The 141,044-nt window shown below is 39.0% G+C and overlaps 8 protein-coding genes across 17 annotated transcripts; 3 read left to right on the top strand and 5 right to left on the bottom strand.

Moving 5' to 3' along the window:
- The first annotated feature begins 23,206 nt into the window (after positions 1-23,206).
- efcab14 (EF-hand calcium binding domain 14) lies at positions 23,207-31,832 on the top strand. The gene is made up of 9 exons (XM_017426082.3): positions 23,207-23,919; positions 24,996-25,144; positions 25,292-25,437; positions 26,846-26,944; positions 27,028-27,135; positions 28,607-28,759; positions 29,063-29,138; positions 29,232-29,360; positions 30,300-31,832. The coding sequence occupies exons 1-9, from the start codon at positions 23,744-23,746 to the stop codon at positions 30,476-30,478; spliced, it is 1,215 nt and encodes a 404-aa protein (XP_017281571.1). The 5' UTR covers positions 23,207-23,743; the 3' UTR covers positions 30,479-31,832.
- znf830 (zinc finger protein 830) lies at positions 30,894-33,264 on the bottom strand. The gene has a single exon (XM_017426083.3). The coding sequence runs from the start codon at positions 33,144-33,146 to the stop codon at positions 32,055-32,057; it is 1,092 nt and encodes a 363-aa protein (XP_017281572.1). The 5' UTR covers positions 33,147-33,264; the 3' UTR covers positions 30,894-32,054.
- A 519-nt stretch (positions 33,265-33,783) lies between these two features.
- On the top strand, positions 33,784-43,875 carry LOC108241630 (ankyrin repeat domain-containing protein 13C). Its single transcript, XM_017425920.3, has 13 exons — positions 33,784-35,025; positions 35,148-35,189; positions 35,998-36,102; positions 37,968-38,053; positions 38,232-38,277; positions 38,463-38,529; positions 38,689-38,833; positions 38,943-39,074; positions 40,378-40,539; positions 40,629-40,708; positions 40,838-40,936; positions 42,335-42,435; positions 42,551-43,875. The coding sequence occupies exons 1-13, from the start codon at positions 34,662-34,664 to the stop codon at positions 42,679-42,681; spliced, it is 1,560 nt and encodes a 519-aa protein (XP_017281409.1). The 5' UTR covers positions 33,784-34,661; the 3' UTR covers positions 42,682-43,875.
- Positions 43,876-44,129: 254 nt separating this feature from the next.
- On the bottom strand, positions 44,130-50,920 carry LOC108241696 (serine/arginine-rich splicing factor 11-like). 6 transcript variants are annotated; one of them, XM_017426048.3, is made up of 12 exons: positions 50,607-50,920; positions 49,784-49,917; positions 46,850-46,965; positions 46,637-46,717; positions 46,481-46,518; positions 46,258-46,391; positions 45,955-46,033; positions 45,746-45,871; positions 45,572-45,661; positions 45,175-45,258; positions 44,882-45,047; positions 44,130-44,762 (listed from the first exon to the last, which is right to left on the bottom strand). In XM_017426048.3, the coding sequence occupies exons 1-12, from the start codon at positions 50,726-50,728 to the stop codon at positions 44,571-44,573; spliced, it is 1,362 nt and encodes a 453-aa protein (XP_017281537.1). In that variant the 5' UTR covers positions 50,729-50,920; the 3' UTR covers positions 44,130-44,570. The 6 variants fall into 6 exon arrangements, with proteins under 6 accessions (XP_017281537.1, XP_017281539.1, XP_037837994.1 ...); XM_017426050.3 differs by having other exon boundaries at positions 44,130-44,666; XM_037982066.1 differs by lacking the exon at positions 50,607-50,920 and adding an exon at positions 47,190-47,314.
- A 1,333-nt stretch (positions 50,921-52,253) lies between these two features.
- Positions 52,254-56,079, top strand: rpe65a (retinoid isomerohydrolase RPE65 a). The gene is made up of 14 exons (XM_017426063.3): positions 52,254-52,412; positions 52,663-52,745; positions 52,903-53,053; positions 53,311-53,418; positions 53,530-53,671; positions 53,740-53,887; positions 54,406-54,487; positions 54,576-54,708; positions 54,802-54,941; positions 55,030-55,159; positions 55,257-55,371; positions 55,459-55,553; positions 55,625-55,736; positions 55,860-56,079. Exons 1-14 carry the CDS (start codon positions 52,402-52,404, stop codon positions 56,003-56,005), a joined length of 1,596 nt encoding a protein of 531 aa, XP_017281552.1. The 5' UTR covers positions 52,254-52,401; the 3' UTR covers positions 56,006-56,079.
- Positions 56,080-58,138: 2,059 nt separating this feature from the next.
- Positions 58,139-62,562, bottom strand: LOC108241706 (RING finger protein 11). The gene is made up of 3 exons (XM_017426064.3): positions 61,930-62,562; positions 61,239-61,408; positions 58,139-60,167 (listed from the first exon to the last, which is right to left on the bottom strand). The coding sequence occupies exons 1-3, from the start codon at positions 62,050-62,052 to the stop codon at positions 59,969-59,971; spliced, it is 492 nt and encodes a 163-aa protein (XP_017281553.1). The 5' UTR covers positions 62,053-62,562; the 3' UTR covers positions 58,139-59,968.
- A 1,888-nt stretch (positions 62,563-64,450) lies between these two features.
- Positions 64,451-120,066, bottom strand: cacna1eb (calcium channel, voltage-dependent, R type, alpha 1E subunit b). Of its 5 annotated transcripts, none has more exons than XM_025007979.2 (48): positions 119,608-120,066; positions 113,830-114,093; positions 107,892-107,997; positions 107,262-107,401; positions 97,875-97,978; positions 96,937-97,095; positions 94,968-95,158; positions 94,777-94,880; positions 94,563-94,678; positions 91,789-91,842; positions 91,269-91,349; positions 90,073-90,282; positions 89,791-89,903; positions 89,400-89,512; positions 89,168-89,299; positions 88,838-88,907; positions 88,330-88,447; positions 87,320-87,387; positions 87,138-87,205; positions 82,483-83,262; positions 81,571-81,854; positions 81,214-81,364; positions 80,996-81,125; positions 78,792-78,851; positions 78,565-78,671; positions 78,142-78,153; positions 76,762-76,858; positions 76,511-76,671; positions 75,316-75,453; positions 74,642-74,843; positions 74,387-74,551; positions 73,619-73,729; positions 73,443-73,523; positions 73,066-73,185; positions 72,906-72,971; positions 71,768-71,859; positions 71,499-71,673; positions 71,270-71,397; positions 70,900-70,996; positions 70,409-70,514; positions 70,167-70,274; positions 69,979-70,079; positions 69,213-69,319; positions 69,018-69,117; positions 68,013-68,117; positions 67,463-67,595; positions 66,934-67,082; positions 64,451-66,201 (listed from the first exon to the last, which is right to left on the bottom strand). In XM_025007979.2, the coding sequence occupies exons 1-48, from the start codon at positions 120,021-120,023 to the stop codon at positions 65,677-65,679; spliced, it is 7,218 nt and encodes a 2,405-aa protein (XP_024863747.1). In that variant the 5' UTR covers positions 120,024-120,066; the 3' UTR covers positions 64,451-65,676. The 5 variants fall into 5 exon arrangements, with proteins under 5 accessions (XP_024863747.1, XP_037838027.1, XP_037838025.1 ...); XM_037982099.1 differs by lacking the exon at positions 119,608-120,066 and adding an exon at positions 114,706-115,453; XM_037982097.1 differs by lacking the exon at positions 78,142-78,153.
- A 5,453-nt stretch (positions 120,067-125,519) lies between these two features.
- On the bottom strand, positions 125,520-139,607 carry klhl14 (kelch-like family member 14). The gene is made up of 9 exons (XM_017425947.3): positions 139,288-139,607; positions 137,663-138,563; positions 135,809-135,930; positions 132,417-132,506; positions 131,604-131,682; positions 131,194-131,384; positions 129,547-129,705; positions 127,633-127,790; positions 125,520-127,529 (listed from the first exon to the last, which is right to left on the bottom strand). The coding sequence occupies exons 2-9, from the start codon at positions 138,538-138,540 to the stop codon at positions 127,389-127,391; spliced, it is 1,818 nt and encodes a 605-aa protein (XP_017281436.1). The 5' UTR covers positions 138,541-138,563; positions 139,288-139,607; the 3' UTR covers positions 125,520-127,388.
- Positions 139,608-141,044: the final 1,437 nt, after the last annotated feature.

Raw genomic sequence — 141,044 nt, 5'->3', positions numbered from 1 at the left:
GGAGAATCTAACCCAGTAGGTTTGATGCTCCAGCGAAGGTCTGATCACCGCCTGCTGCTTAAATCCTGGCTGGTCTCATCAGTGGTATGAGGAACACCTGTGGAACAATGATTAGTGGCGCCGCCCAGAGGGCGGAACCAAAACCCAGATCCTCACAATAGTGACTTCAGCATCTCAGATTATGACAATCATATATGGCAAAAATGGCTGCAAAAAATAAAAAAATAAAAACATATATAAATTCAGCTGTGAACTACAGCTAAAGCTGAAAATAACAAACAAACAAACAAAGGCTTACAATCACCTTGTGTGTGTGGGAGAGTGGGGGAGGTATTTTAACCAAAGAATCTTTAATATGGTTAATGTAAGGTTATAGCAAAAGAAATCCACTTCAGGGTGACAAACCTGCAGTGCAGACACACAAACACAATAAACCACTAATATCAGATTATCATAAATAAATAAAAAAAATACAACATTTTAGAGGAAATTATTTGCATTCATGTTTCCTATCTACATCTTTGAGTTGTTAATTATAGCTTGGCTGTACAAAGGTAGTCACAGGTGTCACACAACAACAATAGAGGGCAATTTGTGCACCGAGTGACATTTCTGACACATTGTTGAGTTTGTCCGAGCGAGCTCCTTTCAAGCTGATGTGTGCATTACCCTGCTTGGGAGTATTTGACAGCTCCACTGCTATTAAAAGTGTGATTAGGCAAATTATATAGGGTGGCTTTTCAGCCAGAACTTGAGGACAAGTTTGAATGCAGCACTGGAATTTCAATCAGGTATCTGGGCTTTATCATAGCTTTACATGAAACAAAGGCAGAGTGTTTTGAAAGTCTAAAGGGTGAGTGCATTTTAACCACATTCTGGTCTTTAGTGCTGGTGAGCAGGTGGGAAGAAATGTGACACGTTTTGTGAAAAACTTCTTTATTTCAATTAGAATGTTTGATTTTCATTTCTTTCTAAAAAAAAGTTTTAAATAATTAGGCTTCTTTGGGTCATTTTGTTGTCCCCTTTTCTGACAAGACAGGAGCAACGGAGGTTAAAGGGAATACTTGCTGCGATGATGTGTGGTAGGAAACAAATTTAATACCTTGTGAACAAAAACAATTAGATTTTTAAACATTACTATACACAAGTGAATGCTTAACACAAGTTGCAACCAGGAATCAACGAGTCATAAAAAATACTCTCCAATTATGTCTAATTTTGATTCGGAAGACAATTTTCCTCCAACAGCAGGAGGAAGTGGTTCTAAGGAAGGACCATCCATCCACCTTTTTCCACTTATCCACAGTCAAGCTGCAGAGGTAACAGGTCCAGGAGGGAAACCCAGACATCCCTAGACACCATCCAGCTCCTCCTGGGGGATCCCAAAGTATTCCAATTCCAGAGAAAATACATAATCCCTCCAGTAAGATCTGGGTTTTCCTTGGGCTCTCTTCCAAATGAGACATGCCTGGAACACCTCCAGCAGGAGGTATGCAGGAGTCATCTTCATCAGATGCTTGACCCTCCTCAACTGACTCCTTTTGATGTAGAGGAGCAGCTGCTCTACCGAGCTCCCTGCCAGATGATAGAGTTCCTCACCCTACCTCTGCAGAACCAAAGCACCCTGAATATACCCTGCTTATATCTGTGGTCTTCAGGTCCAATCATCTTTACTTCATCAGGGTTAGAGGACCTCACTTTATTGGTAGATAAACTGATTAAATGAGCTCCTATTTGAAGTCAACAGATCAGAGCCATCCTTTCATTACTGTAAACAAGGACTGATGATGATTTTGATTTCAAAAAGAGTTTAATAAATGATTTGAAATACATGATTTTCACCAGATATTGCAGGAAAAAAAAGGATTTGACTTTTGCAACCTGTGTTCGGTTCAAAGAGCTTATGTCAGAGCATCTTGTCTGTGTTTATCTGCCTGGCTGAACAGTAAACTTTCTTTGTTCGTCTCAAGTGATTCCTGTTAAAAGTATAGAATTTTCCACTAAAATCAGCAAAATAGTTATCTTGTGCTCAGCAATAGTCTGTACAAATCTTCAGGGAGACAAACCAACGCTGCCTTTTCAATTTTTTCCAAAGAACGACCCAAAACTGAGGTCCAAACACTCTGCAGCAATAAGAGGACTATGGAAGCTGGATCTGTACCCTAAGATTTGTGGTGAGCATTTTGTGTGTAGTACGTTGATGACTTACATTATGAAAATCCAAAACAATATAATTCATACCAGAATATGGAAAACTTGAGTCCAGAAGTACATTAATGAGCACTTGCACACATGTGTAACATATTCTTTTACTTCGTTTTTATAATCCTTTTTCAGGGATTTTAAATGTTTGGAGAAAAATGGGGAAAATATACACATAAAATTTTGTTTTAATTTCAACTGACCAGTATATATATATATATATATATATATATATATATATATATATATAAACAGGGAAAAATAAAATCACCCTGCTAAAAAATTCTTTTGAAAGACCTGATGATGCATAAATCTCAGTGAAACTGGATTAACTAAATGGGCAAAGCCATGCGTGACTCCAGCAGCCAGTAAAGAAATGCACTGTAGGAGTCTGAGTAGTTTTACTGTGTCTCTCAGTTGCATTGGTATGATTCTTTAATCATTTTTGACGTTAGCAGTTTGCCGTCACATGAAAAGATATAATTAACCTGCAAGTGGCTGCATCTGACCTCAAAACTATAACTAATGCGTGAGAAAAAGATGAATGTATCAATGATTAAGCAACTGCTGTCAAGATGACAAGGTTCTATGACACTGTAAATCCAAGATGGTCAAAATGTTTCAATCTTCTGCCAGAATGACAATGTACATTAGTGTGTGTGTGTGTGTACCCACATGTTTTCAATGACACCGAAAGCCTTCTGTAGCAGACCGTGATGGTGTCAGAGTGAATATTCTTCAGATTCCTAATGTTTAAAATTTAACTTCATAAAGAATAACAAGCACTTTGATTTCCATGACTTTGAGAAAAATGTTATCTTCCTTTTTAACAGGCTCTTTCAAAATGCTCACACAACACAGTAAGTTAAAGTTCCCATTTTAAAAAGAAGATTCTGCAATGTAAACACCATAAAAAACAAATATGTGTATTGTAACCGGGAAGAATTCCGGAGGAAAATGTGCAAGTTTGTTTTGCTCTGTACCGCACAGCAGGAACTCTCATTCATACAAGGCTCTGACGGCTGCTACAAAATCCAAAATAGGTCCCTAATTTGCAACTCTCGCAGAGCAAGAGAATCATTACAAGGCAACCTCTTCATGTAGCCAATAGCTTTTTTGCTGCTTCAGTCTGATTTAAAACACCCAATATCAAACCTTAAATATTGTCAGAAAAAAATGCACATTCCGATTCAGAGCTCGAGATGGAATCATTCAGGTGGCGATGCATGTCATGTTGCAGAAAGTAGTGAGCTGAAAAAACATCCACTGTGAAGCACTGCAGGAGAGCAAAATATATATACATAAAATACATAAATATTTAGATAGGAAGAGAGAGGCATGTCATATTTTCTGTCAACAGGGTAGACAGACAGACAGACAGACAGACAGACAGACAGACAGACAGATAGATAGATAGATAGATAGATAGATAGATAGATAGATAGATAGATAGATAGATAGATAGATAGATAGATAGATAGATAGATAGATAGATAGATAGATAGATAGATAGATAGATAGATAGATAGATAGATAGATAGATAGATAGATAGATAGATAGATAGATAAAAAGAAGAAAAAAAGCTGGGTTGTTTGTGTTCCTTAGCACAGCAGCACAGTAGAGTCCTGAGGATAAGCCTTAAGCCAGAGCACAGCACAGAGCCAGGGGTGAAAGCTCAGACAATACTGTTAGGCTCTGAGGCAGCATTCTGCTGCAATGGCATACTACACCAGCTAATATGTCACCCAGCAGTTTGTTGGTGTCGCCAACAAGAAGACCCTCATTCACGCTGTCAGGGGAGGCGTATTGGAACGAATGAGAAACTACACGGCAAGGGGTTTCAAAAAGGAGGAGGAAAACCAGATTAAGGAATAAAAATCTCTTGAGTGGGATCTTAAGAATGGGGTTAGAAAAAAGGTGTGATGCTGCAAGAATGAAAATAAGGTCTAGATTTTTCCTCTTTGCCTGTCTTTACTATATATATATATATATATATATATATATATATAATAGGAAGGCTAGATAATATAATTGGTTCCAGGAGTGGTGAATGATACTAGGAAGGACTTTAAGCATCCTCCAAGAAATCTGACAGTACATGCCGAAAAAAGAAAAGAAAAAAGGAAAACAAAGTAAATGTGAGTTGACAGGCAAAATGGGGGACAGTTAGGCTTAGTGTTATTACCATGACAAAGAGAAAAGAGCACAGTGTCTACTCCCTGCACAGAGGGTGAAGAGGTTTAAGGACAGAGCAGCAGGAGATGAGGAAGTGGCACACTGAGCTGTGTGTGAGTTTCTGAGCCTGCGGGTGTGTGTGAATTTGTCTCCTTCTTTCATGTGTGTGTGCGATCATACTTCTTGCAAGAAGCAGCACTTTGTCTGCTCTGATATTAATGCTCTGCAACTAGAACATAACTGTGAAGGCTTGCAGAGGATTTTCTCTACTTCTAACGGCAGAAATGATTAACTAGGACTGTGTTTGTTTTATGCTCACACAGGGCCTGAAATGGTGTTACAGATTGAATCAGCTGCGATAGAGACAACTATTAAAGACTGATAACTCCTAAGGGGCCCTTCAGGCTTGTAGGAGACTGATTAATCCTCTGCAGGGCAAAAAGAAGTGACATCATCCCTGGCTGGAAGCTGTTAAGAAGAAAGCGAGCGCGGTGCACGCTTCATGTATCATTTTCATATGCCTCACACACAACTCCGAGCATTAGCATACAGGGACTGGTTCGAGTTGATGCCGGCACTTTGTAGAAACTGACCACATCAAACAACAGAGGTCAGGGTTAATCTCTGCCATGAAAACGCCTAGAGGTTTCTGCAGAAATGCAACTGTTCAGTCTGTGGGCAATCCACAAGATCAAATGTGACTGAACAGTGCTTATAGAAGCACGCTGTGTTCAATCGTCAATGCTGTTTTATGTGTGTGTGTGTGTGTGTGTGTGTGTGTGTGTGTGGAGGGGGTTCGCTTATCTGACAAGCATTTATTACACTGGACAGTCCAAAATAAATAAATAAATAATACACAAACATATTTCAGGTGAAGAGTTTCATTCCAAAAAAGATTTCCCCTGAACATAAAACATTACCACTGTTCAATGTTGCATCAATCGAAAATGTCATTTCACTCATAAAAAGTGGCTAAAAAAGGAAACTACAGCATTGGAAAATGAGCAACTCTAATTTTAAATTAAAAAACTGTTTTATTTAACATAGCACACTAAGATCCAATCATCTTATTAACCTTATGCTTTAGGAAAATTGGCATAGTGGTGATGGATGATTAAATTTTGGGTAAAAACATGCATTTGATATCGAAAGGCTTGATTTATTTAATTAAATATTTATTATAAAGTTAAAAAGAAATGTAAAAAGCTGCTTGATCAATTATAATAATTTATTAGGGACATTAAAGAAAAAGATTTCCAGCCAGAGGTGGAGGTAATAAAAAAGAAATTTCATTTTTTTTACCATTTTAAACATTAGGATGAAATATCTGGCGGTGAGTCTAGATGTTCGCTGGAATTTAATTGATAAATTTATCAAAGAAAGGAAAAGAAAAGAAAAGTAAAGAAAAGATTTCTTTTTTTTTTTTTTGGTCAGTGAACCGGCATGTAGGGGTCAGCAAAACTCACCCATAACAGAATAAAGATTTATGGCTCATTTTGCAGTTTGATTTTAATCCAGGATCAACATTTCATGATCAGTACAGAAATTTAAAGTATTTTTTGCCTGTCTGGCATTTTGACCAATTCTTGGTTGAACGAGGTATACAGAACCATGTTTGTTCAAATGATCTCTCCTGTCTGTGAGTCATCTTCTAAAGATATTTCAGCTTTTATTTAAAGCTTATCGGTTTTCAGCAACAGCTAGTAAATTACTAAAGGAACTCTTGCATTTTTATGTCTGGTATTTTTAGGATTCCCCCAGCTGCATGTTTAGAAGTTCTAGTTGTATTCTTGATCAAAATACTGAATAAAACAGTCCTGAAATTCCCTCCGAAGTATATTATTATTATTATTATTATTATTATTATTATTATTATTATTATTATTATTATTATTATTATTATTATTATTATTATTATTGCTGTTGTTGTTGTTTCTAAATTAAAAATGCTTGGTTTTATTTAACAAAAATAGATGGTTCACTCAAGTCCTTCTTGTTCACTTTTAAAGCCAGTTATCTGATTATGCAGTTTGTTTTCTTGTCCAGCTGTAACGAGTGCACCATGTTAGACCCTGCAACATGTGTTTTTTTTCTCTTACTGGCTCACAGTTCCTCTGCTGATATTTTCTACTTGTTTGGATTTTCTTGCGTGGGGAATTAGCAGAAAAGGCATGTTTTTTTTATTTTTTATTTTTATTTTTTTATTTTCCCACACCATATTGCCCCGAGACAAGAAGGTTATGTTTTCCTAACCTCTTGTTTTGAAGCACCATAAAGAGTGACAAGAATCTCTCTTCAGCTCCAGATATATCCTCGGTTAGTTATCTGCGGCGCGTGAGGGAGAAGAGCAGCAGCATATTAGGCTCTTAAATTTTAACTGACCCAGCAATACGAGTGCCACTAATGTGTGCAACAAGGTGAGCTCTTGTAGCTGTTTTCCTGCACTGGTTGCGTAAAAGACATAACAAAATCCCATGATTATCATGTTTAAAGATGTAGAAATGGGTTTAAAATTAGTCGTTTGCACTATGTTGCAGAATTAAGCTGATGTTTCAGCGTGAAGTGGATAAAGTGCACCCGGTGACTAAGTGATGTTAAATCACGTTGTTCTAATTCATGTCAGCATTCCAACTCAATTTAAAATACTGAGAGGAGCCAAATATTCAGTCTAAATTTTAATTTCAACCCATTTGATTCAATGGAAAACACAAAAGCAGATTTCAAAAATGACAATTTAATTTTTACTTATTGTTGTGAAATCACCAATGTGACATATTTTGCATATTTCTAATGATGTAAAAAGGAAAAATGATTCTATGTGAGTATAATTTTATATGCATTACATCATAAAACGTGATTTGAGTTTGATCAACACTATTTGCTTTAATAAAAAATAAACATCATAACACTCGTGTATAAGGTGCCTATTATTATTTTCTATAAAAAACTATCACTCTTGTTAATATTATATTATTTATTTTTTATTTGGATAATTTACTGACATTGTTGTAAAGGCTGATCTCTTGCACATTCAAAGCATTTAAACCTTAAAAATAGTCTGTCAGGGGTCTTTCATTCTTAAACTGATTTACATGTGCGATAATAAAAGGTTATTTTCTCTATTTTAGGAGGGGTTTTATTTTTAATATAAAAGTTGACTAGGGCACAAAGGAAGTAGGCACGACAAGGAGGGAAAAAAACTATCTTCTTATCTTTCGTCTTCCTTCCTCATGAAGCAAAGGTTAATCTTCTGTGTGGCTAAAGGACGTGAGAGCAGAAATAGGCACCTTCACTGATTATTAAAGAGGAGACAGTTGAATTTACAACAGAGCTGGAAAATTAAACGAGTTTAAAATGTGACACTGAGAAGAAAAGTCCAACATTTGTCTGGCTTTTTTTTTTTCTTTTTGTCATTTTCCATTAGTGTTATCTTTGTGTCTAACTCCATACAAGCAGAGAAAAAGCTTGTAACCCTGAGCGACAGGAGGCAGGTGTTCTGTAGCCTCTCTTAAAAAAAAATTAAATTAAAAGATAAAATCCTCTGATCTCACATGTGAACGTGTTCCTAAATTTAGGACTATAGAGACCATTCTTCCACCTGTAATCAGTTTTAAATAGTAAACAGTATCCGATCCTTTGACCAGCACCTGAATGATGCTTTCACTCTGACAAGAGAAAAAAAAGGAATAAATAAGGACACCTTGGAAACAGCAATAAAATACACAAATTATCGTTTCGAACTCATTCGGAGTTGATTTTTACTTAAAAACTAAATGAACTCTAAAGTGTGTGTTAAGAGGAAAGAGCACTTTTTGCGTGCGGTTGGTATCTTTATATTGTTGCACATGAATAAGATCTCTGTGCACTTCCTGTATCTGGTTCAAGGTCATTTTGTCTACTACAGAAAGGCAGCATGTGAAAAGTAAGCCAGTGCATAAATCTGTGCTTTTGAACTAGAGTTTTGGATTCCACGGAAAGAATATTATCAACCCACCAGCCATGTTTTTTTATGATTAAAAAGTTGTCAAGTCTCTGGAGTAATCTGAGTTTTCAGTGCTGTAAATTAATGTGTGGCATCTCAGCAGCTCTCGCAAATACCCAACAAGACCAGTCTCGTGATGAAATGCTCTCTGAATTAAAATCATTTAATCAAATGCACCCTTATTGCACTCTTATTACAGTTTTAAATTCATTTTTAAATATATCGGGGGTTTTTTCGTTACTTTTATTAAGTAGGTTTTATTATGTCTAAACCTGTAGGCGCAAACTGCATAATGACTAAATCAAACCATGATTTTGTGCCTAAACCTAACCAAACAATGAGCAGAAAAGCATGGTAAAGGTAAAGTTTGTAATAAAATAAAAGCTGTCACCAGGGAGACAACCTCCCTGGGTGACAGTTATTTCATCATAATTTTATACATAACTTTTCCACCTGGTAGAACTGGTAAACAGTTCTTAGCACAAAATGTTATCAGCCTCTATTTTGAGGGGTTCATGAGCATAAATAAATAAACATATACATACATTGTCTGAGAAAAAAAAATCTCAAAACTCCCTTAAATGAAATGATTCATTCATACGTGGATATTGGTGGTTACTCTGCCCAGTGCGTCAAACTGGGTGCTACTTTTAAGGAAACAAGAACCACCTCAAAGACTCACTTCATACAATATTTCCAACTTGGCTCACATAAATCAGTTAAACTCTTTAATTTCCTCCTCTTCATCGTGACCGTCATTTCCCTTCATGCGACATTTTGATTTGAACCTACAGCTTTTCTGCACTTTTTGTTGTTGTTTGTCTGTGAGGAGTCTATGTATGTGTATTTGTCTGTACCTTTAGCAAAATATCTCATGAATCAATGGGCAAATTTAAATGAAACTCTCAGAAAGTAACCACTGAATGAACATCTACAACTGATTAACTTTTGGAGTCAACCCAGCTCAAGATGGCAATCTCTGCAACCACAAAAAATGTCTATAACTTACTCGTTTTTACATATATTGAGCTAAAATTGGGTGTGGTCGTAGCTGAGACTGATCCCAAACTTTTAACTGCTAACTGTTCTCGTGAAATCTGTGTTTAAAATTTTGCTATTAACTCTTGAAATAAACTCTTACTGTTGGCAAAATATCTCAAGAACCACTGAACAGATTTAATAAAACTCTCAGAAGGTAATCTCTGGGCTGACGTCTACAACTGATTAACTTTTGGACTCAACCTAATTCAACATGTCCTCCACAGCTAATTAAGCCAAACCTACACAAAAATGGCTGCACTTCAGTGAAAGTTACAGATATTGAGCTAATATTTAGTGTCATAGTAGCTGACAGTCATTGACAACACATACTCCCAGTGCTAAGAGATTATGCAAGATCATGTTATATACTGCAATAACCCATGAGATTGTGCATGATGTCATTTTAAGATTCGACCAAAATGACTTTAACTCCATCATTTTTCAACACAAGTTTAGTTTAAAATTCTGGTATGAAAGGCTGCGGGCGATATGTATTTCTTCAAGGAATGCTGGGCCTTAAATTATGTATGTGATTTTGTTGAGCATTAGGGATAGTTGACAAGTTTTCTAATCACTGAAGCACAAGTTGTCAGACAAAGTCAGGAGTCCTGATAGTGCTTCACAGGAGAGTTGTTGTTTCTGCTCGTGTTCTAACCAAATTAGCTACGCTGCAGGCCTACTTTTGCTCCCCTGAAAAAGACATGCATAGTGTAATTTAGGAAACTTGCAGCAGAAGACGGCATAAATGCTCCACCCTCTTCCAAAAAACCCTCCAGCGCAGACCAAGAAAACCATCTGCACTCTTCCACTGCAGTGGGGTTTCTGCTCAGACACAGTCTTTGTTAATGGAGGCTTTTCTTTAATGCACCAAAGAAGACATTTTAGCAGCTCAGCTGTAATAATACAGGCTTTGTAAATGTCTTCATTTGATCTCAAGTGAGTTCTGAGTGTATTAATCTTTCTTAGACATACGTGACCTCTTCAAATAGCTACAATGGGAACTGCTGTCATATTTTTAAAGGAGGAAATTATGATTAAAGAAACAACAGCGAATAAATGGAAGGAATCAATATAACTCTAAGTAGAGCTTATTACTGTGTGGCACTGTCTTTAGCAGGAAACAAATTCGGCAGGGTTGCTGCTTGGGAGAACAACTGTTTTAAGTCCTGATAACACCCAGACATCTGATATGGCTTAGGAAGCCAATAGACGCTTGGCGAGGGAGTTCATGCAAGATGTTGAAACTCTTTTGTCAGACGCACAAACTCCCTACAGACCTAAATAATCACTCTTCCTTCGTTTCATTTACTTATGCTGATTAATCTTTGCAAATGCCACAAATGCCAAATCACTTCCTCTGCTGGCAGCGATTTAGTAAATGTAAATATGCCAAAAAGGGCAATCTTCGGTGCTTTGACAACATCTTCATCAATCAAAATGAAATCAAAATGCAAAAGTGGGAATAATGATGTTGTTTTTGGGGTTTTTTTCCCCATTACATCTAGGGGCTCTGTCTGCTCTCTCAAGATAAATAAACACATGCTTCACTGAACTTACAAAATATTTAAATTACAAAATTTGGACCAAATTACTCCTGTATATAATATACTTTTTGTTGGCTTGAAAGTACTCCAAACAATTAGTTGTGGGGGAAAAAACGAAATTCTTTGCAACACTTACCTGTCATTTCTAACAGTAAAAAGGCTATTTTTTTAACAACATTATCTCTGAATATGTTTCACACTCTGGGTTATTCATTAAAGTCAAAAATTTCTCATAAATGTTCCCTGGATTTTTATTTTCAGATCCAGCCTGCTACCAAAGTGTTTGGCACCATTTACCTGCAGTTTTAGGTGGACCCATAACTGTAGAAAGTAATATCCAGTCTTTTTGAGTTAGCAGGTACATTTTACATTCAGCTTCAGTCTTTCATAATGTGCACATTTCCCTCCACATATGTGCTTGAGAAAACAAAGCCATACATTGAATCTCGGTGTGTGTTCTATTTAATCACAGTTGCTTTTCGCACAACCAATCACGGTTTCCCCCCTTTGTATGACTCCATTGTAAACAGTCCTTACAAGAGCCACAGGTATTCTGCCACAGTGCCCTCTTCTCCTTGTGGGAGGTTGCACACACATTATCAGCCATAATCCTCTTATTTCTTTTTTTAAAAAGAAAAAAATTGTGATTTTCCTCTCAACCTCATCAGAGGTGGTAGTGTTGCTATACTACACACCGTCTCGCTGCTGCTGCTGCTGCAAGCTCACACAACATTCTGTGGGGGCTACATGAACCTCAAAGTCCAAGAAACACAAATAACACATGCCGCCAAAAACAGTCTTTTTCTTTTTCCTTTTTTTTTTTTTCAATATGCTGCTCGTCTATCACAGTCTGAATCAAAAAGAAAAGCAAAAAATAAAAAAAAATCTTGTGATGGAGAATGCTTTGAAGCTTAAAGTCAAACCCAAATGTGCTGTTTTTCTTCTTGTGCATCTCCTCAAGGTTTCTCCCTCATGCGTCTGGATCCTGGATGCTGGGAGAAGATCCGGTACAAAGAGAATTGCAGATCAACTTCAGATTCTCAGTGTGTGACTACAGCCAAGTATAAAGGAGATAAACAGTGCTGCCTGCACCTCCACACAAACATGAGGCGCAATGCAACGTGCAGAGAGAAATTATGCCTTTTGGGTTTTGTGACGTCTTCAAGGCTGCATAGCGGATTCGGTTGCATGCGAAATTCAGAAATAGTTTTGCGATTATTATTAGACAAAGGAGCTAATTTATTACAGTCAGTATTAGAGGCATGCTGTTTGCAGGACAAAGCTGACAGACAAGGCTTTCCAAAATTAAGCAGCTCTGAGGGTGCTGCTGTGATTGTCCTTGCCAAGCGTGATGGTTCCAGTATCTCTTAAACAGACATCCCTCCTACGCTTTCCCTGCACTGCACAACCCACAAGCATCCAGCTATAGTTCTTAGGTCAAAACACACACACACACACAACCAGCAGCTCATTAATGAAACGAGGCAAGAAGGAATCAGGGAAGTGAAAGTGAAGACTGCAAACAAACGACTGATAGCCCAGTGTTAACGCAGGTATTCTCTCTTCTTAAATCAATGATCCTAAAGATGTTGGACAAAAGGTTAACATGCTATTGATTTTTTTTTTCTTCTTCTGCAAATGCACATCAGTCTCTGCATTTATACATAAAAAAGCATGAACAACATAAATTCTTTTCTTTTCACTAAATTTAAAGCAAATCAGCATGCTTTGTTCCTCATCAAGCAATCATTTCTGCAACGGAAGCCTAGATCATGTTTTCTAAAATAAAATCTTATCACACACGTATCAAATGTTAAAAGAATAGATTTTTTTAATATAAATTCTTATTTCCATGCTAGGTTTTAATAACAAAAAAATAAGTAAACAGTAAAAAAAAAACTGTAACAAGACTAAAATTACCCACTGACCACGTTTATGGATGTAGTTAGACCATTAACTTGGTGCAGTTCTAACACTCAGTTTTTCCAATCAGGTGCTGGCTGCAGTAACACTGAGCAGATGTTTCTGTCAGTTCAAACCCCACATGTGTAAAGACTTTTTGAATAAAACAGGCGGTCAGAGCTGCACGGAGAATGCGTGGAATATTTTATGCCTTTTCACACTTTTTGTCTTAGAGTTTAAAATACAGACTTTAAGGGGGGGGGGGGATCATGCACATTACAGTGGTTCCAGAAGACCCATTTGTTGTCAAAAATCACTTCTGCTGTTTTGAAACGTTATGTCAAGAGGTTTAGGAAAATTTGAGCTAACTTGGATTGACAAAAGAACCACTACCAGATGTGTATACAGAGTTTACAAGGTACATTTTAAAGAAAAAAAATAAGCCGTTGTTTTTTTATTTTAAAGGTAAAATCCCAAAATTTTGTATATAGAGCATTCTCGTATTGTTGATACTTTCCTTTTACTAAAATAGTGACTTTTGGCGTTAACTTTTCTTATACTACTACTATAGACATCTTATACTACTAAAATGAATAAAGTGTGGCATACCATGTCACATTTTACTCTGACTATAAGGACGAAAAGAAAATCTTCTGTTTTTGTCATTGACGTTTTCTTTTAAACTACTCGGAATGAAACGCATAAAAGTGAGCCATAAGCAGTATATTTCATGGAAAACTTTATGGAAGGCAGCGTTACATAAAAAGGAAGATATGCACATAAATCTGACGTGACATGAGCCTTACCTAACAAAGCACAAGTACAAATTCAAACTTCTTCTTCAAATAATAGCAAGCCTTGTAAATTTACAGCTATGTTTTGGAAGCACAAAATCTATCAGCCCCTGTCGCAGATGAGCTGCAGTAAAGGGAGTCTGGATACACTTAATAAAATAGCCTCGGTGTGAAAGAAATTCGGTCCAGAGCTGCGTTTCTGTTTACCTCTGTTTACCTGCAGCGTGCTCTGGGGGCTGTTTTTTGAGGAAAAAGCATGTGCAAAAGCTGCAACATCCTGTTTCACCTTGAGGAAACGGTGGAAAACGAGCATTGTTCTTCTCTTCTCTATAGGCTCCGGATGCTCTGTCACCACTAAGGCAGATGCTTTTCCTTTCCGTCACGCTTTAATCACTCATGTAAACAGTTTTAATCAAATCTGAAAAACTTCAATGATTTTTCCCCCCCTTCAAACGTCTCTTTTTCCACCACTTTTTGTTCTCTTATTTTCCTTTACATGTCAAATGTTTCCTTCCACCAATTTGTTTTATGTTTTGTTCTCAATCTAGCTGTCCTTTCTTCTCTTTAAAAAAAAAAAAAAACGAGTAGAGTTGCTCGCGACAATTTAAAAGAAATTACATGGATCTGTAATTGTTTAACTTCTCTTCTTTTTCGTCTCCCAAGTAAGAAGATACTAGTGTTCTGCAGATATTCCCAGGAAAATGAAGGGCCTATTTCACAGACATGGATTAAACTAATCCTGGTCTAATACATTGAAAAAGAGAACTTTGGCATTCTGTCGGTCTATGAAACCAATCCTGAGTCTCACTGAATTTAAAACACTGCACTATACAAAATTGGAAACTGCTGAGAATAAACGGTTTATTTGGCAGCTCGGAGCAGAGCCATAAAGACTTCCATGTTAATTTCTTCAAGTGCTTACAAGTGTTATGTAAGATATGATACAATGTGATATATGATATGCTGTTCAAATTGAATAATTGTGATTTTACTGCACATTTTGTTTGAACTTTCACTAAAACTCATATCTAAAGACTGCCTTCCCTATGCATTTTTGCCCAATTCCCACAAGTTCTTTTTCCTTAATATATTAATCTATTCTCTTTAATCAATTTCAGATGATAGCAGATCTTTTCTGTTTCGCTGCAGTGGTCTCCTATACATTTACATGCTCTGGGTGAGGAGAGAGCGAAAGAGAGAGCCTTAATTGTTGAGATATAATGTCCCTGTCTGGCACATTTTCTTTCACATATGAGGCATTTATCTGACTACACAGAGGGAGTTGTGATAAAAAGCACCAAGTAGTCATCAAATTGTCATCTCAGTGTGAAGCCTTTTCACACTGAAAACGCTTCCAGGCACAATGCCGAATGTTACGATTCTGTTAATTATTTATTATAACATGATCTCAAATGCATTTCGCTCCCTTAACAAAGCTTGACTGTGTGTTTGCATGTGTGTGTGTGGAAAATGCTGCCATTTCTGAGCCTGGCAATGAGTGAAATATTTAAGTGTGCAAGCTTTTTTATGATTCCTGGACCTCTGCACAGGAAACTGCAGTTGATATTAAAGCATGAACATGATCAGTGATCACCGCTGTGCTGCATGTGAAGAATATTTGCAATGCTTTTATTAGCTAAAGCTAAACCAGTGATTCTGAGCTCATTTGTCCTTGACTCAAGTGATGCCTTTATGCTGCACGTCTGATATTGTTTGATGTGAGAACATTGCCCCCTGCTGATTCGCTTTTGTACACTAACTGATAAGGCATGCTGAGTGACAGAGAACATGGAGGCTGGGGTCACTGGAGTGCAGCAGAAAAAAATCATTCTCAGCTTCAACAAGCTTACATGTGTTCTCTAATGCCATAACTCTGAGTTTCATTGGTAGAAACTAGAGTACTGTGCTTTGAATATGCTGTTTATTTGGACTTAACAAAACCAAAAATGGATTGTTGAATTGGGATAAAAAAAAGCACATAATGAAGTTCATGCGATCTAAATAATTCAGTCAAACTCTGAATGAGTATTTGTGAGTAAAGATGCTAATTGAGTCGATGTATCCTGGCACTGCAGCATTAAGGCTCCTGAAAAGTAGGCTTCAGACTTTAAGTATGTCTCCGTAGCATCAAATATTCATGAGCAAAAGAGCAACAAACCAAAACTAAAGTTTAGAGGAAAAACAACCTCAAGTGGTATTTATTTTGTTTGACGGCTAATCTGCTCCACAGCGAGACTTGTTACACGTGTAGTCCTGTTTGTTTTCGATCAGGATGAGTCTGAAATAACGCTTCCCTTCACTTCGCTCATCCAGTAAGACATTTTGACCACACTCATTAAAAATAGATCAATTTAAAGGCCTAGCATTCCTTGAAGGATTTGGAGCGACTTCAAAAGTTAATCAGGTGTGGATGTAAGGCCAATAATTACTTTCTGAGAGTTTCATTGGAATCTGTTCAGGGGTTTATGAGATATGTTGCTAACAGACAAACGGGGTCGACTGTGAAAGTGATTGCCAAGGTTTTGAGCAAACGCTACAAGTTGTGCTCAAAGTATGTGTTGAGGACAATGCTCAGCTACAACTGCACCCCATTTTAGCTCAAAATCTTTCTGTCTGGCTGATTTATAACTGTTTTTGTGATTTCTTAAATCAGATTGCTGTGTCCACCATCTTAAATTGGGGTGAGTTCTAAAGCTAATTAGATGTAGATTTTAACCTAATGATTACTTCCTGATAGTTTTATTAAAATCCATTCAGTGGTTCATGAAATGTTTTGCTAATGCTACAGACAAACATACACACACACAAAAAAAAACCCATTGTTGCTCCATCATCACCTTTGGAAGAGGGCAATAAATATGCCTATTTAAGAGTTGTTTGTTCTATATGTTTAGTGACAACAATTTGGATACTGTGCTGGTGCTTTTTTATTGTCCAATTACGCTACTTCCCACAATGCTCCCAATGGTTTGACTGTTTCTGCAGCCTGGATCAAAGCACATCGCCAGACGTGACTCAGAGCCGGGGCTCAGAGTCTTGGAGCCTGACTGCAGGCATAATATCATAGAGACTAACTACTCATGGCTCAAAACATAAAGTTTTTAAACCCTCGGGGTAAGAGGGTGACTAAAAAATATGATAAGAGCTGTTGATGGCAACAGAAACTACCATTAAAGAGATAATGCATCACTTAGTAATAAGGGTGATACACACGTGTCCCAGCTCTGAAAGCTTGCACGCAGATCCTGTTTTATCAGCCAGGAAAGCTTCAAGATGAAAATTGCATGTGTGTTTTGGTAGCTGAGTCATCCATCCCGTATCATAGCTGGATGACTCTAAATAAACATTTAAAAATGCCTGGTGGGTAAAATTGGTATTCTAACATCAGCCCTGTTTCTAACTGATGATAATCTGCATTCACACAGTCTGCCGTGTCAGATAAAAGCCTTCAATTAGCAGTCAATTCTATTCAGTATTTTTTCTTTTTTTTTAATCATGCCCCCACTATTTACATTTTCAGTCAGCACCCAAGGCTGCTCCCTGCCCACGGCTACAGGCATCAGCTCCTGGTGAGAGTATGAGCAACCCCGCTGTGAACAAAGTGTGAAAACAAATGTTTGGCAGGAATCGGAGACTTCGAACGCCCAGTGCCTCCTTACGTCGTGGCTGTAGATGTGCAGAACCAGAGGTTGAAGTGTCATCCTTTTGTGTCTTAGCCTTCGATGGGAAACCTACTCCGGTGAAGAGATGAAACACCTCTGCTGCTTTGATTTGCAGCCTCATACTGGCACGGCTCCACACAGGCCCCCAGCGTGATGCTTGTTCTCTCCCCAGGTGCTCTAAGCAGAGCCCCTGATTGAATTTTGCTTTGCCGCCTATGTTGGACTTACAGCAAATGCACTCAAAGTTAAAGGCCGAGCGTTCCTTGGAGGAATGCATATTACATGCCAACTTCCATGCAGATTTATAAATTAAGGTCATTTTGTCATAAGAAATCGGTTAAAGCCATTTTGGTCAAACATTGGAAACAATGTTTGGCACAATATCTTGTAAGGTGTCTTCCGAGTATGTATTGAGGAGGAGTCACAGCTACTGGCTGAGTTATAGCCATTTTTGTGTTTCCTAAGTTCAGTTGATTGTGGCAGCCATCTTGAATTGGGCTGACTCCAATAATTAATCAGTTTTAGATGTGCATTCAGTGATTATTTTCTAAAACAAAGGCATTAAAATACATCTGTTTCATTAAATATTTTGCTAACAGAGCAGACAAAAAAAACATGCAAAGGCGAAAACTAACAAAAATATTATCGCCTAACGTCTTCCAGTTTTACATTCTTAAATAACAGGCACTTCGGTTTGGCTAAACTATGATAGCATTCACTTTGTGTTTCCTTGTGGCATTACGCTATTATCATGAACTGACAAGTACCGCCGTGAGGATTTATTTTTCTGAGGATAATAAGACATCAGCAGTAGGTCTCAGCTTTTTGCAACTCAATAATCAAACTCATACTGGGATTGTGAGGAGCATTTCGGGTCCTTTGTGTGTCTGTAAATTCGTCTAGTGAGGGGTTTTCATTCTGTATCATTATTATTAGCATTGTACTGTGGTTTTTAGGGGGAGTACCCTGCACATAAAAGAAAATATTCCAAAGCCAAGAGCAGGCCAGTGGGGGACTATTTTCAATGAAAAAGAGCTAAAAGCCAGTTTGTGGCAGCCCTGCCTCAGCTTAGCCCATGTGTCTTGCTGGGTCAGCCAGTCCCCCTCCAGGTCAACTGGATTTATGGCAGACTCCATGCTGCACTTGATACACTAAAACCAAAAATATTATAAAAAAAATTTAAAATTCAAGCGCTGTTTTGTGGAATTCATTAAAATAATATGCAAATGCAAAACACGCTGACATTAAGCCGATGATAAAAGTCTGCAGGCCAGCATGTGGATATACACAATATGTGTGTGCTTTGGACTGTGGATCGTTGAGTGATTCTCAGAGTAAATGTAGATTAATCATCCTGTCGTTTAGGAAGGAAGTGGGATACACTCAGGCTGGTTTGAGTTTCCGAATGAAATGATCTGCAAAACATTCAAACTCTATGTTTACGATAAACGATAAAGCACTACAAAGACAATAAACCAGAGGTTAAAACGAAGAACTTGTGTTGTTTTTCATAGAACATGAACTCATTCTGAGGTTGATGCCAGCCACATGTTTTAAAAGAAAGTGGAAACAGGGACAACACAAACTAGACCACTTATGCATATATATATATATATATATATATATATATATATATATATATATATATATATATATATAGTGGGACGCCTCATAACATTTGGTTCATTGGCAACATGTCAGTTATATAATTGGCTCTACAAACAACAACTCAGTGAGTTGAGTCTTTTAGAAGTAAAGATGAAACAGAGTTCACAATTCTGTTAAAAAGTTATGAGCAAATAATTACTTAAGGTTTTTTATAGTCTCTCAGTGGAATCATAAGGAATTTATGAACAACAAATAAATCTCCGCATAAAAAAACAAAAAAGATGCTGTGGTGAAAAATCATGCTTTTGAGCCTAAAAACATTTCTGAATAACGGCCTCGAGTTCCTTGAGGGAATGCATATCGCCTGCCATCTTTCATGCAACGCTAAGATCATCTTACGCTTCAAAATGACGGCATTGTAGATGTTTTGGTCAAAACTTGAAACTAACGCTATACGCAATCTCGTGCAATGTCACACTATGTCACGCTCAGAGTATGTGTTGTAAATGACTCGCAGCTGCTATCGCATCAATTTCCAAGTCAGTTTCTGATAAACTTGCTGAATTATAGCCTTTTTGTTTGGCTATTGTCTATTAGCTTTGAATTTAGGATTACTTTCTGAAAGTTTCAATAAAATCTGTCCAGTGTTTCATGAGATACTTTGCAAACAGACAAAAGAGCTTGACTCCTCCAGCTAGTGCTAAAGGTTTAAACAAAGGTCTTGAGCAATAAATAGTGTTTGGAGTATGTATTAGGTATGAGTCTCTGCTACAACCACACCAAAGTGTAGGTTAATATCTGTAACATTATCTGAATTATAGCCATTTTAGTGTTAGCTAAGGTCAGTTGGCTGTGGCAGCCGACTTGAGCTGAGTTGGCTCCAAATGTTAATCAGCTGTAGATGTTCAATTATAACTCTCTGCATCTAAATTCATCTAGTAGTTCATGAGACGCACAAACATATAAGAACAGGCAAAAACATAATTGCTGACCTTCATTTTTTGGCAGCAGGCAGTAAAAAACATGGCCGGTGAACCTAGTTCATCTCTTATTTGTGAAAAAAAAATAAAAAACAATATTATTCAAAGACAAACTATATAGAAACAGGACACAGAAACACAGCTGCCTTCTCTGGCCACGAGCTCATTTAAGATGAACTGAGGCAAATGCACAAACTCTTCTGTAATCTGTGGAACCCAAGTTTGAAATGATGTTTTGACACCACTTTGTCTGGAGCTGAAAAGGAGCGTGGCCATCGGGCTTGTCAGCAGAAGGTTCAAACGTGTTGGCATGTTGGTGTGATAGTGCACGTTGCATCAGAAACTTGCTCGACTGTGGGCGCTTTGATACTGAACAAGATACTTTTTTTTTGTTGTTTGTTTGTTACTGGGAGCAGCTTGTTTTTCAGCAAGAGACAAAACACAATTTGCAGGTTTTAAAACAGCATGACTCCATAGTAAAAGAAGAAAATAAAAATTCTGCTGCTCAACTAATCCGCCTGCGAGCGAAACCTGCTTTCTACTGAAAATATTTAGTGTTTCTAGAGGATAACGAAACAACAAAGAGGACCCTGATCTGCGGGAATCCTTTATTATTGTCTGTCATGGAAAGAAGAAGGCGGATGGTAGTGTGTGATCGTGTTCGTTTGTCTGTCTGTTACCAAAATATCTCATGAACCGCTGGACAAATTTTAATGAAACTTGCAGAAAAGATAAACTGGATAAACAGCTACAACTGATTAACTTCAGGAGACAACCTGATTCAAGATGGCTGCCACAGTGGGCTGACCTTAAATAAAAACATTTTTGAAAATGGCTATTATTCAGTAAGTTTTACAAAGATTGACCTCAAATTGGGTGTGGTAGTAGCCGAGACAGATCCCCAACAGATATTCTAAGTGGTAACAGATCATACAAGATTTTTGCTTAACATTTTGCCAATAACTAACTGTAGTTAGCTCTTTCTGTTTATTAGCAAAACACCTCATGTACCACAAGGTAGATTTTAATTCAACCTTCTGGAAGTAGTCATTGGATGTAGATCTAAAACTGGTTAACTTTTAGAGTCAATACAAGATGGCCACCACAGGTAATTAATATAAGCCTACATTAAAATGGCTGTAACTCAGTTTTACAGACATTAAGCTAAAATTTAATGTAATAATAGGTGAGTCGGTAACATAGCTCTCGATATCGCATGAGATCATGTGTAACTTTATTTTCAAAATTTGACCAAAATGACTCCAACTCTCATTTCTCAACAAAAGATAATCTTTGTCTAAAACTCTGGCATGAAAGGAGGCAAGTGAAGTTCATTCTTTTAAAGTATGGTAGGTCTTTAATTAATCAATATCTTGATAGCTGCAACCAACTTCACAATGAGCCTTCTTTTTTTCAACTTCTCAGTTTCTGTATTTGTTATTGCCCACTAATGTAGTGCAGTGTTCTTGTGATATATGTGAATAATATTTGATGCAGCCTTGTACACATTAATGTTAAAGACAAACTGCAACAAGAACATTAGGCTCCAAACATTTGCCCTTTGGTCAAACGAAGGGAATTTTCACACATCGTTGCAAAACAGCCTCAACCCCCGGATGCTGCAGCTACATTATTATGTCACAGCTGCAGATTTTACACCTCTAGGTCCTACTTCTTATCTCCGGTGACTTCACCCCACCTTCCTTTGGTAAGTTATGCAATACAAGGGGCAATAAAAGACTGGATTTACTGGATTTAAACAAACACTAAAGGCGAATACAGATCACTGCTCCTCCACCCACTTGGCTGTTCAGATCACAACCTCATTCCTCTCCAGCTTGTTTACACAGCTGAGATGAAAAAAAAAGAAAAAAACTCTCCAAACCACCAGGAGAGATGAACTGAGGAGGCCAGTGAACTTTGAGACAACCAGCTGAGATCTGTTTGAGACACAGAGCACAACATGATTACATGAATGTCTGCGTACACCAGAATAACACATTGTGCCTACAAGATCATAAAGGGCTTTTTTTGTTTGTATGTTGTTTTTTTCCTAAACACAACCCTTGGGTCAAATAATCCCTAATACATAAAAAGAACAGGATTTTTTTTTTATTAGAAAACAAAAAGGAAGAAAAAGCTGAGGAGGAATCAAAAGAAATAAACATGAAAAGAGGAAACCTAGAAGAGAAAGAAAAGCAAGTCCTTCTAAAAACCTAATTTTCATTCATCCCCTGTTTTACTACTGCTCCAGTGTTTCCCCCAATCTCTGCTTACCAGCTAATTGAGTAAGTAAAGGCTCCATGAAGTGGTTCTATAATTTTCTAATCTCAGCCCCAATTTGGGCGGAGTTCATCTCCTGAGGAAAACTTCCTGTGTGGTTCCATTACTTATCACTATAAACCCCAGGCAGCACTTTAGACCTGTGCCTTTGACTTCTCATCTAATAAAGACAATGAAAAGGATTACACTCGGCTCTATCTAACACCTGGTGAGCTCACAGCAGGACCCGTTGCAGTTTGCATACCAACCAGCCACTGGGGAGGATGAGCCAGTCATTTACCTTCTGTAAAGGACACCCTCATATCTTTAATGTGTTCTTTCACTCCTGCTTCATTCTAATATCGTTTTATCACTGCTGTAGCTTTGGAATTTCTCCTGTTGTCCAATATCCTATCTAGAGTGTTTCAAATAAGGCAACTGGGGGGTCGTATTCCTGTCTTAGTATATTTTATTGCAGTGTTTTGATTAATTGTTGTAATCAATTTTTTTTATCTTCCTCACATTAATGCCGCATTTTGTTGGAAGCAGGGTTTTAAATGGATGGCAAATCGATACAGAGTGTATTCATAACTGTGATTGGATTTTGTGTATTATATATCAAATTGCCCTTCTACGTCTCACAACCATTTAAATTAACATCAGAAACTCTGAGACGAAAATAAAACCTCAGGTTATCACTAAACAAATGCAAATGTGAATATTATTACAATATTATCCCAGGTGATTGTGTACTATATAACTATTGGTTTCAAACGCAATTGCTACAGACAGGAAAAAGTACAGAAAAATATTAAATATGACCTATTTTTTATTTACATAATAATTCAACCTCATTTATATCAATGCATAAGCATTGACCTTTATAAATGTAGCACATACGACTTTTAGAATCTGTGATGCAGTAAATCTGTGGCATTTTATCCTTTGAATGAAAGAAATATGTATTTTGTGGGAAGTAGGTGTACTGCGCTGTGTCGTTTCCTCTGAAAACCGGACACCGGAAGTTGTGGATTTATCTTTGCACCAATCAGGTTCGAGGATCCTCGGACGCCCTGCCCAAACAAAAAGGCAGTAGGTTAAATCTCTGGAAATACAGCGCCGCAGATTTTGCTTTTATGATATAAAGGCTACAGAATTTATTTTAAGAGGTTTACTTTTCCGCTTTTTGAAAATAAATAGCATTTGAGTAGGTAATTTCTAAAGAAAACCTCGATGATTTTAGTGTGCGGTAACGACGGAAGCTAGTGTTAGCAAGGTGTCAAAGGCTAGGAGAGTTAGCCAAACATAACCTGGCTGCTTCTAGAAAAAGTTACTTTTTTTCTCAGAGAAGTTTGTTGTGGGAACCCAATGCTAAGCTGATTAAGTGAAACAGTTTATGTGTTCGGTATATATTGGCAAAGTCCGATGTGTTTATATCCGTTTGCCTCGTTACGTGGTTGAAGTTGAAGCTAGCAGGCACGTTAGCTTAGCGGCGTCGTTTAAACGACAATATCCAGCAAACTGGACAAAACATTAGATCTAGTGGGGTTTAAATCGGGCTCGGCGGGTCCGCTGACACCTCAGAAAAAGATGAAGAAGAGGAAGGAGCTGAACGCCCTGATCGGACTCGGCGACAGTAAAAGGAAGAAGACCAAAAAGGGTTCAGGGCACCGACTTCTCCGAACCGAACCTCCAGACTCGGAGTCCGAGTCCAGCTCAGAAGATGATGATTTCAACAATCCGAACAGCGGAGCTAACTTCGGAAAGTAAGTAATCGGTTTCTGTTGTTTTATAACTCAATGAATGGATGCGTTTTTTGCTGACTTCATGGTGACTAATTAGGTCAAATTGGTGTTTATGTTCCTAATCAATTATTCAGCAGTTTGTTCCCTTAGTTCCAACACAGTAAGTACATGTTTTGACCTGTATGTTGTATAAAAATATAAAGCTAAATGATGATGATGTGATTTTGTCATTTAATGTTTCTGTCCAATCTTTTCACCTGGCCATGGCAGGATTTCTTTTTAAGTATTTGCAGTGTGTGCATTAATAATGAGGAAAGTGGACAAGCGCAGAGTAAAATAAGAAGTGACAGGCTGTAAAACTATTTCCAGCAAATTCAGTATCTGAGTGTCAGGTTTTTAAGAAATGGGGGGATCGGTCCATCAGAGAGCTGACACAGGACCTGAGAGATGCATCACAGTAGCTCCTTGATATCTTGAAGAGATTCAGCAAAAGAAATGGAAACAAACTGTCTTTTTGAGAGGCTGCTGATAACAAGGTGCCTAAAGGGCCTACTCATTTCTTTTTCTTTTCTTTTTTTTGCCAAGTTGTGTGGTATGTGTTGACACAACACTGGTTTATCTTTTCCTAAGCAAAGCTCTTTCCTTCATATATGTGCTCGACTAAAACTGAGTGGAGAAAACATGTTCAAAGAAACTTTGGGCTTCGGGAGACCTCCCAAAAGACTGAAGAAATATTGCTCCGTGTCAGGTCTCCGTGTCTTTTTGTAGAGAAACGAAAATAGGATCAAGATTTCTTTGCAGCTCTGTAAATGGGGGAAAAAAACCCTGAAAATAACATTTTTAGCTCTATTAACAAAAATGAGTTAAAATAAATACAAAACTTTTGCCGTGCGGATAAAAAGAGTGGCAAAATTTGTTTGCATTCAGGACCTCTCCAGATCACTTATTATCCTTAGGTTAATTGAAGATTGACAAGTGCAAGCATTGAGCAGCTCATATAAAAAAAAATGATATGACTCTTTTATTAATAGTAAAATAAGTTACAGTTACAGTGTCTAAAGTGACAATGTTTTTGTTTGTTTTTTGTTCTTTTGCAGAAGGAGCTATGCACAGTGTTGCAATGTGTGCTACCCCTTATTCCTCTTCATCATCCTAGCTGCTTGTGTCATGACCTGTGCTGGACTCGTATGGATGCAGATCGCTCTGAAAGAAGATCTGGACTCTCTGAAGGAAAAGCTGCACAGCGGTAAGTGTCGCGAACGTTCAGTTACTTGGAATTGGCCACTGAACAACACAATACCATTTGGCTATATAAAGCTGTTTACGTGCCAGCTTGTCACGTGCTTCATTTTTCAGGATTTGCTTGTGACGTCTTTTGTCTCTTTTGTTGCAGTGGAATCGAGCCAGAAAGCGTCATCCAGTGAGATACCCAAAATAAACGAGGATCTCAAAAGCAAAGACATAAAACTGGACGACATCGAGAACGGCAACAAAGGGTTGAGCAAACTCTGGTTTAACCTAACAGAGATGAATGAAAAGGTAAGTTGTTACGTCTGAAGGCATCTTCACAGTCAACTATATATTAAAAAGCTGCTGGAGACATCTAGACGTTCAGTACTCGAGTCAACCTGATTTATTTTAGGCTGTTTGTTGCTCATGCATTTTTGATATAAAGCTGTTGAGAATTTCTGTTAAGTAAATAAAACGACACAGATGGGTTTGCAAAGAGTATAAAATGTGCTTACTATAGGAAAAGCAGTATAGTGCTACAGTTTTTTATGATAATATCAATATGTTGTTGTAAAACACAAGTCATTCCTTGTTCACACCTCTTAGCTCCATTCCTGTCTTTTATATATAAATACCAAAGACTAGTGTCCCAATCCTTTCTAGAAAAAAGGGGTCAACAATAATCCCATTAAAAATAAGAGAGCACTTTCTGAGGTATTCTGTATTTCCACAAATTTTATGAAATGGTCAGTTTATGTGTAAAAAAAAAAAAATAAATAAATAAAACAGTTGAATGCAATATAAGGAAGTCATTAACATTGCCCAGCATGTTGTTAATCTCAACATAATTTGTTTATTTATAACACAAACTCAGCAACCAGCATTCCCAGGTGTGTTTTTTTTCATATTTGTTGTATCTGCTGCAAACAACTTCAAAAGATGCATGAAATCTTTACAAGAGGGATCACAACAGTACTTGTTTACTTCATGTTTGTTTACATAAAAGGAATCGGCAACAACTGGTGACATATTGGCTTTTTGAAGTGTTTTCTTTGTAGGTGAATTTTTATTTTTTTCTTAGTAAATCTCAGTGGGCAGGGAGACTCATAATAAAGGGGAAGGGAATGTGGTGAGAGGAGGAATTGGGCTGAAGTCTCTTGACTTTCTCAAACTAAAAATAAAATCACATTCTTAGCTGGAAGATGCACAAGAAAGAGCACTTTGTAGCAACAGGAAGTTGCTGAAATACACTCTGCTTTTTGTTTTTAGTGTTTGCTCCTTATTCTTATGGTAGAGCTAATTTATTGTTGAGAGAAATTGATCCCATTTTATTTACTGGGTTATAAAATACTCAGCTATTCAGCTGGTTTTTTTTAGTTTTGGGTTTGTTACATAAAGACAAATATGACATCAAATCAATTTATTTAAAATGACTAATTTATTCATTGCACATCATACATTAGTCCTTATACACATATGTTGTACTTTAAATAACATAATTTTCAGGATACTAGAAGATTTGACCTCATAGGTTTAAGAGACACATAGATTGACAAAGTGATATAAAACGTTTAGCATTTATGTATTTATTTACTATTAAACAGATGAATGAAAGCCACTGAATCTAACACTGAGCACAATTTCTCTTTGCAAGCTTTATCCAAGATATTGTGGTCAGAAACTGGATTGTGTCACTTGTGTTATTTGACCCTCACAGATCTCGTCACTCGACTCTGCTGTCAACCTTTTAAAAGCCAACTTGAAATCAGCTGCTGAGTTAGTCAGCCTCCCAGCAAGTGTCGAAGAGCTCCGGAAGGTAGGGCCAACGAAAGCTGGGATTTCAATTCACTGACTTCACTGATTTCAGAAGCTGACCTCGCAATCCCTTCTCTGTTCCAGAATGTCGCCACGATCGGCAGCACCCTAACAAGTGTCCAGCACGATGTGAAGACCATGCAGGACGCCCTTGAGAATCAGAAGAAAGACGACGACTTGAAGAAAACCCTGGTAATTTTTAAACCTGAGACGTCTGTCGCAGTTTAGGATTTTTAACTTTGAACCGCCGGCTGTCGGCATGTCTGGTGAGCTTCAGTCATCCAGTTCAGGGTTGATGTTCAAACACGAGGCGAGTGGACTCCGTTCTTGTTTCATCTTTAAAATGAAAGTCAGTCTGAAAAGCTCTGAAAAAAGGATTCCCTTTAGGAATTGAAGTGAAGTGTTTTGCTTTCTATTTAGGCACTTAAGACTGCTGGTGCTGTAACTTGCTGAGATTAAAATGCATATTGAGGCTTGCAAACCTCAGTACCTTGAGATTACCACTTAGGCTTTTCCTTGTGGATGTTGAGTGTTTGCTTTTATTCACTTTATTTTAATGTTTCTGTTCCTGTAAAGCAGGAGTCATCCACCAAACTTTATTATACCTTTCAATTAGCCCTTAATATCTCAACAATTGAATGAAAAAACAAATAAAAAAAAATCCCCAAATTGTGTATTTCATTAAACAGTAAAGATGATGAGAAGCAGAAAAATCAGTTGGGACTTCCTATCTTTTTTTTTTTAAACAAAAATGACAGAAAATAGAAAGTTTTTCTTTATAAATAGTTTAGAAGTTTTCAATGAGTCAAATTCAAAGATGTTACTTGTCTTTTTTTTTGTACAGTGTTTACATTTCCAGGTTTACAGCGAATGCCGCTTTGGGGCTTCTTTATTTGCCGAGTTTATTAAATATACATGGACACACTGAAAACATGCGCGTACATAAAACAACCTGATAGAGCATTGTGCTTAAGTAAATTTGTCAAATACTTAAGTACTGTTTTTTTGTAGCTGTGGAGGTGCTTTTGCACTTTTTTTTTTTTCTTTCATTAAGAAAGAAAATCTCCTTGCAGGATGATTCTGTTGATGACTCGTCGTTCGATTTAATCGTGGCACGAATCCAAGCTGCTGCGACGGTCGCCGCAGCCAGATTAATTAATGTGCGTTAACCCACACATGTAAGCACGCCTGGCAGTTCTTGTCAAGCTGATGTTGAAGGAGTCGTTGGGATAAGAAGGTCCTGTCATTTCTTGGATCTATGCCTTGACTTTGCATCCATAATACATGAAACAAGTGCCAATCTATTTTGGGAGCTTGGATGCTTTAGTTTGTAGCTAAAACTAGGTCAAATACTTGAAAGAATTACAGAGTCTTTTTTTCTCTCCCTCTCTTTTTTTCACAACCACAAAGTATGAGAAGAAAATTAGCAAATAATTGTACATTTGGGTGTTCTTCTAATACTGTAACCTTGGTAAATTTGTGGTTTCCGAGAAATCGCTAGCTGGCTGAGATCTGCGTTGTCTTTTTTATGTACATTAGTAAACGTCTGATGACCTGTAAACACTATTCGCTGTGTGCCAGAACTGAGATTCTTTTATTTCCTCGCACATGTACAGAAGTCCTAACAACAGGATGATTTTACATGGGATCCTATTGTTTACAGGACGTAACAGACCTCAGAAGAGCCATGGGTGAAGTCAACAAGACAGAAGAGCAGCACCACATGTGGACCGATGAGCAGATCCACGCCCTTCTGTCGACCGTCGCAGATCTTCATCAGAGAGTGGCCTCGCTGGAGAATGGGTCAAAACACAGCGTGAGTCGTGCATGGCATTCTGATGTTTTGTTATGTCAGGTCTGAGTAGTTAAGAGGGATGGAAGTAAATGGAAAAATCATAGAAATGCACATGGTGCGCTCATCTGTGATTCATTAGTGAACGGCACAAGTTTTAGTGAAGGCATTTTTCAGTTCTGCATGGTTCTTCTTTGGAAGTCACTTTGGGCTGCAAAACAACTAAGATGGCAACAGCTAAATGCTAAACTCCACACTTCAAACAGCAGTTGATGGTTGAGCTGAAAGAATCCAGACACAAGTTTTATTGTGCGTTTTACTTTGCAGTTGCAGAGTAACCATGCAGCCGTAACGGAGGAGAAGGAGCCGACTGCAACCGAAGGGATGCCTGAGGATCTGAAGGGTACATCCCAGAAAAAAGCGGTTTGGCAACAGTGGCCCTCTGTGCTCGGTGGTCTTGTGTAACATTTTGCTTTTGTTTTTTTCTGTTTGACAGAAATGTCCTCTCCAGTGACAGAGATACGAACAAGACGACCCCGCTTTTTAACCCCAAAACGAATTAAGAGAAATGCTGGAATAAACTGTCCAACAAGGGTCATCCTGCCTGGTATCAGTTCTCTGACAGGTCAGCATCTTTCTAACTCACTATTTGTTTAACGTCTACTTTAATTTGGACCGTTTTAGAAACACACAAATGCTTGTTTTTTTTCGCAGACTATAGTGTGAAGATTCAAGTAAAATAAGTTTCTGCTTGTTGCCCAGCTGAAGCATGTCATCTGTTTTTGTTTTTTTGATTAGATTTGAGAAGATTAATACATTAATCCTCAACTATACCAGCATGCTGCAAGTAGAAGCTTTATATTTACCACCTCATTATGAGACTAAAGCAATAACAGCATAAAGATTCACACTATTGAGTGATAGGTTTCTGTAAATAAAGTTAGCAAGCACAATCTGCATGTTCAAGCTATAAATGTCTCAGAATAGATTTTAACAAGACGCGTTTAGAGAATCTAACAATTCGTTACAAGAACCAGCCTTTAAAGACAACTATTATTCATACCTTTTTATGAGCTGACATTAATTTGATGATATCTTGCTAATCGCCATAGGCCACCGGTAAAGGATAAATCACAGACCTTATCAGAAGCAAAGACTGGTAGTCCTAATTCAGTGTTTAATAAGTGTTATCCTAAAAGACTGGATGATTTTAGAAGCATTTTCCTGAACCATTAATCACATGGCCACAAAAAAGTCCAAAATGATAAATGGAACTTTAATAAAGGCCAGGATTTAACTTAATAATGTTCATGGTAATAAAATGCTAATTTTTCAGCACTATCACAAATAGGTTGTGCTTCTTAGATGTTATGATCGGCTGTCACTTTCTTTGATTCATTCATCAAGTCGCTCCGAAAGAGATACCAAGATTTGTGTTGTGGACTCTGGTTTGCAATTGAATTATAACAATATTTGCAGCTTATTATTGTTGTTTAAGTTATTGGCTAAAATTTGTGAATAATTTTAACTTTTCGTGTTAACAACAGTTTCTGACTCTTTTCAGATTTGGAGGACTTGTTCGAGCAAGCGGGCGTCGGGCGCGACTCGCTTGGCGTTACCTACCAAGACTTGAAGAAGGTGTTCGGCCCATCAAGCCCCAGCGAATATGCTCTGCAGTGCTTCGACGGTAACGGAGACCAGAGGTATTCCCTGATGGAGCTGAGAGCTGCTGTGGGTTTGTGAGCCCATCCTCGACGACGGCAGTGAACAGTATTGAATACCCAGCAGGGTCTGGGGAGGGTTTTGGAGGGGGGGGGCTTGGGGTTCCCAAGCCCTTTCTGTAATTTGCTGCACTTTTTGTGAACTGAATATTTAACTTACTGATTGTGGAGGGAAAAAAAACAACAAAAAAATGGCGCTGGTATGCCCCCCCTCACTACTCACACCCCTACTCCTGAGGTTCACTTAAAGATATCAGCCACGAAGCAATGCTTACATTTTAACAGTAATCCACACGAGTTCCTGTAAGTAAAGTATTTGACTCTTAATTAGCTCATTCTTTGGTTTATATTAGTAAACCATGGATGCTATGTGGTGTTGATTTGAAACCTATTTCCCCTCCTCGGTCTTTAACTTATATTCATGTACTTGTATTTAGTTTTGGGTTGTTTTTTTTTTTTCTTTTTAGCTACCGGTCTGATTTTGATGTGATGAGTTTGTTTATGAAATGGTTTTAAGTTGTAGCACTATCAGTCAGCTGCATATGTTCCTATCAAAAACACCTGGTACAGTTCACCTAAACTTTATTTAAAAGGCAAAGAGGTAGAATTTACGAATGTTTACAAATGACTACTAGAAACAGGTTTTTCAGACTTTGGTCGGGTTTTTAAATGATTTCCTAACTTATAGAAAACAGAAATGAGTACAAGAGTCACGACTTTTGTATCCTCTTTTAAAGCGGAAAGTGTAAAATTCATTGTTGCTCTGTTTGTTTCCTCCTTTACCTTACCCCGTGACAACTGGGATCATGTAATTGATCTGTAGCTTCTTATTGTATTTTTCATGTTTTGTAGATTTGAAGGGCTACAACACCTTGAAGTGGTTATTTATGGGGCATATGTAGCAATAAGTAATGGGTTAAAATACTGCAGTAGAATGAAGGCACACGTTGCTCACAATATGTTGCAGGTAGTATAAGCACTGACTATCACAATTTCCTTGATTCAGTTTAATAGTCTAATAACGGTGTGTTTACATTTGCAGAATGATCATATCCAGACTTTGTTGTGATCTGTAAAAATGTATTATCAACTGGTTATCTTGTTAAGCGGTGGGTTGTTGAATTTATGGTCTTAATATCAACATTCTTTTAACAATTTAGCTGTGCTGTGCATGTTGCTTTTCGTGTGTCATGAACAAATCTCTAAATTTAACATGTCATCTAATTCTTTATGCAGGACGACGGTTAGTTGAGCTCAGTATGTCACGGCTTTGGCCTCCATCATGGCTTCAGTTTTGGGTCCACGATGCTACTGTGTATGGGAAATGTTACGATTGTCTTCTCGTTTAAGCATCAATAAAAATCAGGTTTAATTTGCTGAGTCGTAAAGAACTGAGAATCCTCAACTTTCTGTGGGACACTTTCAATTTTATACGACCCTTTTTGAAACATACAAAAGCACATTAGATGATTTTTGTTACCAAATCTATTTACAACTCTTGAACAGGTTACTTTTTTGCACAAAATAATTCCTCTTGAACAGTTTTATCAATATTTTAACAATGGCAAGCTCAGTCCACATTTCTATAAACACGACCTTTAAGCCAGAGCCCCTTTCGCCCTCCAGTCCTGAAACAAAAGGCCCAATAACCCCTCTTCATCCTCCTCCTCCTCGTCAACGCTCTCGGTTTCCATTGGTTCGCTCTCTTTGGGCACGGGCTTGCTTTTCAACACATCCCTCTTGTCTCTAAGTAGTTCCACTCTTTTGTAGCACTCAATTTGTTCATCGATTTCATCAATCTGACGTTCAAAACGCCCTTCTTCGTCATCCTCCGCCACGATGGCTTCTGACTTCGTGTTGACCTGTCGTATCTCCTTCTGAAACTCTTCCCACTCCTTGTCCATTTGATCCTTGGGCGCGTCGACGTTGCGAACTTTGGCGTCTCTCACGGGATCGTCGAAAAAGCCCTCGGGCAGCGCCTCTGCGGTGTTGTCCTTCTTTTCAGCGCCCTTCTCCGGCGCGTCTGCCTTGAGGATGGATCCTGAATGGGAAATGGCAGGTGTGGGTGGGATGGAGCTGTCGAAGAAGTCAGACGGTAGTCCTGCAGCTTCGACCTTCTGAGCGGGGGCATTCTTCTCGCCAGCATCCTCGTCGTCCTCATCTTCGTCATAAACTCCCGCCAGGAGACTCAGCCCTGCAGACTTGTGGGCAGAAGCGGGCGCGTTGTCGCCGTCGGGCTTCTCGAAGAAATCTCCAGGTACGCCTGCAGCTGACGCAGACGAACCTGCAAGCTTTGCCTTTTTCCCGGCGACGTCTTCGTCGTTGTCCGGAGTTTTCCTCTTCGCGGGTTGACTTTGTGGTACCGCTGGTTGACTTTTGCCTGCCTTCAGTTCAGAAACTTTTTCTTTATGCTGCTTCCCGAGCACATGGGCTGGCCACAGTAGTTCGGACTTCACCTGCACACTGCACAGGGTACAGCTGAGGTGGCCGAGGCTGTTGTATTTAGCGAACGGAGAATCGACGCGCTTCTTGTCCGCAGTTTGTCTTTGTTTCTCCCTCATCAGCCGCCGGAGCTCCTCTTGGTTCACCACTTTCTTTCCTTTTTTGGAGGTTGCCATCACTGATAACAACAACTTGTTAGCCAGACAGCTATCGAGTTCGCAGCAGTAGTATAAATAATCGCGTCTCATAAAGATGACGACAACATTTCTTCTTCTTCTTTGGTTCAATAGCGGTTAGCCAGCAACGTCACATCTGTTACTGCCACTAACTGTAATGGCCGACCATTACGGCTTTTATGTAATATTCACTTAAATTAACATTTATATAACTATCTTTTTGTTCTCCTTTTCTCCTATCGTTTTTTTTTACCATATTTTGCTTTGTGAAAAATTCCAGATTTATAATTAGATTTATTACAATTACCTATAGCTCATATGTGTGGCTTCTTTTGCACATTGCTTATTCATTTATTGTGACATTTTACTTAATGAACATGTATATACACTGTAAACGTACCTTAATTTACCAGTGCATTTTTATCAGTAGAATAGGTGTAGAAAAAAATCATTAAATTATCTTTGCAGCACTGACTGTCAAGTATGGTCTAATTTGCTTCAGACTTTGAGAATTACATTTATTTGTGTTGGCTGCTTTTAAAAGGTCCAATAATAATTTTGTGGGATCTCTACATCATTAAAATAAATGCACACTTTTCTGTTTAACATATACAGTGTAAAGAATAGCTTCTTTTGAAAATGTGCGTAAATTAAGACACAGACACAATAACCGGCAGCACCAAATGCCTTCTTTTAAAAACATCATATTTGCCATTTGATTTCGTTTTACTTTTGATGTGAGCAGGTATCCAAGTCCAACACAAATATTACTGTGAGTATCATTGTTAAAATTTCTTATGAAGATGCACTAGTAGGATAATAATGAACTGGGGCCAGAGCAAATTATTTCATTTCCATCTATAAAAAATGAGAACACAGATGCCCTTTTTGTTTCTAAACAAGTTTTAGGATCTATTTAAAAACAATCAACCTTTTCTCCTGTCTAATATTATTTCTTCTTTAGTTGGATCAGGAAGTAGATAACTACGGGGTACCGTAAAATGGATGTTTACTCGGTAAATTTTTTTATTTTTTTATTTTTCTGTTATTGTCGTCTCAAAACAGTGTGATCTTAACTCTCGTCCAAAGTGAACGGTAATCTCGCGAGGTTTGCGGTGCGTTAGCGGTGCTAACGAGAATGTTAGCCCCGCTGGTTTATTCTACCAACCTGTCTGCCCGGACTTCTGCCGCAAAGACTGAAGCGATAAGATTTTAAAATGTGCATTCGAGATGCGATAGAACAGACAACAATGTAGTCGTCTTTCGGTCGTTGTAATTTTTAGGTTTATGTTTATTTAGCACGTGTGTGTTCTTTTATGTTTAGGTTTAATTTCTGTTTTCATCGCCGCACCCACCATATTTATTATTTTATTGAAGGCTAGCAAGCTAGCGTCTTCTGGGAGCTACTGTTGGCTTTAAGTCGGTCATAGGCTGCAACGACATTTCAGTAACAAGAAAAACTACTAGGTATTAAAAGCTTAGGCGTTGTCTTGTTTAAAATTGAGAGTTTTTGTTAATGCCGACTTGCTCGCTGTTATCGCCACACCTCACCTTGTAATCTGGTTATTGACGCGCTGTGGTCTCATCATGACGGGTGAAAAGATTCGCACCGCGCGAAAGGATCCCAAAAAACCCACCAACAAGAACCAAGCGATTATGGACGCCTACGACGAGACCTCCAACGGGACGCTGCCCAACGGGACGGGCAACCACTTTAAGTCCAACAAGGCTTTCCACAAATCGGTCAAAACCTCAGCCCTGCAAGAGCAGCTCAATGCGAACAACATCAACGGAAACACGTCGGTCCTCGCCGAAGACAGCAACAAAAACCCAATAATCCTGACAAGCGATGACCTGGAGTTCCCCGTTCACGAGTGTGTGTTCAAAGGAGACGTGCGTCGGCTCTCCTCTCTCATCAGGACCCACAGCATCTCCCAGAAAGATGTTCATGGTGAGCTGTTTGACACTTCACAGCTGACTTCACAACACAGTCTGTGTTGCACAGCCAGTGTTTCAGTTGTTTGCATCTTTCTGTCCCACTGGTCTGGACTAACTGTGTTTGTCTCTTTGTAGGGAACACGCCTCTTCATCTGGCTGTGATGCTGGGCCACAAAGGTAAAAACTGAATAATTATCAGGGTAGCATGTTTTGAAAACCTTGTAGCGTGCACAGAATTAAGCAACGTTGTGAAAAAAAAGAGCTTTTCAAAAAGCCAATCTGGCCATATCTGCTCGAGCCAAGTAAATCAGGCTGTGCTCCGTGGCCAAGCATCTGTCGTCAGTGTGTGTTTATTCAAAGATTATTGAGTGTTCTCCGGCCTATTTTGGAGCAGTCTTCATATTTCTGCTGTCGTTTAAACTCAAAATAAAATCATCTTGGTGGAACACAGCGGCATAAATAAGATTTAAAAGATTTAAATCACCTAAACAATATGCAGATTTATTTCTTCATGATCAAGTTATGATTTATGTGATTCCTGTTTAGCTTTGATTAATGATTGCATTTGATTTTTGTCAGGTGTATGCCACTTACAGTACAGTGATAGTTGCACATGGTTATATTTAAAGAAAAACAAACTAAGGGTGTACGTTGCCATGCGATGCAATGGGGATAAAATTAGAACATACACAAGTAGAGGTTCATATGATGCATTGACTATGCGTTTTGGAATTTGATGGCAAATATTTGAAATGAGAAACACTTTGACTGAGTTCGAAAAGGAAAAGAAAATTCACGCTCGGCTTGTAAATAATATTTGGAAACAACGTGATGCTTTTCGATACAGTTGGTTTAAAGCCTGCTTGTCATCACGTCTCTTATAAGTTGTCCAACATATGAAGTTAACAATGTGCAGAATAAGCTCTTGTGCAGACTGATTATGTGTGTGTGTGTGTGTGATTATTTTGGGTGTTCTTTTTTACAGAATGTGCTCTTCTTCTTCTGGCCCATAATGCTCCTGTGAAGATAAAAAATGCACAAGGATGGAGTCCTTTAGCAGAAGCCATCAGCTACGGTGACAGACAGATGAGTAAGTAAATTAAAACGTCCTTTTGTTTTAGGTACATGTATAATAATGTCATTGACATGCCTATAACCATACACTGTATGTTTTGACCTTCAGAGTTAGAGCCGCTGGTCTAATGGCTTCCACCTTTTTTTTGTTTTTATTCATTCTGAATGTTTAAACATGGCAGCTGCTCCTGTATATGGTCGGCTCAAGTCAAAGACAAAAAGGTTGGAATTTCTCTTAGCATTTATGAGCCAGATGGGCTTGAAAGCAGTTCACGCCCCGACTCAGTCATTACTCCTCTCAGTGAAGCTGCTGCCTTTTAGTTTGACGTACTGTGAAACAGCTCTGTCACTTACTATATGGCTGGTGTTCATTTTTTTTTCTTTTTACTGTAGATAAAAAAAGAAAAAGGTTAGAGAAGAGGATACTGTGTTAGGCTATTCATTTTAGTCTTTATAAGTTCTAAGTAACTTACTGGAATCCTCTGCTTTCACAGCTGGCAGTGGGGGTTTTGAGACCTGCAATTTTAATAAATAACCCTGAACCTTGTTAGTATGCATCTCAGCTATCTTTGCCTGTAGTGGCAGACTGGCTGGGGACCGGGTCTGGGACCGGGAGCTTTGCTCTGAGAAGGTCAAAGCTCTCACGGGAGGCAGGAACGACGGTTGGCGGGGTGGGGAACTTTAACATCATCAGCAAGGGCATGAAAAGTCACACAATGATGACACACAAAGACATTTTAATTCTTACTAATACAAGCACACAGCTGTTAACACTTAGTGTGACCAAACTAAAAGTAGACGACGGTTGCGTTAAATGAAGTGTGTGTTACGGTTTTTAAGAAAACACCGCAGTCTTGTCACCAGTTATCACCTTTTTTCCTTTCACACCTGTGCACCTTGTTTCAGCAGCTTGCTCTCAGCTTGGCGGTGTGTGTGTGCAGTGACGGGCAACGAGCGCCCCGTCAGCATCGCCTCTCTTAGCCACGTCCGTTCACACTCCAGTATTTCCACTGGCTGAAAGAACTACACTCAGATGTGCTGACTTACTCTGCTCCCTTCTGTGTCATTAAAGGGTCACTGGTCAGTTTCTGAGAGACGTTTTTACAGGCCAGTGAGTTATATCTGCTGATGCACTCATTGCTTTCTGTGCCTTTTGCAATATGTTTTATTTAAATTAGCTGAAGTATTTAAGTGGGTCTCCTGTGTCAATTACATAAATGAATCGAGGCACTGGGTTTAATTTGCAGAATCCAGTCCCCTGAAAGGCTAGGGAAAAAGGCACCTAGCTTGTATGAAAAGTCATCCAAAAATGTTGGAAAGAGGGAGGAAAAAAGGGGTTTTAAATGGTACCAACAGAAAAACAAAAATAAGATAACAATGTGCAGTCAGCACTTGATTTATGAGGCACGCTTTTTCAATGTGATTTAATCTGTTACAGCTGCTAGGATTTTATTCTGTGTTCTGCTGTTAACACTGGAGCGGTGATGCCAATTTGATTAGATCTTTATCTAAGTTTACGCACGTTTTACAACTGCAATAAAAAAAAACAAATCATTGAAAGCTTTGTGAAGATAAGATTTATCTCCGAATCTGCACCTCATTGTTCAGATTTACCTAAAACAGCTTATTTTCGAAGAAAGACAACTGTAAAATAGAATTGTTAGGCATTTTTCTGACCGAATGTGAACATGTTTTTGTATTAATTTGACCTTTTTATACAAGTCATTCAGCTGACTTTTGAATCCTTGTAACAAGCTCGGGTCAGCCTTTAATATTTACTGTGTCTGTGTATTTGAACCTAAAAAGTGCAGTCAGCATGCCCTTGCTAACGTACGTTTTTCAGCTTATTGTTTTGGGTTTTTTTTTTGTTTGTTCTTTCAGTCACAGCAATACTGAGGAAGTTAAAGCAGCAGTCGAGGGAAAGTGTGGAGGACAAGAGGCCGAAGTTACTGAAAGCTCTCAGGGAGGTGAGACTCAAATACACAGAAACATTCAACTTTCCATTAAATGTATTTTTGAAAATCTCTGCAAAGATTTTAGATAAAAAAATGCAGCCTACTATCAAGGCTGGATATGAATTACTTAATATATTTTGTTGAGTATATAAATACATCCTTCAGTCTGACATGTTTGTGTCTTTTTCAGCTTGGTGACTTTTATTTGGAGGTGCACTGGGACTTTCAAAGCTGGGGTGAGTTTGTTGTTTTTAACACTAACAAAAAGTTGATTGTCATTCCTAATCTTGAACACTAACAAAATAGGGGGAAAAGTTAAATTTAGATTTAACTGTGCCTCTTCACACAGTTCCTGAAATGTAGTAGACAGTTGTTATTAATCCACCGCTGGTTGATTGATCAAATTCTTGTCTGTTTTTAGTGCCTTTGCTCTCCAGGATGCTGCCATCTGATGCCTGTAAAATCTACAAGCAGGGCATAAATATCAGGTAAGACGCCGAAAAGATAAATTCTTGTTTCTGTCTGCGGGAAAAAAGACGGGAGTGTTTAATGCAGCAAGTAACTGATATCCAGGTCAGAAACTTCTTTTAGATCTAAAAAGTAGGACATAACAATCTTCGTGCCCTCTGTCCTCTATCTTGATTTAGGCTTGATACGACCCTCATAGACTTCAATGACATGAAGTGTCAGCGTGGAGATCTGAGCTTCATTTTCAATGGCGACGCCCCACCCTCCCAGTCCTTTGTGGTTCTGGACAATGAAGCAAAAGTGTACCAAAGAATTCACCATGAGGTGAGGGATTGTTAGGACCAGACATTCAGTTCATTGTCACTTGTTTATTATGTGAACAGCTGTTTAATATGAGAACCAAATACTAACTTTTTTTTTGTTCCCCTCCAAGGAGTCGGAGATGGAGACTGAGGAGGAAGTGGACATCCTGATGAGCAGTGACGTCTACTCTGCGACTCTGTCAACAAAGTCCATCACTTTCTCCCGCAGTCAGATCGGCTGGCTCTTCAGAGAGGATAAAACAGTAAGAGTGGCATAGACACGTGCTAAACCTTAAAAAAAAAAGGGGTCTCTACTTTATCACAGCAAACTGTGCCTTAAAGTTTACATTAAATAAAGCTAAAGGCTGATAAATCTGGTCCCTGTGCTTTACTGACAGAGGTCAACCAGGCAACTAAGAGAGAGAGAAAGAAAGGGCAGGTAAACAGTTTTTATGTACAGAAGAAACACTTGTGTAACACAGAGGAAAGATACTTTAAGCTGTACCCAGCAGGCCAACATGTTCCACAGCAGATCCCTGGTTCTGGTTGACCTAAACTGAATGAATCCATCATTCACGTTACAAATTTGCTCCTTACTGCTGTGACGACATCCTCTAGAGCTCCAAGAGGTTTTTCTTAGAAGAGAATTTTGAGCTTGTTTTAAAGATTTTATGCACACATTTTTAGGGTGTATAAAATAATAGTACATACTGACCATGGTCAATAATGTAGTTCCATATTTTGCACAGAAAATTGTCATTTGATGTCGAGCAAATTACTAAATAAAGCAGGCACGCTTTAGGGGTGTTGCTGCCGTGTTGTCAATCTGAGCTCTCAGTCAGAGCCAGTGCTTCAAATCACAGCCACTTTGTTCATCTTTTATAAGCAATCGGCGGGAGAGCCTAAAGATACTGCGGTCAGTTTGAAGAGCAATTTATTTTTTTATTTTTTACTCATTAACTGCAGAAGATGAGAAATGGCTGCAGAGAATTCACTCCAGACTTTTTCCACAGTTTCTCGCTGACACAGTTCATTCTCTTCTTGCGATGTAGTCTCAGAACAAGAAACACGCCAGGGCGAACCCTGCCGAGAGTGCACACGGGGCATAATGGGGGAAAAAAATATATTGCTGAAATATTTGTTTTGCTCAGGGCATGTTCACTCTGTCCGGTTCTGCACTGACATCAACGCTGCTTGTGTTTTGACTCGATGTGTTTGTTCTTTAGCCGGTAGAAAGTGATGCATATTGAAGCAGAAACTAGCAGAGTGAAACGGCAGCCATTATCGCCCGTGCTCTGTTTTCCCTGCTGTATTGTCCCTCTGTCTCCTTTAATCACATTCTCCCAATTATTGTGAACCAACTGACTGGTTTGCATTTTTCCATAATTTCTCATTTATGTTTTAGGCTCATCAAAAGCAACAAATGTAGAAATTGTTGGATAAAATTGTGATTTTTGGATTATCTTTGTCACCATAAACTTTAGGTGTGGATTTTGTAACATTTTTCAAATTACCTGTTCCTGTACCTCGTGATGACATTCCAACATCTGGCTGCTTTCTGCGCAGGAGAGGGTCGGGAACTTTCTGGCTGACTTCTATGCAGTGAACGGCCTGGTGCTGGAGTCAAGGAAACGACGAGAGCACCTGAGCGAGGAAGACATCTTGAGGAACAAAGCCATCATGGAGAGCCTGAGTAAAGGAGGCAGCATCAGTGAGCAGAATTTTGAGGTAATAAAAGCAAATAATTATGTAGTGATCTGGTTTGGTTACCCGTAACAACACGTTAATTTGTGGATTGTGCCTCTCTCTCCCTCCAGCCTGTGAGGAGGCAGTCCCTCACAGCTCCGGCTCCTAATACCATTTCTTGGGAAGAGTACATAACTGCCGAGCCTGGAAAGTAAGCGTCTTGTATTTTCAGTCTTCGCCGTAATTAGTCAGTTTATTTAGGCCAGCCACGAGAAAAATCTTGAGTAACTGCTGAGTGTGTAATACATCTTCATCTGTTTGCGTCTCCGCTCACCTCCAGGCCTCCTCATCTCGGCCGAGAACTTGTGTGTAAAGAAAGCAAGAAGAACTTCAAAGCTACTGTAGCCATGAGCCAGGATTTCCCTCTAGGCATCGAGTCGTAAGCGCATCCCATCCTCCTCAGATCTCTCAAAGCAGCTTGATCCTGGGCGTACTCTTGGGAGTTTAGGAGAGGGTTGAGCAGAGATGAAATAATTTGGATAATAAGGCCTGGTACATGAAAAGGCTTCGCTTTTTACATGACGACGAGGTCAACAGAAGCAACAGGCAAAATCCACTCCTCAAAAGAATAAAGACAAACTTTCATCGAAGCAGTTCATCCCCCTTTTTTATCCTCTTGTTTTGAAGAGACACTAACTTCTTTTTGTTTCATGGTCGCTACTTCTAGATTTAATGACAGTTAATTGTGTTTCCAGATGAGTTATTTTCAAAATTAAAGGTTTGTTCTTAATAAGGGGAATTACTCTTTAAATATTTTGTTGTGTTTGCAAATCTTAAAGAGTTTGCTGACTCTGACATTAATGATTTTTTTGTTGTTCTAATGATAATAATAATAATAATAATAATGTAGTTTATTTTCAGGTTCTGTAGTGTCCTGTTGAGTCAGGATCTCGAAGAGAGTTCATAGACAACATTAAAATTAGACCTGAGAAATGTAAAGCACATTTTAAAGACGAGCAGATGATGTAACATTAATGAGGGCGATCTTATGTAAGTAAATTGCTTTATCTCCTCTACTGAGTGAACCTTAATGGAAACAACATTAAAAGCCCATACTTTATCATAGCTAATGGCTTTTTAATGTAATGTTCTCTTTTGTTTTTTCTGCTTTGTATTGTTAAAAATATATTTACTACTTTAATAATGTTTAGTTTAATGTCCTAAACATGAAAATACCACCGGAGGTGCTGTTAGAGAAAATTATTGACCTTTTTTTTGTGTGTGTGTGGCAGATTAGGTGATCTTGAGTCTTGATTCTGGTGGTTTATACTTTTTGTCCCTCTAGTTTTCCCTCCAACTATAAAAGCAGACAATCTTTTACTTGTAAGATGCTGAGAAGTTGTTAATAAACTTCTAATGGAACAGCAGAACCATGAAGGTTAAATTTAGTTGGAGCTATCGGAACAAGATTTTTGGAAGTTTTCAACCAGGTGATTGGAGTTTCTGTAAAAGTCCCAATGGGTGTTTTCCATTTAATCTGATGGATGTAGTGCCATGAAATGCTTTTGACAGGAAGTGGAGGGTGTAACTTTAAACAAATTCAGTATATATATCTTGAAAAGTTGTGCTCTATAAGCACCAAACAACTTCTGTTGGAAACTTCTTTTTTTTTTTCATTCTGTGCTTTATGTTGTGCTTGATAAATGTGAGCCAGATGAAGTAAAGAAATAAGCTCCAGTTCACGCAGAGTCGCAACTCGGCTTGCATTCATGTTCTTTTTGCGGGTTGTCAAGTGTGAGGGCGAAAAGGCTTCTGACTCACTCTCCTCTGCCTCCAGGTTACTAAACGTCTTGGAAGTCGTCGCCCCGTTCAAGCACTTCAACAAACTCAGAGAGTTCGTTCAGATGAAACTTCCGCCCGGGTTTCCAGTCAAGCTCGGTACGTGTCGACCTACCTCTGAGTGCCTGCGAGGGTGGGAGAGCTTCAGGGGGAAGATCACAAAATAACGTTTTTTCTTTTTTTTTTTTTCCCTGTTTTGTGTCTTGCCTCGCAGACATCCCCGTCTTCCCCACGATTACAGCGACTGTCACCTTTCAGGAATTCCGCTACGACGAGTTTGAAGAGTCGATTTTCTACATCCCTGCTGAGTACAAGGAAGATCCCAGCCGCTTCCCCGACCTCTGATCTGCCTGACACGAACAGGAAATGGCCAGCGGGTTTCGGGAGCGCGGGCTCATTCTGAATCTATTAGTTGTTCAAAAAGCGAGGGGGTTAAAAAAAAAAAAAAAAAAAGGGAGGGTAACTGTTATTTTTGTTAAGAGTTAATGTTCATTTTGCTGATGTATCCAAAGCAAATCAATGCAAGAAAATACCACAGAGCTCCGTGTGACGTATAGAGGAGTGGCGGCAGTTTTTGTGAAACGAGTGATGGCTTTCATTGTTCTTGCTGTTCATAAACTGAGCCGTTAAAGCTGCTGTTCTCTACTTTTAAAGCTGTCAGGTGACCCAGCTCGTACGTCTCACCATCAGTATTTAAATATGTACTTTATTCCATCTGTAAGGATTACTACTTCTCATTCTTGAAGCATCACTCCCACCATCACATGTAAATAGCTCATGTCTCATCTTTAACTCACAATAAGAAACAAATAATAGCTATATCCTCCAGCTGAGCTTACTGTTCATTTATACGTATATTGTGTATATATATAAACTCAAAGGAGTAACACTGTGTAGCAATACATTTCCAGTACTCAAGAATGTTTTTAACCAGCTGGGATAAGGTTTAGCTGAAGAAGACGCATCGATATTAAAGCCTTCTTCCCATGCAGGACGCAGCCTCCTGTGTGTTCAGGTTTGCTCATGTTACCTCGCAGCTGTCTCCACGTTCTGTTGTGATGGTATGAACTCTCGTGCTCGGTGTGAGAGGCTACGTGTTCCGTGTCAAGGTTTGTGTGTGTGGGAGAACCCAGATGGGATATCAGGTAAACTGTTCTTAGTTTAATACTGCACTGATATTTAAAGGCATGCTATGGCTGTGTTGGCCTTTCGGATCACACGCATCTTTATGCTACATTATTTAAGCGTTTGTCACTGTATATTACCTGCAGATCCACTGATATTTAAAGGTTAAAAACACTAACACTCTAGAATTTGCTCATTTAAGAAATCTGCAAAGAGAAAAACCCTTTTCTAAATATAAATATATAGGAATCCAAGGAGTGAAACCCAAGCTGTGAAGTCAGTATAGCTGGACGTTTGTCCAGACAGGAAAATACTCTGATCCATCGAGTTGTCACTGGCTTCAGCTAAAATGTACTGCAACCATACCTACTTCACATCCCTTTAAATAAAGCACCAGCATCATGTTTCCACTGACTTTGTGCAAGAATCATTAACTCTTAACCAAGCTTTATGTTGATGCCAGTGGCATCGTGCAGAGATGTGTGAAAGATTTAATTTTATTCTATCTGGATTACACAACTGTCTGAAGTGCTTAAGGGATTTTACACTGTTCTTACTTTTTCTTTAGGAAGTCAAAAACCATTAGTAAAATATGCTCCAATATTTGCTCTACCGTAGTTTTTAACTCTCCTGTCATAAGGGGAAAAAAAAGTGAAAACTAAAGAGTCTTAGCTCCTCAAACAGGCTTTATTATATAAAAGAAATTCTCGATAAAACACTTCCAGATCAAACGCAAGATGTAACTGTTCTGTGAAGGAGAGAGACTGTTACGCCACAACACTACAAAAAAGAAAAAAAAAATACATGAAGTGACAAAAATCTGCTAACACAAGCTTAGAAGCCAAGCAAACCTATTTCCAGTTTTAACCGATCGCGTCTGTGGTGGCAAGGAGCAAATGAGTACTTGTGACAAAAAAGAAAGAAACAAAACAATTATCAGGCAAACAACAATGCAGTATACATTTGCAAAAAAGCAGACTAATCCTCTGTAAGAATAACATGTTTTTTTTTTTCTTTTTACAAACACTTCACATTTTAGATTTACTCAAGAGGGGGGAAAATTTGTCGCATTTATAACTAAAGTGAAGGGATAACATGGGATGGATCACTCAGTCGCTAACATCCATGTCCTCCTCGTGGTGGTCGTCAGCGCCGTTAACCTTGGCTTGCTTTCTGAGCCGTGACGTGCCGTTTCCTTCCACTGACTGAGGAGACAAAGCGGAGTCGTCAGAATCTTTCCTTCCTTCTCGTTCCTTCTCGCTGTCGTACCCTTGTTCTTCTTCATCGTAATCTCTGGTGATCTGTAGAGGAAAACCACTCGCTTGTATCTTTTTTTTTTTTTTTTTAGGCACGCAGTAGAACTCATCAAAACAGTGGTGTCCTTGGGGGAGTTCAGAATAATAAGTAAAACAAAACGAACCTTAATGTCCCCTTTATCGCCATCCGATTTCCGTTCACGCTCCCTTTCTTTGTCCTTATTCTTCTTCTTCTTGCTGGTGGAGCGCTCCCGTTCCTCGCGAACGCGCTCCTTCTCGCCCCTGCGGTCCCTGTCTCGTTCTTTATCCCTCTTCTTTTCCTTCTTGTGTCTGCGGAGGATGGAGAGGAAACCAAGTGTAAACATGCTGACTAAAGAATTGTTTTAAGTTTTCAAAAAAAAAGTACAGGTCCAGTCATGTAGAGAAAACTGATGTGAGGAGGCGCCGTTTCGCCCACCTTCGGGGAGATGGAGATGCGGGGCTTCTCCTTTTAGGAGATTTCTTAGGAGATCGGCTGCCGGTGCGGCTTCTCCTGCGTCTACTGCAGAGCAGAACAGGATAAACAAACAAGATGTTAGAACTAGTGACTGTGAGATTAGAGTTTTAGGCTTGTACACAACATTTGCATCATGTTTGCATGTCCAGTGATGGACTGCAGGCCCAAAGTTGATGCGCCAAAAATGTTTCTGCTAGAGGCAATCATATCAAGGGGAATGTTTTTAGCATTGAAAAAAAAAAGCCTAATTCTTCACATAACTGTGCTAAAACTAGTATAGCTTTCAAACATGAATCCAATTCTGTGTGGTTCTAAAAAGCTTTAAATTTTGATATGGGAAGGTTTGAGCCTTGCTCACCGGCTCATGCTGCGTGACCTTCTGGCTGTGCTGTAGCTTTTTGGTGGTGTTTTGGATCTTCTTCTCCCCGCGTTGTCCTTCTTCCTTTCCCTGTAGATAAATAAATGCACAAATATATGATAGGCTGTAAAGCTGGTGCTGTCAGACAGAAGGCACATGGAGAAGTTTCTGCACCTGGATCTGCTTCGAGATCGCCTGCTTCTGTCTCTGGAGTGGGTGTGTCTCCTGCGGGGGCTTTTGGAGCGCCTTCTGTTTCTTGAGTTTGACCTGTGCCTTGATCTGCTCCTGGTTCGCCTGCGACTGCACATTCAAAGAATTTAACTTGCAGGTCAACACACACGCAAATAAGGTCAACATCTCAGCTGTTCCAACTACAGTGTTACCTGTGTCGCGAGCGGGACCTGGATCTCCTCCTTCTGGACCTGGAGCGGGATCGAGAATGCTTCTTTTTGCTGTCTTTATCTGCAAAATATCCAAAAACAGGCTCAACTTTGGCTCTTTAATTACACAATAATGCTTGCTTCACAAATCTTTTTTAACTGGATGAAATTTTGTCAAGGTAAATTTAAAATAGGGAAATAAAGGAACCTCAATAATGACAAATTCAATGACACAGTCATGAGAAAACAAGACTATTTTGACCTCAAAAGTAAAAAATTGTTGAATAGAAGTCTGAGTACACTCACGTCCAGGTTCGATTGCGGCAGAAATGAGCGACTGAGCCTCTCTGACTCTCTTCATGGCCTCCTCGATCTCTTTGTTAGATGCGTCAGCCTTCAGACTTGCACTCAGGTTCAAACCAGCAGCCAAAGGATTCAATCTGAAAAAAAGGAATATTAATTACTCAGTCGCTAAAGACACAAAATTAGCTCCCTATAACAAACGTAACACATCTTTGCAATAGCTTACTTTGGATCTGTCATCATCTTCAATAACTGATCAGCAGCCTGGGAGGAGAAAAGAGAAATAGATGGTCCGAAAGTCAGTTACAATGAAACTATGCATCAACGTATATTAGAAATCTAATACATGTATTTAGTGTTAGTGCTTATGAAAAGCCCCCACCTGAGGGTTCATGTTGGGTCCTCCGAATCCAAACGCTGCCATTGGATCTATATTTGGACCACCAAAGGGGTTTGGTCCAAGCTATAGTTAAATAAATGTAGAGCAGTTAAATTACATCCAACCAAGTCACACAATGACAGGAATAACATTCACTAGCTGATGCAGTAGTCTGTCATGATTACATTTTGTAATAAACTGAGTTTAAAGTCTTACAGTTGGGTTGGGGAGGGGATTCGGTGTTGGAAGAAGGCCTCCACCTGGCAAAATTCCTGCAACAGCATTTGCTGGAGCCAAAAGGGACAAAGCTTTAGCCTCATCTGGAATAGATCCTACAGAAAAATACAAAACATGCATTAGGAGTGAATGCCTAATCATACATATAATTCAAAGATGTTTTGGAAAAAAAAAAAAAAAGAAAAGTCTTCTCACTGCATTTCTTCAATTTAGGTTCAACAAAAAGGTCACCTTACAGATCAGAGTTCCTTTAATTCAACAACAACTATTGCTGGAATACATCACACTATTCCAATGAACACTGCCAAGAATATATCACCTGAATGTGTTTTTTAAGTCATGAACCAAACGTTAGCAAGCACATCGGCTTCTCCAGTTGGGTGTGCCCTCAATTTTCATTTAGATGTTTACTGAAACAAGCGACTCACGCTGGCGGCTTCGCTACTAAAAGCACACAGAGAAAAATCGAGATACACACAACAGAGAGAATTTTAAAGGATTTGGCAGCAACACTAAACAAGCTGAGTGTCTACTTACCAAAAACACATTTCAGAGGGTTAAGTAGTTACGATAAATGAGAAAATTCAGGGTAGGTAGCGTGCCTGCTGTACATCATTAGCTTAAAATCCTTACCTCGCGCTTCGTCAATTAACCACATTTGAAGAGGGGATGACGGGTCGTTTAAATTTTGCTACCAGTTTTTTTTTTTGAAACACCATCTTTGTGACATATTCAGCACCTTTAGTAGGGATGGGCAAACTGACCGTCAATATAAAAAAAGATAAATCTTTTACTTTTACCCTCACCTGATAGTAACCAAAGTCACCCAGGCTATAACCCTAAAGATGTTAAATAACATTTATATCTCTATTACCTTCTCTGATGTTTTTTAGTTTTTAGAATAGTGTTTTAAGCCTCCATTTCTAATAAACTTTTTTGTTGTTGTTATCCTGACACATTTCTAACTATACAGCACTGAATTGTTAAAGTACAATAAATATGCACAGTGAAAAGCACAAATGGTTGTCTTGGTATTCAAAAAATGGTCAAATTATTCCTGGTAGCTTCAAATAGTAGTTTTGCTTAAAATGCCCATCTCTAACCTCAAGTTTTGCACTTTTTTTGTTGTTTGTTTCTGTTTTTTTTTTTTTTAATGGCGTACATTACCGAGCACTTCATAATCATCACTCTCAACCCATTCCCAGTACTTATTTACAAAATGAGATGACCTAAATGTAGACACACAACAGAGACAACATTTAAATACAAGAGCACAGTGGAGAGAGAAATTGCTGCAGGACACAAAACTGTTGGATGGTATTTTCAGCAGGGTCTGGTATACAGGACTGGCTGTACCAGGAAAAAGAACTGTAAAACACAACAACAAAAAAAAGAAGACCACTGTTAAAGAAAATATTGCACCAACATTGTCTTGTCCAGAGTTATCTCTGGATCATTTATGACAAGAAGGTTTACAATCAGTTCATCTACCATAGCAGGCATCAAGTAAATGATGTGTTACCTGACATGTGAGGGCCAGGTTCGGCTCAAACTTAACAGCAATTCTTTTTTTGTAAAGGTATAAGGTGTGTGCTACGATGGTTTTAACCATCTGTCTGTAGAAAACCTTGTCACCAGACCCAAATGACTAACGCCTTTTCAAAAATAATGTGACCCAACCTTTTAAACAAGAATTAAACTGAATATTCTTCTTCAATGCCAACAAATCCCACGAAAGGACCGAATGAACGTGTCTCCCAGTATACATTTTTGGTTTTGCTGAAACTTTTGGACTACAAAAGATGACTTTACAAAAGCCTCCGCAATCTTAGTTTCTATCCAGTGGTTATTCAAACAGAACTAAAAACTATTAAATTAGTACCACTGATACTATTTTTGTTGACTGTTCTGACACATCTGGTATCCTGGCGAGTATTTACGACAGGAAGGTGGTCTCTGTGGCTCTGACAAACTATCAACTGGCTTACATAAAAAACAAAACATGCATTTAGTAGTTTGTTGGGTTTTTTTGTCTTCACAGGACTTGTTGACATTAAAAGAATATTCGCCTTGGTGCCAAACAGCACGTATGAGTTTAAACACACCGCGCTGTAAGCAGCGTTTTTAGTTATACCACTCATATGCAACCTGTGTACTCTGAACCACTTAAACAACAAGGATATACAAATTTAAAAAAAAGGGAAAGGAAAAAGTCCAGGCAGAGACAGAATAAAAGACAAAAGAGAGGGAGTGGGGTGGGGGGCTTGAATGCTTGCTGGCCTTTGTAAATGTCTACAATTCCCTGTTGGCAGGCAGACGACCACTTTCAGCCATCAACGAGGGGGCTGCTTTTGCCTTCTTCACTACAAAAATCACACACACACACATACACACACACACACAAATAACAAAGAGAGGTTTAACAGTGGGTAGTCCAATATGGGAAAATATGCGAATGATAATGTGTTCATCAAACTTTGCTTAAAAACCTTTAGGGTGTCTGCAGCGCCCACTGCTGGAGAATGTTTACCTCATAGTGTGTAAAGCAGACTTTGTTGTTCTGCGATTTAGATCACGCAGCTCTATATTTAATTTTGGGTCGTGGCAAGAAAAAAAAAACTTGATAAGCCAAAGAAGTAAAACACACAACACAATGACAATTGTATCGTGGTTCTGCCACAGGACAGAAAATCTGATATTTAAGCAGTCTGCCTTATACACTTAACTAGATGGAATGGCAATGCCAGGTTAGATCAAACTATCATAAACTTAGTGTAAAAACAGACCAAAGTGAGCTGACATGTGCAGATGGATTTTTCTTTTTTTTCTGGTTGCATACAGTGCCACAATTCACTGGTCATGTCATTCAGTCAAGAAGTAGCACAAACACACGGGCTTAATAATGAGACAAACCTTCGGCAAACGGGACCACGATCAGGGCTCTGTCCACGAACACAGTGTTAGTCAGATGCTGAGACACCCCCACAGACTCCGGCTCCTGGAACTTCACAAAGCACACCCGCGACGTCACCGGCATAGGAGAGTCACTGCGGAGAAAGAGTAAAAAATCAAAATCAAAGAAAATGTTATAGAATTGCACATAAATACAGTCAGACGTTTAGGATAAAAGTTGGGATGAAACATTTTATTCAACCATAAACTGGATATTGAAATTCAGAACCTAAGCTGCACAGATCAATATGAATATTAAGAATTATCTACACCTTATTAATAATTGTTTTTAAAAGACGTGCTGAAATGATAATTTTCTGATAGAAACGTGTGCAACATTCCAGTTTTGTTTATATGGTGTAAACGAAAGCATTTAGAAAGAGAAAAAAAAGGCCAAAAAGGTTAACTTATAAGTGAGCAGAGTTGTGATTTCCCTCTTCCACGTTTGAATGCTGCAGGTTTTATCATTACGATAAATTCTCCCTTAGCTCCAAGAAACACTGGCATGCATTTTTTATGTAACTTTTAAGCATCCTCTCATGTTAAAAAAGGTGAAAAATAATCATTTTAGCCACTTATATTTGACCTGAGACTGATAGTAACTAAACAATCCGTAAGCAACACCAAGTTGACGTTCAGTCAAGCTAAGGCTAGCCGCGAATCGCGTTAGCACAGGCCTACGTTTTAGTTGCACAAATAAAGCCTGATTTTAAACAGGAAAAGCTCGTCGTTGCATTATCATTACGGTCAAATAAGCAAATAGGCATCCATTTAGTGTACTCACTCGGGTGGAAACAGCTTTAGCTCTTCGATGGTTCCCAGAAAACCGAACAATGTTCTCATCTGCTCCGACGTTGTGCTCGGCGACACATTGGTCACCTGGACCACCCTCGTTGTGTAACTCATTTTTCGACACAAGTACCGTTTTTACAGAACGACGAAACAGTCCACGGTTATTGTTAGACGATAGTAGCAACAATCCGCAAATGATTTAACAAGCTTCTACGCGTATAATGGGCGAAACAAATGTTAGGCTTCGACTAAAGAAACAAACGACAATTGAACCTCGCCGCCATGTTGGGTAAATCTCGAATGAAGTGCGCATGCGCGGAGCTGAACGGCGTTAAAGTAAAGGAGAAATACCAGAAAACAAGGTCTATTTTTATTTATTTTTTTTTTTGAATGTTTAAAACTAGATTTATGTAATCGATCGAAGCAAACAGAATAAGTTATGTTAACCAGCGTGGGCAACAATAATGTAACGCTGACTTGCGATTAATGACCAACAGAGGTCGCCCTGTTTCCTCTCAGGTGACATAAAAAAGGTGACGTCAAGCAAGCCCCCTGATTACTGCTGTCATCAACCTCTGTGCTGTTTCTTTCTCCTCTTTGATTGCTCATTGTGTGACTTGATCTGTTCACTGGCAAAGGTAGGATTGAAAGAAAAATACATCCGCCTCAGTAGATGTCAGCCCCATCTATTTCAGTGTTCACTCCCTGTATGTGTATACATCTGCTAATGATTGGCGCATTTCCAACAATAACTGGGTATTGCTCATACATCTATGTAACATTTTTCTTATTAAAGGGACAATCAAAGTGTGGCATTTGTAAATTTATTTAAAGAGTTGTATAAGAACCTATAATCTCCATGACAAATGAACACATGTGAGACCAGGAAGAAAGCTTGTTAGGGAACATTGCATTGGTATTGGGGTTGTTGTTTTTTTCAAACTGCATAAATAGCATTGCCCCAGAGTATTTAAAATGAATGGCATGTAGGCTGTTGCGTGTAAACCACATCACAAAACTGCCTCTGAAGAAACTCTTTCTCCCAATAGTGTCCCCCCCCCCACACACACACACACACAGCAGAAACAATGCAGAGTCTGTCTTCAGGCTAATCCTTACACCTGGATTATTGTGGCACAACCAAAGTCAGGCATTTTTATTTTTTTTAAAAACAAAGTACAACAGTCCACGTTTGAACTCATATCAGTGACTGTAATTTATAACTGGCTAATGGTATGAACTATCTCTGCTACAGCTATAGTACATTAGATATTACCTCACACCTCCTTATAGTATAAACATCTACTTTTTCATCTAAAATAAGGTGTTTCATGAAGATATATATATATATATATATATATATATATATATATGGCTAGTTTCTTATTTAAGATTTTAGTTTCCTCTAAGTCTTTTTAATAATTGTAAGTTACAAATATACTCACTTGGTTTCAGGATGTAGTGGATTTATGCTTTGCTAGTACAGTTGGGGGGGATCACATGCACCATTGCAACACTTTTGCCAAGCACTGTTATTTGCGGTACATATTTTCCTCAACAAATCCGGTTACGGAGGGGCAGCCTCCGAGTCACTGAGCAGGGGATATTGACACAATGGGATTCTTGTTCTTGGTGGGACGTGATTGGCCAGGAGAAGGATTTCCAGAGCTGTGATTGTGACGGCCGTCAGACAAATAAAAACCTCCAGATCACTGGCAGACCAGAGGCTTCCAGTTTAAAGGTGGCAAAAGGTTTGCTTTGTGTGTAACAACAACAAAGAAGGAAACATGGTCAGCCGGTGAGTTCCAGATGCGGGGGAATATCGTGTATTAACAAGAGAGGTCAAGTTTGCTTTCTAAGTGTCTGATTTTTCAGTATTTGTAACACAACATGTGTTTTTAAAGGTTGTCTCGTAAGTTTTTGACATTGATTTGAATTGTCATTGTGTCTGCTCCACATAAATCACCTGTAACTTCTGAGATTTCATCAACTTGAATGAACCTGCTCTCACCAGTGTCTACATCAGTGACCTTATTTTTTGATAACAGGTTTGAACACCCTGCTGGTACCTACAAAAAGATTTTTGAGACGTGCGAGGAGCTCGCTGAGCCTCTGCCAACAACAATCACAGGTTTGTTTGCAGCTTTCAACTGAAATAAGACAAAGTCTTTGACATTATTATGCAGATTGCTTTGTTCGGGAAGATTACTTGTCTATAGTCTTTTGCAATGTTTTGGTTTTTTTTGTCTGATTTATTCAATAAAACGTTACTTGTGTTTATCCTGCAGGTAGGATTCCTTCATATTTGAAAGGAAGTCTTCTCCGTTTGGGACCTGGACTTTTTGAGGTTGGAGATGAACCCTTTTACCACCTGTTTGATGGGCAGGCCCTCATGCACAAGTTTGACTTCAAGAACGGCCAGGTCACTTACTACAGGAAGTAAGACTCTGAGGAGAGTTCCTCCCTGTTATACTGTTTTCAGTCTATTTGTAGGATTCACAATAATCACGGTCAACCTGCAGAAATCTGAAATGTCTGATTAACAAATCTTTAAATGTGGAATGGCTTTTCTAACCAAGCCTAAATCACAGATGTAAAAATGCAATGAAATTTAAATTATAATTTTCAGCGTCAAAATTTGGTTCTTTGAGGACAGAATCATAAAGTACTGAATGATGAAGAGCAACCATTTACAGGTTTGCCAAGACAGACGCATATGTACGAGCCATTACAGAGAAGCGTGTGGTGATCACTGAGTTCGGTACTTTTGCGTACCCGGATCCCTGCAAAAACATCTTCTCCAGGTTGGTTAAATATGCAGAATTTTCCTTAGTGTTATCAGAACTGTCAAATCATTTTATGTTCATGGTTGTCCTTAAGTTTAGATAATTGTTGTTGTTTCTCTTTGTTTTCAGGTTTTTCTCGTACTTCAAAGGAGTTGAGGTCACAGACAACTGCCTGGTGAATGTCTACCCTATAGGAGAGGATTTCTATGCCGTAACAGAGACCAACTACATCACTAAAGTCAATCCTGATACTTTAGAGACCCTGAAGAAGGTATTTCAACACAACAGTAGATCTTTAAGGAAGTAAAAGCAGATCCAACCAGTTTGCATTCCGCGCAGGTTGACATGTGCAACTACATCAACATCAATGGAATCACAGCTCACCCTCATATTGAACAAGACGGCACTGTATTTAACATCGGAAACTGCATGGGAAAAGGTGCAACACTGGCCTACAACATCGTCAGGATTCCTCCTACGCAGAAAGGTTTGGATCGATGGTGCAATAAACGAACAAAAGCTGAAATTTGAGGACTCCAGACTCCTGTTAATTCTTCGCCACAAGACAGGCTGGCATTAAAGTCTGCCACATAAAAATTGTTCAAGCTTTAAATTGTACTTACTGTTTCCAAAAGCACAAACTATTGAAGCTGAATGAGCGTCTATAATAGAAACTCTTGATGTGAAATACAGCAGGACATTTGACTCAAAATATGCTACATTGTGTCCTCTTAATGAAGAAAATAAGGCTCAAGCGCAAAACTATAAATCCGTTATAACTTGAAAATGAAATTGCACTACATGGGTGCTTCAATTTGTGTATTTTAGTGTAAAAATCATTTAGGTCTAATGAGTTGGAACAAGATGATACTGTCGCACAGTAAGGATTAAGATGATTTAAAATATTATCATCACTTTCAATAAAACAAAAAGGAGAAACTTGTTGTTTTTTACAGTGTTTCAAAGCAATCACAGTTACCCAATTAAAATATTAACCTTCCTTAGATAAATCCGACCCCATTGAGAAGTCCAAAGTGGTGGTTCAGTTTCCCAGTGCTGAGAGGTTCAAGCCTTCCTATGTGCACAGGTGTGTGGTTTTTTTTTTTTGTGTTAGTCTTTTCTAAGTTTTGTTGCATAAAGTATGAGTTCCTAAAATGCTTTTCCCCCTATTTTAGTTTTGGCATGTCGGAGAACTACTTTGTCTTTGTGGAAACCCCAGTGAAAATCAACCTGCTCAAGTTTCTGAGTGCCTGGAGCATCCGAGGTTCCAACTACATGGACTGCTTCGAGTCCAACGAGAGCCAAGGAGTAAGAAATTTGAGTAGATTTAAACTTTTGCAGCATGTTTTTTTATCAGCTTTCCTCACAAAGTTCTATATCTATTTTATTGTATATTTATAGACTAATTTCCACATTGCCAAGAAAGACCCAGGAGAATACATTGACCTGAAGTTCAAAGGAGCAGCAATTGGCATGTTCCACCACATCAACACATATGAGGACCAAGGATTTATTGTTGTTGACCTGTGTGCATGGAAAGGGTAAGAACCTGGGGTTTACACTTTTTTTCACCTTCATCTCGTTCACAAATTTGTTGGATGCAGATCATTTATAATTTCTTTCCTGCAGCTTCGAGTTTGTGTACAACTACCTCTGGTTGGCCAACCTGAGGGCCAACTGGGAGGAGGTGAAGAAAGCAGCCATGATGGCGCCCCAGCCGGAGGTGCGCAGATACGTCATCCCCTTGGACGTCCACAAGGTGAGCTGCCTGTGCTCCTCATCGGAGATAAGTGTCACAAAAGAGAAAAGACTTGTGGTCTTTTAACCTCTCCCGTTATATTTTGGATGTGACGCAGGAGGAGCAGGGGAAGAATCTCGTGAGTCTGCCGTACACCACGGCCACCGCTGTGATGCACGCCGACGGGATGATCTGGCTGGAGCCTGAGGTGCTGTTCTCCGGACCTCGCCAAGGTGCCAGCACACATTTATTAGGACACATAAGGGTATTTTATGAAGGGGAATCGTCATTGCGTAATATTTCATTGTTTTCTTTTTCAGCCTTTGAGTTTCCTCAGATTAACTACAAGGGCTACGGAGGGAAGAACTACACATACGCCTACGGCCTGGGCCTCAACCATTTCATCCCAGACAGGGTACAGGAGAAAATCCACAGAATGTTGGCAAACATGTGTCTTTGTTGACTTGCTCTCTAATTCCTGCGCAGATCTGCAAGCTGAACGTGAAGACCAAGGAGACTTGGGTATGGCAGGAGCCTGAATCGTATCCCTCAGAGCCCCTGTTTGTGCAGACTCCTGATGGAGTCGACGAGGACGATGGTAAGTCAGTCAGTCAGCAGCAATTAAAGCAGAAAAAAGGAATCAGGTGACCTGTTTTATTGTCAGTTCTTTGAAAGTCAAGGGTACCGTTAAAACCTAGTCTGTTGACGACTGTTTCCACAGGAGTCCTCCTCACCATCGTGGCGGCTCCTGGTTCCCAGAGACCGGCTTATCTCCTCATCCTCAACGCCAAGGATCTGTCCGAAATCGCCAGGGCAGAAGTGGAGTGCTCCATTCCTGTCACCTTTCACGGGATGTACAAACCATAACATTTGAGCGTTGTCAACCACTGCTCAGTATTAAAAAGATGATAAATAAAGATAAAACTATGCCAGCAAAATCACGTTTGTTTTAGAGAGAAAATTCTTGTGTTTTCATTTGAACCAAATGTAACTTAAGTGCTTTCTGAGCCACAGTTTTATGGATTTGTTCACATTGTGTCATAAAACCAGCGTGTGGTTACAAAACTAAATGTTTCAATACTAATAAACTCTTGCGTTCTGTTAAACATGTTCATTTGCTGCTTACTAGTCAGCAGCATGGAAAATTATCCTTAATAATAATAAAAAAAATATTTATATTTCTAACAATGCACTGATTTCCTGCCATTTCCTGAGACACAATGATTGTTTTTTTCTCATAGCTTTTTAAAATAAGTTGATACTTCTCTTGACAAATGGTCACACTTGAACCAGGGGCCTCTCCACGTGAGTCCTCAGTGTGCTGCCCAGAGTTATCAAAGTCTGATCTGAAGTGAAAGCTCCCAGATCTCACAACACTGCAAAGCTGATTAACTGTTCGCCTGTAATCTGGGAGGGAAAAGAAGAAAACAAAAGGGGCTCTTTTTTGGGGCGCATTAAGACTGATGAATGTTTCTTTCCCTATGGAAACAGCTGAAGTGACTGAAAGTTGGTCAACAATGGCACCATTCACAGAAGATGGAGAAGTCTGACACTTTTCATGTACTGGAATGTATTTATGCCCAGATTTGTAAAGTATTCAGATTGAATATGAATATATCTGAAAAACTACTGGAGTAAACTCGTTCAAACTGCACAATTTGATACAATTCAGGATAACATTTTTAGTTTGCAATGAATACCTTTACTGGTGACATGACTAATCATAGAAATTCTCAACAATACACTCTTCAGTCTTACTGAGCCAAATGCTGCAAACTGAGAGGATATTGCTTCAAAATACAAATGTATGATGACTTAAATTGTACCACAAATGGCAACTCTAATGTCTTTTAGGTAATATATATATATATATATATATATATATATATATATATATATATATGGTATCAGTCAAATACACTTCCTGAGGGCAGGAAGTTGAAACAGGAAACAGGCAGGCATTGAAGGCAGAAAGTCAGCATTTCGTGATGTTTCTAGTTTATGACAGGCGGTTCAAAAAACTTGATCTTTATTTTGTCAATTAGCATTTTTTCTGTTATACATCACAGTATGTTGCACACTGCTGCTTTAAAAGACAATGTTTTCTGTGAAAGAGTATAATAATTTGAAATACACTATTAGCTGATTACAATCTTTGACTTTCTTAAAGAAAACTGTGAAACCTCAGTTCATTCAGCAACAAACTTATGTCGGTTCTTAATGGGTTTTTTGTTTAGTTTGGCTTTAACTTTAACATATTACCAAAAAACCTTGTTTCTTCATTTATAATACCATTGCATAGCAATTTCTTTTGATCTGCTTTACCTTAAGACTTTTTTTTTGTTTTTGAAACATTTTTAAAGTATCTTATGTAAGTAAAAAGTCCTTTTATGAATAAACATGGCAAAACAGTTTATATGTATGGTATAGTGCACATTTCATTGTTCCTATATATACTGTAAATAAAAACAGTTTTAATATTTGCATTTATATTTTTAAGTCTGAGAGTTAATCATTTATGTAAAAATGAAGAATATGGTTTTCTACTCCCTTTGAGTTCTATAAACTTCAATAACTTCATACATTCATTTCTAATCCAATGTGACGATAAAAAGTACACAACTGTATGACGACCCAGTTCCATAAAACCCCGGTTCAGCACATAAAACGATGACTTTATGCACTGAAACATGCATTTAAAAAGGCAGGAGCATTCACAGGTTTCTTCCACACAAGCAGGAGAAACATTAATGATTACCAATATGTTATTGACTCACTTTGGTGCACATGAAACGAGGAGGCCTGATTATAAAGTCACGCTTTCTGCTCCACTGCCAGATTTAAGGATTGCATTAACGCAAGGCTCAAACAAATATTTAGCATTTGTGCATTCTGAAATCCCCCCCGTTTGGTAATCGTGGGGCAACACTTCAGCACCTTTGAATAAATCTGCCATTTCAGAGGCTCATGAGGGTAGATCGTCTTTAATAAAACCACATCTAGGTTTTCCTCTTATTTATTGTTTTACATGAGGGCTTATAGCCTTCCAAAAGGATAGAAATAAAACAATTACAAGAAATATTAATCTTTCAGGATGAACTAAGATTGTAAAACAGCAAAAGAAAGCCGAGAGGAAATCCTAATGTCAATGTTTTCACTATCAGACCATCAGAAAAGTCTCTAAGAGGGACAGAGGTTTGCACAATTTGAAACCAGTGTACAAGCTTTCCATTAATTGTACAAAACACGTAGTGGGTTTAACAACATGGGGAACAAAAACTCAAATAACTTGGGGAAGAAAAAAAGACAACACAACCACAAAACGCTGCAAAGTAAAAGGTAAAGTATAGACTGAGGTAACAGCTAAAGTAAACTGGAACAAAACAAAGACATTTAGTGCCTAAATGTTATCAAATCTTTTATTTTAAATACAATACAAGTTGAACTTTTATTCACTTTCTTTTCAAGAGGTTCCAGAGGAAACACGCTGGGGCAGTTTCACGTATGAAGCATCAACCATTTTAAGTTTCGAAGAGTGCCAGCTTATCTATTATTTATTTATTTATTTTTTTTGCTTTTCAAAGGTTACACTGTCTGTAGCGTGGTTGTAACAGAACTTTTTTTTATTTTAGCCAACTCTTGATGTGAAAGTGAATAAAGAGTCGATTTCTTTCAACGTGAGCAAGCCTCTGTCCCTTTACTCGGGGGGGGGAAAAACCAAAACCAAAACGGCAAAAATCAAAAGCAGGCTCTTATTCTACGGACTCACAGATTTTATGAAATGCATCTTCAGGCTTACCTCAGTGTGATAAGTCACAACTGACAGCTTGGAAAATATCTTTCTCAGCTATATAACTTCTGCATCTCAGGAGATGAAAGGATGAAAGTCTTGATAGTGCAAGGTTATAAGGTAAATATATTAATATATTGTTTTAGATAATGTCCTATAAGTAAAGTGCAAATCTCTGGATTGGATGAAAAGAGTGTGCAAGCGTTTCTAATGTTTGACTGAGTGACTGACACCCCCCCCTCCCCTGCCCGAGCACAAACGAGCCCTTTACGCCGTCTGTCAGATCATTTACACATCATTTGATAAAACATTCATGTAACACATACCGTGTTCCCTTCACAACTTGAATGCCTGTCCAAAACATTGTGTAACTTAGTAGCAAACTGTGCATATTTTCTGTATACCAGCCCATTTGCGAAGCAGTAATGCTGTTTCTCCTTCGCCAAAAGTGTAAATATCAATATCACAAGAACAAATGGGTATTTAAACTTTGATTTAGGAGAGCCACGTTTTAATGGCATAACAGATGCCTAACGACACCTCTTCACATATGAGCCAGGAATTTGGTAAATTAGTTGTCCATTTAAAACAGTTTTGATAATCATCTGGAATTTTTTTTTTTGGTGGACTGGGGTCAGTCGTGGAGAAATGCCACCGAGACCAGCTCGAGTGAAAATGCTCATTTACCATTTAGCCCCAAACACACACACACACACTAACTCAGACCCACACACACAAATCCAACTTGCTCTTCATTTGCAGCAACACTGGACACTGCCTCAGCAAAACAAACACCTAGAAACACAATCATGCAAGGGGAACGTTTCTGACTGACTCGTGGAACCGATGATCTTAAGACCAGCTCAATTAGCATCAGATCTGGGAGGGAAAAGAAAGGCCAACGTTGGGTGAATATATTTTTGAAATTTTCCAAGTGCAAGATAACCAACACACATTATTATTATTATTATTTTTTAGCTCCTCTCACTCAACAAGAGGGAAGATGTTAGGTTTGGGTGCTGGAGAGGGCTGAGTTTAATCTAAGCATCGGGGGAGTCGGGGGAGAAATCGGTTGGTCCGTAGGTGGACAGCAGGGCAGCATCCACGGGCTCCATGCAGGAGGGGCAGGTGAAGGATCTCATCAGCCAGTTGTCTATACAGTCCATGTGATAGATGTGCATACATGGCAAGAACCGAATGGGGTCTCCGTAAACAAAGTCCAGCATACAGATCACGCATCTAAAAAAAAGAAAGAAACATTATATACACCTACTTGTTTAAAAGCAACATCTTGATTTTTTTGTGTCTGCTTCACGTTACACATATGTACGTGAAGCAGACAGCAAACAGAACGATCTCAGTTAGTAGAATCAGCGAGAAATCTTCATGAAGTAGCAGAGGGCTAATTTAGGGGGGAATTTTCCAACATGTAAAGCAACTCAAACCCCAGAAACCATAGAGCTGTGCAAGTGAATGCTGTGGATTTTTACACTGTATTACCTTTGCATCAGAGATACACAGACTGGTACAATGAACCACGTTCCATTATACCATGTTTTAGTAACTATAGACATCTATGTAATTACTGATCGGACACAAAGTTCACGCGGTGTAAAAGTTTATAAGAAGCTTTCCCAAAATTTAAATTGTTTGGAATGTGAGTTGTTTTAAAGGCTGAAATACATTTTTTGAATAGGCTCTTCTCTGAGAAGCTGTTAGCTTGAGAGACTCATGAGAACTTTTGTCTGATTTTCCAAACTAAACTCGCTCTGCCTCCTGTCTCCTGCAGGTAAGCTAATTATTGTTCATATATAGTTCACAGAAAGCCACGTCAAAAAGTCTTGACTTATACGTTTTCAAACTTTTCTTTAAATGGTAAATGGCTTGCACTTGTACAGCCCTTAAAGACATCTAAAAATATGTCAAGACAAGGAAACGATAGAGATTCTAATCAGAATGAAAATTTATGGAGAAAACAAAAACTGAACTTAACTCTAACTTACAAAATTGTTAACCTGAAGAAATTAAGAAGTGCAACAAAGGACACACTGACACTGTCAAATAGATCTTATTGAGAAAGTAAAATAGCTCAGCTAAGACCTAATATAAATTATTTTATCCATTATTTGTCTTAGGAAGTATTTAATGGTTAAAGATCACATCCTATAGTCCTTGCTACTATTAGCATGTCAGCATCAACATTTAAATCTTAAAATCAGGCCATCATCACAAAAATACAGCATCTGAATGTGCTATTCTGCAAACTTGCTTGGTTTAAATCCATCAAAAGAAATAAAACAAAAGGCTTACTCTCTGATCTTCTTCTCCGAGCCGTCTTTTCCTCCATCATAAATGCCCTTGGGGAGGTGCTGGATGAGGCCGATGCGCTGAGCTATGCGGATCTGTTCCTCCTCTGTCAGCTGGGTGGCCAGACGGGCCTGACTGGGCGTGGGGTGGTACATGGGCATGTGAGCCTGCTCCTGGTGGCGGAAAAGGAAGCAAGAAAACAGTTTTCCCGACTTCAATCATTGCACTCTGTCAACACAATGTGGTCTGACAGGTCAGACTGTTTGTGGACAAATGGAAAAACACAGCAGCTGTTCAAACAAGAACTTGGAACAATCAAAATACCTTTCGCTGCGGATATATTATTTGAGTTCACTGGAATCAAGGAACCTGAGGAACTTTGACTTATTAAAACATATGACATGAGCATTTTTATTTTTAATAAATTAAAAGAGTCACTTCATACTAAGCAACATGAATACTTCAGTCCATGTGAATGTGCCCATTTTCATTTATAAGAATGAAAGAATACATTAAAAAACACATAAATGAGCTTTCACAACCACCTAAAAGTAAAATGACATCATCTTGAATAAAAACAACAATTAAATAGAAGCATAAGCAAAGAGCATTTAACCAAATACAACATTAACAGCTCGCTGTGTGGAGGTCTCCACAAACTTTCCTTGGCTGAATAATTAGCTTATCTTTTCACCTGGTACGGAGGAGGGGGCTCCAGGTCTGGGTCTGTGCCGTCACCGAAACTCGCCCTGTCGGACTGGGACTCATGAAGCAGAGAGATGTCGTCTGATGTCGGAGACTTGAGACAGTTTCCCATATTTCAGCGTCTCCAGTCCTGTTCCAGCCGACGCTTAAATTAGAACTCAGCTGCTACTTGTGCTCGGTTGCTAATTTTGTTTTAGTTGTATTTCCCGGATGATTTTTTTTTTTCGTTTAAAGTACTCAGCTTTGTGCCAACAAATACACTTGTGGCATGATTGTTCAACTCATATACACAATCTGCTCCGCCGACAATGACCACACTAGCTTCTCTTTATTGTTACACGGACCTGGAGAAAGACAACAAAGAACTCTCCTTAATAACAGCGGTTAGCAACCCAGCTAGCTACTTTTCCATCGATTTCCTCGATGAGTGACAGTCCTTCCTTTGTAAAAATTACAATTTATATGCAACATATGTTTCTTCGGTAACTTTGGATGTCCCAACGAGCTATCTGGGTGCCAAAGTTAAAAAACATTTACGCCTTTTAACTTCGTGAGTAACATTAAGCAATTTGTATTCCTGCTAGCCCGTTTCTTCTCCGCCCCCTTCTTCTTCTTTTGGTGTTTTTTCTGCATTTGTCAGAGGTGTAATACCGCCACCAACTGGACAGGAGTAGAACATACATGGAAGAATAAATAAACAGCAGGCCGTTTTGTGAATAGCCAAGTCTTTTTAATAAATTAATTTTTCTGTATTGTTTGAATTCTCTAATGTGTATTAATGTATGTTATTGTAATGCTTGATTTAAACAGTTATGAATATTTTGAAATGTTGTGTTGTTTTTCATTCAGTTTCAGCACACCTTTCTCCAACATGTGTTCTTATATGTGTATATACTGTATATATACAGTAGATAGATAGATAGATAGATAGATAGATAGATAGATAGATAGATAGATAGATAGATAGATAGACACTCATTTATGGTAAAATTTATCATGCTTATGAAGCCATAAATATCTTATTTAGTCTTGCTTTTGAAACATTTCAATCAGAATAATAACTAGCACACTTACACTGAAGTCATTGAACTATTTGAGTAAAAATTAAATGATATGGGGTGACTCTGTTGTATGGGATTCCATCTGTGCCAGAAACATTTGTACATTTTCATGCGTTCACTCTTTATATTTACTCAAACATACTCCTGAATGGTAGACAAATTTCTGATTAGTCCTGCATGAAATGCAACTTTGACTGAGCAGTTTTACACGATGACAGCCAGATAATACACAAAGACCCAGAATATAATGTTTTCTGGTATTCCATGCTTATATTTTTAAGTTTTCATAACTTATGTTGGTGCATTTGTGCTGTTTTTAAACTGAACTGCATTATTTGTGAACATGATGTATTGTGCTGGCAAATATTGGACACTTTTAATAACATGTTATTTTCAGTGAAAGATTTTACTTGTACCTGACCATTTTCATACTTCTTTCCTGATATTATGCTCTCATTTACCTCATTTTACAGCCACAGTGCTGATTCATTTACTTCTTCTTTAGTAATTGGTCTTTTCATGCACTTCAATACCACAACTGTAACAAAAAAAGAGCTATTTCTGCTTTTTTTCCCACTGAGTACAAACTGTCCAAAGTCACAAAATGTACCTGAAGCTTGAAAAAAAAAAAAAAAACACAACTCAGCAAGTGTTATATAAATACTACATATAAAAAACTATAGTTTGTGACATTATAAGTATAAAAGATAAACCAATTACAAGAAATGTTAATTAATAATGAAGATCCGTGATGAACTGTTGATAATTATCGGTATTTTCACACATTAGAACAAAGAAAAAGACCAAACAAAGGAAGACTCCCTTTGATTGAATCTGAACAGTGAACTATGCAGGCCAATGTGAGTCTCCTCTGTATTTGTAGAAAATTAACACAAGTATGAAATAAAATAAGGCCAGTTTGTTGGATATTTTATTGTGTCTTGAGAAATGTTCTCTCAAAAGGCACAAATGTTCATCTACTCCACATTTTATTCAGCATTTTTATCAAAGGCAATTATTACTTTTAATTTTTGGTGTTATCTGAATATCTTGCCATATTTTGTTTTCCTAATATGAATGCAGATTCTAATATTAATAATTTTCATGTTGGTTTTGATCAAAGCTCCAGAGAGCCGCTGCAGAGGGACTAATGACCCACATGTGGCCCCAGAGCCACAGCTTGAGACCCCCGACTTACACCATAAAGTAAACTGCAGTCCTGAGTTTTACGTATTTTTAGAATGTCAGTGAGAAAAAAGATGTTTTTGCATAAAGATTCCAGTTGAAGTATTATAATACACCTCAGCCAGTATCTGCAACACACAGACAGTGGTCTCTAATTGCACTATATCTGGATTATTATCGCAACATTTATGATTAATCAAGGTTTCGTACATTTTATTTGGCTCAATGAAAAAAAACCAACAATAATCACAAAAAGACACGATGGCAACTTGAGGACACCTTTACTAGTATATACAGCTATTGTACACATAAAAACCAACAAAATATTTGCATTCCTGGAACGTATAATACAAATCTTTTGGTTAAGTGGATTTCACAGATTTTGCCCACTTCAGGCAAATAAAACAAAACACAACCTTAACATGAATATTTCCAAGGATTCCAATACCTTTTAAGCTTGCCAGCTGATACTGTAGTTTTTTTTTTCTTCTTTAAATGTTACAAACAGCATAATTTCTCTGCACATTATTCATAAGTCTTAGAGCAATGGGGGATTTTGAAGCAAAATGCATCATGGTGTTTCTGGAATGTTTCTGCAGTCTTTGTCCACAGTGGTTCATACAATATTCACAATTACAAAATGTGAAAATAGTGGAAAATAGTTTTAAAGGAGCAAGATTTGTTTGTGGGGATACGTTTTTTAATTAAAGGGTTAAAACTAATAAAAATAAAGGACTTTTTAAATTTATAGTCAAGCAGTTATAAAGGTCCGAGGTCTGGTGGAGGCATGGTTTGACAATGTCAAATAAAATCCCAAAAGCATTTTTTCTGTTATTTTATAACTGTATCCAGATCTCAGAAACTATGTTTAATACAAAAAATAAAATAAAATAAAATAAACAACAATTAGGCAGTTAACCCCCTGCCCATCCATTCATAGTGTAAAAAAATCCAGCATTATAAAGAGTCACTTATTATTATTATTATATCATTGTCTGGTAAAGTTTCTGATTGCCTCTTCAGGATGGCTTGTTGCATCAAGGTGATTTAATAAATGGCAATGGTGAGATGATCACAATGTATTTACAAAACAATTTAGAATAAAACGTAGTTACATATTCACACACCCCACAGAAAATACTGTTCAGAGCAACACTGAATCAATTAAAAAAAACACCTTCAGAAATCAAAATACCTATTGACATAAATGACACAATCTGGTCCTTTTATTAGATTTATTTTCTGTACTCATCAACTCCTTGAGATGCATTATTACTCTGTATCATCAAGTACAAGTCAGGAAATAGACCTTATTGATTGTCAGTGTTCTGTGTGAATCGGTAACTACAGTTTCAGGAAGAATTAGTCTTTCTTTGTTAGTTTGGATTTTTTTAAAAAAATCAAACATCCAGAGGGCTCACAGCCTTGAAGATGCAAAAAGAGTCAGATTAACTTTCACTCCGGATGCAGATGCAGAGCGGCTCCTGTCCCTAGCACCGGTCGTCCTCCTCTGTGTCGCTGAGAGGGTCGCAGCCTGACGTCGAGGTCGTCTGCACCAGACGCTTCCGGAAGTGTCCGTTGGGGACCTGCCACCCGGTCCGCCAGCGCGGGTGGGCCGAGCCAATGGTGTTTGCGCGCCCTAAGCTGCAGGCCACAGCCGCCTCGAAGGTCAACGTCTCCATGGGACCGGTAGCGTCCGGGCTGTGGTCGTCCTCCTGTGAGGCCAGGAAAGGCTCGGAGGGGTAGCGTCGAGGTGGGGACGAGTGCCTTGCAGCCTCGCTCCTCCTCTCACCCGCAGCCCCTTCTTGGGTGTCCCTTTTGGGCTTGCCTCGCCTCACGGTGTCCGGACTGCCCTGCTCATCCTCGTCTTCCCCAGCGGAGGCTTGGGTGCGACACACGAGGGGCGAGTAGGAGATGTGAGGGTGAGATCGGGTCGGGGTCTGTGATAGAGGTCGCCGGCCGCTGGGCGTGCTGGACTCTGAGGTGGAGGGTACCGGGCTGTCTGAACTGTTGCCCTTAAAGAAACAAACAGCAACGACACAAAACCAATCACTTGCTGGATGAAAACACAGCAAAGTTTGCCTAGTTTCTGTTTATGAGCTTCTGATTACAACATGTGTCTGCTGATCAAAGGTTTTTAATTTTCAGGTTAATAGAGAAGAAAAATGGTCAAAGAGCAACAAAGGAGGACTATAATTTCTATGTCAACTGATAAACATGTACAGGATAACTGCTAACATGTAGGTTTTATATTTACCCATGCAACATTTCCCATTAGTCATTTAGCAGATGCTTTTCTTCAAAGCTACCTACAAGTTCAAGATTCAGCTATAAAGAGAATGAGGGTAAATTGAAAAGTTTTTTATTGCACTCTGTATGAAAATGGTTCAGACTTTTTTTTATACATAAAAGCTTAGTCAGCTGGCAAAATAAAATAAGCTACTTCTGATGATGATGTGTTTTATACTCTATAATAAATTTTATGACATTGAAACATTTTGCCTACCTCGGCTCTACGGGTTTGATGAATTACACACAGATAAGCCATTAACTTAGGGATTCTAATATCCAGCAGGCCCCCGTTTTGCCATCAGAACTGGTTGGCAAAGCTGCTTCATTGACTGGTGTCAAAATAACACGTGCAAGCCAGGATGCAGCTTATCTCAGCAGAACTCTGCAGCGCAATAAGGCGAAGCAGTCCTGCTTCCTGTTCCTGTCAGTGGTTTAATGTTTTTGTCTTAACCTACCTGTTTATCCTGCGGGTGTTCTCTCTCGGCGCTGGAGGATCGCGAGGGCTGCAAGCTTCTTTCCTCTGAGTTGCATCGAGACATGTCGGGAGACAGGAGGTGGCAAAGCTCTTTAGACCGACCGCGCTCTCTGTGCTCAGACCGAGAAACTGGAGGACATTCGGGGAGGAGAACAACACCAAAGAAAGTCTAAAACATGAAGTGATGCATAAAAAGGTAATGGTATAAGACTGGTATAAGACAATACTCACTGGATTTGTACCAGCACTTTTATAATTCATAATGTCTGACTAAAACAAATGCAAATAACTTAATTAAATACAATTTAGGATTATACTAAATTAAAATAAATGTGAAAAATGAGCCTTTTCTGTTAATACGCAGTGCTGAACGACTGCAGAAATTTTGTGAAGCTGAAACTGAAGTGTAAATGTTACAACAAAAAGATCAGAAGGTAATTAGTAGTTAAAAGCTACAATTATCAAAACAGGAGTAAAAGCTAAAACGGGTTTTCATAACGGGGACTCACCAGCAGCTTTGTAGCTTTTGTGACGAGGTCGATACACTCGCTCAGGACTTTTCTCCTCCTCCCAGAGTCCGTTTACACGTTGATCTGCGACTGTGGAGACTGAACGCTTTATGGATCCACTTCCAACCTCTGTCTGCTTGTGTGTGAAAAACAACAAAAACAAAAAAAAAACAGACAAACATGCAGGCACGGGATACATAAAGAAAACATCAAGTTACATTCAAATGATTTAAAAGGACAATTAGGACCAAACGTTTCATGCTTTTATTAGTGCAAAGGTGCAGTGCATTCTTGGTGGGTGGAGTTTAGTCTGTCCTCTGTTTTGGGGATGAAAGAGATGAACATAACAAGTTGAGGCATAAGCATTCAGGAACAACACCCCATTCTGACAAGTCACTGAACCTAAGCTGACCTCCGAAAGCAGCAAGTCAGAACTTCTGAATCAAACCTTGAAGCAACCCGTGCACAAACTGAACAAGGCAGGAGACCATGCACCCACTGAAATCCATGGGATTCTTCCCAGAGGTCATGTCATGGAAGATGTGTGTACCTGCAGCTCTACAGCCAGACGGGGCATGGAGGAGGCCCGCACACACAGGCCCCTCCCAATCGGAAGCTCCAGTGGGGTACCAATCCCCCAAATGCACTCGCTCACCTAGGTGAGTACAAGAAACAAGAAAGGAGGGCAAGGAAAGACAGAGCAGCATTCAGGCTCATCCCTGCCGGGACTGCCTCTTTAAACGGACACCCAGCTCGGCTGGGGCACAAACCAGTTCATTACTGAGGGTCATCTATTACAGCCATCCAATCAGAAGCCATTCCAGCCATAAACAGATGGATTATTAACTAACAACAAAGAAAAACTGACTTCAAGGGAAAGAAGAAACAGTGAGGTTATAAAAAGAGCTCAGAGTGAAGAAGAGCATGATTAGACTGCAAGCATAGAAGTTTACAGGTAAAAATGGACTTTATGTTTCAGCCTGGAAGTACATTCAGTCATGCACGATCAAGTCCTGAGTGCTACACACACAGAGCCCGACAACATCTCCAGGAGCCAAATATGCATTTCTCTGAGCTGACATAAAGGTACTTCAGTATAATTTGATCTCATTCAACTGGCAGGCAGTGCGGACCAGTAAAACCAGACGGTAAAGACACAGCAACACACCAACAGTTTGACAGTCTGCCTCTGCAGCTCCACCCTGCACAAAACTAAAAGACAGGAGCACACAGAACAGCAGCGCCGTGCTCTGCAAGGCACTAAGAAAACAGCGTCATTTAAAACATTTTTATAGGACACTGTAAAACAAACTAAAAGCGCTTTTCGAAGAACATTCTAGCTCCCAGCTGTGGGGGCTAAATCCTGCAGATTTCCACATAAAACACTGTGAAGTTATAAAAATAAAATACAGATGTGCTCTGTTACTTTTTAAATGGATTTTTTTAAAGTCATTGCAAACAAATCTGAATAAAAGCACTGCATAAATGTCTAACAAATGATTCTGCTTGAAGGAAAAGCACAGACAGTGTTATCAGTGTTGCTCGACCGTCTCACCAGATTCTGCTGCTGACTCGCGTCCACGTCTGAACTTATGGGCTGCAAAAATAGTTCCTGTGGTGAGATGGGGCTCAGAGCTACAAAGCCTCCTCTGGTCCTGAAGGGGGGTGAGGGGAGCAGGGTAAACAGTAAGCAAACATAAGCGGCCGCTGCACATAAATTCGACAATTTTGCGCACACTTGCTGACTCACAGGGCTGAACCGGCACTGTGGGCCATCATTGGCAGCGGCTGGGTGTTGGACAGAATGTCCTCAGGGAGGGTGGAGGCGTCCAGACGTTTAAACATCAACTTACTCTTCTGGAGTGAGACAAAAACACACAAAACAGATTAAATCCTCTGCATCCTCTGGGCATACAGTCACCGAGGATGGACTGAGGCAGAATGCTCCAGAGGGTTGACAAATCTAAACTTCTTACTTTTTGTAAATAATCGTTCTTTCAGACTACACGGTAAGGGGACCTCTCGTTTATCTTCACACGGATAAGCAGAATTTCACAGTAGTGACATGCATTAGTGTACTTAGCTTGCACATTTCTGAATGCACCATTAAAATAAAAAAAAATCTACAAATAATACATTTGCCATTCAGAAATCAGGGAAGGCTTTTCTTATTTCAGCAGGACAAGCACTGCTGCGTAAACTAACCAGCAAGCCTCCCAGCATTGTAAAAGGAAAATCTCACTGCATTGTCAAGATAAAGTGAGCATAGATTCGTGTTTCAAAAATATACCAAGTGTCTCTCTTCTGTTCCCAAAAGCCTGCTAAGTGTTTTTTTGAATGAGTGGTCAGTTAGGCTCTTTTTTGTGAAAATCATTTTCAACATTTGATACGTTCAAAATTCCACTTTTATTAACATTTCACACTCTGTTCAACATTTTAGGAACAGGTTTTCACATCTACCAATCTGAAAATGCATTTCCCGACAAAGAAAGCATCCAAAAACTGGCTGTGCTGACCTGAGCCTCCAGCTGCTGCCTGAGTTTCTTGGCTTTGTTCTGTTTGAAGTAGTCCATTATCATCATTGAAGCGTAGATCTTCCCCACCGTCATGTCAGTATCTGCAAGGGCAGACACACTTCATTAAGCGTCACTGCTCATTTGTCTCAGCAGCACGCTGGAAATTGCCTTCACAGTTAGAGCCAGACCTTTGTTGATAGGTACCAGTAGGTCCAAGTTCTTCTGGGGCAGATAGGGCCAAATGATACTGATCTCCTTCTGCAGCTCAGAGTCCAGAGCAACACGGTCCTCGCCACCTGGGACAAACAAGCATACACGTTATAATAAGGTTGAAAGAAAAAGTTATGTCTTTGTTTTGCTTCCAAAATCAAAAAAAGAAGGAAAAGTTATTATAATAGAATTTTGTTTACAAGACACAGAGGGTCCTGACCTCGAGCTATTTTGATGTCCAAAGCTGTGCGAATGAGTGACATTAGAGTGGAGGTGAAGTGGACGGTCATGTCCTCGTCCACGGGCATGTTCATCAGCACCAACCTCTGAGAGAGACAAAAAGTTGGAGAAAAGAAGGACGATTAAGCACAAAATAAAAAAATTCAACATGTAATGACTCATGTTCTCATTCTCTGACAAACTCTTACAGAGAAAAACACATGAATGTACCGTGTTTTTCACATGTGATCACACAAACAAGTTAAAAACCTTAAATGATCACATGGAAAATCCAAAAAGGCACGTGTTAAATTAGAAGAACATTAAATTAGATGTACCCACAGAAGATCTACCTTAGACATTCTGTGGGTAACTTAAGTAACATTTTAAGCATGTGTATGTAGGAATCACATATAACCCGCCCACCTCCCCACATATACACACACAGTCTCCTTTGTGTTCAAACTAAAATCATCAGGATGCTCTTCTTACCTTGTAGGCGATCTTAGCAGGACATTTCTTCCCCAGGCCCAGCGGCGGTGACATGTGCGTCAACATCTCGTACATGGCTGTGTAGTGAATACGCCCACTTCGGAGAAAAACAAGCGCAAATTTAAAAACAAGTGAAGGATTTATGAAAAGAGGCTGGTTTGTTTTGTTTTCAAAACGCTTGGTTTTCAGTATGATGAGTTTTGATGATCATCAGCTTGTTGAGAAATATGTTAAATCAGAGCAGAGAGGATTTAAATAGTTGTTAATTGAACGCTCTTTGACTGCCCTCTGCTGGATAAAAACAGGACATGAGAGTCGAGCTGCCCCACAAGCTGGACTCGAGTGACACATGAGTGAGTTTGAGGCTCACCATGCGAGTCGATCGTACTCCCCCCATATTCGGACAAATTCATCGAGGTGGTGAGGGCCCAGGATGGAGGAGTCTCGAGTCAGGTACTCAAAGTTATCCATAATCACAGCCACGAACAGATTCAGCATCTAAACGAAGATTTGAGGAGAAAACAAAAAGCAACTGAGAGGATGAACTGATTCAGATGATTAGCTGTTGCATAAACGTTCGGTTTTATTTTTGTTCTGACCAGGAATGAGCTGAAGAAGATAAAGGAGACAAAGTAGCAGTAAGCAAAGTCGGTGCCACAGCCGCCCTCGTGATCTGGAGACATGGTGAGGGGGGCGATGGAGGGGTCCGGTTCACACCCTTGTCCCGACAGACAGGAGAGCATGATCTCCTGCCAGGACTCGCCTGTAGCACTCCTGGAAGTTAAAACACTCGACCGTTAAACACCTTCAGCTGATTGAATCACATTTCACCCGATATTTATATATATTTTGTTTCGATAAAGCTGACCTGAACAGAAGCATCAACGCGCTGAAAAAGGTCTTAAAATTATTGTGCTGGTTGATGTGACTGTCGTCGTTCAGCTTGATGTTTCCAAACACCTGAAGAAAACCAGGATGCTTCGGTCAGTGTGAAGAAACAATAGCTTCTTTCTGACAAATCATGCTGGTATCAAACCATGCTTCATTTTCTTTGAAGAAAATCTTCACATGGACTGAATCAGTACAACAAACAGCTATCAGAAAGATTGATTAATGGTTTAAAATACCTTATAAGCACAAGTAAGGGTCAAAGAAGCTTATATGTTGACAGTCTGTGAGCCATACAGGTGTAGAATATTTGATCACATCATGAATGTGCCATGAAAGCCGGGCAATAATGCATAAGCATGTGTGTCTGTTAGCAAAATATCTCATGAATGACTTGACAGATTTTAAAGAAACTCTTAGAAAGTCATCATTAGATGCACATCTACAACTTTTGAAGTCAACTTGATGCAAAGTGGCCACCACAGCTAATCAACCCTAGCAAACACAAAAATGGCTATAATCCAAACAGTTTTCAGATATTAAGCTAACATTCGGTGAGTTAGTAGCTGAGCGTCATCCCCATCACATACTCTGAGCACAACAGATCAAATGATATCTTTTTTTCTAACATTTGCTTGCAAGGAAATGGACAATATGCATTTCTTCAAGAAATGCTAGTTGTTTTTTTTTGTCATCTCTTCTTGTTCAGAGGGGTAGGACTAAGTCACCTTCATTTCTGGTCATTGATAAAGAAACAATTTTAGCTTGCATGTTGGATTTGTGATCCATAAAAATGATGTTAGATGGTGCTGTTCTTTGACAGCAGTGGAATGAAGCAATATTCACAAAATGGATATTTTTTGAAAACAAACCTTTTTTTCTGACCTATTTGCATTGCTATAAATAATTAAAATATTTTTAAATTTATACTTAAAGTTGCCTAATTTGCAAAATATTTTCCAAGAATCTCTGATTTCACATTAAACCTTATTACAATAACTGTATGGTAAAGATGCAGTGTTGTCATTATGAACCTAGACATCTAATAAAAACCCTTAAACTTATTAAATAAAAAAATAATAATTTCAGAAGTTTATATCCCCATTAAAACCTTGTACCTGCATTCCAATAATGGCGTAGATGAAGAAAAGCATGGCGATAAGCAGGCAGACATAAGGCAGAGCCTATCAAAGAGGAATATAAAAAAGGCATAAGGAACATTTCTGATCATTTGTTGTCTGCATCACTAATAGTAAAGAAAGACAAAAGCTGCCGGACCTTGAAGGACTGTACAAAGGTCCACAGCAGGATGCGGATGGTGTAGCCTTGTCTCAGCAGCTTGATCAACCTGGCTGTCCGGAAAAGCTTCAGGAAACTCATGTTGATGGTGTTCACTGACTGGGACAGTCGGCGAGAGAGCGAGGGAGACACAGGCGAAGAGTGGCAGCCAGACGGGAAAGACACGATGCAAAATCACAGATGGTAAAATTCAACACAACATGACTTAAACCGTGTCTGGAGGCAGAGATCGTAACACACACGCACACACGCACAAATCCTGCAAGGAAATCCGGCTGCATTTAGAGCTGCCAGTTTTGTCTTTAATCTCAGGTTGAAACCCTTCGACGCTAATTAACGTTCAGAATGTGTCCTACCTGCAAATCCACAATTATTTCTGTGATGCTGCCAAGAACGGTGATAAAATCAAAAATATTCCACGTGTCTCGAAAGTAGTTCTGCAGAGATAGAAATAGAAAAACACACGTTTGGCACTTTGTTTTGTCCTAAATTTCTTTCAAACCTTTAGACTTTTTCCTGCAATGACACTCACCACAAAACCAAAAGCCATGATCTTGAGTATACACTCCATGGAGAAGAGGACAGTAAAGGCTGTGTTTAGGTGTTTTAGGACAGCATCATAAGCTGTCGGAGCCGAGTGGTACTGAAGAAATCAAAAGTACAAAAAGTCAGTGAGAGATTCATGATGGATTTGAGTATATTTGAACTCCTTCACACAGCTGTTGCTCTAGATTTTGTTTCTGCACAGTTTGCAGAGACTTAGAGCCTGGTAGACATAAATAATTCATATTTTTTTCAAATGATTAATTTAAAAAAACGGTACAAATCTCTAGCAAGAATGAAAATTCTTTACTTTTTTAGTTGAAAATATTTGCTGCAGCAGAAATAAATCACAGCATATTTCAGATCCGTTTTAGTGATTATATTAAAAAGTGACATCTTAAATGAAAATGTTACAGATTATGCTTTAAAAAAAACAAAAAAAAACAAAATACATTTATTCCCAATAAGGATTCCACAGGAGTTCCCTAAGTTTGTATTACCAGAACCACTGTTCTGTTAATGTAGCTTCCAAACACTTAAAAACAGGTGTTTCTGACTTTCAATGCATTTTGATCCCAAGCAAAGTTTTCATAAAAATGATTTTATAATCTGGGATGAAACAAAGCTAGAAGCTGGTAAGAAGAATACCTAAAATACTACTCATGACAACTGATGAAACCAGAAACAAACAAAGAAAAATAACCCAAACATACTAGAAAGCAGAAGAAAATGTGTAGTTACTGTCAGAATTACTCACCTTCATCATCAGGACAACGGTGTTCAGAGCGATCATGACGAGCACCGTGTACTCAAATGAAGGCGAGGCCACAAAGTGCCACAGTCGGTACTGGAAGGTTTGTCTGTTCTGGGGCATGTAGCGGGTCATCGGCTTGGCACTGATGGCGAAGTCAATGCAGGCCCTCTGGTTTGGAGAAATGAGAAAATTCAAGCAACAAATCTGACTGTATAAAAGAATTAAATACTCTGTGTGAGATGGTTGTTTTTTTTTTACCTCGTTCTTCTCCAGACTGCACTCCTGAATCATCTTATCACCTTGCTCCTGGAAGGTGATGATGATAAGAGCCACGAAGATGTTGACGAAGAAGAACGGGAACACCACGAAGTAGACCACGTAGAAAACGGACATTTCCATTCGGTTCCCGCGGCTCGGCCCCATGTTCTCCTCTGTAACGTCAGTTGAGTGCTGAAGGACCCTAAAAGAGAAAAAAAGACCCTTCAAACTACAGTTTTTAGGATTCCCAAGTACTTTAAGTTTGTGTTGTGGGCTTGGGTTTCACTTTGGTCATATTATGTCTTGTTATTGTTGTTGTGTATTTAGTTTATTAGTTTTAAACCTTATCTATCCATTTTTGCTTTATTTTAGTCAAGCTTGTAGTAGCTATAAGACTTATTTTTTATTTAAGCTTCTTGTGGTTTTTCTTCTTTGTTATTTCAGAGCTCATTTGGGCTGGACTACATGTATTTGGTTTGTGTGTTTTGGCTATTTTTCTCTCCTTTTGCTTGTTTTCGGGGTTTAAAATATTTTGAAGGTGACAGCTAAGTGTCCCTGAACGTTTGCCAAGTAGGTTCAGCCACTCATCCATCAGCAGGTACTCTCTGTGGTGACTTTAGGGGATTAGGAGTGCACGAACGTATTGAAAAGCTTTAATTTGCGAGTGCACTCACTGAGGCCACCCTTCTCCAGTCGACACGGTGAATAGGGTGAGCAGGGCCCAGCAGACGTTGTCGTAGTGAAACTCGTGTCTCCTCCACTCTCTTCTCTTCACCTCTTTCTTGTCTCTGCTGTAGTCGATGTAGAAGCCTCTGCAGGGAAGAAAAGCAGACTGAAGGTCTTCAATTCACTTAATTCACCAATTAAAACTAGTTTCATTGAATGGCACAGATGTAAAAGCTATCGAATCTTTCATAAAAAATGACTGAATTAAAGCAAAGTTGAAACAAAATGAGCTTTTTTAGATACATCATTAAAACAGTGTGTTATACTGCACACAGAAACAGGGAGATATTTAAGTTGGGCCTTTTTTAAAAAAGCTACAGATTAGATTTGTGTTTTTAGTCTGGAACAAAGGCAGGTTTGTAATAAAATAAAATAAAATAATCTGTAATCTGTTGCAACGCTGTGTGTGTACACTCAGAACCAGAGAGGTAGTTAAAGGAAAAATGATATGTCAAAAAGCATGCAATATGAAACTGAGGTTTATAAAATACATTTTGCTTGAAATATTTTAAATAGCAGCAGTTTGCTTTGGTTTTTCTCCACTCAGACTAGCCATTAGCTCCTCAATCCAGTCAGAATAAACCGATTTTTAAACTGAGGTTGTTTAAAGATCCATCTAGAACAGGTAAGATATTACTAATTAGAAACCCATTCTACAGAATTGCATTTCAAGAGGCCTTAAGGAGTAATCTTTGGTCATTTGACTTTAATTATTAGTAGCATTATGATTTGATGCTTTTCTTTTATACATCAAATCCTGAATTATGATTTGACACTATTGTTCTGTTCTGTACAAAATAAAAGAAATAAGACGTTTATTTTAGCAAACACAGGTGAAATAACATTTTTCCTCTGTTTTCAGTCTAAGTGACAGTTATCATCAGGTTATCAAGAAGAAACATATTACATAAAATGTCAAAAGATGTGAATTTTGCTGTAACTTTCTGTGTAGCATCAAAAAATGATCCAAAGAAGGGATTTTGTCAGTTCATTTTCTAGGTTTTATGTGAACAATGCAGCCATTATATAGCGTGCCAGTACATGTTCACAGAGAGTGACAACATGTAGGAGGATCTCTAGATATATGCGGTGCATACATATTCAAAACACTAACGTAAGCCTGTAGTTCAGACATTTACATACCGACATTCCTTTTCTGTTTTCATGGAGCTGTCAGTGCAGAAGAAGAACTTCCCCTTAAAGAGCTGGACCGCAATGACAGCAAAGATGAACATGAAGAGCTGATACACAATGAGGATGTTGAAGACGTTCTTTAGAGACGTGACCACACAGTCAAAAACCGCCTGTGGAGGAGAGAGACAAGAAGGAGGCAAAGAAAAGCTGTCAGATGCACTAAAAACCCAAAAATGGCTTGTAAACATTTTACGTCCGACCTTGAGCTTTGGAAGTCTCTTGATGGTTTTAAGCGGCCGCAAAACTCTCAAAACTCGGAGGGATTTTATCGTCTTGATGTCTCGGCCTTTGGTGTTCCTGTTGGTATTGAAACGTAGTGCTAAGCAATAAAGTTGTGCACTCAAACTAAAACACAAAGAAATGGAATAAAGAAGCGAACACGGTGAGAGGAAAATGTCAAAATAGCACATGGAAACAGAAAGAAACATAGAACTTCACCTCGAGAGAGTGTTGGTTTGGAGAAGGAACTTTTTTTTTTAACAATTTCTGAACTTTTCTACCCTTAAATTAGGTATTTATGTAAACAACAATGACATAAACATTATTACTTCATTACTCTAAATTATTCTGATAAAATTGTGGTTTTGTCCATTATATGGTATATTATTTCTATTTCAACAATACATATAATTATGTCAGGATCATAAATAAATAATACATAATCAAATAAATAAAATGGGACCTGCTAGAATCTACATTTTCAGTGAGCAATAAAAGTTTATGATAGATAAAAAGCACTAAAAAACTAAATGCTGAAAGGATAAAGGATAAATATCGCCCCCTCACCTTTTGTGTCAGAGGTTTAAACTAAAACTATCTTATGATACGAAGGGAGGAAACTATATCTGTTTAGGTGAAACCTCACAAATGACGTCATGCAGTCTCATGCAAAACTGTGAGATCTCGTGAGACACGATAGAATGTTGGGGATAACGCTCAACTACTACCACACCAAACTTTAGCTGAAATATCTGTAAAACTGACTGAGTTATAGCCGTTTTTGAGTTGGCTGATTTGGATTAGCTGTGGCAGCCATCTTAAATTGGGGGTGACTCCAAAGGTTAGTCAAATGATTACTTTCTGAGTTTCATTATAATCCAAACTGTGGTTCAAGAGATATTTTGCTAACAGACAGAATTGACGCCAACAGTTTTAAAGTTTTAGGCAAAACTGTTTCACAATGTGCAGATAATGCTCAGCCACGACTACACCAAATTTTCACTCAATAGTTGTAAAATAAATAACTGAGTTACACCAACTTTTGTATTTGCTAAAGTCAGCTGGCTGTGGCAGCCATCTCAAACTGGTTGGCTCCTAAAGCTAATGAGTTGTAGACGTACATCCAGCGATTACTTTCTGTGAGTTTCATAAAATTCCATCCTCTGGTTTATGAGATATTTTGCCAATGCTGCAGACAAGCGAGCACACACACACGCACGCACACACACGCACTGGGGCAAAAACATTATCGCTTTTTTTTCTTCGGCGGCGGGCGATAACAAGACACATGGATATAAGAGAATCACATGAAGAGGTTATGGAGGAGAAGTTCACATTTAAAATTTTTTTTTTTTTTTTACCCCAGCACATTCCTGGTAGCCCCCAACAGTGACAACAGCCACAGGAACAACAGAGAAAAAAAACGGATAAAGAAAGTTACATCACATCCATATTAACAACAGAGAAATTCACATACAGTAAAACTTCTCTAACAGTACAACGAATTGCACAAGAGTGTTAGTTAGTTATCAGGTTAGCCATCACATGTGTGCCAGGAAGAGACAACAGAGAAATATCTAAACAGCAACAGATTTTTCTCCTCTTGCTGAAGCCCTGTGGTGAAAGTTAAAACAGAGTTACATATTTCACAGGATCATGCGTGCCTCTATATGCGGTTTGTCTTTGAGAACTGGTGGTTTGTGTCAGTACAGTGTGGCCGCAAAGGTATTCGCTGCTGTGAGTCAGCCGTTAGTCATGGGCGGGCTGAACTGTATGTGACTCACGTCAGAGCAAAGGCGATCAGAGCTCCCACCACCACGATGAAGTCCAGGAGGTTCCACATGTCTCGGAAATAAGAGCCGTCGTGCAGAATGAGACCCTGGTCTATCATCTGGAGGACAATCATGCACAAGGAAACATTAATTACACAGAAGGGACATGGGGTAAATTTAGAGAAAAGTTGATTATTAAAAAAACCAAAAAAAAACAGAAAACTGTTTTGGACACCTACCTTTATGATCATTTCAAAGGTGAACACTCCAGTGAAGACATAATCAAAATATCGCAGCACCTGAATAAAACAAAGATTATTATTTCTGCATTTAGAAAAAACTGAATGAATAGTTTGTTTTTTCATTAAGCATCTTTGTCACAATCATCTGTCACTGTTAATTAACTTGTTACAATGTAGTCCAAATCCTTTCTACACCTTAATGCCTCAGGACAAGGCTTTACAAAATGAAATTACTCATTTATGAGTGGTGGTAAATCATAACTACAGACAATAAAAATATACTTCTGCTTGGATCATATTACTCACAAAATATGAGTTGTTTGGTGGTGCAACAAGCACTGTGCCCTGATGATGCGCTACACTGTCTATTAACTTGCATGACTCATGGGACCAATTTTAAAGAGGAAAAATCAACATCAATGCAGCAAACTGCTTATCAAATACACACTAACTCAGGGACAGTCAGTTTACCTGAGCTAACCCTGATGGATGACATCATCAGGATTATTGGTTCAGATGTGACTAATCCAGAGCCACGTTATGCATCTGAGCTCAACTTTATGTGTAAAAGTGGGGCAAGGCTCATTTATTCTGTTATGTGATCCTTCAAAGTAGCGCAGCAGCAAATCAAAACCAAGTTAATTAGATCAGCCCCATTCGTACAGGAAGTGATGTCAGTGAGAAGCTTTTTTATATTAGAGAAATGATCAGAAGTGTGTAGATGTAGAACACTGCAATTTGGTTCTTTGTTGACTTCATAGTGTTTCATTTCGTCTTCTGTATCACTCACAGATTATTCTGTGCACTAATGCGTGTTAATCTGCTCACTCTCGACACCCTCCACAACGCTGTAAAAAGGGAAAAGTTGTGAAAAATACAAACTGCACAGCGATTTGCAGGCAGAGCTGTTGATTCTCACCTTGTCTGTGCATGAAGCCAAATGTGTCATGACACATTGTTGCTGACAGTGTTGTGTCAACTAGAGACGGAACCTGACAGCCGCGCTGAGCTCGAACTTCATCTTTGGTATTTTACAATGAGAAGGTTTGAGGTTTTAATCATTGTTTGAAAGGTTTGCTTCACCCAGTTTTCTGTCCATAAAAATATATTATTTTAACTTGAATGCAACATGCACAAGTCACACACTTGCTGAGGTGAGTGCAGTACACTGTCATAAAACACACAGATATGGCCCAAAAAGCTGTTATTTTATTTAATTTCATTTTTTTAATATTAAATTCTTATGTCAGAAGAGGGAACTATTGCCACCCCCATTGTCACTCTTATTGTAGTGATAGTGTCTTACATTTTTTGAGGCTTCAGCTGGTGTACATATAGTTTTAAACAAAATGTTGATACTATTCAAAATACAGAGATAAACTTTTTACTTCCTTATATGTATGAGTGTTTGCAGAAAAAAGCCATAAAACCTACAAATGTGGGGTTTATTTAAGTGACTTCAACCTGTTTGTTTATCTGTCTGTCTGTCTGTCTGTGTAGAAGATTAGAAGATCACTAAAAAAAGTTATGAACGGATTTCCATGAAATTTGTAGGAAAAGTCAAACATGGTACAAGGAACAAGGAATTAATATTTAGTGGTGAATCTATAAAAGTTCAAGGTCAAAGGTCAAGGTCACAGATCAGCCTGTGCTCTAAGTCTGCAGCTATATAACAGGAATGTTAAACTCCACAGATGGACACCTCATGGGTCACTGTTGATTTAAAGGGGATGGGGTCAAAGGTCAAGATCACAGTTGATCTAACTATGCAACAATGTAATGTAGGAATGTTAAACTGCACAGCTGGACACCTCATGGGTCAAAGATGATGCCTGTAGGTTTCAATGTTCATGGGGTCAAAGGTCAAGGTCACAGGTAACCCCTTTGTTAAAAAGTTGTCTCTGCTCCTACATATGACTCTTCTGTTTCATCCACCAAGAAAGTTCTGTTTTTGGTTGTGTTCGTTGCTTTGTTTGTCTGTCTGTTAGCAAAGATCAGGTAAAAACTAATGACCAGATTTGGAGGAAGTTTTGAGGAAATGTTGGAGTTGTCACAAAAAGAATAGGTTACATTTTAATGGTGAACCGGAATATGATCCAGATTGCACAATTTTTAATCACGCTGTGTCCTTGGTGGAGGTTTGTGCTCTCTGAGTGCTTCTAGTTCATTATTAGTTTCAGGGAGGTGTATTTTGACCTCACCTTGTTTCTGTCTGAGTTTGTGCACACGGGGTCCTCAGCTGCCAGTGCAATGCTGCTCGCCACGATCACAAGCAGGATGGTCATCTCAAAGTAACGGAGAGTCACCACATAGTGACAAATCCTCCTGATACTGAGGTGCGACAAAAAAGCGTTCATCAAACCAGAAAGTATGAAACAACTGATTAGCGTGTGACCTGTGACTGTGCGTTGCATCTTACGGATTGGAGGCTTTGAAGATGAACATGCTGTCAGGAGCTTCAGGTTTTGGAGGCAATGGAGGTTCCTCCTCCTCCTCCTCCTCCTCCTCCTCCGTCTCATCTTCTTCGTCCTTCTGCTCAGACTGGTACGCCTCTAACTCTTTACTGTTCACTACAACACAGACAGAGAGGGGAACATTTTCAGCTCTAAGTGGACAGCTATGACACAGAACAACATGAGTCACCACCACTTTTTTTCTGCAAAGAGAAATTCTAGTGGCTCCTGATATTAAATTCACCTTCGCATGGCGGTACAGTGATACTGACACTAAATGTCATGATACTTAAATCAGTGTGACTGCAGCGGGGAGGTTCTACCTGTCACCGGTGTGAGCTCCAGAAGTGGTTGTGCTGACATTTCGATGGCCACGCTGCCTTCCGCCTTGGACTTGTTATCACGTTTGACAGAGATCTTGCGTCTCTCAGACTCGATGGTGCTCACGGTGAACTCTGTGGCCTCAACGCCAGGCTCCACCGGGACATTTTGGCTCAGGGGTTCATACTGGTCTGTGATGCCTCCCTCCACCTGCTCTGACCAGGTACAGTCCAGCAGCTGCTCGCACTGCGGAGGATCGGGATTGTCACCACTAGGAGCAGCATCTCTGTACCATAAAAAAACAAAAACAAACAGCAAGTTAAAAATGGAACAATGCAACCAAGATAATAAAATATGTGGTTTGAACTTTGCCATGTTTTGCCCGAAATTGATCATGATTATAACATTATGTTGTTACAGTAAAATTTTACTTATTTTGAGACAATTCTTTTCCTTGTAACAGTCAAACTGTAATAATTTGAAGTTTTATTCAAAGGCAAAGTCACAAATACAAATATCCAGCTGTTTTTCTGATTTGTTTTGTTTTTTTCTGACTCTTCTCATTTATCTTAGTGTCTTCTCTTTTAGTTTAGCTTTTTTTCTAAATGACCATTCAATTCTGACTTTTGTTTCCGCTAATCAGTTGCCTAAAAACAATTTGTTCCCATTTTCTATGTATCCAGATACATTTTCTTACCCAATATGAACAGGTTGAGGGACTGATGGCAGATTGCAGCATGTTTTTATGATCACTGACAGTCTGCTCTGATTTGTTGGGTAAATGACCAGAGACAGCAGACTGTAAGGCAGCTGCCTATTCTTTGACAGGTTGCTGTTTGAGCTAATCTAGAAATTATGCAAACATGTTTCATTGTGATGTGGATCATAAGAAGAGATCACAAGAAGAGCTCTACCTTCTACAGTCTTCTCCAACGTCTGCATATGGGTTGGCGATGCACGTTTCACCATCGTCCTCCTCTAGTTGTGTAATGTTCTGTTCTCCTTCTGTTTTCTCGCTCTCCTCTTTGTCCTCCTTCTCCTCCCTTTCGTCAATGATCTTCCTCTCTTGGCTGAGTGACCGTCTGACGTGCAGCACCTCGTGTGGTGACTGTACGCAGTCCAGACTCTTCGCTTCAGTGCGGGCCTCGCGGTGACGGTGGCGCCTGTGCCGGGCCCCTTCCTCCGGCCCCTGACTGGACCTGAACTTCCGAGCCATCCTGTGTCGGCCGCCGCCTGCGGTTCGGTGGTTTGTTCCTGTTGGTTTCTCCTCACTCAGGCTGACGAGAGGCTCTGCCGCCGGGGGCTCAGGCATGGGAATGGAGATGGACATTGGGGGCTCGGGTAGAGGCATCCCAACTGACATGGGCGACTCAGGCAGGTGACCCGGACTGGCCTCTGGGGTAAGAGCAGGGGCGTGGTGGGGGATGGTTGGAGTTTCAGCAGTTTCCTCTGTTGGGCTGCTAAACAGCTCTTCTCTGCTCGCCATCTGACGCCGTTTTCGTAGCTGGTTGGCTCTCTGCTCCCACACCGACATGTTAACTTTCCTCCTCCTTTCGCGGCGGTTCGCAAAAGGTTTGGCACTGTTCAGAGGCTGCTCGTCTGCGGCCCCCGTTGGACCATCAGGATCTTCTGGGAAGGTTGGTCTCCCCCTGTGAATGGCTCGTTTCCTGTACAGGTAAGGTCTTCTTCTGCCACTAAAAGACCACAATATAACACAAATCAGCGTGGGGCAGCAACAGATACATATTTAAGAATTTGGTGACAAGAAACACAAAGACGAGTGCTCATTTAGCAAACCAGTCAAAGAAATAAAATAAAAGTTGCAAGAAAAGGGCAGACCTTTTCTGTGAATTAGTTGATTAGTGACACAAAATATTCCCATGGAAAAATGTGCAAAACGACATCCAAAAACTAAGAAAAAAGAGAAATAATAATATCTAAAGATAAAGGACAGTTCAAAAGTAAAAGAGGAGAACATACCCCACAAGAACAAAAAGAAAAGTGTGGGATTGAAGTGCAAACATTGTGTTACATCTACAAAATAATCTCATAAGATTAGGAAGGGAAAATCAAGACAAATTCAGTGTGACAGAGATGCATTCAGTTATACTTACTGGGGTTCAGATTCTTTTGGTGTCCATGTAATCAATGAGTGATTATTTGAAAACAAGACATTAGTGATTTACAACATACACAGAACTTTTGTTGTGGCACAGAACAAAATATGACCTGGGAAGCAGAAGGGACAGAAAACAACATTTAATGATTCATAAAAAATAAAAAAATAAAAATTTCACTAAAACAAGAACTCAGTTTTAAAGCACTTAACAGTAAATGTCTTTTAAATCCAGGTCCACAGCTGAGAGAATTTAACTAAACACAACATTTTGTTCAGTGCCACATAACAAGAATATAACAAGACAACAAGATGGAGCCAGAAAAATTCACATCAAATCTGCTCATTGTAGCTGCAACACTTAAAGGACTTACACTCATATATGCAACAGACAAATGATACATTCAGAGTCTAAACTGGGGGAGAGACAGAGCAGTAAGAGTCTATTCTGTAGTAAAACAAAGGTTCGATTACCTCAATAATAACATTTTACTGTTTTATATCATGTTCTATTTTCACATTGGAAACTACAGGCATCTACTGAACCTTCATCTATTTACAGAGGCTAAATCTTTGAGATTTTGTTTTGCATTAAGTCGGAGAGGAGAACAGGCAGTAAACAGAGGTGGGCATTTAATTTGAACAAATGTAGTCTATAAACAGGTTCACATATATCTAACTCATATAAACTAGTTAACTTTTGCCCACTTGGGGGTGTCCCAGTCTCTTTCCTCTGCTCAGTCTGTCTGACACACGCTGGGGGGCTGGATGAAACAAGATTTAACTCAGATTGTTAAAAAGTGGTGGAGTTTTGAGTGACACACAGAACGTCTCCTCAAAGCCGGTGCATCAAAGGTCTCAAAAGGACAAACTCTTTGGTTTTGCTGCTACTTCTGCTGAGGACAGAGATGACCCAGAGAGGAGAGATAAAGATGCCAGGCATGAAACGGAGCAGCCACAGATCCTAAGGAACAGGCAGCCAGAGCCCAAATGGGGCGGTGAGGTTTAAGATGAAGATGATGGGGTTTGCTGGGTTGATTGGTTATTGGTCAAATTAGCAGAATACAGCACACAGAAAATTATGTGACATAGTAGCAACCTTTTGTTTTCAACTGCTTAAAACCCACAGGAAATATCTTTTCAAGTCTGACAAAATAAAAATAATCAATCTAAGAACAAATTAAAAAAATGTCATATCAGTTTTTTCTACTACTCTTGATTGGTGAAGTATTGTATTTATTACTTTGCAGAGAATATTATATAACGTGGCAAACTTAAATAGTTATTTTAATACTTTTAATATTAAGTCAGTCAACCTTTAGATATGAATGTATTTTGTTGTTGCTGTTTGTTGCAAACAGAAAATGTTTCGGTTTTATAAAAATGCAATCAATATTAAAGAGCTTATAACCACTATAAGTTTATTTAAGATTTTTTTGAACATCTAATGTACATGTTCAGAATAAAACATGTAATTACAAAGAATAAAATCTGATATTAAACCTTCACAGTGTTTGTTTGTTTGTTTTATTACACTCTGAGCAGTTGGAGGCTCAAATCTGGAAGACTAAAGCTGCAGGAGGCAGGCAGGTGACATACTGATTTAAGTTTATTTAATTAAGAATTAAAACTAAATCACTGCCATACCAGTAAATCGGGAGAACTAACCCCCAAACCAGCAAAAAGCTCAATACAAGAGGGGGATAAAAAACAAGACAGGATTGACCCGGGGAAACAAAGATATGGCACAAAAGCCTTTACACTGGGAGGAGTGATGAGGTGAGTTAATGCAAAAAGAGGTGCAGACAAGAAAAAGTTAAGTGAGGACATCTAGAGGCAATGGCAGATAAAAACACATAAAAACTAAGGTGTGACTACAAAATAAAATCTAAAAGCAAAGTTCTCAGAAAGCACTAAAAGAACTAAAGCAGACACGAACAAAACATGCAAGGACTGAACAAAGAAAATCAGGAGAGAAAGACACAACATTTCACCTAAACATCACCACAGCTGTTTTCTTTAGGTTTCTGAACGCTAACAGTATTAATAAAAGAAAAATGATGCAACAGAATGGTAAATATTGCATGCCCCGTCATAACTTTCTTTACATTATATTCAAAATGGTTTTTCTCTTGAATATTTTTCCGGCACATATCTGTTCAATTACATTAAAAAACTAAGATGTGACTACAAAATAAAATCTAAAAGCAAAGTTCTCAGAAAGCACTAAAAGAACTAAAGCAGACACGAACAAAACATGCAACGACTGAACAAAGACACCAGTCAACCTGGAATAAACTCCAACAAAACCAGAAGAAATTTGCAAATCGTATCATAAACTGTAGATGTTGACAGCTCATCCATCTACAACCATAGGATATAGTTTAGATTAATACTCTGAGACCCTTTTTACAACAGTCCTTTAGATGTGTCACAATTTATTCAAAATTATGGCTTAGTTGAAGTAACATCCCAGTCTGAGTCAGTGTCCCGTGCACAGTACTCATGATGGAGAGCAGGTAGCATTAAGGAGACGACTGTGAGTCTCCAGCTATTAGATACAAAATGTTTTCTGTGAATACAGATGTAGACTAAACATAGGAGGTGGACATAGCTGCCATGATTTTGCGGCTGTTTGTAACATTTGGCATCTTGTTGCTGCTTAAAAACTGACTGGACAAACTAAAGTCTGTTTATACGTAGGTTTATTCATACCAGAGCCTAAAAAAATACAAAAAAAAAACACCATGACTTGTGGTGAAGAACAGTTTACCCTTCTTATAATGCGTTTGTCACAATGACAAATCGAATCAGCCAGATTCACACTGAGCAGAGAAACTGTGTGCCAACATAGTGACACATTCGGACATCCCACTGTTCCCAGCAACTTCTGAAAAACACCTCCAGCCCTCCTCGTCTCAAGTTAAAGGAAAGCTGCCAGGTCACTGAGAGGGGCAGGGACTCATCCTCCTCTCATTAACGAAATCAGCTGTCCAGAATGATTCACGGTTCAAAGCCGTTACAGAGGGAGTTACAGCCACGCAGATGAATTTTTTTTATGAATAATGCTTTCAAATCAACCGCGTTTTGTTCACATTGCTATTTTTAATTCATTTGCAGCTGCAGAAAATGAAGACTATGTTTCCAACCTTTACCAGATGTGCCAACAACTTCTTCTTTGAGCAGCTACAGTCAGTCAGCTTGTTTCAAATATTAATCTTCTTGACCTATTTATCCGCACACATTCAGGAAAGCTCCTAACAGACTTCATATTCCTTTTCCTCACATAATTAATATTTCAAGTAGTTAGATTACTTTCACCATTTGCTCTGAAAAGAAAAGGGAGTTTGACGAACTGTGACATTTTTTGGTTATTTTCTCAAGAGAGCTGGAGCAATTAGTTGTATCTCATTTTCAAAAGGTCATTTTGTCAGATGTTAGCCAGGAACTTACTCTGATATCAGGCCGTCTCTTCCCCTCGCATATCTCTGATTGAAAAACTCCTCTTCCTCCTCTTCATCCTGTGAAAACAAGCCAATGAAATGACACTTAAGTCCAGAACAAATGTAATGTAACATAAAAAATATACATTTAATGCAAAAGCTGATCAGATACAAATAAAAACAATTTAAAACCTTTGTCAGTTCCTGAGCGTTGGCCAGATTATCCACAGCGATGGCCAAGAAGACGTTAAGCAGAGTGTCTGTGAGAAAGGACGTTAAGGACAAATCCACCAAGATGCTCAGTTGAAACTCTGTCCTCATTTTGGGAATACAAATTGATTAAATTTTATAAAATACTTTGATTCATAATCACTTAAATATGCTCGTCTTTCACAATAAAAGGTTTGCAAAAGGCGAGAAAGCCGTTTAACGATAAAAACACTGGATGTGCAAAGTAAAAATCTGTCATACAAAGAAAACAAATGCATAAAAGCAAAAAAAAGAAGAGCTAAAACAAAGAGACAATTTGTTAAATGACATTTACACAATGGGAGGGGACACCTTGCTTATTTCAGCAGCATGTTTATAACAAATATGATTCTGCTGCAAGAGTCCAAAAGAAAAAAGTAACACTGCCTGTAGACAAACTCACAATCAGGAGAGAAAGACACAACATTTCACCTAAACATCACCACAGCTGTTTTCTTTAGGTTTCTGAACGCTAACAGTATTAATAAAAGAAAAATGATGCAACAGAATGGTAAATATTGCATGCCCCGTCATAACTTTCTTTACATTATATTCAAAATGGTTTTTCTCTTGAATATTTTTCCGGCACATATCTGTTCAATTACATTAAAAAAGCAAGTCTATAGTCCACAGTAATTTGACTGTATTTCTAGCATAAAACTTTCCATAAAACATCAACTGAATCTAACAGATTTTACATGACTGTTAATTTGTTCCTCCTCATCTGCAACACCATTAACAATACAGCAAATTTAAAATCAAGGTACAGCTGGTGGGGGCCGTTTGGCTACATTTAACTGATTGTGGTTATGTAATTCCACATGTGGAGTTTGCTTGTAATGGAATATATGAAGGCAGCAAATTCGCGGCTTTTATCTGAATACTTTCAGAACTAATGGCATACTGCGGTTACATCAGAGCTCTCTGGCCACTTCTGAGGTCAACAAGGATACAGTTACCAAACAAAGTGAGCACTATAAAGTAGATGGATGACCACATGCCGTACTGAACGCCTCCCTGCGAGCGAATCCCATTGTACATCACCTCATTCCAATCCTCACCAGTCAAAATCTGCAGGCAATTAAAAGGCAAGGAATAATTAGAAATAATTACATTGCTCACATTAAAAATACACCAAACGAAAAATGAGCCCCCCCGTCTGCCAACAATAGAGTATTAAAACTTGGTGGCAAGATAATAATTAGTACGTGTGCTGATCAAAACAGTCTTTTTCACAGTTGCAGTTGGTTTGAAGCAGATCTGATGCGGGCTTGTTCACGTTTCCCTTGTCTGATATTCATGTGCGCATATGTGCGCTAGGATGTGTGGGACGATCGCGGAGGCAGGGGGCGGAGAGCGATTGAGCAGAGTTGTTTAATCTGCGCCTGGGGTGAGAAATATCCCAGGGTGCCATGTGTCATGGAGAGCAGGCAGTATGAGGGGAATCTGTAGGAGCCAAACCTGAAACACTGTCATGATGGCAGCTGGAAACGTGTCAAAGTTGGTGGGAGTGTAATCTTCAAAGATGAACCTAAAGGGGAAGGCAGAAAGAAAGCAGGGTCAGATATGACCCAGGACGAATAGGAGGAAGAAGGAGAGGAGGAGGAGGATGCAGAGAGCTATTTTCATCTGGACATATCACATCATCTTGTCTTCAAAGACGCCGCTGAGCAAACCGTTGTTCAGTTTGCAGCAGGCAGATAGTGATAGGATTCCAAAACTGCAGCATTAACAAAGCTGTAGGGTAAAACTGATTGATATTAGCTGATAATTAAGTATGTCAGTGCACACCTCCCTCCAAACAGCTGCATCCCGAGCAGAGCAAACACCACAGTGAAGAGAAAGAGGAGGAAAAGCAGGCTGATGATGGACTTCATGGAGCTCATGAGGGAAACAACCAAGTTCCTGAGAGAGGCCCAGTACCTGGCAAGGAAAAAGTCAATTTTCAAACATTAAAAAAGGGGGGGAAAAAAATTACATCACTTGCATATGTTTTATTGTTTTGTCTGGCTGCAACACTCACTTGGTGATTTTGAAAATCCTCAGGAGTCTCAGCGCCCTCAGTACACTGATGCCGAACGACATGCCGGGCCTGAAGAAGCCCCAAACAACCTCAAAGATGCTGCCAACAATAACCTTTAAAAAAGAAAAAAGCAACAAGAGGAAATCATACAACTCATCTTGACTTGAGTGTGTTTAACCTTTTTATGACATGAGGAACAATTTAAGAATGAGAGGAATAAAGATTAACTATTACAGAAAATAAATAGCTTTTTTTTTGATATTTCATATTCCTAAAATGAAACAATTTGTAATTAACTTTTAGCACTTCGGGCCCCTATTGTGCATCACATATTAAAGGCTTTTATAACAGAATTCTTTTTGTTGTCAGAAATAGAGCTGAAGGATCTCACCCCACAGTCAAAGCAGTTGAAAGATGAATGGAAGTAGAGTCGAAAACCCAGACCGTATATTTTCAAAAACATCTCAGCCAGAAACAGCCCCAAGAAAACAAACTCTGCATAGTCTGTAGATCAGAAGGAAAAATCAAAGCCAGTCGTGTCAAAATGCAGAATGATGCAACCCAGGACTGCATAAAACAACACATTTATTAGACATAATTTGAAATGATTATCTTTTAGCTCGTAAATCAAAAGGCATCGCCTCATCTCTGGCATTCACAAGTAACAACGCACAGAGGAAGACGGTGAGCCAGTCGGGCTGGTCGTGGTGCACAATGGCCACGCAGATGGTGTTGAGAGCCACCAGACTGAGCACCATCAAGTAGAAGGTGTCTGTCTTCACCATGCGGCGGATGGAGATGCGTAACATACGCTCCTTTCGGCGCAGGTAGGCCGCGGGGCCACGGCGGCCGCTGCGGAAGTTCATCCTTGACCTTGACATGCCTGGGAGAGGAAGAGCTGGGGATCAGTGCACAAACTGGGACAAATACACAGAAAGGTCGAAAATTACAGACTTAATTGTTCTGTAAGTGAGACATACAGAATGTAAGTGACTAAATTGCACAGCAACGGGTTTTCCGCATCGGAAAAGGAAATGTCACCAGTGGGAGCTCTTTGTTTGAATATAATGGGGCCAGCAAAGCACTATGGTATGTTTTAGTCATTCCGTTTGTTTTCAACATCACAGAAATTGATTCAAAAAAATATAACACTTGGTATAATAACTATAAAAGAAACAAAATAAAAAATACATAAACCACTGTAATATGACCACATAAAAATGAACCCTAATAAGAGGAACTTATTGTATTAAAGCATCAAATATCAAACCTAACATGTTAGAAATGACACCAGAAGTAAAGACGCTGGTGGCTGAAGTGCCTCTGGAGTCTTTTTAGGCAACACTTTACATTTTTTTAGTTGGCATGAGTGTCTCAAAGATGTGTACTGGGAATAATTTTCAACCATTGTGATTGACGTTAGCTAAAACCAGTAATTTCAGTGGACAACTCTGAAATTTCTGGTAAAATTAGATGAAAAATAAATAAATAACTAAAAAAGCAACCAATCTGAAAAGAAAATAACAATTTCTGAGTAAAGAAATGAAACTAAACTCTTTAAGTTTTAATTTGTCATACCTATGTGGACAGAACCGCAAATAGGTGAAATATGGGCAAAACACAATCCTTTTTTATCATTATGTGACTAATAAGCCCTATGTTCAGTTATTAAGTTAGAAAAATACTAATAGTTGAACCAACAGAACTTATTTGACCTACAGTCAGTCCAACAAATCTTGGTTGAGCTCAGTCACCCACTTGATTCTTAAAGAGGCAGTAAGTTATAAAATGTTTGTTGCTGCAAAGCAGAAAGGAGCTTTCTATAAAGACAAAGTGTAAATAATTAGATTAAAATATTTTTTCCCTTACTCGCAGTGGACGTGTCTGTATATTTGTCACTCCCTGGTGCTCCTCTCCGTGCTCCAGTCCTCTTGCTTGCTCTCTTCAGCACTAAAAATAAAATGTTCACAAAAACTCAAATTTGTCAAAAGCGAAGTTTAATGAATAAGAAATGAAAATTCTGAACAAAGAATGAACAACGAGCTCATTCTGACACAAAAAGGTCAACATAAAGTAAATAATGATGGTTGCTTGTTGTACGGTCAATGAGTCCATATCACAAGGAAGGAAGAAAACGTGGTTATCTAAACATGAATACAACGGGAATATGTATAAATCTCCTGATATTAAAGGTTTATTTGCAAAGGAATGTCCTAATTCTTGGCCATTTACTGAGATGGATAACCCCATTTCTTTATGTTTTATATTAGTTAACCATTGTTATGGTAATCTTTATTTTAACAGTTTGTGAACAAATGTACAATAAAGTAGACAAGACACTGATTGTATGAAGCAATAAGCAGGTGTTTTCTTGGGCGTGTGAGCTTACCATCTAATGGTGATCTCCCTGAACTTTTATTCTCCTCTGCGAGCATCACTTCCTCTGTATGTGAAATAGTAAAATTGCAGGTTACACACAAGACACAAGTCAAACCATCAGATGTGGAAATGTACAGTCGGCAAGGTTGAACAGTTTAGGATGTCTGCAAACATTTGCAGGATCTGATGTAAGCTCTGCTTTGAGAGGCCAATATGACCTTCTATGAAGACTGATTTCTCATTCTCTCTTACATCCTTGTAATATCTGTCTCTCTTTCCTCCTCCTTCATCCCACACGCTCCCACATTCACGCACACATCAAAATGCACATCGTCTCTCTCTCTCTTTCTCTCTCTCTCTCTCTCTCTCTCTCTCTCTCTCTCTCTCTCTCTCTCTCTTGCACGCACAGACACACACACGCATGTAAACACTGGAGCGCGCGTGTGCATATATTCATGCGCACACATTCATGCGCGCACATTTAAATCCGTGAGTCAGTATCACCTTTTTCTCACCCTGTGCTTGCGTGGGAGACCAGCAATGTAGATTTCCATTACAGCTCGGCATGTTTGTGCCTCTCTGCTACTCTACTAAGGATCCCAAACTCCTAACAGTGTCTGCAGCAGAGCAGTCACTTACCAAAACGGAACGAAAAGCCTTCGTATTTAAAACAGCTTAGTATACATTTTTTTTTTATCCTCCTTATTTGATTTGATTCTACTGGTAAAATAAATCAAAAGATCTTTGTTGATAATGATTGGAATGAAAGCAGCCAGCCTAGCTCTGTCCAAAATTTTACAAACATGTCCAAAAACGCCTACAGAAGACTACTAATGAAGTTGGATCTTGTTTGTCAAATCCGTACGAAATTAAATGTAAAAGCACAACTTGTGGCTAAACGGAGGTTAAATGCTGTCATGACTTAACTAACAAGATGACAGGGGTTGTTCACCAACTCTAACCTCAATTAGTAATTTTTGGGCTATTTAGCAAAGAAAAGAAAAGTTAAATAAAATGAACTGAAGCTGAGAGGGAAAGACTCTGAGGCTTTATTTGACAATATTTACTTTTAGTCTGGGGGAGGGGATTATTATTTACACTTCTATAACCTATGAACCCTTCAGTGCTCAAAGTGGGCCGGTACTCACCAGTACACAGTATCTGTACTTCTTTATTTTTGTATTTAGCGTACCGTCACTTTTAGCAGCACACTGCCAGCAGCAGTCTGCCAGCATGCAGCATCAGTGTCACTAAGCGTAAGCTACAGTTCATTCATATAAGCTTTATTATCCACAGGACATTAATAGCCATAACGCTAAGCTGATTTTGATTGGGTTGGATTTAAGGGCTCAAGAGACACATGACTCATGAGTAACAATGATTGGTTAAAAGTTGGGCACAAGTTATTTGTTTGACTGTCTTTGCGGAGCTTTGTTCTCAGCAAATAAAATGCAACTTGATTTTAGAATCAGATGATAAATTTCAACCAAGTATTTAATTCCCTGACATTTGAGCATCCCCAGGGCGCGTTTGGAAAGTATTTTTGGTTATTGTTTCTGTCTGTGTTAAATATTAAATCACCTTTGAAGCTTTGAAATCTGAAAAGACAATATTTCTCAACCTAAAATTTCATCTCGCTGCTTCTGTTTTTGGTTACCTCAACAACCTTGTGTCACTAAAGGTCATGCATGAGATCTCACTGTCTCCATGTGCTTTACAGACGGTGTTAAACGCTGTGCTGTTCAGAATACAATGTTTTGTTTTGTGTTTTTTTTCTGTTTCTTTCTGTTTTAGCTCCATTTATTCTGAATTCAAGCACCTAAAATAAGACTTTTCTGTAGAGTCAGAGGAAGACCCAGAACTTTCTTCAGGGATTTTATATTCTCCTCTGGCCTGGAAAAACCTTCAAGAGGAGCTAAAGAGTGTCACTGTGGAGAAGGATGTCTGGGTTTGCACCTGTTACCTCTATGATCCGCATAAAAATAGATAAATGAATTATTCTGATACAAATTGTTTTGATTTAAAAATTTGCAGTTTAAAAACTGCTTTGGGTTCTTAAGATGTTTTGTATATTCTAACCTGGCTTCTTGAGGAAAAACAAAATAAAAATTGGCTAATCATGGAGATCTTTTAGTGATATACTTAGATAATAATTTATTAACCTGTTATTAATAAATCTTCTGACGGATGCTTTATTTACAAAAAAAGACCATGCTGTCATTTGTATTTTGTATTAATAGTCTACAAATTTCTTAGCCTTTTTTTCCAGCCAAGCTCACTAATGCAATCTTTTTTTTTCAAGTTAATGCAATAAATGATATATTTAGTCACATTTTTTACTTCTAAAAGCTGCTACTTTTCTTGCACTTAGAGCTCTTTTGAATGGCTTTATGTGGAATAACAAGAAGATGTAACTTTCTTCAATATGAATGTGAATATCTTTAAATATAAATGTTGATTTATGTTGAACACTTGCTTAAAATCTCAAAAAAATGTACCTGATTGTGTTTGTATAAACAGCAAGCAAGTATTAGTTTCTAATTAGGTAAAATATTAACACAACAGCTCAATGATATCTCATATAAAGTGATTTAAACAGTTTGGAATAGCCTATTGCGGTTTCACATCTGCAGCCAATTTTTCAGACTATGAGGTGACATCAGGGCTGATTCTTTTCCTCAGCCATAAGATTACAGGTTCACTCAACATTATGAATCCAGCAGAGTGAGCTTGCCAGCTCACTCACTATAATAAAACATGTAAAGTCTTTCAGCTGCTCAGTACCTGCCCTGTCTATCCAGGCTCTGTATCCGTTCAGCTCTCTCTCCACCTGCTGCTGGCGACGTAACTTCATGAAGGCTCTCCTGTTCTCCACCCTCTCCCTCTCTTTGGCGAATTCTCTGAAGACAGAGAGCCGTGAAAACAACAGTCCTAACTCCATAATGCAGTCACCAAGGCAGAAAACTTTTTTTGTACACATAGGAAAATGCTAACTCACCCAGACAGAACTCCCAAAACTAGATTCAAGACAAAGAATGAACCAATAATGATGAGGGGAATGAAGTACATCCAGTTCCACGCAGGACCCAGTGCATCATTGGTCTGTAATCCATAACATATACATTAATAAACAGTTAACAGTGTTCAGAATAAAGTATTGGGATTCATTAGCTGACTGTGTGAGCTCACATTATAGAGCACAGCTGTCCATCCCTCCATGGTGATACACTGGAAGACGGTGAGAACAGCAAACAGGATGTTGTCAAACTGAGTGATGCCATCATTGGGCCCAATCCAGGTGTCGTTGCAGTCATACTTTTCTGGACACTTCCTCACTCCGCAAGCAAATGCCAGCTCCGATGAGTCAACAGTCTCATTATCTACAGAAATAAAACGAAGCTGTTGTGTGTGTGTGCGTGTTTTGTTGAAATGTATTCATAACGTCTGCATATCTGAGTCAACTGCAGCTGGCTTTACCCTCCGACTTTTGAGAGTTGCCAAGAATATTTTCCAAACTGTATCGTGATAAAACTAGCAAAAGCCAAGTGAAGCACGAGAAGATGGAAGCTAAGTGCAAATATTGTGCTACGCTTCTGTACACGTGGGTCAAATATCACCGCTGGAAGGATTTAAAGGTTTGATTTTCACTGGAGGGTTCGAGGAGATCAATAATTCTGCTGCATCTGTCTGCTGAATGTAAAGCTGGACCCAGCAGATGGTAATGTTAGACAGGAAGCTGGTGATGAGAATGTGGAGGTTGGTAAAGAATCCATCTTATTGTATAGCTCACTCGCTTGTTTAAAACCACAAACTGTCGTTTTCACACTTTAGTTGTGCAACAATTAATAAAGTGTTTGTCTGTGAGCTTCAAACACACTGGAGGGTGGATTTTGCTAGCTGTGGACAGACACAATGTTTATGTTAAACTGTTGTAGTGTTGCTGCCATGAGAGACAGAGTTGACCGTTTTAAGCCCAGCAAAGTTTTATAACAACTAAATACACAATGAACAATTGCTAACGTGAAGTATTCTGTTGTCCTCCTCCACTAACAGTGTTTTGTGTTACCTCGATTTCACAGTCCAGAGTTTAACACATGAAGGGCTTGTAAGAGAAATACATTATTTTAGATTTGTGAAGACAAGCAAGTTTTTGACTATTCTTATTGGTGTATTGAACAGAACTAGTATTGAATTGAGCTGAATTTTGTAGAAGTTTTGAATCAAAACTGAATTAGTGTTTAAAATGAAAGATGATACCAAGTCCTGTAAAAAACTACAAGTAGACTGCCTTGAAAAAGTATTCATACTTGTTGAATATTTGCACCTTTTGCAACCTTACCATAAACAATACATATTGATTTCCTTCCACATTTATGGACTGCTTTGACGTTTGTAGTTGTAATATGACAAAATGTGGAAAAGTTCAATGGGAATGAACACTTTTTCAAGGCGCTGTATGTTTATCTTCTGAAAAATCAAGTTTTTCTGATCTCTAAACCCAAGTTTAGGAACTGTGCATGAAAGTAAGATTAACAGTTAGCCCATTTTCAACTCACACATGTGAAGGAGAGTTATTATATTTTCCACTTTTATTTAATAAACATCTCCATTTTAAAACAAAAATGTTTTCCACCTTAAAAAAAGTTTTTAAAAGTTTTTTTCCCTAATATGTCTGAACAATATTAATCAACAAAACAATAAAAAATAAAAGGTTTAATGGGTTTAATTTTTCCTGCTGTCGATTTTTTTAGGGGTTTGTGTTGCAATCCATCTCAGGGAAGGCCAATGACAGTAAATACTATGGTGTGGCGCGTGATTACAGAGCAGTTGTTGACTAATTAAGCAGCAGCTAAATCAGCCAGCATCGACTCTAATAATACCTCTGAGCTCGCTGCTGCTGTAATCCACAGAGTCCTCAAACAAAGATATTCACACCCTCTCTTTGAGAAAATTGAGTAAACCACATGTTTAGTACAGCTGCTGGAGAATTGTTCACAGTCAGTCATAAACAATCCAAAAACAAACACTGGGAGTTTGAAGGAGGTGCCCGACACATGCATTCTTTCAACTGATTGCAAAAAGACTTTCTTTAAATTGCCCTAATAGACTCAGACAGATTGCAGATACAGGTATGAAGAAAAACCCGGACAGCTCTTACCGAGAATGTAGTCCGACGGCTGGCAGGTGTGGTGAAGCTTCCCGCTGTAGAACTCCAGACCGATGATTGCGAACATGAGGATGGCGAAGAACAAGAGAAGGCCAATCTGGAGCAGCGGGATCATAGCCTTCATGATGGACTTCAGCACAATCTGCAGGCCTGAAAAGAGAAGTAAATAAGGAGGGAAATCTTTGAAAATAACAAAATATGAGCATAAAGTAACAGTAAAAATACAGATTTCTTTTATTACATTATTATCTCTGACTTTTTTATTGGCTATGACATGAAAAGCATAGTCTTACATGAATTGCACTTTATTTTTTACATTCTTTGATAGATTATTCAGAAGCCTCTAACTCTGCTATAAGCAGACTAGCATCAAGAAAAGCAAAATGCAGTCCTAGAATTGTAGTAATAAGCTGTAAATACTTCTTATATGTTTTAATCACACAGTAAAGATGTAAAAAGAGGTGTTGAACTTTTCTTTAGCTATTTGAAGAAGTGAACTCTATTTGCCACGAGAACTGTACAGTATTTAAAGAACTTGTAGTTCTTCATTCCTGCCTTGGAGAAGTTATTCTCCCTGTAAGACAGTAATCATCTGAGAGCTGACTGTTCTAGACAATCTAAATATACAGGGAACATCATAGTCATAGTTCTTCTTGAAGAAAATCACCAATGAAGGAATAAATATCCAGTTTTCAATGAAGGGATGTTACTGAGACATTTACGTCACAAACGTTACTGTCTGACGTGCTTCAGTTTAAATTAAATGTGTTAAAATAACTCCAAGAGAAGACCCCGGTGGTTTGTTTTGTGCAGAAAATGTTTCAAGAAGGAATTTCTACCATGCAGATCTGTTTTTTTTTTGTTTTTTTTTTACTAAGGTGCACTTTCTGAGACAACAGCTGGTGGTTAGATGTAAGTAAATTACTCACTGGGAATCCCGGAGACGAGTTTAAGAGGTCTCAGAACTCGCACAGCCCTCAGGGTCCGAAGGTCGACAGGGATGTTCATGTGGGAACCAGCAGTGGCCAGGATCCTGTAATAAACACACACTATTTATGTGCATTAAATAAAATACAACATATTGGCATGAATGCTAGAATACAGCCGATTAATATACTGGTACAAAATTTAACACCTGCTGCCATTAAAGGCGGGCGACAGTGTAAGTGTCTGTCTCCGTCCAGTGAACGGATATCAATGAAACTGGACTAATCACTGGAAGAACATCTATAACTGGCCATGCCTCAATCAATTTACAGATATTGAGCTAAAACTGAGTGTGGTGGTATTTGAGAGTCCTCCCCAACACAAACTCTGAGTGCTAATAGATGGTGTGAGACCTTCATTCAAAACTCTGGCATTCCTTCAAGGAATGCTGATGAATTATGAAAAAATAAAATTATTTGGGTAAAAAAGTACAAAATATACAACAAGAATATATTAAAACAGATCCATGTGCAACAGAATCTGGTACAAAGCTTTCTTGAGATTTATGATTTTTTTTTTTTGTGGTGTCGGAAAAATTGAATTGAAAAATAGGAAAGAAATGTTACTGCAGGGCAGCTTTGGAAACGAGGGGCTTGTGTGAAAGGAAGCAAAAAGAAGGTGAATAATAAACCGATTTTATGACATGCAGACAACTGTACAGCCGGTAAGTGGTACAGTATATTCATTTAATGTACCAGACTCGCATGCTGAGAGACAAAGCATGCACAGCCACACACACCTGGCAGGCATCTCTACTCACATCTACCCACACACACATTGATGTTCCTCCACCTACACACGAAAACACTGAAAAACAGCAATGGGAGCAACCGGCAAGCTGCATCCTACAACAGAAGCCACAGCTGGACCTTATTTATTTATTTATTTATTTTAAGAAGATGGAAATTTGTTGCTATCTTCAATTATAAAACAAATCACAGTGGAGGCATAATTGAATAACTTATACTGTAATTGAGCCATAAAAATAATAGTTTAAACGTTAAAGCTGCAGCTGAAAAAAAGGTAACCTATCCTTCCAAGACTGTGCAGATTTGTTTTTCTTTTAATCGTACACATACAAATGCAAACATACAAGTTTAAAAAATCTTTGGACAGTGTTATATATATATATATATATATATATATATATATATATATATATATATATATATATATATATGTGTGTGTGTGTGTGTGTGAGCAGGGAGTAGAAAGCACATGGCAGAAACTCAAGTGTAAACCCACGCAGACTCTCTCCTGAAAGCAGTGGGAGGGAGAGAGGCCAGGCGAGCGAGTGAATGAGTGAGGCCATGTTCACCAATGCGGAGAAACCTGAAACTGCTCTCAGAAATGTTCAGAACCTTTTCTAAAAGTTCACAGCGGGTTCCGAGCGCTGTGCGGGCTGACTGCTGCTGTTAACAATCAATCGTCAAACTGGAACACATTTCAGGGTCGCTTTGATTAAAGTGGAACAAGCTTCTTCAAAGACATCACCTTTTTGTCCACAACTGAGACAAAAAAAAATCTCATTAAGCGTCAACAAAAAGTGAGAATGGGAAAAAATTGTTTAAATTATTTTCCACTTTGGTCTACATGCTTGAGTACACTTAAGTACACAAATGATCATTCATGCAGCTAAAATCACACCGGTCACCCCGAATCTGAAAGGTAAGCAATCAAGACTAGAGAGCAAAATCCCAGCAAATCGGACAGTAGTTAACCATATGAGTTGTTGTTGCTGCTTGTCTTTTTGTTAACTCCAAAATCAGCAAGACAGTCACTACCTCGTTGTCATTTTAAGCTAAAATCTGTTGAATGGGCGATAAAATCGTACCATGATTCACAGGGGTTTGTTGGGAAAACCTCTGCCTTTTCCAACATTAATGTCCTTTGACGGGACTTGTTACTGTTGCAGAAATTTCTAATATTAATGTAAGCTGCAGATCCCACTCAAATTGTAGAATACAGTGCCCTCAATATGCTACAAATGCTGTATATCAGGTGTAAAACATTTCACTGAACGCACTGGATGTGTGGGTAAATGAGAAACATTGTAAATAAAAGGCACTAGTGTGGACCATTTATCTGGTTTTGTGAGAGTTTATTATTCAATCTAAAGCAGATTCTAAAGTATCCTAACTTTTTTGCCTATTACCTTGACAGAATGTCGAGTCCACTCAAAAATGATAAAATACTTGCAAAGATGATGGACAATAGTCCTCAAATGCATTTTGTTCACTGCGTTGATTTAACACATGATAGGACACTAAATATTACCACGTGCTAAAGAGCTGCAGCCCTTCAGCATTAAAACTCAGTCCTCACATGCCGGACATCAACAAATGGACAAAAAAGTCCTAGCTGGTTTCTATATTAGCATCAGAAGACTTTCTGTAGACATGAACAAGCCAAAACTACTGTTGTTGTTACAAAACACTCAGTAAGCTGTGGTGAAATGTCAAATGAACCTGAACTAACAAGACAAAAGGCCTTATAAACATACATCAAGTGTTTATATATTGCTCCTTTCTCAGTTAATCGTTTTTTTTTTTTTTTGCGAGCACTTACATGTAACGAGTGAGCGTGTGTCAGACAGAGATGACACAGCGAGAGATACTGAGACTAAGAGGAAGCTCGGGAAGTGGGAGTCTGTGGAAGTGGCCTTCAGACCAAACACACAAAACAAAAAAGCAGCAGCTCTTTCAAGGCTTCACTTTGAGCACGAAACAATTCAAAGGAGGCTCGCTCAAAATTAAAGCAAATATTCTGTCTGTTTGTGACTCACAAATCGTCCTTGCACACATAGTTTTTTTTTTTTCCTACAGAAACAAAATTCACAGAAACAAAATTCAGAATTAGCGCCGATGCAGCTCAACATATTTTGCTTTGCATACGTAGCCTAGTTTCCGTGAAAAAATAAAATTGTAGGGTGTTGTTTTGTTTTTTTTTCTTCACAATAAAAAGGGTTCACAAGTTCTATAAATATCCACTCTTGACAGAGAAAAAAAACGGTAAAATCTGACAGTAAACATATCACCAGTTTTGGAAAAATATCTGTAAATAAAAAGACTTAAAACTGGTGTATAGATATGCAATAGGTCACTCAAAAAATTCAACTCTGTTCATTGTCACAGATAGAGGCTTAGCTTTTCTTTAACGGCTCTCACTGAAAGCCCAGAATCGTACCAAACTGGCTCTGGAGAGATTGATTTCATTACATACACAGAATGCAGCCTCACCCACACACCTCCACCTACACGAAGAACACCACCAAAAACTACAGCAATCAGCAGCATCAACCTACTCGCCATCTCAGCACGGCTGTGCAGCTGGTGATGCACAGCTGAATTCCCATTAACACAATGCATTGGCTTATTAATGGCTGTAAAACAAGTCTGACAAAAAAAAAACAACCCATCCTTTAACAGCAACAATGCTATTCTGTTGTTGAACTGTGATCATCTAAAAAGAGATATTCATTAAAACTGAGTCTAGGTGGGAAAGCAGAAGTTAAATTTCCAGTTTATTCAGTGTGAATGAGTGATAATAGTTGTCACTTTCAACTCTTTCAACCTTGCGTGTTGTTTTCTAGTTCATCAATATTGCAAATATGTCAAAATACAAGTTGTCAACATGAGAACAGTCATCATCTTCATCATCATCATCATCATCATGCATAAACAGAAGCCTCATCTGTCAGCTGCTAAATGCAGTAAACAAAACACCAAAATTTCAACAGCAGACATTATGCATCAGCTCCTGCCTCCTGTGCCTCTCCCTGTGCATCACTCTCTGTGTATGTATTTCACACGGAGGCTTCATGCTCACGTGTGCGCGAGGAATAAGCGTGTGAACGCGGCTTTTGTTGGTCTGACAATTTTTTGCAATAATTTTGTAACCAGCGTTGTCTTTTTTTTTATTGCAAAGCAGGGGAAGTCATGCAAGACTTGCAAAGATCATTACCTAGACTTATCCTGTCTGGTCAGGCCAGATATTTGCAGCAATCAGTCGGCATCTTTATACTGATCAAGTTTTGATGATAGCCATGGACAGACGCTCCTAAATAAACACTTACAGCACCAATTATATTCAAATTGAAAGGCGTATCTTTATTGAGAAAAGTGCAATAAATAAACTGCTGATTTTTGTCAAAGTAAAAGTTGTTTTAGATCAATTTTTAACAAGTTTTAGCCAATTTCAATCAAAATTGATAACACAAATTGATGTTTTCTGAATACCATTTCACAGATAGTTTAGTGTGAATGCCCTAAATTGTAATATGGTAAAAAAAAAAAAAAAAAAGAAAAGTTAGTTTTGTATTAATAGGTTAACAGTGTTAAATTGTTCAGGAATATTAAATAACCCATTGTTGCATGTACAACATAACATAATTAATTTGCATGTGTCTACTTTTCCACTACAAACAGTTCATGTCTTTACAACACATCTAAGGTTGAACTTGCTAATATTTGGTGTCAAATAGTCCCTTGTATGCTGTTTGTTTTGAACTGATTACCACTGAGAGTATCATTACTTTTATACATCATTACTTTTAAACAAGCACTGTGTGTGCTGTACTTTATTTGAACTTTGTGTAAATTGTTGCTGATGGAAAAGATTAGCTACAAAAGCAAAACTGAAAGAAGAGATTTGTATTTTTTAATCAGAACAGCTGGTGCCTTTCAGTCAGTATGTCTTCATAATGTGATTAAAGTAAGTACAGAAGCTCTGTTAATTTTACTGTTAACTTATTGTTAGCTGTCTATATTAAAAAAAGAAAAGGGCAGAATACACAGGTAGATAAACTGCAATTAAGTCCTGCTAGGACAAGCTAAAAGCTGACTTCTATTAGTTTGTAGATGACTTTTAAAAGCCCCAAGTTGCCTGTAATAAACAAACCTGGTGTGGATGTACAAAGCAGGGACGGTAAGCTGAGAACAGTAAATTTGAATCCTGTAATTGGTTAATTCAGTCATGCATGTATGACTTTTCTCACACCCGTGTGTCGCTCTTTGTGCCAGATGGCCAATGAATCACTCCCAACTCCCACCCAGTTTTATTATTCATCCTGTCTGAAGAGCAACAATTTTAGCCAAGTGTCACAATCTACAACAAGGACAGCAAGAAAACCTGTTAGGTCAACACGCACGCACACGCACGGATTCACAGGGGATCTTGTGTGCGTGCACATCTGGGTTCAATATCATTACGTTTGATGAGGGAGTGATCAAAAATAATCTACCAACAGGAGGGCAGCGAGTTCATTGGCAACAGCCTCTTTCTGCAACCTCAGGGTACCGGCACATTCACACACAAACGCACACAAGTCATTAGGGAGCCATTTCGCTGCTAATCAAAGCATCAAGTCCACCTGTACCAGCCGGTTTGCCGCGGGATATAATCGACCATTTTAGCAATCCCACTGATATAAATTGGATTTTTGGGTAAATTGTTACAGCTGAGGTCATGTTTGCTACACACTCCTCAGTCAGATTAGGGGTTTTAATTGAGCGCTTTGTCCCAGTTGATTTGCTTCTAGCAATTCATTAATATGAAATGGAATGAATGCCGCCAGCGCTGGCCCAGTGGCCTCAATTTGATTCCCAGCCGGCCTCTACGACACATGTGTGCTTTCTTTTAAGTCTGACTTACTTGTACTGGGTCACTAGAGTCAGAGTGTGTGTGTTTGAGTGGGTGTGTATGTTTGAGGCATTGAGTGAGTGAGGGGAAGCAGCATATGTGCTAGCAAAAAAAAAAAAAAAAGAAAGCGTCAGATAGGTGGCAGGAAATCAGGTCGTCTGTTTCCAATTCCAGCCACAACCGGAACTCTAACAAGGAAGATCTGTGAGCTGCAGAAAGTACGCTGACGACTTTGTGCCTTTCATACTGTACCTGGCATGATATCAGCTGGAAGCCAGGAACTTAACTTTAACTTTTGAGTCTATAGAGATCACAAAAAATACCTCTTTGTTCAGAATAGCTCAGGATAAGCCCCTCCAGAAGTTAAGAACTGACCAATCCACAGTAACATCGCTTATTGAGACAAATAAAGATGCAACAATTGGTCAAATCTGATCAGTAATGCTGAGTTTGAGCAGCTGTATGACTGGGCTCAATCTTTGACCCGTGACTTGCTGTTCAGTTTGATATTTGAACTTTTTAAAAGTGAGAGGGGTAAACCAAACATTGCCTCAAAAGTGATGACTTGTCAAAGAGTTTCATTAAAGTACCAAATGAAACAACTACTGTAACTGACTGATAATACTTGTGAATATAACTGTATGGGGTCAGAGTTATATTGCTGTGTTTTGTATGATTATGTCATTTGGTTTAGCATCCAGCATCAAAGTTATAAATCAGGTCACTCAGATAAACACGGTGAGCTCATGGGAGGATTGGTAGGAAAGTAAAGAAAATATTTGTCAGCAGAACAACTCAAGCGCAACTCGAGTACAAGTACATAAATTGGAAATATACCACTTGATTAAGAGAGATTACTTGGGTAGTTAAATATTTGAAGATAATGGCTATCTTGTTTAACTACTTTAATAGACTATATAAGTTGTTCCGTTTAAGAAAGTAGTCTTAAACACGAATGTACTCTCTTGGCTGTAGCCTTATTTCTACACTTTAAAACAAATCTAATCAATAGATACAAGATTTTCCAGTTTGGTATACAAAAGTGTAATTGGTTCAGCCAGCAAAAGACTGCATGAAACACAACTCAGTCCACTGGCCTTAAAGTGATACTTCATGTTATATCTGTATTTTCAGAAACACTCATTGTTTGTTGGCCTAACAGACCAGTAACAGGAAACAGCTGTATTCCTCAGAAACCCTCATCTATGGTCATCCATTTGGTTAATGTAATGGGAAGCTATTTTCAAACTAGACTTCAATTACTTCTTTCTGAATCTGTTCTGGAGTACAGTAGAGCCCGGCGTGTTTGAGTGCAGTTTTTTGAAAGAAACATTTGTGCTTTTCCAGCTCTTCCATGCAAGGACAAAGCACAACGGTTTTCAACTAACAGCAACAACAACAAGTAGGTGAAGCCTCTTGAGGAAGGAGCTTTTCAAAACCAAGTCTGATATTTGACAAATCTTTGAAAAACTGGCCTTTAAATGAAAACAAAATAGAAACATTTAGAATAGAGTAATGGAAATAACTAAAGACTTCAACAATGCAAACTTTGTTGCAAATCTGTCAATAAGCCAGCCGTTCGACAAACGTGATGTCTCTTTTATGTAAGAGATAGAGAAAGGAAGATGGAAGGGCAGAGAAATGAGAAATACAGAGGAAAAAGAAAAATGTGGGAGTCAGATTGAAATGAGATGTTGACACGCCAACAGCGATTTTCCCTGCATGTTGGATGCTTCACCATGAACGGCATAGCAGTGGTAAAAACGGATCACTCCTGCACCAATAATTCACTAAAGCCAGTCCTACAGGGAACAAATTAACACTCTCATCATGTTTGTCTTCTGTTTATTTTTCCTCTTTTCTTGTCCTTTCTTCTCCATCCATCTGCTCTTTCTACGCTTTTGCAAAAACTGATGCATTCCCGTTTAATTCACAGAGGTCCTGGGGGCGAACCGGAGAAGGTTTTAGACACAACAGCCAATCCACTTATCCACCCACCTATCACAGACTCCAGAGCCTCGCTGTGCCATGCAAACACTAGTCTTTCTGTGTGCATATGTCATGTTGTCATGTGCATGTATGCAGTTTGCGAGAAAAACGAGCACATCTACAAGAATGCATGCGCTTAAGGTCAACAATTCATAAGGATTATCGGGAACACAGCATGTCTGGATTCGAGGCTGTTCAGCTGCCGTGCATGCACACATATGAAAAATATTGATAAACGTTAACACAAGCAGCAGCACATGCATGAACGCACCAATGCAAGTTGACAATCGGTGTCTGAAATTAATCTTTTGCTTCACCGGCTGCAGTCTGGTAAACTAAAAATGAGTTTTGTCAAAATTAATTGGAGAATCAGTAGCTGGGTATTAATTTAAAACCGTTCCCAGTCTCATACTTCAGTAAAGTTTGTAATTCATTGTGAAGTTTGACATACTTCCAAACACAGGCACACACACACCCACACACACACACGTACACACACACAAACCCAATCTGATCTTTAAGTTTGACTCCAAATACAGCTTTTCTGACTTTGACACTGAAAATTTAAGATAAAGAAGATGAGATTTTCTTCAAAGACATTTTTATTTTTAATAAAACCCCAAATAAGCAAGGAAGCTTCCTACTAACTATTGTTGGATGTGTTAAGCTCTTGTTATCGGAATTTGGTGAAGTGATTTATATGAAGTCCTGCTGGTTTTGGAAAGAATTTAAAACAATTTTGTGACCAATTTTTAAAAATTGAACTTTACATTATATAAAAGTTTACTCAATGCTAAGCTGTATGTATGGCCTGATTTTTTTTACATTAATATATACTCAAACTGAAGTTTTATTAAGCACATGTTTAATTTGTTAGGTTATCTCATTAAATAATAAACTGGCATGAATGTGATTATTTACAAATTAAAAACTAGTCATTATGAAAGGTCCACTGTGAATGTCACCTTTGTTTTTTTAATTTGATATTTAACAACAAAAAAAGGACAACAATTATTTCAGTCTGTTGATTCAAAATGGCTATGATTAAGTATTATTATTATTATGCATTAATTTGACTTGAAAGGGTAGTGAGTCAGTAATAATTCTTTTACATTTGTTAATCCTTTTTATTCGTCCAAGAAATTACCCTGTTGATATACATTTAGGCTTCTGTAAGTCTGAGTTTTGGCCAATGGGATTAGTTTACTGGTACCAAGGAAGGAATGCAGCTGTTGTTTTTGGTATCTGTAACACATGTACGCTGGTGTACAATCAACAACTATCAACTTTCCAAGAAGAAGAAGGAAACCGTTTCAGGTTTATATTTAAACCATAATTCTAACACAATCAACTCAAACAAAGACATAAACTTGTCACAATGTGAACTAAAACCAACACATGAATGCTTGCTCATCATTTAGGTTTTAATTTTAGCATATTCTCCCATATTTGTACAGTTTTTGGGAAATGTGGAGTTGTTTCCAGTATTTTTTTGGTTGTCCAACAGTTTAGTCCACTTATCAGCTGCATTGCTTTTGCCTTTTAGTGCCTTTAAGTCAGAACTTGTAGCTAAATTTCCTCATATAAAGATTTCCTTCATTGGTAAATTTAGCAGGTAACAGGAGGACAACGTTTGAAACAAAGATTTGTCATGTAAATGGAAATTAAAATGATGAAGGAAATCATCTGATGTAACTCACCCACTGAGGACCACTATGAAGTCCATGACATTCCAGCCGTTCCTCAGATACGCCCCTTTATGGAAAACAAACCCAAGGGCCACAAGTTTGATCCCAAACTCGAAGCAGAATATCCCAATAAAATACGGCTCCGTCTTCTCCTGTGGGAGGAATGTCAGTACAAAGGTCAGCAAGCGCTTCGAATCATTTTAAAACAGAATTTAAATAATTTCCCAAGCAGTCTTTCTACAAAAGTAATATAACAAGAGAAATGGCATTTTCTGTGAGAATAAAATGATGATAAAACGTTCTTGTCAATAGCAAACAAACATTCTAGTTTTCTTTTAGTTTTATTAAAACAGGTGTAAGTGAAAATGATAGAATTTAAAGTTTGGATTTCCAGTTTTAAGGCACACTGAGTGCAGGATTTTAAAACCTTTGCTTTAAAGTTAAATTGCCCAAAATGAGTTTTTAAAACTGAATGACAGCTCGTTTTTAATTTGTTTTGCTTCTGTAAAAAATTAAAAAAAAAAAAAAAAAAAACCTGCACATTAGAGTGCCAAAAACCTTAAACTGCCTAACATTTGTTTTCCACCCCCTCACGCATCTACAAGTTAAAATCCTGCTGAAAAATAAGGATTTTGCTCTCACCAGTCTCTTTGCCATGGGGGTCTTATCCTCTCCAGGGAGGTGCTGCTCCAAGGCCAGGACAACACAGTTAGCAGTGATGGTGGCCAGGATCATGTACTCAAATGGTGTAAAGGTCATGAGGTCAAGGAAAGCTCTTTCATCACAGCACAAGGACACAAAAACACATAAACTGCATGTAGAAAACAAAGAAAACAACCAAAGCTGAAAAACTGAGTCTCACTAAGGCTAATAATGTCTTCATGTGATGTTATTGTTGCAATGTGTTAAGAACATATATGTCAAACATTTGATTAATTCTGTAGATTTGAATCCCCAAAACACTAACAGCAGTAATAGATTATGGAAAAAAGTTCAAAAATATTTTCAACAAGTGGCACAGAGGAAGGTAAGTCTGATGGATGAATAACTGACAGGCAAATTATGACATAGTTCATATTTTCTGGTACTGAAAGCAATCTGTTAGAGAGATTGCAGTATCCATGGCAACATGCTTTTAAAAGTGCTTTTCATGAAGAGAAGGAGAGCAGGTTAGGGAGGGAAAGAGTGTGCAGTGAAATCACCTTGGCCCGATGGTATGAGCGCACAGAGTTTCAGCAAAACATCTCTTCAGGTTCCTTTCACTGCGAACCAGCTGACAAAACAGCAGACTAAACATGATTTATGCTTTTACTGCAGTGTCTCTGCATGGCATGATGTGTGTGTTTGTTTGATAGAAAAGAAAATAAAGTTTTAATTAAAACTGTTAGACTACAAGTTCAGCCTGTCTGAATTAAAAGAGGTGATACTGAGTCACAGTCACACAACAAGCACTTATTAATGTGTAAATGCATCATTGTTGACTACATGAATGAAACAACATTTTTTTTATCAACTGTTGTCTTGTGTTTTCAAATCGAGCAACCTTCACTTTTATGACACAGGAGGTGACCGTTGGCCCACAAGTTAATTTTGTATCTTTTTTCAGCATTTTTATTTAAAGAAAATAAAAGTTGCAGCACTAGAAATATGTGAAAAGGCTAGAAAGGTCATTGAAATACATTGGAAAATCCAAATTCATTCATTTTTCTTTCATTCATTCACACAAATTCTTTCATTTGTTTTACAATGAAAAATATATTTTTTTTAAAAACATGAAAACTGGAGGTTGTAATCTTGCCAAAATGTATTTCAGAGCTTCATTTAACCTAAAAGTGAGTCAACTAAAATTATACATCAACACTTTAGGTGAATAAAGTGAATTTATAAAATTCTTTTCTGTTTTTATTTATATCTTAAAAGGCTTTTACGCAATAATCAAGTTTGATCTACGCCAACAAGAACACACAGATGTTATTGCCCAGCCCAACAGCACTTCAGTGGGAGGAAAGACCAGATTCAACCCACCAACCTGTTATAGTTTATGGTTTCTGAGTTTGGTTTTGTTTAGTTTTCATTGTTTTCTGTGTTTGTTTTCAGTCTTTCTTGAGTTTTGTCAGGTTTGGTTCAAATTTGTCTAAACCAGGTGCCACAATGGATTAGTGGTTAGCTCTGTTACCTCTCAAAAAAAAAGGTCCTGGGTTCAAGCCCTGGACTGGGTTTGGGGTCTGTGTAGGTTTTTTTCTAGGTACTCTGGTTTCCTCCCACAGTTCAAAAACATGCATTTTTAGGCTGCCTCCAGGCCTCCCTTAAAAAAGAGATTGATGATCTCCATGGGATTTTCCTGGTTTAATAAAATAAAAGTGTTTTGCTAAAGTGAAGAAATGATTCATAGATTCTGTCACTGATTAGGATTTCTCTTGTTTTGGGGGATTCATGTTTTGGATTCTTGAGTTATAGTTATTAGATTTAGTTTGCTCCTACAGTAGTGATGAGAGTGCAGCTCTTTATGGGATCCACATCATTTAGTTCAGCTCACTAAGTATCTTTAAGGTCTTGTCTCACTTAAAATCTGATAACAGCACATCTATAATACTCAAACATGTTCAATAGAAAAAGGAAAAAAGTAAACTCTTGAATGATTCTTGCATCATTTCTTAAATGACACTTTTTGTGGATCTCTGTTTCAGTCTGTCTGTTTTGGTGCAACACACTCATCTTCCAATACTTTTTAACTTCAAAATGTTTTCTATAAGCGAGAAAACTTGATTACAGCATTTTTTTTTAAATGTTGTTTTTACCAGGTCACATATTTGTAGACACTCTCTTTAAACACCGAACACACATATAAAGTGATATTCTCAGCGTGTGACAATATCAGCCCCAACATTTGTGACATTCAGTCCAACTGAGCTCCCGTGAGGAATGGGCTCCTCGTTATTAATTTTCCTGACGTGAATGAAACGGGGTCACTGACTCACAGAGGAGCGCAGAAATGGGGCCCTCTGGGACACAAAATGACTCACTTTGACCACAATGTAGCCATTGAAAGTGGTTGAAAATAGATTAGGTGGGAAATACTCCATAAATCTCGCCCACACTGTTGATAACACTCACCTGTTAGCAAGCATTTCACTGTGTAAGTTTGAGCCCATTTACAGAGGAAAAAACTCCCAAGGCACACAGAAATCTGTTTGCGTTGATAAACATATTGAGTTCAGGTATTTATTCTTGTTAGTTGTACACAATCTGACACTTAAAACAGAACTTGCTGAATCCACTTTCAATTCCTGTCAGGACTAAGCATTTAAGTTGTTTAAAAGTAACATAAATGAGTTGTTTCAACATAATCTTTATAACTGATTTCAATTTATGTTGGTTTTAAAAAAGTGTTGATTGAACTAATTTAAAATAAATGACTGAATATATCAGTATTACATTGATGTAGTTACATTAGTCTTGTTTTATTCAGTTTAAACTGTTTTTATTTATTCAATAAGATCAACAGACGTAACACATTAAAAGTACTTGTTTATACAAAAGGATTCATATTCATTTCACTGAGATAATAACTCATATAGTGAGAATCTAAACAAATCCTAGAAAAAAATATTTGTTTGATTGTTTTAGTTAACTGTAATGAAAACAAGTCAGCTTCAACGCCAGTAAAAACAAATATTAAAAAATCTAATCAGCCCCCCCAAAATATGCTGCCCAAGTCTAATGTATTAAATTACAACAACAGGACTGTTTTATTACAGAAGGCCATATAGTTGTCTTGATCCTGTGGGCTCTCTGTTTGTGTTGGTGTTTAAGTAGATTTGTTGTGTTTCTCAGTCACTTTTTGTTGTTGTGTAAAATATTTTCATTTGCTCAGTATATTTCTGTTTAATTGGTTTGATCCCTGTGTCAGTGCCCATCCTGGCTCCAGCTCCCTTCACACCTGCCCATCATCTGCTCATCAGCCCCAGCTGCACTCACTCAGTAATCACCCCTCCCAGCATAAATGCACTCCTTGTTTTCGCCTTCACTGTTGTCAGAAAAACTGCTTACTCATCATTTAGCAGCACTGATGGGTCCCTGTGTTCTACTTTCTTAGGTCGTTCTAGTTATGCTTCCTGTTCCTTGTGAACTATCTGCCTCAGCAGCTGTATTGTTTTTACTATTAAATGTATAGTTGTCTTTATATTTACATTCTCCAAATCACATCCTCACACTATACAACAAGGTTCATGCGTGCAACCCCAACTGATATTTCCTAGTGTCAGCTCACACATTATGCCTATTATTCATGTACCTTATACATTCATTTGTCTATTTATTTAAAAACAAATCATTAACCCTGACTGTGTTTGATTTTTTTTTGTGAAACACTGTGGTTTTATCTGTGAAAAATGCAATGAAGTCAACTTAACTTATGTCAAGCTCAAGTTAAATTCCTTTAAATATATTTTTCCAATCCATTATTTAGTCACTGCCACATATTTGTATTATTAATTCACATCAACTCACTGTTTCTGATTGTCTGAGGTTTTAGACCCCTTTTTAAAAAATAGTTTTTACTCATTGATTGAACACTGACTGGGTAAATACTAAATCACTGCAGGATTGCGACTTACTTTCAGCATTCATTGATCTGCCTTATACACGGTACAATGTTGACACAGTGAGAGCAGAAAAGTCCTCAGTCGATACCGTCTAAAGTCCGACATCTCAGACAACTTGTTTCATACAACAACTGCCCAAAACCCAAACATAATCAACTGACCAAATAAATTACTGTCAAAATTTAAATAGGCTCTAGTAAATAGAATATGAAGCTTGCTTTGGAGAATCTTTATGTTGTGATGTAAATAAAAGTTTAAAAAAAAGAATAATGCATATTTGGGATGAATTAAGCAATTAATTCATGTCTAAAATAATTTGGTGGATTGAAATTCAAGAAGGCTGGAATGATGGAACCAATGTTTGAGCATATGATGAATCTCTGGCTCACTTTGACCAATAAATCTACTTTTAAACACAAATTTCCATGCTTTACTAGAAGTGTGCAACAACCAGTGCTAGTAGTTTGTAAAAAAAAAAAATCACAAGAATTAGTTTTTGCACCTACAGTCTCAGAATTTGAACACCACGGGTCTCGCTGCAGTCAACACTCTGACACGTGCTGTTTTCACAGCCCTGATCCACCGCATTACGATCCGGGCCAGCTCTCTTCCCACATACCTCAGCCTCTGTGATACCCACAGTCACATCACTGCGCCGCCAGTGGCCAGCTAGTGTTGACCACTAGTCCCACTCCCACACACTCGCAGAGAGCATGTGGTTAGGTAACAGTGGGAGACTGGCACGGTGCATTTGAGGGGGTGTAAAGGCAGAACGAGAAGTGGGAGATATGGCAGAACTGACGATGGTATCCAAAACATTTAAATAAGCACAAAACTGAGCAATAATACAGAGAATAAACAGCGTCTTATGTCTAGTCGTATAGCTACAAAATTATGGACGCTGATGTTACCGGACAAAATAGCTACTATGATAAGTTTTGTTAAGTTCTTGAGAGAGTAAGTCTTTGCCAGCACTACAGCCAGGAACCAGAGAAAGATGGCTGGTGAATTTGAACTGACACCTACTCATGGCCAGGTTCATATTCCAATGAGCACGAAGGCAGCAGAGATGTGCCCACATGCCTCCCCCACAGTGAGCAGAACTGCTTCTAATGATCACCACATGCTTACTCTCCGCTGCCTTCTGCCAGAAACCAGGATGAATAAAAAAGTTACAAGTTACACACTGAAAACTGCTGGGTTAAACGCAACCCAATTTGTAACCCAGCACTGGGTCAAATTTGGGCCAAGCCAGCCCTGGGTAGTTTTAATTCGATCGGGTTGGGTTATCAGTTCAGTCCGGCATATTGGGTTTAGTTTTCTCCCCAAAACTTGGGTTCAGATACCAATTTGTTGCATTAGAGCCACTAAAAAAGCTGAGTTTGTAAAAGAACAATCAAAAATCTGCTTTATTAGTTAATTACAACTTGGATTGGTGCCAGGTAGCTTGCGCTAACTTATATTGGTATCAGCGAACTAGCACAAATCAATGCCTTTTTAGGATCCCAAATTCACCGTCTAGTGCAAACTAAAGCTATTAACAACTAGTCCAAACATCTTCTTGTTTTTACCACCTTACCTTTACTTATTAAAGCAATGGTCCAGTCAGGTCCAGTTTAGTCAGTTTCTGGTTTAAAATGGCGGGCTGTGAAGAACATCACAGCTCATCTACAACCAAACCCCTGGGTCAAACTTTTTGACCCAATATTTGGCCAAACAAACCCAACTTTTGACCCAACAGCTTTGAGCCAGCAACTGAGTTATCAAAATAACCCAGCAGTTTTTAGTGTGTATGAAGAGGTCAGGGTGGATGGGGAGGTGTGGAGCAAAGTTCATTAATGATTTAAAAACAACAACAAATATATTAAAAACCCACTGACAAGACTAAAGAGAAGTTGCCTCTTGTCGCTATTCATGGTGCTGAACTAACTAATGACATTTCCTCCTTAAAACCAACACTTTTACCGTAAGGATATGGCCACTCAATGATTCGTTTGGCGTATTTCCTAATGATGTTGTCCTCTGCAAAGATGAAGAGCGACCTGTTGACGGTGAGGCAGTTCTGCCTGTGGGGGACCGGGTTGTACAGAGCCATGGTCCGGGCCCGCTGCGCCTTGGCTTGCTTCATGGAAGCCGTGAGCCCGGCCGAAGCCGCATCCTGTCCGTCTCCACCGCGCTCCACGTCCCCGTCCCCGGAGTCCACCGTGGTGGGAGCGCACTCGTCTCCAAACCGGGCCATTCTACAAAGAGACAAGGAGACGACTCACTTAGAGTAGTTTTACAATAAAAAAAGGACTTCAAGCAAACGAAAAGACAGCGTCCTTCAGTCCAATATGTTAGCTTTTCGTGCGCTAAAATTCCTCCAAAAGTTGCAAAAATCGCCTCACTTCATATCCACAGAAGAAGAAGAAAAAGAAGAAAGAATTATATCATTTGATTCGCTATGTGTCAGGAAAATCTCCCATGCTGCTGATAATAGGTGAAGGCTGCAAACAAAACTGTTTAACGGTGCGTCGCGAGCACAACTGAATAACTTTTAACGTGCGCGCCTCTCTAAACTCGGACAGTTCAGAAGCGGGTGGAAACGAAAAACAAAAGAAAAATCCACAGTTTGCTCCTTGTAATTCTCTACCAACATCCAAGCCCGCTGTGATCTGACAAACAGAGCTGATCAGAACCCAGCGTGCGCTCATCAGATGGAGAGCTCCGAGGGAAACCTTCCAAAACTTTACGCGTCTTCTCTGGCAAACTTATCAAACGCACAGTGTGAAATACAGTCCGTTAAACGCATCTAAACTAAGCTCTCCGTTTTAAAAACATGCTTTAAAAGACAGGAAAAAAAATCTTTTCACCTGCATGAAAATCATCAGCCAAGTGCCGAGCGCACCGTCCAAGTCCCCTCCCACAACGCTATTTCGTGGACATTTCAAAATTCATCTGAATGAAAGCTGCTAAAGAGGAGGGACGTGCATTTTGTTACCATGGCAATTAGAGTTTGTTGAGGATGAACAAAAAAACACATCCCCGAAAAAAGGCGACTATATACAGCAGGCTGTGTGGGTATGTGCTTCAAAAAAAAAAGAAAAAAAGGAAAAAACAATTATGTAAAGATGCTTGTGGGTGCTGTGGGAAAAGAGAGATGTGTGAAATCCAAATAAAACCAAATACTAGATAATGCACATGAAACGGTAACAAACCTGTGGGGGAAAGAAAACAAGCGAAGAGGATCTATCATTTAAACCTTTAAACATTTTGTTCATTCTATGTTTTTATTATCAGAGGCAGACTCGGGCTATTAAAACCTTTTAAAAACTGGGTCATAGTGCTAATATTGGAATAAAAGTCAGGGGGTAAAAATAGAACATGAAATAGATCGTATGGGCTGCTCCCTTTTCGGAGGCAAGGCAGAAGAAAGCGGGGTCTCTTTTTCCCACTCGCTGCCACAAAGTGAGACCTCATTAGGCAACTGGGCGCTCTCACTCCATCTGCTGCTCCCCTCCCCTCCCCAATGTTTCCCTCAAGATGACCACTTCAGCTCCCATAAACATGAGATTATCCAACCGAGGGCTTCTTTTGAGCCTGAGGCTGCAGCTTGTTGCAATTAAAATCAATCGACCCCCTATGCCTTAACCCCCCCCCCCCCCCCGTCCTCCATAATGCTACAGGTTGGGCTGCTGACTGACAGATTCTGCTGTGCAGGTATGTTTCGCTGCGTGCAGACAGGTAACCAGGGAGGGACTGTGAAAACAAGGCGAAAGAGAAAGTGACAAAATCGCACTTGGCAAACAAGTCCAGATCAGGGGGAGAAAACGAAAAAAAGAGATTTAGCAGGATCTATGAATAAGTTTCTAACTAAGCTCCAAAGATTCGTGTTGCCGGCTCGTTTTAATCTGCGTGAAGCAGGAAGGCATGCTGCTTCATGCAAAGCAGGACAGCAGCAAAAGGCTAAAATGACCAGGAGCAGAAAAATATGACCAATATAAAATACTGTTCACTAAAAGGACAACATCACATTTTTTACTTTCAACTTAAAAACAAATACTCATTACAACAACAAAAAAACCCTCCTTGTCTCTTCTTTGTATGTTGCCCAACAAAAAAATATTTGTCCATCTCTGCAAACAGAACATATCTCTCTCTGTGCCTGCGTCTCCTGCTCTCCTTTTGCTGTTGTTTCCATAGCGACATGGCGCTCTTGAATTCCTGCTTGGTTCTTTTCATTTCTGCCAACAAAAGCCATGTTGCACAATAGAGCAACCTCTTCCTACAGAAATCTGGTTCTCCAAACGCACACAGACACACACACACACACACCTCCCCAATCAGGGTCACTGGACATCTTGAGGGAGGAAACTGACAGACTTGTGCGCAGCACCGTCACCACACTGATGCTCCAAAACACTATGCAGATGACCAGGTGCAGCCTGCTTTTTAAGACTGTTTGGCTTTTGTTCTGCTCTTGCTCACAGCCTACTCGAAGGAGTGTAAAAATAGCAGCATATAAGAGCAGAAAAGCTTTTTTATCAATTCTGCCTGGGCCTAAGCAAACTTTGTACGAGACGGAGTCAGCAGCTAAACAAGACTTACAGCGAACAAATCTATTGAAACAGGTGGGAAATTAAATGACGTGAAATAACGCAGTAGGCTAGCGGTGCATTTTTCAACCAGAAAACGACAACAAAAATCACATCTCAGACAACATATAGGAAGATTGATGAAGTGTGGCTGCAGGTGACATGCACTGAGAGCTAAAACGTTAATGGCACTTGGTGCCAGAGCTCTGAAGAGCATTTATATAATTGCAGACAGGCTTTCACCCAACATTGACTGGAGTGGTTTTAGCATTTTATTTTTCTCTCTGTTCCCTAGCAACAGACATTCTCTGTTCTGAGTTATGTCAGTTTGATTCGACTATTAACTGCGTCTTATATCGCCACAGATTGGCGCAGCTCTCTGCCAGTTTATGCTGAAACATATTTATATCGTGTTTACGGTTTCAGTCCAAATTTGTACAATTACACTAAAATGGGTCCAAAAAAAACAGGACAACTAGGCAATAACATCAAAGAAAAGTTCTCTGGAAAATAAGATTATCTCACAATCAACAGTTAACTGTACAAACATGCCAAATTACTCATCAATTTGTGTTAAAAGCCTTTTAATATTTTGAGGGAAAGCTCAGCAACATGCAAACTCTGCTGCTGAATAATACAGATATCATGCTGCTTCTCTGCTGCTATATTCTACTTTGGTTCCCTAGCATCCCCTAATGGACAAATACACTCAATACATGTACAGTAGGACCCAAATATTCTCTACTCTCCATTCAGTTTTATGTGTTTTTGGCTTGTTGCAGTTTATAGCTGCGCTTATAGACAAGACTGACTGATGGAATTTGTGGATGTGAGAAACAGATGGAAAAAAAGATGACATTACACAAACAAAATGGAAACACGATGGAGGGACAGTAGAGTAAACGGGAATGAGAAAACAGAGAACAGAGGAGGAGGAGGAGGATGTTGGGGGCTGTGAGGTTGGAGGTTACACTGATGAAGCACCTCTCCACATTCAATTGGTGAGAAGCAGACAATCAAACCGATGTGGCTCCTGAGTTCAGAAGTTCACAGCAAACAATGTTAATTACACGATGAAGCATCTGATTGCAATAAATCACAGACAATAATGTTCCAGTCACATAAAAAAGAAAAAAAAACTCATGAAAGTGGTGGAAATTGGTTCTGCAAAACTACAATAACACTGAGAACAAAGATTTATCCATTTGCTGCTTCACGTGAAGCCTATTTTGAAAAACTGCAAAGCTGGACATTTTTTCAGTTCTCTTATAGTTTGGCCTAAATGCAACTAAAAACACTGTATGAAAAAAAATACAGTATTTCAGATCTGTGATTGTAATGATGTAAACCTAAGATGAAATCAGAGTGGGATCTCTGTGAAATGGCAACTGAGTGTGAGTGGGTGTCCTATTTTATTTAAAGAGCAGGACTCTACCAAAGTCTGATCTTTTTAACATGTTTATGGACAATTTATCTCAGTACAAGCAAAGCAAGCTTTTGAAAAACCCAATAAAGTATGGTTGATTTTCATCAGGCAGGAAAACTGTAATAAATAATCGGTACTAAGTTTAAATGATCAATTAATAATAGGCCACAATGTGAAGAAAAAAGGAACATTAGGTCCATCGTTAACCTCTGAAGAGTTGTCACAAGATAACGTTCGCTTTAACAACACAGAGACTAAAACTCAGAAGGGTAACAGTCTTTTCTCGCATCATTTACTGTAAATGTTTATGAACACTGAACAACAAAGTTTTATGAGGTTTTAAAATGAGCGTTTTCCGTAAACAGCTGCTTGTCTGCAGTTTGTCAAAGTTTGGGTGAAAAGTCCAAAAATTTGGAAAAAAAACAAAAAGATTTGGTGACTGTATGAGACCAAAATGTAGCTTTCCATTTAAAAAAGGGAAGTTTTATGTTTAGTGAAAAGAGCATTTGAGCATAATCTGTTTATGATAGTAGAGGGAGTATTATTAGTTATTAGTATTATTATTAGTTTGGACCCGTGTTGCTATATCTGAGCTGGGAGGGCAGGAAATCATTTACTATGTCAGAACAAAATTTTGATTTACACCAATCTAATCTATCTAAAACACCCTCAAGAGAAGGCCCTGTGAAACTTTTCATAGACATTTAGAACATTTCTCCCCTGACATCAATTTCTGCCTCTTTTTTTTTTTGGCTTTTGAGTTTAAACACAGACTTTAATGCATAACTTTGTGTCTTACAAATGGCTGTTTACATAAAATTGACATCAGATTTTTTTTTTGCTTAGAATCAACAGAACTATTAGTAAACTAAAAGGGTCTCAATATTTGTGTTAATTATTATAGGAAATTATTTTATTTAGTAATCGCAGGACTGTAGGGAAGGCTGTTTGAAAACCTACCAAATGTGATAAAAAAAAAGTTTCCTTCTAATGCATCAAGTAGAGAAAAGCAATATTAGCATTTGTTTGAATTATAAATTTATCACCTGATTGCTTGCTGACTTGATCTGCATCCTGAAATGCTCCACTGTGTTCCCCTGCTCGCAGCTGAATGTCCGTCAGATGTTTGGTGCTGAGCAGCTGGTGTGGCGTGACTTTTTAAAAGCACTTTAAGTGCCAGCTGTGACAGCAGAAAAGATGGCCAAAACCAAAACTATGAGCTAAAACAGAGACTAGAAATTTAATAGTTGCTTGAGCCAAAATTAACCTGTTCATTCACAGAGTTCCAGGAAAAAAAAAAGGGAAAGTCTTTTGTTTTAAGTATCTGGTAATCACACTGCTGAAGCTCCTGTATATCACATTGTAATGACAGACAGTTTGACACATCGCAGCAGGAACCGCAGATGTAATTATTACCATTAGTGCTGGCCTACATTGTATTTCCAGTTCAACAGCCTTGTTATTATTCACACTTGCTCAGTTGCTGGGCTTTTTGGAAACAAACTGTCATAAAGAAGCTTTTCTGTCTTAAGTCTCAAATAAATCAGCACATCTCTTTATTTTTCTGTGCCTGCCTCTATGTGTTTGTTCCCCTTCAGGCCTCCCAGAGACTTAAAGGTTAACAGGTAATACTGTCTATCCAGTACGTGTGATCTTTCACTTTGGGTCTTTCATCCTCCTCCGTGGAGATTTATCATCTTTACATGCACAGTTTAAAAAGAAACCCTTTGAATCAGAATCTCTTTTATACTTACTCCCACTCCTTCCTGCGGGCTTGTGGCGTGCTTTGTATTTTGTGAGCCTGGTGGGCCATGATGATATCTTTCTGCTCCAAGAGTCCGCCGCGCCGCCTCATCATGACGTGGGGGCTCAGAGACCCCGAGCCCTGATCGGATGAGCCATCGTCCTGACTGCAAGGGACGTCAAAGCTGGCCGCTCGAGGGGGCAGACCCGGGCTCTCAGGGACGGGGTGAGGGACCTGCAGGGAGCAGGAGCGGGCTCCTTGCGCCAAGCCTGGACGGGGGCTGGGGCAGGGCCTCCTCCAGACCTCAGGCTCGGGCAGAGACAGAGAGGACTGGACGTGGGTCTCTCCACGCAAACCACAGGTGGGCAGAGAGCGGCGAGGGGGGGTGAGGGAAAGAGAGAGCGACTGGTTTGAACTGGAGAGCATGTCTGCAGGGGTCAGGAGGTGGCACTTCCACTAGAACGCTGCAAATAAGCAAAGGAGAAGCAGAAGATGATGGGTTAGAGGTGGCTGCACAAATTAGTCCATCACTGACCCCAACCCCCCCAAAAAAATAATTAAATAAAATCCCCTTTGCAGCTGTGACATTTTTGTCTGCCTGAATAAATGAGCCACAAAGGCTCGACCCTGGAAATGTCTCTCAGCTAAAGCAATATTTCAGCAACCTTCACAAAGTTTGAAGTGAATTTGGCAACAGATATTCACAGTGTTTAGGAAATCACGGCTTTGGACTTCAAACTGAAAATATTAAAAAAAAAAAAATTTAAACATTTCCCAGTGAGTTTAAAAATCCTTGTTTTATTGTTTTTATTGTATCAGACATTTAAACGGTAGATGTTGTGCATTTAGGCCAAATAACTGCAAACTAATGACATGCTCATCAGCTTCAGCTGTGATGAGTGTTAAGCTCTAATTACCTGATGTAACCAGGACATGACAGGCACTATGTACTGTCACTGCATGCATATTGAGTTCTGCAATTAATTCATTGCAAAGCTACGTATATAGAGGCTTTAATTTCTGCCAGCATGACTGTACATTTTTTCTCTCCAAAGCAAATAACAAAAACTAAATATCAACTCAGCTTTAGTCACTTTTTTATTTAAAAAAAAAACTTGTTAGGTTTTATGTATTTTTTTTTTTTAAAGGAGCCTATATTTTACAGGTTCTGAATTTTATCAAAAGGCCTTTCAAGTACAAAAAGTCTTTTCTGTTTTGTGCACAGTGCTGCTCACTTTGGTGTGTTTAAAATGTTTTGTTTAAGCCCTTTAACAGTTGAAGAGTTTGTCCTTTTTCTTTTGAGTGTGCAAATTTGGAGATGTCTACATGCTTTTCTAGCAGGATCTTTGACTAGAAGCGATTACGATGAACTAAAGCCAGTATCTCACTAGGCTGTGATTGTCGGTGACAAATTGTCAAATTGTCAAATATCAAATGGTGTAGTTTAAAAGAGTTTTAAGCCCGTAGTTTTCCAGATATACTGATATGCTGTTATGAAATGCAGGTACGCACTCAACGGAAACAAAGCACTCAGCTGAATTTTCCTAAAACGACGTGGAAGCTTAAGTCACATATCTGACCTAAATTAGGCCGGCCGTAGTTTGTGTGGGTAAACAAAGATGGTGGAATTGGACAAGAGTAGAATCAAGCAGAAGAGGTTCAGGTGGAAATACAAGACGTAGCAGCAAGACGCAGTACCAGTGATGACAAGTTGAATAATATGATTCAGAAAGTGGATTTGGTAAAAATGACAGCAAATCTACAGAAAAAGGTTTCATCTTTTCCCGCCTTCATTTAGATCAAAAACCAAACCAGTTGAACCCTGTTCTTTTTGGCTGCCCTTGTCCAGTGAGGTGACACTAAAGCAGAGAAATCTGGGGTAAAACGAGGTGGCAGGGGCAGAAAAACAAAACAAACCAGTGATCCAGTCAAGAGACAGACGAAAACAAGGTTGTTTCCCCTGAGCTGGAGCTGAAAGGGAAGATGACTGAGTGTGGAGGAGCTGAAGCAAAAGCTCAGTGACTCACTCATCAGGCAGCAGGGGCTCCTCAGACGTGGACTGGACTCAGTCTGAGCTGAGCTCTGCCCTCCAACATGGGCACACAGCGCATCTCTAAAAGCCCGGCAGAGCCTACGAGGTCAGCGCTCACATTCACTCATGTAACTTGGTGGCACCTTTGTGCTGCTCGGCAGTGGGCTGCCTCTGATTTTAGCAGGGCCGTGCAAGTTCAGAAGACATGTGAAAGCTTGTATTATCAAGTCTTCTCTGCTGCCATACTGTGGGGGGGGGGGGGGGNNNNGGGGGGGGGGGGGGATTAAATGTCAGGGCTCTTGGATTAACTGGCACACCTTGGAAAAACAGCACAGAACTGGGGTGGATCCCTGACATGTGGGTGACTGATTCAAAGAAAAAAAAATAACAAAGGAAGCATTAGATAGAATCTGTACAATGTATTAAAGTTGAAACACTTATTGAATTTCAGCTCCTGACTGTGATCTCCTGCTTTAATCAGTGCAGCCAGTGTTGAGCCTATACTGGCTGCCCCCTTCTGCTAGTTTGTTCACGTCAGCTGCACGTCGGAAATCGTGCATTAAGTAGCCAGTTAATAGGTATTTCTAATTAAGGCGGCTGCTCCTTTATTCTTGTGGAGGTGAGTGTTTGACGTGCAGGCAATAAGAAAGCAGCCATAAACAGAAATAGATTTTTTTTTTAAAACGTGCACACTGGTGGGAGATGATAGAAGCAGCACCCCCCTCTGCTACAGGAGGCAAACACATCAATTAACTTAATGATCAATGATTTTTGTCTTACCTTGAGGTGCCGCGCGCTCCTTCATCATCTCCAAGCCCCCCCTCACCTCGATCAGGTGGATCCGGAATTCTGCCACCACCTACCCCCCTCTTCTTCTTCAGTCTGCCACTCAATCAGTCCAAGTTTCTTTTGGGAGGGGGGGATTAGAGGAAGATTTCGCCGTGGACTCCTTGAGTGCTGGTTGCCGCTGTATGGCTATAAATACACCGCGGGGTGGCTGGCAGCCAGAGCAGTGTGGCACACATGAGCGTAAACACGCGTGGAGACGAGAGCGGAGCGCGGAAATAATCCCAAAGCATCTTCACAAGCTGCTGGCTGCCGACATATATGAGTCACTTTCTGTGGATTACAATCAGTGCGCGGCCGTGGCTTCAAACTTCACCCAAAATACTTGTCTGGATTTTTTTTTCCTCACCTCTCCACAGAGAGAGAGAAAGAGGGAGGGAGAGAGAGAACAAAAAGAGAGAGGGAGAGAGAGAGGTGGGATTTTACCTTTCCAAAAACCAGATAAGGGTCAGTGATGCAACAGGTGTTCGTTTAAAACGGTGATCTGGTGGTTGGAGCTCAAACAGCAGAGACTCAGAAACGTGCACCACTAGATGGTGGACTAAAGCCACATACCTGAAAAATCAGCTCCAGGGTAATAAAAACAGAAATATGGTTGATATTTGATCATTAAAGGGGTAATGAGAAGGTACTGAGTGATTAGTTTTATTAAAAGGACTCAGTTTTGATCATGTATTGATTTGCTGGTATGGATTGACCAAATAACTGATAAATTATTCATATATAATAACTGTCTGACTTTTATTTATTTATATAAACGAACAATCAATCAGAACTACAACCAGAATATTACAGCCTTACATAAAATTGTGCAAACAGCTACAAAGAAATAAGTCTTGCTTGCTCATTCATGCATGACTCATAATAATCCAATGACAAATAATATTCTGACAGCCAAACGAGCTGTTTCTCTTTGTTTTTGTATCGCTTTTACAGCATCGCTGTCTTTAATTTTAATTTTTAAAGAATCGAAATAACTTCACACGTGAGCATTTTATTTAAAATGCTCGCAATGCAATCAGCGCCAACTATCCAAATAAAACTCCCACAGAAAGGTTGGTTGAAATATTTTTAATCAAAAACGCCAATTCATTGTTCTCAAAAGTGAAAAAAAGGGGGTTATTTAGTTGATTTTATTACAGATATTAAATGATGTCTGTTTCTAATCCATCCAGCTATCTTTCCTTTAAACCCATGTGTGACATTTTAAAATTATTTTGTCTTTTGTCTTCTTCTTATGTATAGTTATTACAGTGGAGTTAATTACAGGGAGAGTTGTGATTAAAACAGAGCCATGATGGTCTGCGAAGTTAATTAAAAGGTCAGTCGTGTTCATTTTATCCAGTCCCTTTATTCCCCTGGCTGAGCGAGAGTGGGACTTTGAGCAATGGAGGAACCATCTGCCACCTCCGACCCTGGAGGGAAAATGAAGACTTCAAATCCACACATGCTTAGAAGCTCACCTGCATCTCTCTCATTTTTTTTCCTCTCTGAGGATGGATGTCTTTGTTTTAATCAGGACAGCGTTGTGCTTCTTTTGCCCGGTCCTGGACTTAAATATCTTTAGATTGTAACTGTTGTTAGACATAGTTCCAAGAGTTTTGGTTTTTTTTGGGGGACCTGAAGGCTGCTATATATCTGCAAATGTTCCAAAGCCATATTGTAAGAATTAGACATGGATTTATGTAATCTAACAGAATCATCTCTGTGAGGAAATAATTGCCGCCTTACCCTCTGGGCTCCTGGCCAAGTGGATGCATGAAACAGAGATGCCAAGCAGACAAAGTGCTTCCACTGAAAGGAGAAAACATCAGGTGTATGTACAGCCAGACGTGCATGTTATTTGCTGCAGGAGACAGTTGGTAGTAAATGGTTTGAAAATAAATCTGTTCTGGCATGAGAGACCGGCTTCAGGGTAAACATCAGGTCTGTTTTGTACGCTTGTTTCTTCACATTTTACAAACTCCCACATCCTTCCATGTTGTGATGTCTTCTTTTATCTCTCTTAAGGTGCTTTGGCTTTACATTTATTAATATGTCCACTCTTTTTTTTTAAAGAGACAAGTGCTTATAGGCATCATCAATTCAAATAATGTGAATTCTTGGAGAAATATTGGGGATTAAGGTCAGTAATCTCATCAGCCAAGACAACAATGTCCATGTCAGGTCATTTTAAATGTCTATTACAGCTTGGGACGAACACAAATGTATTTTGCTTCAAACCTTTTGGTAGCAATACATAATTTAGCGCAGTACATACCAGTTTGTACCTGGTGCTTACAGGGTATGTACTGGGTACATCCCTGGTACTTCTGTACATAACCTTAAAAAACAGTTATGTACTCAATATATACAAGGTAAGTACCAGGTATGTACCAGTTAACTATCCAGTACTACCCATTTATGTATCAGGTATTCACTGGGCAGTATTATGTATTGCTACTAAATATTTAAATGATAACAAATGAATATAAAAATGTGAGCCTGTTTATTTAGAATTTAGGCAAATCTCTGTGTTTTCCTTAAAAGGCTCAGATATGTTTTTTGTTCATGACTCACAATTAAACAAGTTCTTGTTTTCAATCAAGTAATGATTGTGGAGATGAACTATTAAAAAAAAAAGAAAGTTTTGCGATCTAAAGTAGCATGGTGAAGTTGTTTTATTCTTATGTCCTTTGGGTGTTTTGCAATGTAATAGATGAGTTTTTAGGAAATGTATTGTCACAACTGAAGGAGTTATTTTAGTCATCAAGAGTCATTTTATTTTTATTTTTTTCTAAAATGCAAAGGACATACCAGGATTTGAGAATAAATCCAAGGTTGAGTGCACAAAAATGTTTCACTGCAGGCGGTTATGTACAAGAATGAAATCAACATTTTGTTGGGTTTTTTTGTCTTGTTTTTTACAGAGTTCAACAGCATCAATATTTAGAGTCAAGTTATTGAACTTAATAACATAGACGAGACTGGATTCATTTGCACTGGAAATAGATTTTTAAACACAGCACATGAGATAAATTTACATTTCAGTGAACTTTGTCTGCTGAAATAAAGTTCACAAATAGTGCATCAAAGACCACTGTATGTTCATGTTTTTTTTTTTATATATACATTTAAAAATTAAAACTATGTGGCCTCGTAAACAGACCTGCCCACATGAACTCACAGGAGGAGAACAAACGACCCAAATGTCCTCCACGTCAGTCTGTCTCTACCCAAACATGCTACCCAGGAACACATTGGCTAGCAATTACAATCTGATTGTACCATCAATGTATAACTTTAGTGCGTCCTAAGAATCTTAAAGCAACAGTTCAGATCTTTTGAAATGGGGTTCTGCTGTGAACAAGGGATATCTTACTATGAAGATAGCACTTTGAACGACCTCCGTTTGGAGAAATAAAGTTGAATTTTGAGCAGATTGACGAGCTAACTGCTAGCTTGCCAAGACTAGAATGGATTGTCGCCGCATTAATACAACTCCAATCTTTAAAGGCTTATGTCTGTTCATGCAAATACTGTTTTGTATTACATTTATATTTACATAAAATTCTGTGGTTATTTGTAAATGCAAATAGTGGCAGCAGCGTGTAGCTGCAGCACTTCCTGTGCAGCCTGGGCACATGCAGTAGGAATAGCATGCTTCTGCTGGACTAATCATGTAATGCAAAACCAATGTTTTTAAGAGCTTTTAGAGGGAAGCAGAAGTAAACTGCAGGCCAGGAAATGGAAATTACTATAAAGTTTGGAAAAGCTGTACCATTTAAAACAAATTACCACAGATGTGAGGAAAAAATGTGCAGGGAAAATAAAATAAAATAATAATTCTATCTAAATTTAATGACCAATCTGGGTCCAGATTTGGGTTGGCTCAATAGGGAGCCACAGATAATAAAATAGTGTCTGCATGAATGATAATAAATTATCAATACAAACAGAATTATTCTTTATTTCTCCAAATTAAGAGTGTTCCAACAGCTACAGTGTCTGAAACAGGCAAGATACTGATTGTTCTTAACTTTTCCGCAGAATCCCACTTCCAAAAATCTAAACTAATCCTTTAAGAATCAGTGATAATTCTTGCCTGGGGCACCAACATTAGTTGCCACAAAGATTTGGCAGGTTGTTGTTTTTTTTTTGTCTCACAGATAACTTGTAAAAAACACAACATCAGTCCGGGTGTACAAGAGTTAGAACATTAAGGTAAAATAAGAGCTGTGCGATTCCTATTCGGTTGTGTCTTTTTACAGTGAGCTGTATTCGCTTGGACCCCAAATACACCTGAATCCAGGTATTCTCCTCTTCCTCTTCAGCTGTTTGCGAAAGAAATTCTAAAAATACCCCTTTTTTGATGCCCGAATATGTTCATTTTCAGAAAGAGACAACAAAAGTGTTTCATAAATGAACAACCCAGACAGACAGCAATGAGTATTAACACGACAGCTGAATATTTATACACTTTGCAGCTCACCCAGCCCTTGCACAAACTGGATCTTGCTGTCAGTTGCTGAAACAACACTGCTTGTTGCTGGAATTATGCTGCTACTGAATACAAGATACAATGGATCTGATAAGCTTGAAGTCAGCTCAACGCTGTGCGTGCTATAGAAGAGAAGCCAAAAACACTCACAAACTCTTTAAATGAAATCAAATATGAAACCGACCATTTCGCAGATGACTTTAAATACATGAGATACACAATTGGTTTTTTTCCCCCCTCCTCGATTCTTTCAGTAGACAATAACGAAAGTGCTCTGATCAAACCTGTAAAAAAATAATTTATACACACCCCCGATGTTCAACTGGGAGGGGTTTTGTCGCAAAATTGTTGACAAGTGTTTTGTTTATTGATGGTCCTCCCCCCAGTCGCTCCGCTGCTCCTCATCCTCGCCTCCCATGGGTTGGATTAGTTGTCATTTGTTGAACGGAAGGCAGGCGGGCAGGATGACGGTGGAACAGGCCGGGCCCGCCAAAGGTTCCGCCACCTCGCCCTCCAGCTCTGTCCACGTTCCTTTCTCCGGGCTGTAGCAGATGGTTGAAGACTTATAGGCCCCCTGAAGAAAAGAGAACAGGAGTCAAAGAAGACAGACAGATGGAGCATTTCTAAGGCTACAGGGATTTCCAGTATCTTCACACAGTGTAAAATAAACTTCCTACCATGCTCCAGCTGTAGCCCCCCACGAGGAAGATGCTGTCATCCAAAACAGCGCAGCCCGGACCGCTGCGGCCCTCCAGTATCGGTGTCTGGAGGATGTTCCACTGGTCAGCTTTCGGGTCGTAACACTCCACCAACATAACGTCAAGGTGAGAAAAACCTGTTTGAGAAACAGGAAGAACGTAAACCCAGGCTACAGTGACATACATGTTACAATTCTTTTTTTCTGTGTAATTTTGCATCCAGGCTTTTGCTTTTGTGCAAAAAATTCTGCCACGGTTAAAAAACGTTCTTTGTGTTTTTTGTTTTCTTTGTTCTCTTTCTGCTGCTTTTATGTGGGCGAGCCAGAAAGGACAACATCAAGTATCTCTGTGCACCAAAAAGGATGAAGAAGCAGCTAGTAAATCGAAAACCAGTCTGGGTGTTACTTGTATTACCCAACTTCTGTCAATAAAACTTTATTAAAAAACATACTATGAGAATTTGGTACTATTGTTACTATTGGCTCAGATTTGAGGTACCTTTACAGCTAAATGTTTAGGACAACTTTCTGATGGAAAATAAAATATTACCACCTGAATCCATCCTATCTGTGTTATTCCTTCTTCCTGTCTCTAAGAGCCTCTGGACACCTACAGTTATTTTCACTAACAACCCACACCCTCAACACAAACGTAAGCCTCAGACAAAACAGGAACAAATACACACCTACACTGTAAAAAGGGATTGATGAAGGATTTCAAGATTATTTCAACTTTAACAAAATAGTAAATGTAATTTTCAAAAGTGGTCAAGTTTGAACTACATTAACTTTTTATTTTTAGTGACACTTTGATTGAAATTAATGAATAACTTAGGAAAAGTTTAGGCTAGGAAGTGTCATAAAACCTGTAGTTGGGAAGGTTACGTTAAAAGCAAGAAGTTCTTGTGTTTAACAACGATGTACAGTGTTTCTGTAGCCACCTAGTTAGCCTAGCTTTAGACAAATTTATCTACCAACCACAAACTATGCACCTTTGGGATTGATCAGCTGTTGTTTTTTTCTTTGCATAAACTTTTACACCCTCGTGGATTTCCCATCACACAATTATTTTGGCAACAATATGAACAAATTCCTGGATGTAATAAATGCTAATGAGCTGTCAAATGCTATTTTAATGTAACATATTTAATTTATTTGAATAAATATTAATGTCTAAGTTCTATTTAGAAGTAGCTATAATTGTACTAATTTGACTGAGTATATTTTTTTATTTAAAAATGGTTTGAGTTGAACTAACATAGCTTAGTTAAACCAAAGAAGTTAAACTCACCTAATTTTTTTAGAAAAAAATATGCAAAAAATTGTAAACCTTTAAGAAATTACAATTATAAGCAATTAGCAAGAATTTATTTGATGTAACTCAGTGGAAAAAATGTTAAAAATAATTAGAATTTAACAATTTGTTTGTAAAATAACAAGTGTAAAAATTGGTTGAAATTTAACCTATTTATTTAAGTGTGATTTGGCTGTTAGATTAAAGTAATTTAATTCAAAATATTGGCTATGATCAAATTACCCAACTTTACTGGGTGAATTTCAACAGTTTGTTCTTACAGTGATCATGAGTTTGAATAAAAACACAAATCTTAAGTTGCTTTAGAAAAATGTTCAGGAACAACAACCATGAAACTACAAATTTACATTTAAAAAAGTCTTTCAGATGGAACAGAGTGGGCCGTTAAAGTGCACAACACAGTCCATTTTTTAATGTTCTACCATGAATGTTGAGGAGTGAAAAATAAGGTGCACAGAGTAATGAAGGCCACCACCTGCTCACAATGGCAACAAGATTTTCACTCATTAAAAATAAAAAAAATTAAAAAAAGTACCAATACTGACCTCTTTCATTTCCTAAAAAGCGGTGAGTGCTTACCTTTCAAATGGTTTCCACCGATCGCGTACAGACGGTCGTTCATCCCAGCCAGGGCGTGAATGGCGCGCTTTGTGTTCATGTCTTGTTTCCTAGCCCACACATCCATTACGGGGTCGTAGCAGTAGAGCCAGGACACATACTCGCCGTTGTGCACTCCTCCTGCAACAAGTCAACACACCATTTTACGTCAAATTACAAGTAACGTGCACAACATGGATGCCTCGATGTTCGTTCTATAAGATATATACTTTATGTGTGACCCAGGAGTGACCAGGTCAAATGATTTTGACAGAATAAATCTTCTATAAAAAATAATATAATAATAATACTTCTATAGAAACTTATTTTTTGAAAACTAGATCCTTCAATCCCGTTTTTTCTTCTTCTTCTTTGTATGTAATATGCAATCATGTGTCATATTTACTGACTGCTCCTCCAAGCTGTTCTGTTCAAGCAGAATGGGGACACCGGGTTGGTGCCTTTGTTTTCATCTGGTGAGACCGGAGTATGGATGATTCACAGCTACTAAGCTCTGACAAACAGAAGGTTTTGGTTTGTGACCTTCTGCATTCATGCCATGGGGCTAACTGAAATGAAAAACACCCAAACCAAATGTGTAATTTCAGATCTACAAATTCAAGGGAGCAGAATTATAATGAAGCCTTCCTTCTGATACGATTTGAAATTAGTTTCACCCCTTCTCTCAGATGACAGTCATATCTCTCCCTCTGATTTCTGGTGCTCACCTGCTATTGCTCCAAGTACTTTGTTTACATTGAGACCACAATGTTTACAGTTTTTCGAGGAGTACTACTGCCTGTATGCAAAATTTACTCTGTAAAGCCTTCAGTGTCTCCAGAGGGAACTGCTTGTCAGCTCTGCTTGGGGCTGAAAACAATGTTGCCTGAGGCTGAAAACTACACATTCAACAATAAAAAGCATGTGGGGGTGTGCAGTTAAGACAGAAGTGATCCTACAGCCCATTCTTCATTTTTACAGGCAAGCAGCTAGACAGGGCCTCTTAAAAAAAAAAAAATAAATAAAAAATTGGCAGGCACACTGCACCACCTTCTGACAAGAAAAAAAGAGAGCGTGTTTTTAAAGATGTTACAAAATTTTATGACAGAGTATTTATCTTCAATTTGAAGATCTTGCTCGTATGTTTATTGTAATTTAGCTGTGTTAACATTTATAATCAAACATCACCGATGCAAGGTTTTTGCATTTTTTGTCACCTACTGCCATAGAAGGCAGGTAATAATGTAACAGCCTGTGTCTGTCGGTGTGCGTGTGTTTGTCGGTTAGCAAAATGCCTCATGAACCAGTTGGACAGATGTTGATGAAACTCTCAGAAAGTAATCACTGGAAGTACATCTATAACGGATTCAAGATGGCTGCCACAGCTAATCAACCTTAGCCAAGACAAAAATGACTATAATTTAGTCAAATTTACAGATTTTGACCTAAAACTTGGTGTAGTAGTAGCTGAGAATCATGCAAAATCTTTCTGTAAAAGGCAGTGGGCAATATGCATTCCTTCAAAGGAAGACTAGTTGTATTAGTCAAGTTCTTGATTTTATATTGGCTTTTACATACAGCATTTCTGTTTCTAAACTACTTCTGAACTAAATAACACTCATCCCGAACCTGAAATGTAGATCTTGCCGTTGTGCACTGCTCCTGCATGGGCAGCTAGAGGCTGCGGCAGAGGTGACACATAGTTCCACTCATTCGTCTCCAGGTTGTAGGACTCCACGCTGGACAGGTAGCCCGCCTCGTTCCTCCCGCCAATCACATACAGGTGCTTATCCAGGCGGCAGGCAAAAAAACTGGCTCTCCTGAGTGAGGGGAGGAGGAGTCAACAAGACAGCGTCACCGATCTGGCAAAGGCATCATTCGGTGTCAGCTTGACTTGTGCAAGTTCTTGTATTTGCTCATTTGAAAAACATAGAGTTCAACTCATTTGACGGAGTTAAAAGAACAAGAGCTATTTTAGAGTGATATCAGTGTCTGTGCTGTTTGTCCAGCATTCCTAACAAAAGCAAAAACATACACACCTTTCCTGCATAGGAGGCAGCTGAATCCAGCTGTTGAATCTGGGATCGTAGCGACTGACAAAGTTAGTGCTGTGCTTTCCTGCAAAACAGAAATCAAAATAAAAATATGTAAGTAAAATTCTAAGCATATTAGTACAAGGGCTACTGCTAACTTCACAGGTCTTTGCTTAAGTTTGTAGGAGCATTTGGTTTGATGAGCAATGCATGCTGGTTAGACTTTTATCGGACATAAGTTGCATCTGCAAAATGTCTTCATTGCACATGGAAACACAATGAATGCTGCTATTCAATACAGTTTTTGTTACAAAGGACTGTTTCCTTTTTCCAAAAAATAGCAAAACTTGTTTTTTAAATATAGTTTTCGGCTCAAAACTACAAAAACTATCTTTAACCATTTGTAATTGGATTCACTTGATCATTTCTCTTACAGTTAAAAACACACAACTAGTTTTAATATGTGGCTTTTTTATGATCATTTTCAAAGTTTGTCTCCTAGTAAGAAGCTGCGATGCCACTATTTTACAAAAAGTACTCTTAACACTTTGACACATTAAATATTTCAGCGTTAACAACAGTTATTTATCTGCGCCAGTTATTGACAAGTGTTGATAGGAGTGTTGTTTGTACACTTTGAGTTGATCGTGCTCTAGGATGAGTGTTTGAATCCATCTGAGAGTGTTACATTAGCTCTGATGGGTTTGAACCTGCATAAACTCTGACAGGAACTCCTCCAGATGGAGTAAACAATGAAGTATTTGCTGTGTGAAATCAAATGTTTAAAAAAACGAGGAGCAGATTGTGGTGTCAAAGTACCGTTGGGGTTCCACTGATCCTCTCCGCCCAGCAGCAGCAGGAAGTTCTCCACCTCCACCACGCAGTGATGAGCGCTGTTGTAAGGCATTACTAAAAGAAATAAACGAGAATAAAAAGTTGGTTATCTAATCATGTGAATGAAATAAGTCAGTTGTAGAAAAGCACCACCATGTGGTGGTTCCTCCTCCACTGGCTGGCTTCCCAATATTGTTTTTTTTTTTTTTTACTTCCTAATTAAACAAAGGACTCAAGGACTGACAGCAAGGGTTTATTTTACAATCATAACTCAGACAGTCTGGCAATCTGGATCTCTCTCTCAGAGTAGAATCATATTCCTGATATTTCTCTAGTAAACTCTAAGGCAAACACAAAACAAAAAAATATTTAACAAACAGACATTATCCTCACAGATGAACATGATATCATACCAATGATACCCATTATGGCTCCAAGTTGTGTACTCTGAGCCAAAACCACTGATAATCATGATACCTCAGTTACATTTGCAATCTTCTGCCTCCACAGGGCAAATTTAGCCCCATTTTATTCCATTTTAATCCATTGTATGGTTCAACTAATGCCCACAAAGTATAGTGTACATATTTTCTGTTAAAATACGTTACAGCAATGAGATCTGATGATATACTGTGCGCTCCATGAATTCAACTAGAGTTCATCATGGGTTAGCGTAGCTTAGCATCATACGTCCACAGCCGGGATGGCAGGAGCCATCAGGGAGGATTTCCTCCATGTATGTTTTTGTGGTCTCCTCCTCTCCTTCATCTTCTTCTGCTGAAGTGACCCCATTGAGATGTAGAGAAATGGTCTTAGGTGACAGTCATAATGAACATGATCGTGTTCACTCAATAAATCTCAGGCCCGGTGCTTTTTGAGCACAAATCAGTGAAATGTTAAAGCCCACCTGTCTGTCTCCATCAGTCATTTCCACTGTCACCTCCCCACCGCCTGATGGATCACAGTTGCTGCAAAATTAGACAGCCTTGAATCTCATTTCTTTCCAATTGGCCTCTCCGTGCAATCTCACTCAAGCTGGCTGACATGTGCCGCTCCTCAACGGGAGGGGAGTCTCGGATAGGAACTAATACTACATACACTAAACACAGCTTTATCTCAAACGAGGGGATTAGGTTGCCTGCCTTCAGTGCACCTCAAAGACGGGTGCCATACAACTGCCAAATTCCCTTACATGCTATTTACATTATCATTCAGTCTGCAGTATATGAGACACGGATGGACGGCTTTATATTTGGTGTCTAGTGACTTGTACTCATACTGGAAAACATCTTGTACTGATGTGAAAAGAAGATTATTGGTTTACTGTATGTTATAGAGCCATAGTATCTGAAGTACTCTGAGCCGATTTGAAAAATAGGAGCCTCTGGTAAACAGCTGAATAATATGAGATTATGATATAATGAAAGAGTCCTTGTGCAGTGAAAAGAAGAAAAAGCATATCAGTCATGACTCTCTTCTCCAGTGAAATATTACCTGAGGAAATGGTTTAAATTTATCTGGCTTTTTGTCCCCCTCTCAAATAAATCTGCTGCTAACCCCTGGGGGGGTCAGCAGCAGCAGGAGGGCAGGATGAGCGTGTCCTCTACGAGATGGACTCGATCACTCCGGTCTACAGTGAGCTCTAGGGCTCGCTAGAGGGAGTCAGACGCCTCTGCATTGAAGGCACAGTCGAGCTTGGTTGGATGACTTCACAGCTAATGCACCACTGCAGCTTGAGCTCTTATGTGCCTTTAACGGCAACACAACTGCAGCCTACTAAACATTATTCATTTGTTCCAGGCCAGGCTACAATACTGCATGATCCTTAGCCGGGTCTGACTTTTTAATAACAGGTTGCTTTAAAATAAAGGGGAAAAAATGGTCAAGGATTGCAGCTGAAAATCTGCCTGCCTTTGTTTTGTGTTCGGCCACGCTGCTGTGGGTACACTAGATGGCAAACTTTACACTGGAATCAACGAGCGGCAGGTCTGTCTGACACAACGAGAGGAATCAGATTCTGCCCAAATTGTGTTGATGAATGTCTTAATCAAAGGCTGTCCCTCTCAGGTTTCGCCTCATTGAAAAGTTATGATTGAATGTTAATAATCTTCTATTCCACATCCATTGTGAGGAGGCTACATCAGATGGTCACCGATGTGTTAAGGGGATGATTTTGCAGTTTTGTCCTTCCACTTGGCCACGGACCATTTGAGTGTTAACTTTTTTTAGTTTTGAGCGATGGGAATCCCTATTGACCTTTCGCTTGTTGCAGTTTTATGCCCATGAGCGTGAGTTTAATGAGAAAATGACGAGGAGGCAAACACCAGCGAGCTCTAGGCTGTTGTGTATGCATGGCAAAAATGAACCTTGAGGATTTTGAGCTTAAACACCAGGAGGCTGGAAAGAAAGGTTATGATTTGAGCAGAGGAAAATCTTGATTCACGTGAATTTGAGCCACAAAATAAGGTTATGAACTGCTTAGGGCCAAAGTGACAGAACACAGAACTATGGCTGATATGTATGAATGGAGAGAAGCAGCTGAGATATGACTCCATGAAAAGCAAAGGACAAGAACTCAATATGTCCAGCAACAATGATGCAAAGGAGGAATGTGTTTTCCCAATAGCTTCGTTCTGACCTTTGCAATATGGCAACAATATAGTGGTGAGCCTTAAAAGGTCAGGGAAGACAAGGGAAAAAGGAAAAAAAGTGCATTTTATTGAGGTAAAAGCAGTATAGATGTTTTTTGCTATTTTTTTTTTTTTACAAAGGTTTCATATGTTCTGGACAGACAAACTAAATTCCTCCTACAGCAACTTAACCCCATTAGTGTTAAAGATGCAGCTTCACCTACTTTACTGTTTTTTTTAATTTATTTATTGTTAATTAGTTTGTAAATGTTCCAGTAGCAGTTTCTTTACCTTTCAACTCATCTTCCAAATGACACCAGGTCAACAAGTTTATGTTGGCGTGATATAACTAAATTTAAGTATTGATCAATGTGAGTGAATAACCATGTTACATTAAAATCTATTGAAGGCAGATATTTTTCCTTATTGTTCTATCCTTGGCACTGTAGATCATAGGATTCATGTAAATCTTGTTGTGCATCCTGCCAGCGTATTTCAGCAAAAACAGGAGAAGCCGGGCATGAAGACATACACTGCTGTGAAGTCACGCTCTGATTAAAAACTTATATTAAAAGTGATAGTGATACATTATTACCTGAAGGATTTAGGGAACTCCTAACCCCCCATTTTCTGTGGAAATTAACCCGTGTTGGTGTCATCCACAGGAACAACGACTTCTCGTCATAATAGCACGCCACAGCAAGATGCCCCGGGTACAAAAAAAGAGGCAGAGCTTTTGCAACTCACTTGTGAGGATCTTCCATGTCTTTTTTTCATCGTCGTAGTACTGGACCAAATTGCTGGGAAGACGATCAGGTCCAGGAGGCAAACCCCCCACCAGTAGCAGCATCCTCTTATTGGAGCGAATCCTGTAATTTCAGAAATGAGGTTATGTTTACGTATATTAAAAAAATATATATATAAATTGAGACTTCCTATGAATCAACAAACATGCTTTGGTCCTATCTGCAGCTCCCTTCATCAGCACTTTGTTTGTTTACTTAGGCTGTGCTCATTATATGAAAGAGTTAATCAGAAATAAAAAAAAAAACGAATGCATGACTGAATCAATAACCGCTCTCTGTCTTGGTATAACAACTATACTTGAGATTACTTATCAGACAATACGCGGCCACATTCATTACAATTAACAAAATTTGCTCAATAGTGCATGTTTCCTCGTGATGTATTATTGAATGGTTATTGCACTCTAAAGATATCTTTTCAATTAGCTGTGAAGCGAGGATGGTCCTGCAGGGTGCCATGCTGGAGGCTAAAAGCACAGCGGAGTCCATAAACCTGCCCATACAATGTCTCCATTTCATTGGCTACACTGATTCATGTGACTCCCTGAACCAGTAGTGAAATGTTTCCTGCTTTTTGTAAATAGAATCTGCCCTCAAAACTGCACAGATTACTGTAACATAATGACCATTATCAGACTCAGTATGAATTTAAACACAGTTCTACATGTTTATCGCTTTATGCAGAAAAATATTAAGAGTAACTGGTCCTTATTTTTTTTTTTCTTTCTTTCTTCTGTATTACTTTTTCATGCTTGGGTAAATCACCATTGGTTCTGTACATTCTCTGAGATACGGGCCCATTCAGAAGTGTTTTGAGGTTATTCAGATGCAAATAAGACCTTGGACATAAATAATAGTGATTAATTGAGAGCAGAGAAACAGCGGCATATTAGACTAATTATGAGGATTGCTGATTTGTAGCTAATTTAGGTGCATACGTGGGGATGGACTCATTATTCAGATATGTTGTGATCTTCTATTCACAATATTTCAACAAAAATTTCCAGTAAGTTTAAGTTCCCCAGTGACTTTTTTATTTTTACAAATATGAAGAACTAAAGACTGATTGTATTTTTTTTTTATTGTTTTGACTGTGAAGTTCCATGAGAAACACCTGACTACTCTAACAATGTAGCTCCTTAAAGTTCATATGAGGACAAAATGGACATAAGCCCTGCTAAATGGACAGGTCTTGTGTCACTGGGACACGTGGATATTTTGGATCGAAGAAGGGGGAAAAATTGCTATAGTTCTTCAAATGCTCTACCATCAGAAGTACAAAATTACATTTGCTTTCATTACATTTTTTTCCTCCTTGCAATACCAGTAACAAGGGACCCTTTTGCTTGGATCATAAATTTTATGCAATTACCATGTAATTACCATGGCAACTATTTTCATTTCAGCATTTCAAACTGCACTGAGAGATCCTAGAAATGAAATGCAAAGAAAAATAATTATTTAGATTGTTGCATCTTGTTCAAACTGATTAGAGAACAATTATGTATAGTTAGTTTTCCTCTGTGAAACATGTGACAGCATTATTATGAATAAAAGCAGGATGGGGCACATGAAAACCCTGATCAGCTGTCAGTGTGTTGCAGGAAACGCCCCACAATCACCATATTCTGACCTCACAACTCTGACCACTCATGTAGTTTAATTACCTGAAATTATTTGATTACATTTCATCGCTTAAACTATGCTCAAATCACCTCGTGTGATGTGTTTAGGTTAATTTATGTCTACCTGTTTCTGTTTTTGCATATCTTCAGATTATCTGACTCCCTCTTACCTGCTGGCCGTGGTCTGCCTGCAGTGCTGCCTGAAGGGCATCAGGTGGTAGTTCATGGCATCCAGGAGCAGCTTCTGGCACACGGGGTCAGTCCTCATGAAATCGACAGACTGCACCCTCTCCACCAGCTCGGGAGCAGGTATGAGGGCAAAGCGTAGCCTCTTCATCAGGTCCGGTGCATAGTGCATGCGAGTCTCCCGGTCATGCTCCAGCCAGAGGACTGACATCTGGAAGAGAGCCAGCTCTGATTCCACCGGGGGTGGCAGAGCGTCCAGCATGGCGCACATCTCCTCAAAGTTTAGCAGCAGCACGTCCTCCACCAGGTACTTGTTGGCCAGCTTCTTGGTCTCATCCAGTCCGTGCAGTGCGGCGATCTTGCAGATCTGCTTGTAGTTCTGCACAGAGATCTGGTCGTTGAGGAACTGCACGCTCAGCTTGGTAATCTGGGGGATGTTGAGGATCTTGCTGACTGAAAGCACCTCTTCCACTGTGTCCAGGGAAAGAGTAACGTTGGCAGTGTACAGGTACTCCAGCACTAATCGCAGTCCAATAGAGGAGCAGCCCTGGAGCACCAGGTTGTTGATGGGCCTGGTGCTGGTGGTCACCAGCTTGTCATCAGGAGAGGATGAGGGGGTCCCACTGCTGCCCTGGTCCCCCTTGCTTCCCTCATTGTTGATGACATTATGGGAGGAGAAGAGAGATCTGAAATACTGAGAGCAGGATGCCAGCACAGCTTTGTGGCAGTGGAACTGCTGTCCCTGGGCAGTGAGAGTCACATCACAGAACAGCTGCTTTCTCCATAGCAGGTTGAGCCCATGCAGCAAGGTGTCACTGTGCGTTGGGTCAAAGGTGGATGTTCTATCACCCGATCTGGACATGACTTCCTGACTGCGAACGCCACCTAGGCAACAAAAAAACCAGCATGTGAGCCATTCAGGACCGATCTCTCAGTAAGTTATAGAACAAATCGCCCGTCCATCCGGCGGCAGGCTTCCAACTTTGATGAGCTTTGGTCATAAAGCAGCAAACAAAAACGCTGTAGCTCCCTGCCGCTCGTGTTCATTCTTAACTCGAGAGGGTTTCGAAAGAAATCAAAACAACAACAACGAATAAAAAATGAGGAGGTTTGAGGTCTGAAGGGCGCTGCCGACACGGATCCGGAGACGCTGCGGCGCTGCGCTCTCGCCTGGCGCGGCTCAAGTTGTCGGTTACGCGGGGAGGAGAGACGAGGAGACAGGCTCCACGGTGGACGGACAGCATGCAGCATTCAGCAGACACCTATCCTCCTCTCCTCTCTCCTCCTCCGGTCCTCCTGAGGACATTGCACGCGTTTACGGAGTCATACAAAAAGCAATTAGTTCGTCTCCGAGCCGTCAGGGCGCGTAAAAAAACCGGACGTGAGTATGAAATAATATCCACTAAAACGCGGCTCTCGGGAAAAGTTAAACACAAAACATGCGCATGCTTTTCTTTGTTAGGCTTTTTTTTATTTAAAAAAGGAGCTATTTGCGGGTTTAAACTTGACACAAGCGGCGAAACGTTGTCTCCTAGATTCTCCAAAAGCGCCTCCTGTCACAACTAAATGATGTGAGCAGCTTTCGGCTCTGAGAAGGAGCCAAACTTACCTGACTTCAGCTCTTCACACACACAAAAAAGAAAAGAAAGTAAGCTTCAGACGGGGGGTCCCAATATCTCCTGAATATCCCTTTGTTCTTCTGCTTTAAAAATATATTTTTGCCTTCCCTTTGTGGCGTCTCAAAAGAACCATTGATTCCAACTCCTAAAAGTCACTATTTCGGCTTATTTGTTGACGTTGGATCATTTGTTCTTCTGAATTAACAAGAAGTGTGTGAGTGTGTGAGAGGGAGCTGTGCTTTCTGCAAGAGAAGAAGAAGAAGAAATATACGTGTGACAAATTATGCTACCAAGAAACAACACATCATTATCCTTGGGCCTGGGGCTCAGTGAGTCGTAACGAGAGTAATAGGAAATCCACGGTTGGGGAGAGAAACGGTCGTGCATGGCCGGTGGAGAGAGACCATGCAGGGGTATGGATGCTGGAGAGACTCGCAAAATTATGGCTCAAGGCTATTGTAAAAACTGTCGAGCGTAAATGACTGCGATTTCAAACATCTTTGGAAGAAAGAGAAAGAGAAAGGGGGAGAAGAAGGAAGGAGGGAAAAAAAAGCCGAGTCTTTCCCCTCGCTGTTATAGAGAGAACCGTCAAGTTTTAGTGCGCATTGCTAATTAGTCAATTTCTCTCTGCCTTCACAGCCCGACGACTTTGCTGCTGAGCTGAAACTGCTAATTTCTGGGACCAGCCTTTTTTTGGCTGTGAACTGGATGGATGAATGGCTTGTCTCGCACAAATGACAAAAAGCCCCTGCCTTAATCTCCATCGCCAAAATAACCCCCCTCATCTCAGTCTGCTCCCACTAGTCCTTCAAACAGAAGGTGTTTTGCACAAACTCAACTTTTGCATCTGAATCATAAACAATAAACACGAACAGACATTTTCATAAAGTGGAATTAAAAGCATTAAATTCTTCTTCTTCTTTGTTTTTTTTTTTTTGTTGTTGTTTTAATGATGTGGCAAAGGCATGTCATCCAGGACAACACACATCCTCAAAGTGATGTCAAAGTTGGAGGAAAACAAGGCGGAGGTAGTGTTTTCATGTGTTCATCGTTAACCCGAAGCCCCAGCTGCGGGCCTTAAAAACACAAAGGGTTTGAAAATTAATCCAGAATTCATTAGTGAACAGGATGTATTCAGAGACTTAACATTTTCACAACCAGAAACACACCTAAAACAAGGAAAATAAGGGGCCCAGCATTCCTTGAATTAATGCATAATGCCCTCTGCAGCTCATATAAGACCTCTGAACTAAGATCATCCTAAGAAGGACAGAAGTTAGTCATTTTGGTCACACCTTGTAAACGACATTATCTTGTGTGATCTGTTAGAGTTTGAAATATATGTGCAGGACAACTCACAGCTACTACCACACCAAATTTTAGCCTGATATCTACAAAACTGGCTGAGTTGTAGCTATTTTTGTTGGTTGATTAGCTGTAGCCTCATCTACCCTATCAGCCATCTTGTATTGGGTTGACTCCAAAACATAATTAGTTGTAGATGTACAACCAATGAGTACTTTCTGAAAGTTTCACTAAAATCAAATCAGTGCTTCATGAGATATTTTGCTAACAGACAAATAGAGTTGACTGTAATAGTTTATGCCAACAAATACTGAGTGATTAGTTAGGGCTTAGGCTCACTCTCAGCTACTACCACACCAAATTTAAGCTTCATTTAAAAGAAAAACACATCTGATTTATAGCCATTATGTTCACTAAGGTTGCTTAGTGTGGCAGCCATCTT

Source organism: Kryptolebias marmoratus, linkage group LG20, assembly GCF_001649575.2.
Source record: "Kryptolebias marmoratus isolate JLee-2015 linkage group LG20, ASM164957v2, whole genome shotgun sequence".
Lineage (NCBI taxonomy): Eukaryota > Metazoa > Chordata > Actinopteri > Cyprinodontiformes > Rivulidae > Kryptolebias > Kryptolebias marmoratus.
This window is presented reverse-complemented; position numbering and strand designations above follow the sequence as displayed.

What these genes read in the sequence shown, in the direction of transcription:
- efcab14 (XM_017426082.3), top strand. Translation starts at nt 23,744, where the DNA reads ATGAAGAAGAGGAAGGAGCTGAACGCCCTGATCGGACTCGGCGACAGT. An exon ending in AGAATGGGTCAAAACACAGC is followed by an intron (nt 28,760 to 29,062) that starts GTGAGTCGTGCA and finishes TTTACTTTGCAG; the next exon opens with TTGCAGAGTAACCATGCAGC. An exon ending in GATGCCTGAGGATCTGAAGG is followed by an intron (nt 29,139 to 29,231) that starts GTACATCCCAGA and finishes TCTGTTTGACAG; the next exon opens with AAATGTCCTCTCCAGTGACA.
- klhl14 (XM_017425947.3), bottom strand. Translation starts at nt 138,540, where the DNA reads ATGTCCAGATCGGGTGATAGAACATCCACCTTTGACCCAACGCACAGT. An exon ending in AGGCAGACCACGGCCAGCAG is followed by an intron (nt 135,931 to 137,662) that starts GTAAGAGGGAGT and finishes CTGAAATTACAG; the next exon opens with GATTCGCTCCAATAAGAGGA. An exon ending in GACATGGAAGATCCTCACAA is followed by an intron (nt 132,507 to 135,808) that starts GTGAGTTGCAAA and finishes TATTTCTTTTAG; the next exon opens with TAATGCCTTACAACAGCGCT.
- LOC108241696 (XM_017426048.3), bottom strand. Translation starts at nt 50,728, where the DNA reads ATGAGTTACACAACGAGGGTGGTCCAGGTGACCAATGTGTCGCCGAGC. An exon ending in CGTGGTCCCGTTTGCCGAAG is followed by an intron (nt 46,966 to 49,783) that starts GTTTGTCTCATT and finishes ATTTTTCTGTAG; the next exon opens with GATCTATTCCAGATGAGGCT. An exon ending in ATCCCCTCCCCAACCCAACT is followed by an intron (nt 46,718 to 46,849) that starts GTAAGACTTTAA and finishes ATTTAACTATAG; the next exon opens with CTTGGACCAAACCCCTTTGG.
- znf830 (XM_017426083.3), bottom strand. Translation starts at nt 33,146, where the DNA reads ATGAGACGCGATTATTTATACTACTGCTGCGAACTCGATAGCTGTCTG.
- rpe65a (XM_017426063.3), top strand. An exon ending in TCTGCCAACAACAATCACAG is followed by an intron (nt 52,746 to 52,902) that starts GTTTGTTTGCAG and finishes TTTATCCTGCAG; the next exon opens with GTAGGATTCCTTCATATTTG. An exon ending in GATTCCTCCTACGCAGAAAG is followed by an intron (nt 53,888 to 54,405) that starts GTTTGGATCGAT and finishes AACCTTCCTTAG; the next exon opens with ATAAATCCGACCCCATTGAG.
- cacna1eb (XM_025007979.2), bottom strand. Translation starts at nt 120,023, where the DNA reads ATGCTCTCCAGTTCAAACCAGTCGCTCTCTCTTTCCCTCACCCCCCCT. An exon ending in CCATCATGACAGTGTTTCAG is followed by an intron (nt 88,448 to 88,837) that starts GTTTGGCTCCTA and finishes AATTGCCTGCAG; the next exon opens with ATTTTGACTGGTGAGGATTG. An exon ending in CCTTTGTACAGTCCTTCAAG is followed by an intron (nt 72,972 to 73,065) that starts GTCCGGCAGCTT and finishes CCTCTTTGATAG; the next exon opens with GCTCTGCCTTATGTCTGCCT.
- LOC108241706 (XM_017426064.3), bottom strand. Translation starts at nt 62,052, where the DNA reads ATGGGAAACTGTCTCAAGTCTCCGACATCAGACGACATCTCTCTGCTT. An exon ending in AGCCCCCTCCTCCGTACCAG is followed by an intron (nt 61,409 to 61,929) that starts GTGAAAAGATAA and finishes TTCCGCCACCAG; the next exon opens with GAGCAGGCTCACATGCCCAT. An exon ending in TCGGAGAAGAAGATCAGAGA is followed by an intron (nt 60,168 to 61,238) that starts GTAAGCCTTTTG and finishes TCTTTTTTTTAG; the next exon opens with ATGCGTGATCTGTATGCTGG.
- LOC108241630 (XM_017425920.3), top strand. Translation starts at nt 34,662, where the DNA reads ATGACGGGTGAAAAGATTCGCACCGCGCGAAAGGATCCCAAAAAACCC. An exon ending in CTACGGTGACAGACAGATGA is followed by an intron (nt 36,103 to 37,967) that starts GTAAGTAAATTA and finishes TTGTTCTTTCAG; the next exon opens with TCACAGCAATACTGAGGAAG. An exon ending in TCAGTGAGCAGAATTTTGAG is followed by an intron (nt 40,540 to 40,628) that starts GTAATAAAAGCA and finishes CTCTCCCTCCAG; the next exon opens with CCTGTGAGGAGGCAGTCCCT.